The sequence below is a fragment of the Aythya fuligula genome, chromosome Z, assembly GCF_009819795.1.
Source record: "Aythya fuligula isolate bAytFul2 chromosome Z, bAytFul2.pri, whole genome shotgun sequence".
Classification (NCBI taxonomy): domain Eukaryota; kingdom Metazoa; phylum Chordata; class Aves; order Anseriformes; family Anatidae; genus Aythya; species Aythya fuligula.
The window spans coordinates 42,760,681-42,904,859 of record NC_045593.1 but is presented as its reverse complement, the minus strand read 5'-3'; the positions used below and the strand labels follow the sequence as shown (position 1 = coordinate 42,904,859).

At 38.8% G+C, this 144,179-nt stretch overlaps 1 protein-coding gene across 4 annotated transcripts; it reads left to right on the top strand.

Annotated features, from left to right (window-relative positions):
- The first annotated feature begins 44,387 nt into the window (after positions 1 to 44,387).
- On the top strand, positions 44,388 to 120,933 carry TLE1 (TLE family member 1, transcriptional corepressor). Of its 4 annotated transcripts, none has more exons than XM_032205967.1 (20): positions 44,388 to 44,640; positions 44,932 to 45,032; positions 46,551 to 46,614; positions 46,707 to 46,751; positions 66,547 to 66,609; positions 67,545 to 67,619; positions 85,579 to 85,780; positions 86,535 to 86,551; positions 96,149 to 96,265; positions 99,399 to 99,452; positions 100,995 to 101,147; positions 101,978 to 102,122; positions 102,823 to 103,013; positions 104,420 to 104,496; positions 115,149 to 115,398; positions 117,013 to 117,260; positions 119,270 to 119,417; positions 119,786 to 119,936; positions 120,270 to 120,346; positions 120,558 to 120,933. In XM_032205967.1, the coding sequence occupies exons 1-20, from the start codon at positions 44,617 to 44,619 to the stop codon at positions 120,663 to 120,665; spliced, it is 2,310 nt and encodes a 769-aa protein (XP_032061858.1). In that variant the 5' UTR covers positions 44,388 to 44,616; the 3' UTR covers positions 120,666 to 120,933. The 4 variants fall into 4 exon arrangements, with proteins under 4 accessions (XP_032061858.1, XP_032061857.1, XP_032061856.1 ...); XM_032205966.1 differs by having other exon boundaries at positions 85,576 to 85,780; XM_032205965.1 differs by having other exon boundaries at positions 67,545 to 67,649.
- The last annotated feature ends 23,246 nt before the right edge of the window (positions 120,934 to 144,179 follow it).

The window sequence follows — 144,179 nt, the reverse complement described above, 5'->3', positions numbered from 1 at the left end:
AGTTTACTGTGCTGCTTTACTAAGAACAATGCTTTATGCAAGCAGTAGACGCCATAGCATTGCTTAAACATATTCCTCTGCACAAGTTTCTTCCCCCGTTGCACAGTCTCTTCCAGTGTGTGCCTTTATGGAAGAGCTTTAAAGGCAGTCACTTGGCCAAGTCATTCACCAAAGATTGCTCCAGCAGGACCCACTTTACAACCCCTTCAAATCCCCAGCTTTTCTTCTTCCACTGAACTCTTAGCATCCTACCTTCTTGTCTTCCTTCTCACTGACTTTCAAAAATTCATTGCTTCTCTATTTGCATTCTCCATCCTTGACTAGCAGTGCTGAGAATTGACTTGCAGTCTTTTTGAATACAGTATGTTCCACATTTTGCCTTCATACAGCACCTTGAGCCATCGTACCAAGCAGTCCCATTTAAAATGTTATTAACTTTTCAGATATAAACACTGTCTTATGCCTCCAACTATAGTTTATTTCAGGCTGCCAGTTAATTGGCATGCTCTAACACCCTTATTAAGCCAACTTGAAAATATTGCTTCAGAATGCCTTGGGAATTTAACTAATTTCATGCTAGAACTTAATAAGTAGAATCCGACACTCTTTCATATTTTCAGTAATCCATTAGGTGACTGTAACTTCTTTTAGTGACTGGATGAAAGCTTTATTAGTCATAGGGTCTCTACTCTAAATATGTCACCAGAATTTAGTACAGTATCAGCACTAAAATGCAATTGACTTTCTGACTAAATAGACTTCCAATGATGTCCTAGAAAGTAGTTTCAGATAACCACTTTGAAAGCTTTCTGCTAAACAGGATTATAATTTTATTCAACCATTTATTTCTGTTTCCCTGAGCAATTTTAATCTAACAACAAATATGTAGTGGTTACATAAAGTGACGTAAAATAAAGAAAAATAATAATTAAAAAAAAAAAAAAAAACTATACTGGATCAGCTCCTCAAATAATGTAAGTGGATCTCTGCCAACTTGTGTTTTTTAAGGATCTCACCCAATATTTTAATTGATGTCCTGTAAAGCTGTTTCTGTCTAAAATCCACTGCATAAACTTTCTTCCTTCCCCCATTTCATCTGTTAAATATCTTAATTTTCCTCTCTCTCTCTTTAATTAATTAATTTATTTATTTTAATTTATTTCACTCAAGTTCATAAAGTGAAGAGTTGTTTCATCCATACTGGCTGATACTTTAAGATTTGTTTTTCTGTCACCACTGTGTCTCTAGCAGGCTAAGAAAGTTCATTAGCACATTTCCTGGCAATAATCTATTTAATGTGTATTTATTTGAAATCTCTGAAATAATTTATTTTATTTATTTTATTTTTTAATCAGAATATGCAAACTAATTTTCCAATGAGTTAGAATGAAATTAAATGTCCCATACAGAAAGTTGTAATTTATATTTTACACTAGAGACTTCTCAACAACACCTGAAACTTGAAAGCAATTATGCCAGTTATCCAGATGTGGATTTTATTATTTTATTTTATTTTATTTTATTTTATTTTATTTTATTTTATTTTATTTTATTTTATTGTATTGTATTGTATTTCATTGTATTGTATTTCATTGTATTGTATTGTATTGTATTTCATTGTATTGTATTTCATTGTATTGTATTTTATTTATTTTAAACAGTGGTATGTTTCATAGCTGTCATGCTGGCACAGTGCTCCCATCTCTTCATTACTCATTCAGCTCATGGAGCTTAATTGGACAAGGGTAGAGCGAATTTGACAAACATCACAGCAGCAGAAAAAGCAATCACTCTTTCAAGATGAAAATTTGTTTGATGTCTTACTGTGTAACTCATTTACTCTCCTTGGGCATCATGTGACCTGAATGTTAATCAGCCATTGATTGCCTTCTCTCCGTGGACAGTCATGTGGCAAGAATATTAACAGGATGGGACCGGTAGCAACACTGGTAGGCAACCTTTGGATTGGCTGCCAGGTTAAGATAGGGAGATAAGTGGGTGCTTGATGAACACTTGACAGAACTTCACAGAAAATTAAGACCCTAAAATAGCATGAGAAAGTCTTGTCAAATCAAGCATGATTATCATCGAATGCTTAAGGAATTCATCATCTGCATGAAATTGATACACTTCAGCACCAGCAGGCCCTGCAGTCAGCAGGGACTCATCAGACTTTTATTTATATGTGTTCACCAAATCACATTAATTCTGAGAGCTAAAACATGCTAAGGATGAAGGTTATTTTCTGTTCAATCTAATTTATCTATGACAATAATCATCACTAATAACATGTCAAATTAGATTGCAGTCATTTTATGCATGCATGCTGATTTGGAAAATAGCGTTAAACCGTCCCATAGTAATTAACAATTGGTAAACGTATGCAGGACCTGAAGTCATCAGTCTATCTAGATGGAAAATTACATTTTATAGATGCGATTTATAGATATGTATCCTTAGTTAATTCTGAATATAAATTATAAACAGTAAAAGCAGATGTATTTCTTTATGATGCCATTAGGGCTAATAATCATTGAGGGAAGTGTGGCCTTCTTTCCAAATTTCATGTCAAATTCTGATTCTCACAAAATTGTATTATATTATGGTTTCATGGAAAAAAAAAAATAAATTCTTTGTTCTTTGAACTGTCTTTTTTCTATCTTTCTAATAATTTACCAACAGCTTCGAGGTTTTAATACAGATCTAGCAAGGTTCTGTAGGTATTTAGTTTTTCTTCACTGTACAAGCATTCACAGCAGTGTTGGCATGTAATTACATGTATTATAACAAAGCACATTCAGAAACATCTGCCAGTGTTATTAATGTATTACATATTGATCATTATGCAAAGTTGGTGTGGGTTTTCTTTTGTTTGTTTTCTTTTTTTTTTTTTTTTTTTCTCTCATTATTTCTTTTAGTTGAAAAAAACATCAGAAATTGTACAGATTAACTCACTCAGAATCCCCTATTCTTAAGAAATTGTTAAAGAAAAACAAAACAAAACAAACAAACAAAACCTTCTGCTGAAACATTCTTAACAGAAGTTCTTTTTTTTTACAGTAGGTATTTCATGGTACTCATTGCTTTAATAATACTTTTATAGTCACTTGACTTATAAAGTATTACTGTATTACAAAATACTTGGTTTTAAACTGTCTGCTTGGTAATGAAGTTTTAAGAGAGCATTTGTATCCTTTTTGGCTGATGTCGTTACAAGAATTTTCACACACACATGCACACACACATAATCATATTTTGGCTTACAGAATTACTTTTTAAAAATAAGAGGAAAATAATCTGTTATTTCTTATTTTCCCTATCCTAATCTCTTGTGATCCTGGTACTGCTTCTCTCTCTCTTTGGAAGCCCTCTTTATTGATTAAATGAATCTGTTCGAAAGACTGGTTCCCAGGCTCTTTGATCTAATCCGATCTGATCTTATCCGATCGCTTCAGCAGGACATTGGGGAATTAACAATAAGCAGCTTTACCACAAGTGTTTAATAACTCAACACAATCTCCTTATGGCTCCGAGCTGCTCATGTTCTCATCCAGTCAACAGCTCACGGTGTAACAGATTGGACATCCCTCTGAACCTGAGGAATTTTCATGCACTGTGAAACTAATCGCTTCAAGTTCCTTCATAAATCACACAAAGCAGATTTTAGCATCTTAACAAATTGAAAAAAAAAAAAAAAGGAATGGGAGGGGAGGGGAGTGGAGGGAGGAATTCATCTACTGAACTAAAAACCAGGAAAGGGCACAAGCAGGGGCGGAGGTATAATTTAAATTCTGTCATCTTATTTAATGTGTTTCTCATCTGCTTAACTTTCACAAGCATAACATAATTCAGGCAGGCTAAAGCTTTACAACCATTCAAGCCCACATTGACCTTATTTTTTTTTCCATTATTGTAGAAAACGTGATTTCTACAGCAGTTGTGTTATTTTTGTTCCTGCAACAGCCCTTGAGATTTCTGGCAACATGCAATTAAGAAGGTAACATGTGATATGGAGTAGTGAGGTGTTTTAACTTCTTATTACATGTATCAAAGTTTGAATAGATGAGCAGAAGGGATGTCTTGATGTTGACAGGAGAAGCAGAGTTGTTTTTTCCTTTTTTGAAAGTCAAGAGCAGTAGCACCTTCACAATGGATCCAGTGTGAGATTTGTTTAGTACTTAGACCTTTCCATGTCACTTCCCTCCAGAGAAAATGAGTTTTATTTCCACTTTCCAAACATCAAAAGAAGAGTCAAAGCCAGTGATATTTAGGCTGTGACTATCATTTTCAAACAGCCAGACATCTGAATCTGTATAGGAGGTAAGGGACAGGAAGAGGTGATTTAACAGAAAACACCACACTTGCGAAATGGTTCACTGAATGTTAGAATTGGGAGCTAGACTTTTTATAGCCACAAGGAAGGAAAACCTGGCAGTATTGTTGTAGATCTAGCTCATCTGGTCAGTGCCTTTGGTATTCAACTGAACTAGTTTAAAATGTATCCAACATCTCAAAATGAAATTCTCTAAGTCCTTTCACAGAGTTGGGAAGACTTCCAGAGAAAAAAATAAATAGCAATATCCATGCAAATGTAACATATCATTCTATGTACATCTTAAAGATTTCTGAACACAGTTTTTACCAAGAGATCTTACAGTTCTAAGGAGATGTGAAAGATGCTTGATTATTGGTTTTGGGGCCAACATATTTATCAAATTATGAAGATAAAGTATGGATTTGTAACAAGCATTCTAAATACCATTTCTAAATCTTGCTATTAATTTAGTGCTTGCTGTGGAAAACAGTTATTTACTGTTAGAAAATTCCTTTCTGGATTATTTATACTCAGAGGTTACTATTTATGTTGTGGCTTGTAATTGAGGATGGTTTTCTAGAACAGGTATTGTAAAGGTATATCATCTTGCTCAGATCTTAGATTAATTGGAACTACTCAATGTATTGAGGCAGCAATTTATATCCAAAAGCATTTTTGAAATTCAAGTTTTAGATTCAGATACGGATATGAAATTCAAGTACAATTCAATTCTTCTTCTACTACTCTCCTGTAAAGAGAAAACAGCTACTACTGAAAACGTCTCCAGAAAGGATTTAAGGTCAATAGCAAATTCTTCTGATTTACAGTTCAGTCAAGAAGTATGTAAGTCTTGAAGACTAGTTTATGTCTGTACTGTTGAAGTAATTTGAATATAAAATGATGACAAGAAGTGGCCAAATCACCTATTTATTGAGTCTTTTTCTATACTTAAGTTTGTTTTCTAATTATGAACAATGATTTTTGTCTGTTTAATATAATGGAACCACCATGTAAGGAATGTTTAGTTGTTATTTCTTGCTCTGTAGCAATCAACAGTGACTAGAGACTAGAGAATCATTCTGTATTTAATTGAATTTGGCATTAACCATTGATGATGGCTCTGCCATGGAAAACTTTGCTAAGAGTTATGATGTTATAGAGTTATGATGTTATAGTTAAGAGTTATAATTTCAAAACCATCCACAGAAAATCAAAAATAATGTACACTCATCCTAGATGATTACTGGAAACCAGTCCAAGGAAAAAACAAAATATAACATATGTTCTTAAATTGATTTAGAGATATTTTCCTAGCAATAATGCAGTATTTATAAAATTGAGATATTAGGCAGATGTTTCAGTAGGTGGATTTGTTCTGTTGCTGTTGTGCTTGGAGTCCCCTGGGACTTAGTGTTGATTTAAAACCTTTACATCTAAATATTTTCCAAAAAGTATTGTTCTATTTGGAGACCGCATATTTCAAATATCACCAAATTAACCATATTGCCCTTTGTAAGTGAATGTATGGACATTTTTTTTCACTATTCTTCCTCAGAGAAATAACCACAAAGAGAAAAAATAAAATAAAATAAAATAAAATAAAATAAAATAAAATAAAATAAAATAAAATAAAATAAAATAAAATAAAATAAAATAAAATAAAATAAAATAAAATAAAATAAAATAAAATAAAATAAAAAGCCACTGACCTTGGAAAATAATTTTGGAAAATATTGTTTTAAGACTGATAGTTTGGGATCAATTTTATGATGCTGGCTGAGAATTTTCCAACAAAACATTTTTTTCAAAGCACAGATTTCATTAAAGCTTCTGTAGTGTCAGAGGAAGAACAAAACTTCATTTTTATGAGCTTTTAATGAAATACGGGCGGCATTCCTTCGGAAAGATATTTCTTGTCCTGACATCTCACCTATTGTCGTTCTTTAAGCCTAAAACTCAAAGTTTCAGTAGCATACCTGTTGTACAATTTGCCCTGAAGGTGCTGGACTGTGTCACTAGACAGCTTGATTTGTGGGGTTCATAGCATTTCAAAACTAGAGTCTGAAAGCCTGAGAAATCCCAGCAGCTCAACAGGAAGCTTAGAGGCCTCAAAAAAGATAGTTTGAACTGAAGTATACTTGATTTCTATGCCTCCTCACATAGTTGAAAACCAGACTTATGTCTTTATGTTTCCTACACCAAATATTTTGATTAATTTAGAATACTTTTTGTAGATTATTTTCCATTCCATGTTATTTTTATTATTTTTTTTTTTTAACAGCTTCTTTGTGTTCCAAAACCTTAACTCTGGGGTTTAGTTTCTGCTTTTCCAATTTTTCAACCAAAATAGAGGCCCTGAACTTTGATATTAAGTTTGCAACCATTGTGATCCAATATGATTGTGGGATTATGTCATTTTAACATCTTTCAAAATCACATCACCTCATTTGATATTCCCAGGAAATGCAGTGATGACAGTGCATGATTGCTTGTATCTGTTTTCCTTCATGGTTTATGACAAAGAAGATGCAGGAAGAGCTAGAATTTTTCCTTAATTTCAGGGCCAAATGTGACAGCGAACCTTTCTCTCTGACCCATAAACACTGGGGCTCATCAGCTCCAAATCCTGACTTCACATAGGACAGCCTAAGAGTTAAACTGTGTATCAAGAATGTAGTCCAGATGCTTCTTGAACATCAACATGCTGGTACCATGACACTTCCCTGGAAAGCCCATTTCAATGCCTGACCACCTTCTCAGTGAAGAATACTTTAAACTTCACCCTCATACAAAGAAAACACATCTACTGAAACTATAAGGCTAAATACATCAGCTTCTGAAGAAATCTGTCCTATAAAAAAAACTGCAGTGGTGTCCTTAGTTGCATGGGCTGCAATAAAGGTATCTAGTGTGCTGTACTCATAAGCTGGTTTATCAGAGAACCAGGAGACAAGCTAAAGTTTTAGGCATCTATATTTATCATGCTCAGTGTTCAAAGTCTCATCGTATGTAAGAGATATATACCTGAAAAAAGACCAAGACTGACTGCCAGTACCCCTGGAATAACAGAATTTCCTACTTCAAAGCCTATTAATCACTATAGATTTATTATTAGTAGTAGTAGTATTCATTTATTTCTTTGGAAATACTGTAAGAATAAGAAATAAAACTAAAGGTCTTCACAAATTTTAACATTTTCTACTCATATTTCCACGAGCAAGTGCTTTGATTACATGAATACAACACATGCTTATGTAAGTATAATAAAAATAAATAAACCCTACTAAAGTGAAAGACTGTGTTGTGTTTATAGGAGGAAGGTGAAGAGAAAACCAAACATGGCAAATATTAGTCAAGGTTTTTTAAAGCACAGCTGAAGGCAAATCAGATATGTAATGATGAGAAAGGTGTAAGAACTAAGTGCAAAAATGTTAGATCATTTGTTCAACTATACTATTTTTCCTGAAGTTACATTTCTGTAGTTAACTTACGATCATACACAAGTCTAATAACTAAGTTGGTAAAGAATGTGCTTTTTAGTGAAGTACTGATTAGATAAGCCTGCAAAGTATGAAGCAGTGACTTCCAGAGATATGATAGGGAGATATTATAACTGGAATTGAACTGAAGCAGTGCAGCTGTGTCCTTGCAGCCCAGCCTGTGGCTACACAACTGTTTTGCAAGACACTACATTGTGCTGTGTTAACGCAACATGTCTCTGAATGTGATATAGACTCTCCTTGCATACCTTACTAGTCAAGGATTGCAAAATACCAGATAAGTATGACTTTTTGCTGGAGAATTATAAAAAACAATACTTTTTCTGCTTTTCTCTGCTATTTGTCCACATTAAAATGACTGAAATTTGCAGATATCCTACTAACTATACTGACTATTATACCTGAACTCTGTATTTATCAAAACCTTAATATACAGGTTTCATGGTAGAACATCTGATTCTTTCTCTTTTCTATAAGCCTTTATAGCCTTTATCATTATTATAAAAATCCAACACTGATTTTATATTTTTTTAATTTGGAGTATCCAGAAAGATTTGGAAAACAGACTCTCTGTTCAGAATAGAACACCAAGCTTTGTCAATTATTTTAGTTTTAGTTTTAAAAAATACAGCACCAGCATTGTAAGAAACTTCCTCTTTCCAAGGTCACCAAATAGAACAAAAAAAGTAATTATGCAATCAGTAATTAAAGTCTAAATTCAAAGCAAGCACCTCTGTTTATATCAGAAATGGTAGTGAATTATACTCAGGACTGTTAAAGCTAAGTAGCTGAGAAAACTGTGAACTGACCCACTGCTTATCAGGTATTTTTCTTCAGGTCAACCTTGAACACCCTGAGTACTATGTTAGGTTAGGTTATATTTTCTTCTTTATTAACCATGTAGCTGAGGCCAATGATATTATTGTTATTATTGTTATTGTTATTAATGAGATATGATCTGAGTTAAGGCAATTACTTGATAAGCAAATCCAAAGTTCTTTAGTGTTTGAAGGAACAGGAACCACAGTGTTTGGGTGACGGTCTAATGCTTAAGCAAGGCATATTATCTAAGCAAGTTTCTAGGGAGATAAAAGTGTGTGTTTTTTTTTGTTGTTGTTGTTGTTTGTTTTTGTTTGTTTGTTTGTTTTGGAGGGAGTGGGTATAAAGTTACCTAAGAATATGATAGAAATAAAGCATAAATGTAGGGACTTATTCTGAAGATTCTGCAATGTTTAAAAATGAGACTCTTGATAGGATGGATTGCTCTGTCCAAATCAAGATGTCTACATATAAACTATTTTTCTAAGCTTCCTTATAGTCAGTAAAGAGAAGCAACTCATTCCCCTCAACCTATAAAAAAATAAATAAATAAAAACATTACAGCTTAAATGCACCATGTTCTAAAAGTTTCCTTCTCACTCAGTTGACTGTAACAGGTTCCTATCTAAGACTTAGATGTCCACACTGTAAGCTATCTAGATAAACTGCATCTTGCCCTCAATTCCCACTGGCATCTCTTTACACTAAAGAAACTCTACAAATCATACCAATGTGTTTACAGATCCATTCAAACTTTATGTCCTTAGTTAAAATTGTCATTACCATCCAGGTTCCATAGTCAGATTCTTTACTGTTTATCAATTACCAATTCAAGGTTACTTGTTGATGTGAATCAGTACAATATTCATGGCTTTAGGATTGTTACAACACAAGAATACACACTTGATATCAAATATTGCAAAATATATATGTATATATTGTTTTGTAGCAGGCTGTTCACATTCTTATGTAAAATAAAAATGTTACTAAAAAATATAAATAAATAAATACAAAAAAAATAAAAACCTTTCAAAACAAAACAAAACAACAACAACAGAAAAAAAAAAAAAAGGCAAAAAAAAAAATGCACTCTTCCACAGATGAAAGCCACAAATTGCAAAAGAAGCCTATAAAAAATACATTACACTCTGTCTGGTTTTGAAATATGGCCAGACTGAACCATTAAATGCAGATCCTGTTGCACAAAGTCTGTAGAATTCAACCACGAAGCCACTACAGCAGGAGTGTCGTGCCAAAAAAAATATATCAGGACTAGTTATGCTCAATAAAATCTCTAAATCAAATGGAAGTTCCGTATACATAGAACACTTCCTCACACTTAGAATATTTCCTAATGTCAAGGAAAATACATGTTACTTTGTTTAAATATGGAAAGTCTTTTGATGTCATGTTATTTGTCAAAAATTTTCTAAAAAAGTCTAAATTCATAATATGAAAAAGAAATAAATTCCCAGTATTTCTTTATTAAGTTTAAGAGTGTACAGATTTTAGTGTACTTTTTAGTACACTTTTTTTTTTTTGCACCAGTCAAAGGTTCACATGGGCTAAAGGTTTCCAGAAGTGAAGTGAGAATCTCTTTCACTTCTGATTAAACTTTAGAACAATTTGAGGATAAATGAAGCAGTGCAACTGAATAGTTTGTATGAATATTTATATATATATATAAATATATATGTGTATATACATATGTACATACATATGGTTACAGTCTAGGGGAGAGTCATATAGCCTTAATCTTGAGAAAAGTCAGGTAGTGTCATGTAGTGTCATGTAATTGTGGATGATTTTTTTTTTTCCATTTTGGAAAAAAATAATTAAAGACAGACTCTATATTTTAAATCATTTAAATCAGGTCTTTTAATTTTTTTCTGATATGTTGAACTCATTAATGTTGACTAGGCGTATAATGTCTGCCTGTGTAGTAAAAAGATCTGTTAGTGATGCTTCAAAATCTTGAAAAAGATAATGGCCAAAACACACTAACTTACACAGACATCTATTAAATAAAGAATACTACCCCATTTGATAAATAAATTGGTTTCTCCACTTACACACCTATGTGTTTACGTGTATCATGCCTATGATGATTTCACATGAAATAGATGTTTTGGCCTGAAAATCAGAATATTAATTTTATAGGGAAAACTATGGCCAAGTTTCCATGAAAAATCTGAATATCCAAAATGAAAATGATACTGTGGAGGTATCCTCTATTTTAATGTAAATCCAGTTCTTCACCCGGACCTCTCTGCAACACATGATAATTTTCTGTGAGCAAAGTTTATAAAAGTTCTTCAAAGCTTGGTAGTTTTTTACAGTTCTGAATACATCTCTTTATATCTGCCAACTTCATAAACAAAACTTTTCTCTTGCAAACATGATTTCTGAGATTCATGAACTTAGTCATATACATAATTTGAAGAAGATGTGTGAACATTCATATAAACTAATGCAGCATATTTTAAAAATCATTTAAAACTAATATATTTCACTTTAAAATAATCTCTGTAAGTATACAACACACTGTTAAGAAATTAAGTGTATTAGATATCTCTTTGAGGGATATTTGTTAGAAAGCTGACTGACATAACTGGCATGAATACCCTAGTTTTCAGAACCATGTGAAATATAAATTTAATTGATTCCTCTGTAAGTAGCTACAAAATCTATGAACCAGAGTGTGCTTTACATTGTTCATGTCAGATGCCAGTTTTTTTTAAAAAACAGAAGATAGCGTAACTGAGACTAAAGATTTATTTTGCAGTTACCATTTTGAGATAAAGAAAAAAAAATTATTCAGAAAGCAACCCAAATTATTTTTTTCCTATGACTGCCTTATGTGTATTCTAGCATCCTGAGCTTCTCCTTGTCTCTACTCACATTGTATTAATGGAAAAAAAGATCCTTTTATTTGCTGCTTCTCAAAAGAGAGGAGAGATAAAGCAGTTTTGGTAATGTATTAGCATTCCCTGAAGCACATACATGTATTTGGAGGCTCTCATGGAGTCTTAGGCAACGAGAAAAGTAGAATAAACACACAAATATCATATTATCTCCCTCCTGTGCATTTGGAGAGGAGAAATTCATATGATTTCCAATAGGAAAAATTGCTTGAACATTTTTCTGAAAAGTTCTGGTACTCTTTATTAAGAGGTATTTTTACCTCATCATCTGATCATGGCTTATGAACAGGGTTGTGAAAAACCTGGCTGCCAAGTGCATAATCTGTGGGATTTGGTAGGTGGAGACCCTTGAGGTCCCACCCTTTAGGGGCTGCACTGGGGGCTGCAAGGTAGCTGCCTGTTTGCAATGGCACAACACATTTTTTGGCTGTACACCCACTTTTCAGTTCTCTGTCTACAGACATCAAGGAAGTGACAAAGAAGAAGTTGCGTATGGTCCCTGATCAAGTGTCTGAGACACTTTCCATCATCAAATTATCTGAATTAGAAATGTGAATGGCTTTCATGTCACAGAGAAAATTATACATCAACACAAAAAGGAGGACTAAGTAGAAACTCCATCCTTTACTGGATGCAGGAGGAAACTTTGTTACAAGAGATGAGGAAAAGGCTGAGGTGCTTTATCCCATCTTTGCCTCAGTCTTTAGCGGCAAAAACAGTTGTTCTCTGGATACCCAGAACCCTGAGCTGGTGGAAGGGGATGGGGAGCAGAATGAGGCCCTCTTAATGCATGAGGAAATGGCTGGAGACCTGCTACAGCACGTGAATGTATGCAAGTCAATGGGGCCTGATGGGATCCACCCGAGGATGCTGAGAGAACTGGTGGAGGAGCTGGCCAAGCCACTTACCATCATTTATCAGCAGTCCTGGCTATCAGGGGAGGTCCCAGTCAACTGGTGGCTAGCAAACGTGACGCCCATCTACAAGAAGGGCCAGAGGGTACACCTGGGGAACTATAGGCCTGTCAGTTTGACCTCAGTGTCAGGGAAGCTCATGGAGCAGATTATCTTGAATGTCATCACATGGCACTTGCAGGGCAAGCAGGTGATCAGGCCCAGTCAGCAAGGGTTTATGAAAGGCAGGTCCTGCTTAACAAACCTGATCTCCTTCTATGACAAAGTGACATGCTGGGTGAATGAGGGAAAGGCTGTGGATGTGGTCTACCTTGACTTCAGTAAGACCTTTGACACTGTTCCCCACAACATTCTCCTCAAGAAACTGGCTGCTCACAGCTTGGACAGGCGTACACTTCGTTGGATTAAAACTGGCTAGATAGCTGGGCCCAAAGAGTCGTAGTGAATGGATTCAAATCCAGCTGGAGGCTGGTCACTAGTGGAGTCCCCCAGGGCTCAGTACTAGGGCCAGTTCTCTTTAATATCTTGATCAATGATCTGGATGAGGGGATCGAGTGCACCCTCAGTAAGTTTGCAGAGGACACCAAGTTAGGTGCGTTTGTCAGTCTGCTTGAGGGCAGGAAGGCTCTGCAGGAGGATCTGTATAGGCTGCACTGATGGGCTGAGGCCAACTGTATGAAGTTCAACAAGGCCAAGTGCTGGGTCCTGCACCTGAGGCACAACAACCCCAAGCAGAGCTACAAGCTGGGAGAGGAGAGGTTGGAAAGCTGCCTGGCAGAGAAGGACCTGGGAGTATTGGCTGATAGTCGGCTGAATATGAGGCAGCAGTGTGCTCAGGTGGCCAAGAAGGCCAACAGCATCCTGGCTTGTATAAGAAGCAGTGTGGCCAGCAGGTCTAGGGAAGTGATTGTCACCCTGTACTCAGCTCTGGTGAGGTTGCACCTCAAGTACTGTGTTCAGTTTTGGGCCCCTCACTACAAGAAGGACATGGAGGTGCTCAAGCGAGTCCAGAGAAGGGCAACGAAACTGGTGAGGAGTCTGGAGAACAAGACTTATGAGGAGCAACTGAGGACCTGGAGCTGTTTCGTCTGGAGAAGAGGATGCTCGGGGTGACCTTATTGCTCTCTATAGGTACATTAAAGGAGGCTGTAGAGAGGTGGGGATTGGTCTATTCTCACACATGCCTGGTGACAGGATGAGGGGGAATGGGCTAAAGTCGCACAAGGGGTGTTTTAGTTTGGACATTGGGAAGAACTTCTTTACTGAGAGGGTTGTGAGGCATTGTAATGGGCTGCCCAGGGAAGTGGTCTAGTCACCATCCCTGGAGGTCTTTAAACAATGTTTAGATGTAGAGCTTAGTGATACGGTTTAGTGGAGGACTTGCTATAGTTAGGTCAGAGGTTGAACTAGGTGATCTTGGAGGTCTCTTCCAACCGAGATGATTCTCTGATCGATTCTGTGATTCTGTGAAGGTTACGCCTGTGTACACAAACTTGTTTCGCCTCTGTCTTCCCAAATAGTGTGACATTTTTTCTTAATGCAGATGGCTTTGAGATGCTAGCAATCTGCCAAAAGCTGAAGACTTGGCCAGGGCAACTTTGGGTTAGCTAATTGGTCAGCATGTGTTTCCAATATGTATGCTATTGGCTTAATTAGATTTAATTAACAAGTGTTTATATCTGTTATATGGGACAATGCCTATCTAGTGAAGGCTTATTTATTGGCACCATATGGCTTTCTGGTGAATGATTGCCAGAATAATGAAATGAAGCATTTAAAAGAACTTGTTCAGTTCTGCAACTGACTTTTGTAATATTAAAAATGTTTTTTAGATGTTGGTGTAGATTGGAAGGTGCCTATTAGCTCATTTATTTGAAAATGAGCATCTCACTCCTTTCAGCACCTTGTGATCTACAGGGAAGGGAGGCAGGAAAAAAAAAAAAAGTATTGTAATAATGTAAAATAAACATAAATTTTCATATGAAACAAGAGATGTGCCACAAAGTATACCTAATATTATTCTCTCTATATATTTTAAAAGGTTAAAACTCCTTTTCTATATTTTAGAATGGTTATGTACCTTTTACTTTCAGTGGCGTCAAAACAGGTAGAAACTCCATGTCAAGTGACACTGAAATGTAGCATTAACTTTAAGCAACTTCCAAAGCAGGTCACAGTCAGAAACTTATACTGTTTATGGACTCTCTACAGCCACAGATACTAACATTAGTTAAATAAATAAATAAATAAAATAAATAAATCTAGAATGTATTTAAGAAAATAAATAAATAAATAAATCTATGTGCATACTATATAATAATGGACACTGGTCTAAGCAAATACATATTTTATAACATAAAGCTTTTTAATGGATTGGCCAGTAAAAAACAAATTCCGAACAATAGTTTTTTATTAAAATTAATCTTCTGATCCAGAGTCAATGGTGACTGCATTTCCGTCTGAATTTTAACAAAGAGCTTGTTGTCAGCTTAACTGCCTCAGAATAAGAATCTTGTTTATTTTATGGATTTATCTTGAATTTTGCTGGAAACAAAGGGGGTATTAGTCTTCATCAAAGTTCTCTCTTCAACTTCAAACTCTTGCTCTTTGGCCTCTATTTGCAAGCCCACAGTGGAAAAAAGTCACACCAGTTCTGGCACTCTGTGGAATAAAGTGGGATGTAAACTGAATTTACAAGCTTATGTGGAGGTTGCCTTATAAATGGAAATTTCCAGGAGTAATTCATCTTCATTCTGCCTTAATATTCTTACCATCAGCCACATCTCTGATACTACTCAGACTATCCATATCTTGACTCCTCCCCATATCTCACAAAAAGAAAAAGATGTCTCCTGTCTATGGGCAGTTCCCATATCTCCTTTCTCTGAATTGTCAAAGTATGTGGTTAGTCTCTGAGGCTCACAAGCATGGGCAGATTTTTACATGCAGTCCATAAGGTCAAGACTTTTGGCCACCCATGCATTACACAGCTAAATTGTCATGTCCCCACTGTCACAAAATTCTGCACGTATTAGCTCAGCCACAGATTAGGTAAGGGCTAGCATCTTTTGCCTTTAAACTTTAAAAGCTCCATGGGTCCTGTTTCTCCAAGGCAGTGATGGTTTCTGTACCTAAGCAGAAGGTACTGTAACTATGAGCTTAGTTGTAAGAATTTTAGGATGAATCTGACAATGTCCTTCAAAATAAAAAGAATCAAGTGCACACTCAGGTTTGAAATACTGAAGTTATTATTATTATTATTATTATTATTATTATTATTTACAACAAAAAAGCTCATTGTTTATTTCATGTGGCTAGTGATTGAAGAAAGGAGAAGTATTCTTAGAGTGACTGAATGTGATTTAATATGATGATGGTAAGTGAGACTGTATCTTCAGGTTATGTTTTATTACTGACTTACTCTCCTGTACTTACAGTTATTTCCTGTTTGTCCCCTTGAGCTTTCTTTTGGAGCTGCTTTTTGACTTGGCTTCACAAATACATAATTTTATGGATCATCTTTCCTATAATTAAGAAAAAAAAAATCTTAATTTATTTAATAGCAAAATCTTTGCCCTTTACTGAGTCACTGTTATTTTACACCTAGAGAGGTGCAGGTGTTATAAACACTTGTACTTTATAAAAGTAGATAGTTACAAAAGTAGTTTTTTATTGTAGGAGGAAGTAGGATCATTGTTGCTATTTTGATAGTTAAGCAATCAGATTCTCTTCTTTTGTATACTCATAGAGTGGCTTATTATTTTCCTCAGACAAATGTTGCTGTTCTTGTATGGTTTCTACTTAGGCAATATGAGCAGCTCCTATGTACAAAAAACATTACCTTTAGCATGAAGTAGTAACATGTGATAAAATGATAAAACACTTCTGGTAACTAACAAATATCCATAGGAGGCAATCAATAAATACAACTTGAAAGTGGGGGATGGGGAAGAGGGAGGGGGATGAAATACCATATTCTTAAATAGTAAACTTTATTTTCTTCTTACAGGTCTTAATATGTGACAATCTTAGTCTAGACAAACCTAGTAAGAGGCTCTAATTCAAAGTGATCTTTTTCTGTCCTATTTATATTGTTTTTCTACTTTACAGATAATTCCACTGAAACTGGAACTCGTATTTGAAAAGAGTAGTTTCATTTAACATGAAAAAGGGTAAGGAAACTTATTCAGCTTGTCTAATTATAGTCTAGCATACTGTAAAGTCATTGCCAAGGGCTAAGTATTATCAAATAGTGAAATGGTATTTACAAGTGACAGATAAGATATATCAGTGTTAAGGGAAAGTGTGGTTCAAAGGTGTGCCCATAGGACACATACACCACCTGTTTAAAGACTGCTGGTTGAAGTGTGGACAAAGAGAGTCATAGGATAAGTTCTATGTGATTATTTCTGTAAAAATTATTATTTCTTTTATCATTGTATCACTTACAAAGAGATGTCACAAAACTCCTAAATCAAGGAAATTTGTGAAAAACTAGCTGAAAACAGATGGCATTTGAGTTTCTTGTTCTGTGAAAATAATATAAAATACTCTGAGGGAGTAAACTAAGTTTAATCCTGGCAATATGCTTTCAAGAAGAAAAGGGAGGTTCTGTTTTCTACTAATCAAAATGCTATTACTCATATACAATATGTAGGACAGAGTTGTTTTTAAAACTATCACAGTCCTTCAGTGCCTTGATTCATGTGAATCATGCGAATGATTCATGTGAAATTTAAACATGCAGGACCAGTACAGCCCCCCACCCCCCCCCCCCCAAACAAACAAACAAACAAAAAGCTATGTCGGTGAAATTATACCTCTTACACCATATTTGATTTTAGTATACACTTGCTTGTTTCGATAAGTAGACCTAATGCTTGATTGATATTACAGTCACAGAAAATAAATAAATAAATGAATAGAAACTAAAAAAGTTAAAAGATATTTATTTGAAGGACACTGTTGTCATAACTACTGTAGTTTGGAATCCAAGTCATCATTATTACTGAAATACTTGCAGATGTGTGGCACCATTTAGAATGTAGAAAATATGGATATTATCTAGGTTTCTTCATCAAAGTCTTATCAAAACTCTTTTAGCAAAATATGTTCTCAAAATAACAGTTTACTAATACTATGGTAGAGAGGAACAGCTCAGCAGCTTTGTTACATTGTTCAGTTGTTTGATAGGATGCTATGTATATGAGAAAAGCAGTCTTCTGAAACACATTCTTATTTGTAGAATGTTGAGAAACATCTGAGAAATGCTGGTGTGGTATGAGTATTTCTTCAGTAAATAAAGAAGTACTTTGGGAGGTTGAAGTGTAACTAGGGCTGTTTTTTTAATCACTTAAAGGAAGACAAGATAAAAGTAATATACATATAAAAATGATACTTGAACATTAATATGGAAATTCTTTTTGGCCGAAAAATAAAGAAGCTTCAGGCCAAGTGTATTTTTTTTTCTCATCGTAATGGTGTGCCTCTCCATTTATGAAGTTTATGGGATTTTAATTGTTCATAATTTCCTAACACAAACACTAGACTTAATAAATCATAACTTAATGATTGACAGGGTAAAAACAGATCCTTCCTATTCTATAACTTGCTGACCAAAGTTTTACAGAGGTCCTTTAGGTGTACTACAATAAAAATGGAAAAGGCAGAATGGGAGTCACATGGGAGTAGTTTTGATTCCCCCTAGGCCAGCTCTGAACCCCCTCTAGAGGGAGGTTGCCAATGGCCAATGTTCTACTGAAGCAAGGCATCATGATGAAGAAAAGGATGGAAATCCCCTTTTTCCTCTCTCCCTCTTTTCACTCAATACACTGAAGACAGTATGCCTTGCACAGTTTTCATGAGAAAAAGGCTGATATTATCATGGCTGTGGTTGCAGGTATTCCATGTGAGAAATATTCCGCTGTAGCTCCAAGACAAAGTGATGGACAGAGACAACAAGTAAGATGCTTACTCTCTTGAAATCTTCCTGCATCTTAGTTCAGGTAGCAATAGTTTCTACCCAGTGCTTTCAAAGGGCCTAGCTATAGGTAACACACATTGTTACCCATAGCCTGGATGCATAACTCCAAACCCCATGTTGACTATGGACAAAGAGGAACAAACACCTAAAAACAATGTGCTCCAATGCTCATCATTAAAATTCTGCATGGACCAGGGTCTCAATTATGTCTTGAAAATATCTCTACCCAGGTCAACACGGGACAAAGAAAGATTATAACTAACCATAGAATCATAGAATCATAGAATATCCTGAGTTGGAAGGGACCCTTAAGGATCATCAAGTCCAACTCTTGACACCGCACAGGTCTACCCAAAAGTTCAGACCATGTGACTAAGTGCACAGTCCAATCTCTTCTTAAATTCAGACAGGCTCGGTGCAGTGACCACTTCCCTGGGGAGCCTGTTCCAGTGTGCAACCACCCTCTCTGTGAAGAACCCCCTCCTGACGTCCAGCCTAAATTTCCCCTGCCTCAGCTTAACCCCGTTCCCACGGGTCCTGTCACTGGTGTTAATGGAGAAAAGGTCTCCTGCCTCTCGACACCCCCTTACGAGGCAGTTGTAGACTGTGATGAGGTCTCCCCTCAGCCTCCTCTTCTCCAGGCTGAACAGGCCCAGTGACCTCAGCCGTTCCTCGTACGTCTTCCCCTCCAGGCCTTTCACCATCTTCGTAGCCCTCCTCTGGACACTTTCCAACAGTTTCATGTCCTTTTTATACTGTGGTGCCCAGAACTGCACACAGTACTCGAGGTGAGGCCGCACCAGCGCAGAGTAGAGCGGGACAATCACCTCCCTTGACCTACTAGCGATGCCGTGCTTGATGCACCCCAGGACACGATTGGCCCTCCTGGCTGCCAGGGCACACTGCTGGCTCATATTTAACTTGCTGTCTACCACGACCCCCAGATCCCTCTCTTCTAGGCTGCTCTCCAGCGTCTCATCGCCCAGTCTGTACATGCAGCCAGGGTTTCCCCGTCCCAGGTGCAGGACCCGGCACTTGTTCTTATTGAACTTCATGCGGTTGGTGATCGCCCAGCTCTCCAACCTGTCCAGATCCCTCTGTAAGGCCTTTACGCCCTCATTTGAGTCCACAACTCCTCCAAGTTTGGTGTCATCAGCAAACTTGCTCAAAATACCCTCTATTCCTACATCCAGATCGTTTATAAAAATATTGAAAAGTACCGGCCCTAAAATGGAGCCTTGAGGGACCCCACTGGTGACCGCCCGCCAGCCTGACACAGCCCCATTTACCATAACCCTTTGGGCCCTGCCCGTTAGCCAATTGCTCACCCATCGTATGATGTTTTTATTTAGCTGTATGGTGGACATTTTGTCCAGTAGGATCCTATGGGAAACCATGTCAAAAGCCTTGCTGAAGTCCAAAAAAATCACATCAGCTGGTTTCCCTTGGTCCACCATACGGGTGATCTTATCATAAAAGGAAATCAGGTTAGTTAGGCAGGACCTACCCTTCACAAACCCATGCTGGCTGGGACCAATGACTGCTTTGTCCCCCAGGTGCGCCTCAATAAGTTCAAGAACCAACTTCTCCATGATTTTACCAGGCACTGACGTGAGACTGACAGGCCTGTAATTGCTAGGGTCTTCCTTCTGACCCTTCTTGAAAATCGGCACAACATTTGCCAGCTTCCAGTCTACCGGGACCTCTCCAAATTCCCAGGATCGTTGAAAAATAATTGAAAGAGGTTCTGTGATGACATCCGCCAGCTCTTTCAGCACCCGGGGATGAATCCCATCCGGACCCATGGACTTGTAAGGATCCAGGTGGAGTAGCAAATCCTGCACACGTTCAGGGTCAGTTGGGAGTTTGTCATCCCCACCGTCCCAGTCCTCCAGCTCAGGGCACCCTGGGTCCCGAAGCCCATCATCGGCATTGAAGACAGAGGCAAAGAAGGCGTTAAGCGTCTCTGCTTTGCCTATGTCATCATCTGTGAGGAGACCTTCCCTATCAAGGAGCGGCCCTATGTATTCTTTAGTTCTCCTTTTTCCATTTACATATCTAAAAAAAACCTTTTTATTTTCTCTCACAGACACAGCCAGCTTCAACTCTAGGTGTGCTTTGGCCACACGAACTTTCTCCCTACAAACACGAACAGCATCCCTGTATTCTTTCCATGACACCTGGCCCTCCTTCCAGTAGCGAAACACTCTCTGTTTCCGCCTAATCTCCATTAGAACGTTCCTGGTCAGCCACGCCGGCCTCCTGCCCCGCCTGCCTGACTTGCGATATTTAGGAATTGCCTGATCTTGTGCTTCTAGGAGGCATCGCTTAAAGAGTGACCAGCACTGGTGGACATCGAGGCCTTCAAGAGCAGTTTCCCAGGGGACCTTGCTGACTGGTTCCCTGAGCAGCCTGAAGTCCGCTTTCCCCATATCTAGGGATGAGGTTTTGGTGGCACTTTTCCTTCTGTCACCATAAATTTTGAACTCAACCACTTCATGGTCGCTATGACCGAGGCGGCCACCAATCACCACATCTCCCACCAGACCCTCTCTGTTTTCTAGCAACAGGTCTAGGAAGGCACCTTTCCTAGTTGGCTCCGTTAGCACCTGCACCAAGAAGTTATCATCTAGGTGCTTCATGAACCTCCTGGACTTACTTGTGTCAGCCATGTGGCACTCCCAGTTAACGTCCGGCAAGTTGAAGTCCCCCATAAGGAGAAGGGGAGTTAATCTTGAGGCCTCTCTTAGTTCTGTAAAGAATAATTTATCGGCGCTATCGTCCTGGCCAGGCGGTCTGTAATAGATTCCCACAACGACATCCCCTTTATTCGTTCGTCCCTTGATCCTTACCCAGAGGCTCTCAACTTTGCCATCGCCAACCTGAAGTTCCACACAGTCCAGCCCCTGCTTCATATACAACGCCACCCCACCACCTCGCCTACCCTGCCTGTCCCTCCTGAAGAGCCTGTAACCATCTATCGCAACACCCCAGTCACAGGACTCATCCCACCAGGTTTCGCTTATGCCGATGATGTCGTAGTTGCGGGACTGGGCCAGGACTTCTAGCTCATCTATTTTATTCCTCATACTGCGTGCGTTTGTGTAAAAGCATTTCAAGTGCGTCTCCTTACACTCAGCACCTTGTAGATCTGACCGAAGGACCTCACTGGCACACAGCCCCTCTGATTCTAGCGTACCATCCCTTAGGTCTTCACCGGCGTGCCTGGTTTTAGCCCCTTCCCCCTTCGACTCTAGTTTAAAGCCCTATCTATCAGCCCTGCCAACTCCTGACCAAAGATCCTTACCCCTCTCCGAGAGAGGCGCATCCCATCCGGTGCCATCAGGCCCGGTGTAGCATAGACCTTCTGTAGTGGGTTTACGTGGCAAGGTTTTGGTAGCAGGGAGCCATAGGGGTGGTTTCTGTGAGAAAGATCTAGAAGCTGCCCCATGTTTGGGAAGGGCCCCATTGTTTTCCAGATCCGAGCCAATAAGCGATGTTGTTTTGCGCCTCTGTGAGAGCATATTTAAGACAGGGAAAAAACGCTGCGCCACACAGCAGCCGGGAGAGTCAAGGGAGTGGGAGAACAGCCTTGCACCAAGGTCAGTGTAGAAGGAGGGGGAGAGGTGCTCCAGGCGCCGGAGCAGAAGTCCCCTGCGGCCTGTGGTGAGGACCATGGTGAAGCAGGATGTCCCCCTGCAGCCCATGGAGTACCACGGTGGAGCAGGGTTCCACGCTGCAGCCCGTGGAGGAGACCACGGTGGAGCAGGTGGCCCTGCACCGACGGAGGCTGCTGCCTGTGGAAGACCCCTGCCGGAGCAGATTCCGGGCCGGACCTGTAGCCCGTGGAGAGGAGCCCACGCAGGAGCAGGTGATCTGGCAGGAGCTGCTGCCCGTAGGGGAGCCAGGTTGGAGCAGTTTTCTCCTGAGGGATGGACCCCGTGGTACGGACCCATATCTGGAGCAGTTCTGGAAGAGCTGCTGCCTGTGGGAAGCCCACGCCGGATCAGTTCATCAAGGACTGCATCCCGTGGGTGGGACCCCACAGCACAGGGGACGAGAGTGACCGAGAAGGAGCGGCAGAGAAGAAGTGCTGTAGACTGACCATAACCCCCATTCCCCGTTCCCCTGCGCCGCTCGGGGGGAGGAGGTGGAAAAGGGTGGATGGGGGGGGAAGGTGCTTTTGTTTTTTTTTTCCTTTGTTTTCTCACTTCTCTCGCTTGTTAGTTGTAGGCAATAAATCTTACTATCTCCTTATGCCGAGTCTGTTTTGCCCGTTACAATAATTATTGCGTGATTTTCTCGTCCTTATCTCAATCCTTGAGCCCTTTTCACATATTTTCTCCCCATTCCTCTTTGAGGAGGGGGAGTGAGAGAGCGGCTGTGGTGGAGCTCGGCTGCCCACTCGAGCGGAACCACGACACCTTCCCGTGATCAAAGAAACCGAAATTCTGCCGGTCACACCAGTCTCAAAGCCACGAGTTTATGTGAACAGCACGTCTTTCAGCTTCGATCCCCCCTATCGGAAGGACAGAGGCAAACACCACCTGCGCCCCTGATCCTCTAAGTAGTTGCCCCAAATCCCTAAAGTCTCTTTTGATCGCCTTCGGACTTCTCGTTGCTACTTCATCGCTACCAGCCTGAAAGACCAGTAGCGGGTAGTAGTCAGTGGGCCGTACCAGGCGCTTGACTTTCTTGGCAAAGTCTCTCACCCGAGCCCCAGGGAGGCAACAGACTTCTCTGCGGGTTGGGGCCGGTCGGCATATCGGTCCCTCTGTCCCTTTCAGGAGGGAGCCCCCCATAACAATAGCCCTTCTTTCTTTTTTGAAGGATGATGTGGCAATGCAACGTGTAGGTCGCATTGTCTTAGGCGCCCCCTCCAACTGGGATGGGTTTTTGTCTACTTTGTCATTTAGATTGTCTTGCTCTAGTCCTTCGTATCGATTATTTAAGGGTAGATGAGAAGGTGAAGTGGGCAGAGAGAGGGCTCGCCTGCCACCCCGAATAGGCACCTGCCTCCATTCCCCCCCTTGATCTAGGTCTCCTCCCGCTGCCTGGCAGGAGGAGGGAACCTCCGTCTTCTGCGTAACAGGAGACGCCTGTGCCGTGGCAGTCTCGTGAGCCTGCCTCAGAGAGAGTAGAGCACACCTCCACCAGTCAATTTCCCTCTCTGATTCCCTGATGCTCCTGAGCCTGTTCACCTCCTCCCGGAGCTCCGCTACCTGGCTGAGCAGTTCTTCAACCTGGGCACACCTCCCACAGGCATACCCACCACTGCTGTCAGAGACCGACAGAAGGCTGGGGCACACTCTGCAGCCCAGGACCTGGATGGCTGCGTGTTTCCCCGAGCCCTCCGTCTGAGTAGCCACGCTGGTGACCGTGGCTGGAGATGCCGCACGAGATGCAGAGGCCACAGTTTTCTGCCTGGTCGATACCATGGTCAGGTTCTACGCAAGCAGGTTACAAGCACCGAAGGGAGAGGCAGCTGCAAAAGAGCGACGATGAGCCCCCCGCTCGCCCTGCCCGCGCAAACTGCCACGCCCTTCGATGTGCCACGCCCTGTTTGCCCGTCCTGTTCGCCGCGCTCCTGGTCGCTCGCGCTCCCTAGGGGCAGCTTTTAAACAGCCTGGGAGGGGGCGCTGCTGGCTCCGCCCTCGCCTCGTCAGCCTCCCTCGCAAGGACAGCCGGGTCCCGGCGGCTCCCCCGATTTAACATTTGATTTTTCTTCAAATGGGGGAAAGCATACATGGTATGCTACATGGTATTGGAAATACTTTTTTTTTTTTTTTTCCCCACAAGTCTTATAAAATCATTTTCTTTCCTACATTCTTCAAAATCCCTATGATTGAGGCCTTCATCTTAAAACCAGGCACAATATTGCACAAAACCAAGATTAATGTTGTCATAGTGAAAAATAACCATCTGGCATTCTTGTCACAGTATAGCATTGTACTACTTTGAAAACAAACAGCTCATTTTAATTATCAATAATTAGTCTCATATGTAGTACTCTGACTATATTTGAAAATAACTTTAATTATTTTTACTTTCAATAAGAGGATCAATGACTTTTTTCCATAAGAAAGTGGGTGGTGACAAAATGGAGGGGTGTATGTGCAGTTAAATTTAAAATTTTATTCCTCCATTTAAAATTCCGCTTACCTGCAGAAAATTATAAAAAATAAAATAAAATAAAATCTAGTATCTGTCAGAAATTCAATTCCAGGTGTCAGCTTTCTGCCTCAGAGCAGTATTTCCATTTGCCACTCCTCTTCTGAACATGTCAGGCAGCCAGGCAAGCACTGGTGCTGACACGACCCTGATACACTGACATATGAACAGAAATGAAAATTATGATGTTCAGTCTCCCACTCATTGCCTGCATACCCTTTTAAAGATACTATTCAGAATGAGCGTCTACTGTTGAAAAAGCATGTTTGCTCTGTTTATTTTGTGTAAGAATACCACCATTTTAAAGTGACATTCAGAACATGTTTTAAATGCTGGAGAAGAAGGATTAAAATTAGGAGACTACTTCCCTTCTATATGCTTATTCAAATCAAAAGTAGATGACAGTGAACTATTCTTAATAGTCTTATCTTGTTCTTGTAGGTTAAATTATACAAGGGAAAACTTGTGCACATAAAATAGAAGGATAGAGAGTAATTCAGTATCAGGTGCTTGAATATACATGCCTTGAACTTCTGCCACAGAACAGCTACATATAGTAAAAGCTGGTGTTAAAAAGCAATGACTTTCAGATGAGCAGAGTTTTAGACTCTGATCAACAGTAGTTTCTCCAGTTTCTGTACTTTCTGCAGTTTCTGACCAATTTTATAAAATCAACAAAAAACAGAGTCAGATAAGAGTAATTCAGAAGCTTCCTTCCTTCCTTCCTTCCTTCCTTCCTTCCTTCCTTCCTTCCTTCCTTCCTTCCTTCCTTCCTTCCTTCCTTCCTTCCTTCCTTCCTTCCTTCCTTCCTTCCTTCCTTCCTTCCTTACTTACTTCCTCCTTCCCTCCCTCCCTCCCTCCCTCCCTCCCTCTCTTTTTCTTTTTTTTTTTTTTCTATTTAAAAATGATGGAAAATCTAGATGATGATTACTCTCTTAACTCATATTATGACTGGAGGTCTTAAAATGGCTCATCTCTCTATCCAATTAAAGAGCTTACCCAGCATTTATTCCTCATGTACATTTCTTGATTTTCCATTATAGCAGTGTTCAGCATCTTGGCATGTATTTGTTATGTTCAGTTCATGTAAAGACATTTAGAAAGAGACTACCTTTCACTTTTCTCTTCCTGTATTACATCTTTTATTATGATTCAGTCTACAAAGAAAGTAAATGAGATCTTGTTTACCTCCTAGAGAGGAAAACGCATTCAAGGAGAGAGGAAATGTAAAGCCTAATTTCAAATTTTGAGTCTCTGAGGCAGGAAGTTTCTTGTCTTTTGTTTCTGTTGTGTGTATTACAGACGGATACCGAACTGTTCCTGGGGTCTCTACAGTAAGGAGACATTAATGATCTGTAAAAGACACATAGAAATGCAATCATATGAGCATGGCTGTTGCAGCATAAAATGGCTATCATACACATAAGAATTCATCTTTTTCAGCATGAAACAGTTCCTATTTTTAGAAAACAACAGGAGAAACACATAGTTCAGGGTGCCTAATGTGCAGTACTGCCTAAAAAGATTTTACAACTTCTATGAATTAAAATGAGAATTATACCAATATAAGTTAGTATGTGCAACAGAAAACCCATGAAAGAAAAAAAAAAAAAACAAGGGGTCCATACTGTAGAAATGGGAAATGTGGAGCTCTAGCAATTATCTTGAAACAGAAACCAAAAATGACTTGTGATATTTAAAATAAAAATATTTAAATTAGGAAGAAAATAATAATAATAACAAAGATTTAAGATATACACAAAGTTCATAAAGATTTTTAAAATTACTAAATTTATGTTTAAAATTGAATCATCTTTCAATTTCAAAGAGTTTTGTTTTCTTTAAGTAAATTGAATTTACTTTGAGGTTCAATCAAAATTAATTTGTAATATAGGATAATGAAGTTCCACACTATAAAAGTGATACCCAGAGCTGAAACTTGCATGTGGGCATTCTTATTTGTTTAAATATTATATACAGAATTCTCAAGGCAGACATTTAAATTTTATGATTCACAACATTATATTTTTATGATGTAACACGTCTCTATCCTATTCATCTAAAAACCTGTTCTCTCCTCTCCTCTCCTCTCCTCTCCTCTCCTCTCCTCTCCTCTCCTCTCCTCTCCTCTCCTCTCCTCTCCTCTCCTCTCCTCTCCTCTCCTCTCCTCTCCTCTCCTCTCCTCTCCTCTCCTCTCCTCTCCTCTCCTCTCCTCTCCTCTCCTCTCCTCTCCTCTCCTCTCCTCTCCTCTCCTCTCCTCTCCTCTCCTCTCCTCTCCTCTCCTCTCCTCTCCTCTCCTCTCCTCTCCTCTCCTCTCCTCTCCTCTCCTTCTCTCTTTCCCTCTTCTCCCCTCTCCTGTCTCTTTTCCTCTCCTCCCCTTTCCTCTCCTCTCCCTCTCATTTCTCATTAGACACTTGGTTTTATGCAATCCAGAATATACATCTATATACACACAGGCACACACCAGTACACATATATATCTCAGAAGTAAAAGGAAACACAAATTATATAAAGATAGATAAAGAGGTATTATTAATAAAAGGGTTTCAGCAGTTAGCTCACTTTCTATAAAACTGGGTTATTTTATAAACTGTATTTACTCATAGAAGAGGATTACTGGAAACCAGAGATAGGTAACTGTTTCTTTCAGTGGTAAACATGAATTACCACTTTGTTTCCAAAGCAGTTTCACACATCCTTTAAAAGCAGAACAACATGTAAGGTGAAGGCCAAGACTGGAAATATAGAGAAGTTGGTTGGTTGTTGGCTTGAAGCTTACTGGAGAAGACAAGGGTGCAATAGACCCATATGTTGGCATTAGGCCATATATGGTACATCAGGTACAGTGCAGGATCATTAGTCATGTAAGCAAGGGAAACTAAAAGGATTAATAGGATAAATTATACCTTAGTTATCTCCATCTGAAAGTCTGGAATAAAATATTCTATTTAAACAGCATGTTAAATGCTTCAGAAACAACGATAAAATGTGATAGTCTAGCTAATAAAACAGATTCTTACATCTAAGGTACTGATTAAACAAGAATAGAGTCAATGTTACTGTTTTTGCAGTGGTATGTATGTGTCTGCTTGTTTAGCATGGTGACATTTCTCTTTTAAGTGAAATATAATTTCTAACATTTTTTTAACATTTAGACATGTTGTAATATAATTTATTAATTGTTCAAATAATCTGAACCAGGTTATTAGAAAATTTTTGTTTACTTTTTTGTCAAACTAAAACTGATATATGATGTGTAATGTATTAACCTCAATCCATAATACATTCAATTTAAGTGCTTTTTGTTTGTTTGTATACTTTTGTCTAAATAATTTATCTTTCAGGGCTTGAAAACTATCTTACATGTACTTACCGTCACTGCTTTAACTCATTAAAGCCCTGATTTCTCATAATTTAGTTAATAGAATATTTTGTCATTAACTATGACAGGCATGGGATTAATCCACAAATGAAAATGGATTGATATTCTTTGCACTGGGATACGTACATGTACAATAAGAGACTCAGAAAGAAGAAATTCTACTTGGTAGACTTTTGCAGAGTTTTTATTAAACATTGACTTAGAGCAATCAGGATTGAGCTGAACATAAATTTTGTTCTCTCTTTCTCTCTTTTCTTTTTTTTTAAAAAAAAAAAAAATGTTTTAGGAAGTATTTTGTTGGATACTCAGACCAAGGAAAAATATAACACACACTTTTTTTTTTTTTTTTTTTTTTTTTTTTTCCAAAGGAAAGATTCACTTTTAGCTCCATAGATCAAGGAATCTTAGCCACAAAATGGAAATTCTGTTTTTCACCTAGCTTCAACTGCTGTGTTAACATTTTACCCCACCCAGCAGCAACCCTGGGCTACCTGTCTGCCTGGTGTACATTCAGCGTTACAACAGAGTCAACATGTTCTCACGGAATTTTTTTGATTTTGCAGAATCAGCATTTTGAGATGAAATACCGTTCCACTGGATTTTTTTTTAGTGATCTCTAATGGCATCAGTTCTAATCTCACAGATCTACCACAAGAAACCAAGGCTACTTGTCTCCAGGTCATATGCCTAAGTACAGGCTCTGTGGCTTTATGCTGCTCCCAAATATTTCTCAGCAGTATGAGCACTTTCTACATTGCTTTTTATTTTGATGTTGGACCAGAATTTTTCATGTTGCATTCTATTTTTTGAGGCCTGCCCACAGTCTGTCTTTGGGATTTATCTACCTCTCTTGTGTGAATCCTTCTGAGTCCTCTTAAGAGAGTGTTTCCATGCAACAGGCAAGACCTATAGAAATGCAAGCCATGTGCTTCACATTGCCTGGTCAGCAACCTATTTGTCCTCTTTTCAGAATATGTTTTATTCTGTATAGCTACATTTGTTGACAGTTGCTGCCATGACATTCTTCCAGGGTTTTCACAGGGATCCATGACAGGGAAGCATGCTTACTTAGCCTCCTACAAATATGGATTAATAGAAGAAAGATTCTTTGTAGTGTCATCCAGATGCATTTCTAGTCTCTTCTGAGGTAAATGGTTTTATAATATTTTTAATGGTCTTCTTGGACCCCATATATATTAGTTCTTTACAGGCAAAATTAACTGTTAGAGGCTTAACATTATGGAAATGTCCCTCCTCTGGTGATTAGAGTCTAGAGAGACTATTAGCACAATAGAAGATATATCTAGTGATGTATGGTAACAAGTTGGTATTTCCTATTTGTCAAAGTTATAAAACACCTTTAAATTTATAATGTTTCAAGAGCATGTCATTTTTTTAAATCAGATAATACAGTATTTTACAAAGGAAACATGTTGTGCTACCTCATAAATACCTTACTTTTTCTTTCTATATGTTCCTTCTTTGTACTTCTCTCATAACAACAATAACAACAACAACAAAGCCATTTTTCAAGTTTAAAGAAGTGAGTCTTCTTTTTTTTTCAAAAAAACTCTGTAGAGAGATACAGAACAACATATGTTTACACATAAATATTTATATTTATTTCCAGAGACTTAACTCTTGAAAGGAAATAAGTCTTTCAACAGTAATGTTCCCTTTGGACTACTGCACAACAAAATTTGTGACTTTTCATTGCCAATAAGTCCTTTGTGGGTATTTCTCCATGTGTTGATGTGCAGCAATGATGCTTGTATGTAACAAACAGGAGGTGACTCAGGGGGGCTTTGAAGTTTTTTGAAAAGTTTACCAGATAATTTTAAGCAAAAAGAAATGTATCACTTTTTAGGAAAAGTGATATATTTGAGTTTAAAATTTTAAGTGTTTTTAACACCAGTATTGTGTATTGAGAGGTATAGCATGAAAATGCTATCATGAAGCCATGCCATTATATTACAAGATGCATGTCTCTTCTTTCAATAAAAGAGCCTAAATAGTTGCTTTCTGAAGGACAGGAATGCAAATTTAAGGTAATTGAAGTAAAATACCAGAAAATTCCACCAAGGTCATTGAGAATTTAAATCTGTGACCATTTGTTGATCAATCTCCTAATTCCAGCTAAAAGTAGTATACAAAATGTGTGTCTCAGTCCCAAAGAAATGTCATTTATGACTGACAGAGATATATATTTTTTTCTGATTAGAAAGAGTCAGGCTTCCTAGGGGACAGACTGGCTCTTTTCTTTCCCTCTCTATGCTGGATTTCAGAAGTGAGACTCTAAATGAAGGACACCTGGTAGAGGTTTGAAACAGTGTCATGATAGATAGAGAACTGAAAAATTGAAAGATAACTGAATTTGACTTCTACCACAGAACACCAACTCACAGGCATTAACATTCTTTCTTACCTAAGCAACACTTACTAATTCCAACTAAGTTTCATTCACAAACCTGGGATACTTGAGTCAATACTTATATTTTATGTTATCATGAAAATAATATTCTGGAAGATGCCTTTTTTGAAAAATTCTGAACCTGAACAACAGGATTAAGAGAATCATATAATAAATTACCTTTAATATGTCAAACCTATAAACATATAGGAATGACTGTGCGTAGTTTTTTATGAAAAAGTTCAACATATATCATGCTTAAAGTTAGATCTAAATCTATTTTGTTTGTTTGTTTGTTTGTTTGTTTTTAATGTTTTCTTAAAAGACAGCTTTTAAGAAAAAAAATGCACTCTCTATAGAAATACCTGTTTATATTCCCAAAATTGCTATGAATTCCTACCAAAAAAATTGTTTTCAAGTTCTGTTAGGTCAGAGACAGGGAGCAACTCCATCAGAAAGAAAACATGGCTTAAAATCATACATTGGCTATGTATAATGGGGTTGCTATTATGAAATCTGTATGTGTGCTGATGTGGTTCCTTCTCTTTGCAGTTATTGTAGCTCCATTAGATCTAGCTGTATAAGTGCACAAAGCTGTTATCCCTGATACCTGGGGTCCTTTCTTCTCTTAGTGGGTTTGTTGCTCTACCTCTGGGTACATCAGCTATCATTTTCTATATTTGTTTTCAATTCCATCTGTTCTTCTATTTTGAATTTGTGTTTAAAATATCAAACCTAATATTTGATGAAAACAGACAAATAAACAAACAACAAAAAAAAAAAAGAAAAGAAAAAGGAAAAGAAGTGAAGCACCTTCACGACCATATTTGACTATTCACTCACAACTTTTCAAGAGTTAGAAGCAAATTGTGGTAGTACAGAAGAACCTGCATAGGACATTTGACCAACAGCTACACCTTTGTGTAGCTACCAAGTATCAGAATGATACCCTCCATGTCACAAGGAGTAGGGAACCACATACTGTATTATTTAAAATGCAACTTAAATGATACTCTATTTTAGACAATCAAGCTTTTCCTCCTGATGCTGTACTTATTGGCTACCCTTATATTCTGTGGAAAGGTAGGAATTCCCTTCCCCTTCCCCTTCCCCTTCCCCTTCCCCTTCCCCTTCCCCTTCCCCTTCCCCTTCCCCTTCCCCTTCCCCTTCCCCTTCCCCTTCCCCTTCCCCTTCCCCTTCCCCTTCCCCTTCCCCTTCCCCTTCCCCTTCCTCATGTTTAGGTCTCTTTTTGTTGTTGTTTTTGTTTAAGTATTTGTTTTATTGCAGCATGCCTCCTATTACATTTAAAATTTCCTTTTCCATATCTGCTGTGAGCATAGAACTGTGTCATCTATCAGTGGTCATGGTCATCCGGAGAGGTTTCAGGTGACTGAAGACTTGCTAATGTGATGCCCATCTAGAAGAATGGTTGTAAGGAGGACCCAGGGAACTATAGGTCTGTCAGCCTGACCTTGGTGCCAGGATAGGTGATGGAACAGGTCATCTTGAATATAATCACACAACATATGTGGGACAATTGGATCAGGCCCAGTCAGCATGGGTTCATGAAAGGCAAGTCCTGCCTGACCAACCTCACCTCCTTCTATGACCAGGTGACCCACCTAGTGGATGAGGGAAAGCCTGTTGATGTAATCTAACTAGACTTCAACAAGGCCTTTGACATAGTGTCCTATAGTATCCTTCCTGGAGAAGCCCATGACTTGGACAGGGATTTTTTGCTGGATTAAAAACTGGCTGGATGGCCAGGCCCAGAGAGTGGCAGTAAACAGAGTGAAATCCAGCCAGTGACTGGTCACCAGTGGTGTTCCCCAGGAGTCAGTGTTGGGTCCCATCTTTATTGATAATTTGTGTGAGGGAATTGAGTGCACCCTCAGTAAGTTTGAAGAAGACACTAAGTTGGGGGGAAGTGTTGATGTGCTAGAGGGTAGGAAGACCCTGAAAATGGACCTGGACAGAATGGGCCAATAGGCAGAGGCCAGTGGAATGAGGTTCAACATGGCTAAGCATCTGTTCCTGAACTTTGGCCACAACAACCCCATGAAGCACTACAGGGCTGTGGCAGAGTGGCTGGAAAGCTGTGCAGAGGAAAGGGGTCTGGGGGTATTGGTCAATGTTTGCCTGAACGTGAGCTGGCAGTGAGCAAGAAGGCCAAAGGCTTGTATCAGGAATAGTGTAGCCAGCAGAACCAGGGTGGTGATCGTCTCCTTGTACTCAGCTCTGGTTAGGCCACACCTTGAGTACTGTGTTCAGCTTTGGGCTGAACAAGAAGGACACCAAGGGCAAGAAGACCTTACAAGAAGGACATCAAGGCCCTGGAGCATGTCCAGAGAAGGGCTACAAAGCTGGTGAAGGGCCTGTAACACAAGTCCTGTGAGGAATAGCTGAGGGACTTGAAGCTGTTTTCAGTCTGTAGAAGAGAAGGCTCAGAGGAGACCTTATTGCTCTCTACAGCTAACTGAAAGGAAGTTGTGGGGAGTGAGGGGTCAACCTCTTCTCGCAGATAACTAGCGATAGGACTAGAGGGAATGGCCTCAAGTTACACCAGGGGAGGCTGGAAATTAGGAGAAATTTCTTCTTAGAAAGAGTAGGCAAGCAGTGGAAAAGATTGCCCAGGGAAGTGATGGAGTCACCATTTGTGGGGGTGTTTAAGGAAAGGTTGGACACAGTGCTTTGGGCCATGGTTTAGTGGGTGACATTGGTAATAAGGGGATGGTTGGACCAGATGATCTTGGTGGTCTTTTCCAATCTTAATGATTCTATGATTCTATATATTTTGAAACAGAATCTTAAATAGTGCTTGTGAAGAACAATCTGGTTACATGAGTTTTTGTTTTTACCCCTTGAAAATCCACCTCTGAGTGTATGGAAGAAAAAAATACCTATTTTTAATATTCTAAATACATCCTCAGTTCTTATAAAGAAACACTTACTAACAAACTTTTCCAATGTATTTCTCTGTCTCTGGAGTTGGAACATCTTGTTCTGAATGCCATCTCCAAGCAACTGGAAAATAAGAAGTTTATGAGGAGTAGTCAACATGGATTCAACAAGGAGAAATCATGCTCAACCAACCTTGTTGCCTTCTATAATGACACCACCAGCAGTGGATGACCTTGACTTCAGCAAGGCTTTTGTCACTCTCATGACATCCTGATAGCAAAGCTGAGAAAGTGTGGGATAGAGGAGTGGACAGTAAGGTAGGCTGAGAACTGGCTGACTGGCCGAGCTCAGAGAGTGGTAATTGGAGGCACAGAGTCTGGCTGGGGACCTGTGACTAGCAGTGTTCCCCAGGGGTTGGTGCTGGGTCTGGTCTTGTTCAACATCTTCATTGATGACCTTGATGAAGGAATAGTGTCTGCTCTCAGCAAGTATGCCAATGACACAAAGTTGGGAGGAGTGGCTGACACGCCAGAAGGCTGTGCTGCCATTCAGTGAGACCTGGCCCGGCTGGAGAGATGGGCAGGAAGAAACCAAATGAGGTTTAACAAGAGCAAATGTAGAGTCCTGCACCTGGGAAGGAACAACCACATGTATCAGTACAGGCTGGGGGACAACCTGCTGGAGAGGAGCTCTGAGGAGAAGGTCCTGGGGGTTCTGGTGGACGACAGGTTGACCATGAGCCAGCACTGTGCCCTGGTGGCCAAAAGGGCCAATGGGATCCTGGTGTGCATAGAAAGGATCATGCCCAGCAGGTCAAGGGAGGTGATCCTCCCCCTCTACTCTTCCCTGGTCCTCACCTGGAGTACTGTGTCCAGTTCTGGGCTCCCCAGTACAAAAAAGACAGGGATCTCCTGGAAAGAGTCCAGTGGAGGGCCACAAAGATGGTACGCTGCCTGGAGCATCTTCCCTATGAAGAAAGGCTGAGACACCTGGGTCTGCTCAGCCTGGAGAAAAGAAGACTGAGAGGGGATGTCATCAATGTATATAAATAACTGAGGTGTGGGAGACAGAGGGATTTCGCCAACCTCTTTTCAGTGGTTTGTGGGGACAGGTCAAGGGGTAATGGCCACAAGATGGAGCACAGGAAGTTCTGCACAAACATGAGAAAGAACTTCACAGTGAGAGTGATGGAGCACTGTAACAGGCTGCAACATCCAGGGATGTTGTGGTGTCTCCTTCTCTGGCCATATTCTAGGCCTGTCTGGATGCCTACCTGCTCTAGGGAACTTGCTTTGTCAGGGGAATTGGACCCAATGATCTCTGGAGGTCCATTCCAACCCTTGCAATTCTGTGATTCTTGTGAAAATATAACCCTAAAGTCAAATTCGATGTGATGCCTCCCTTCCCTTCCCTTCCCTTCCCTTCCCTTCCCTTCCCTTCCCTTCCCTTCCCTTCCCTTCCCTTCCCTTCCCTTCCCTTCCCTTCCCTTCCCTTCCCTTCCCTTCCCTTCCCTTCCCTTCCCTTCCCTTCCCTTCCCTTCCCTTCCCTTCCCTTCCCTTCCCTTCCCTTCCCTTCCCTTCCCTTCCCTTCCCTTCCCTTCCCTTCCCTTCCCTTCCCTTCCCTTCCCTTCCCTTCCCTTCCCTTCCCTTCCCTTCCCTTCCCTTCCCTCTACATAATTTTTAACTTCCAATAGTCAAATTGTCAAATGAGTGGAACATGATACCTACAGAGTTGGTATGCTTGTACTTAGACTTGCAGATCATGGTTTGATAATATCTCTTGTGATTTATGACCTAGTGGACAGCCCGGTTTGTGAATTTAAACAAGTTCTCAAGAGACAAACACATGGAGATGGGGCTTATGGCTGTGCAGTTGGCAGCCCACATTCAAAGCAAACCATCAGAAGATAACCATCTTGATGCTATACCCCTCCTTCCTTGTATGACCTTCTCTCCTACTGTGAGCTTCTGTGAGGTGTCTCACAGTTTGGGATAGAAGTAAGTTGGGAAATACAGTTCCCATTCCTATTGTTTTCAAACACAGGGGCAAAATGTGCCAGGCTTTGTTGAGCAATTTGCTTGTGGGAGTTTTGCTCAATTGATGATTCAGAATTTGTCTTGTGGTTTGGCTGACTAGCAGGGATAGAAACAACCAATATTCAAAAATTATTTAAAAACATGTGTGACCTTGTCTGCACCATCTGGACAGTTCAGCAAGAGCCCTGTTTTTAGAAGATGGCCTTTTCTCTTTCCATAGATTCTACCTCAACCTATGAAAGAGCTAAAGTTGATCAATGACCTATGATTAGCTTTTTCTCTCCCAACATTTATTTGCTTTTTCAGTGGAATTGATAACATATGAAAAGAAACTGTGCAACCCTCTAATTCAAGCTAGAGTATGTGATTTCAAAAATTAATTTATTAAATAAATAAGTAAATAAATAAAAATATCTACTTAAAAGGCAAATTGTGATAGCCTTTCATCTACAGCTCTCTGCATTCAGAGGTATCACAATTTATAAGAAACAGGAAAAATTAAGCTTGCAAGAAAACATTGTAAGTAATAATAATAATAAAAAGGATGAAGCTTTACAAGGTTAATGAAATGAATCAGATATCTTAGCACTTTTAAAGGATTTGTAAGAAAATGTCTACCATCACTGTACATAGTACCTTCCACTTGAAAATTAAATGGCATATCCTGAAATGCTCTGCAAAACTGAAGAATATGCCTTGCAAAGTGCATCTAGAAAATATCCCTAAATGCTTACCTGTGTCTTCCTTTTAGTAGACGAATATTCCCTAGCTTTGCTCACCTAAAGCACAATACAGGGAAAAAAAAGCATATTGTTGGTATGTTTTGAAGCAATATTTTTTTTTTTCAGAAAAGGTGCCCAGCTTCATTGGACCTCATTAATAATGGTCTAAGCAGCCAGCAGCTTCTATAAATCCCCAAATACTGTTTTAGTTTTTCAAGGACATCTCACTTGCAGATGTGAAGGGTACTGGTAAATGCATTCTCAGATTGAACTGGCTTCAGAGGACCAATCATATATTTCCTCATTTGAGTGAAATACCGTAATTCAAAAGCAAAATACTGACATTTAAATGTTATCTGATCGTGTGGACACTTAATATATAATTATATATAAGGACACTTAATATATAATTATGCCAAAAGCTGAATATGCACATCTATATACCTTGCACTGCTTACTCCCTGCCTTTCATGGTTTGTACTGGTGGGATTTGCAAACTATTTTATCTCAAGTTGAATGATGAAGTAATGATTTCTTTTATGTGATACAGTCTGTTCCCACAGTACAATTCCGTGCCAGTTTCAGGACATCGACATTCTTCTGGACTTCACTTGGGGGGTCATGTGATATCAAGATTTTCTTCTGTAAAAATGCTTCTGAACCCAGATGGTAGCTGAGCACCTGAGTATGCATAAGCACATTAGCAGACAGCAAAACCAGAGCACAATACAAATCACACTGTCCTCCCCTTCCCACCCGAGCAATTTAGCACACACCAGCACACCTACACTGTACTCATTAGGCGTGTTTTTATACATAAAATGTTCTTTCATTGACTTCGGCAGCTCCTTCCTCAACCACTAGTATTAATATCTTCATCTTATTTTCTACCTGGTAAATATGGAGATATTTGGATTAGGATTACTACTGCATGGTTACTCTGCTGTCTGTGTCATCATATCATGTGGTTTTCTTGAGTAGAGGTTTTACTGATAGTTCAAATGCAGTAATATTAAAGACTAACTGCAAGGGATAGATCTATTTTTCATCTCCTTTAACACCATTTTTTATACCTGGTAACGCCATTGATTACACGTTATAGTTGCAAGACTTTTGTCTTATTTTGCAACTGCAGCTGCAATTCTATTTGGTGGGGTGCTTCATTTGAGCATTCACTTGTTCCACGTTAGTGATAGATCCAAGCTGTGTCAAACTACCAAATTTAAGACTTCTTATTCTGGGGAATGAATATACCCTATTAATGATTACAGTTGTGGTTACACATTAACTGCCTAGGATGCAAACCAAGACACTTGCATTGAAACAAGTGGAAAAGCAGCAAGTTCAGAGCATGAGGAGAAGCAGAAGTAGACAGTGCTGGGTGGCTGAGACATGTAATGATTTTCTGTTTATGCTTTGAGTACTTTGAGTAACAGTAATTCTGTTAGCAATCTTGCCTGAAGTTCTCTCTCCCCTCCCCCCCACTCCACCCCCCCTCAATTGCATCAAATTCGTATTGAAATATTCCGTCCTTATAGAATTCCCCTCCCTCTTCCCAGATCTCCTCCTCATCACTATCCCTGTCCAGTAACTTCTTTCTCATAATATCTCCACTTCACATTGGATACTAAAAGACATATTGGTAAATAAATTCCCATGAAAATATGGGAGCTCAAAACTTTTACAGCATGGGGAAAGTTGGAAACAGACCTCGTGTCTCCATGTCACCAGTGCTGGAAGAGCATCTCTGCAGATGTTGCGGCAGTAGCATGCCAGTGCATTACAGCATCAGCATTATGAAGAGACAGCAGGATAGCACAATCTGCTCTCATCTAGACTCCACCAGACTGAAAGCTGAGGTCTGGAGTAGAAGGCTGGTATGAGAGCAGGTTTATAACCTCAGTGCAGACAAGAATGCAAATTCTGAAGGATTGAGGCAGAAGTATTAGAGAAACAGCTCCCAAGTCCCAGCCAACTTCCAGTTGAATCAAATTCCTATTGGCTCTCAGAGAGCCACGATTTTTCACACAGTGTTTCTGCATCACATCTGTACTTAAATAATTCCTCAACACTGCTGCTTTTGTACAGAGGGAGAACAGATTATCAGGGTAAATGGCAGGACTTCATGTATCCCTGAAGGAGTAAGTATTTGGCATTTCTCACCATGAAATGCCAGCACACCTGGCACCATCTCTCCCTCTCTCAAACAGCCTTTTTATTTCTGAGATGAAACTTCCTACATCAATTTCAATATCTGTTGTGGAAGAAACATTTCCACTAGACAATTTGTCTCAATGATATTTCCCCAGTTTATTCATGTCTATAGATGTTTGGTGCTCTGTAGACTATTTTAAAGATGTTACAGACAGCTTAAGGAAAAAAAAAAAAAAAATCCTACTATCAGTATAAATAGAAAATATATAGGGAACCAAATTGTCTTGGAAAAGTTTTTTTCAATTTTGTAAGTTGAAGAAAAATAAATTATCTACCATAACTACTCCACTGAAGTGGAACAGTTAACTAAGTTCCTCTAACACCATTTCCTTTTAGGTAAATCCCCCCAAAGAGTGTAAGCCCCAGTCTTCTATGCCTTGAAAGCCTTGTTGGTGCAAACATACAGGTTTTACATGTGTATGCCACACACAACCTGCACACACAGAACACTGGCCTGATCTGATGAAGTCCAACACATCTTTCATTGACTGAGATATCCTTTTTCATGTAAGCATTGTCATTGACTTCAGAGGGACGATTTCCACGAGTAAACTTAGTCATGTGTGTGATGACAGGACCAGGGAGTGGGCATGAGCACATGATCTTGCTTTCTGTACAGAACGGACACACATTGCCCCTTTTGTTATGATTTCCCATGGTGGAAACCTCATTCTGCACCAGGCTGGAGCGTGATAGACCGACAGGTGGTCCTTGTTAGGGAGGTCACTGACACTGCCAAGCAGCTTTTGAAAGGCAACATTACACCTAGAAGGTTATCAGGCTGGAGACACGAAGTCTAAAACAATTTCTCTGACAATGTTGTAAATAGGTAGTATATCTGGCACATTTTCAGACTTAAAGCACAGAAGATTAAAGTTCATCTTCACCTATGTCCCCCCCTTGCCGTCAGAGCACACACCTCCCCTACACTTTGTCTAGAAGCACCTTGCAGACGTAGTGAAGTTCTGAAAGAGCTACTTTAATTATAAGTGCTACAGTAATGAATTCAAGTACACTCATTTATCATAGAGGGCTTCCCCATCTGTCTCTAAAGTATGCTCAAAAATGTTGTGTATTTGATAACAAGAAGGTTGAGAATTTATCACATTTTAGTTTTAAACACTCCATTTTGGTTAGCTTTTTGTTAAGACCGTACAACTACATTTTGACTGAAAGAACAGATTGGTGTGTGTGTGAGCGTGCGTGTGTGTGCGCGCGCGCATGTGTGTGGTCTCTTCCTAATTTATTTGCACTTCAACCCATTGGGATCAAGCTGCAATCCCTGTAGGCAAAGGAAGATTAGGGAAAGCGACTGACTGTTTTTTCCCAGACACAGAAGGGAAAGCGACTTCTCAAGTACCGCAAGTTTTTCTGGCCCGTGTACAAATTGTTCCCGAGTATGGAGAGTTTCCAAAAGACCTAATTAGCAACTCGCTGCAAACATTTCTTTGCATTAGCTAATGATCCGGCTACACTTGTAAGCAAACAGTACCAACATATCTAATCAATGCAGAAAAACCAACAGAATGCCTATTAAACATCTGGATGTAATTTTCTAGTTACACTTAGAACAAAATGAAAACATATGCAGGTTTCTTTGATCTATGCCTCAACAAAGAAATTGTCGATAAAAAAAAAAAAACACACACACAAAAAAACACACTGCCCAGTCAATGTGTCATTTTCATAAAGCCTGGTCATTTCTCTTCAAATGTTCCCAGTTTAATTTTGTTGGTTTCCTGCAATCTCTAATTTTACCATATTGTGTGAAACCACAAGGGATTCTTTGGATTTGATTTTATTTGAGGTTTTACTGCTGCACGATCTGCTACTGACTTTTTTTTTTTTTTTTTTTTTTTTTAAGTTCAGCTTGGGGAATTTTTAAGGGTGAGAGAATGGGGGAAGGGAATAAGGGAATACAGACTAGGTGGTAAAATGACCTTCTGATTTTATTTTTTTTTTAATTTTATTTTTATTTTTAACATTCTTGCCTACAAGGAAAGCTACTAATTAAAAAGAAATCAAATTACAAAGAGGGTACGCAATGGCTATTAGCCAAAAGATAGCGAATAATTAGAAATGTAATTGCTTTACCCTGCTCATATAATTTGCACTTCATAAATAAAGAAATATTTTAAAAGTTATATTGTTTTGAATACCCTCATAATAATTATTTTTCTTGCAGCTGAATTTATAGAAGTTCACTTCTATACCACATGCACTGTGTGAATCAGATACTATTTTTTTCTCTATTCCACCTATCCTGTCATTAAAAAAGACAAAAACATAACAACACCCTCCCCCCACGCAGATATACATAATTTTGTGAAGTACTCTGTTTCTCTTTTGGTTGAAAATCCAATGATCTCTCAGTCTCAAATTTACAAGTGCAAAATCTATTGAATTTTATAATAGCTTCCTACGCGGATGTGCTCTAACTACATAGGTAGTTGAGTGGTGAGATAAATCACAAATTCACTAAATTGTGTCCCAGCCCCCTGCTGCAAACTCTTGGTGATCAACATCATCAACATTTTTATTATATGTGTTGGTTTGTGGGAAGTTAAAAAATATTGCTTGTAAATAGTACTGCTAACAGTGAAGGAAAAAATACAAACACTATGGTAATTTGAACATCATACAATACATCATTTCCCTAAAGAGCAGATGCTACATCTGAAGCTCTTTCAGTACAGTCAAACTAAATTTTGGGCCCTGATACCACTTTTTTGTTGTTGTTGACTTTTGTTGTTGTTGAAAGCTCAAACTGCTTTCAGCGTGAATTTTGAGTACATAGTCAATGAAGGATTAAGCCTTCTGCTATATGAGGTAAGAACACTACATTAAAATCCTTACAGTGAAAAATAATTGCTTTGAAAAGCAGATCAGAACTGATGATATAACAGAAGGGCTGGGGGTGGGGGTTAAAGACCATCTTCTTAGTGTACTTTTTAAAACAGAACTGTGGTATAAGCACAGCTATTGCAATTCAAAATTAAAATTGTGTAGGGTAATTACAGTACTGTGGTTTAACAACCTCGTATAAAACACTACCTTGAGTCAAACACAGTTCTTTACAATATGCTTAGCCAAATTGTGGCCTACCTCTCAGTGGTGTTATTTTGCGTTGCTGTGAAGTGAGGATGTTAAGGTTTTTTGCGGGATTAATCCAGATTTATAGCCAAATTAATCCTGATTTTTTCTAACAGGCAAATGTTGTGCTCTAATTGGCCAGAGATGATGAATTATAAATTAGCTAAATATCAGACAAAAAAAGATTCTATTGCTACTTTTGCTGCTTTTACAGCTCTTCTATCTTGATTATGATGAAGAAGATTCAAAATGCCCTTAAGTGTCTGATTTCAGAATCTAAGTGGGTTAAAGGCACTTGTTAAAAGAAATCAGAAAAGTAGAACTTTTCTGCTTCTGTTAAAACATGCCTTGAACATTTTAATGATGACAAATAAAGATTACAAGACATTTCGACTTTCATGTAGGTGAGCAATTTTATATATATATATATATATATATATATATATATATATATATATATATATATAAACTTTTGTTTAGGTTCCAAAACACAGTGTGGTTTTAATGATATATCTGTTAATATCTCATTAACAACCTGTGCCAGCAGGTTAAGCACAGCACAACCAAAGTTAGGTAAGCGTTACGTTATTACAGACTCCATAGCTACCAGGTACACACACAAAGTATATAATAATACACTTGTGTTTTATGGCATCTTTCATCTGAGGATCTAAGTACTTTATAAGCATTAATTAATTAAGCTTTCTAATACCATGAAGAGAGCTGTGAGTTAGCTTGTCCAAGGGAAGAGCTGGGAACAGAACTCAAGATGTTTAGCTCTACTCATGCATGTGTAATGCCAGGCAAGTTTGCATTCCCATCCTGGGAAACACAATGCAATAACACCGAGATTCGACTCTCATCTTAAAAAAAAAAAAAAAAAAAAAAAAAAAAAGTCCTTGTTTGCTTGCATTTATTTTTATATTCACAACTGTATAAACGCACATATACTGGTCCTGAGGGGGTCCCCAGGAGTGTCTCGGGGAGGCATGCTGGGAGACCTCCGCACTCTGGCAGGGCACCTGCACCCTGGGGATGTGTAGTGTGGCTGTGGTAGCAGAGAGAGACAGGGTGGGTGAGGAGAGGGAGAGGGGGAGCGGAGAAGGTAAAAGGATCAAAAAAAAAGGAAAAGAGATGGAAAAAAAAAAAAAGGGAAAAAGATAGAAAAGAAGTGAAAAAGGGGAGGGGGGAAGAAACTAAGAAAAGGAAAAGAAAGGGAAAGAAAAGGAAAGAAAGAAAAAGGAAAATAAAAAGGGAAAAGGAAAAAGAAAAACTAAAAAGAAAAAGAAAAAAGAAAAGAGAAAAAAGAAAAAAAAAGAAGGAGAAAAGGTAAAATGACAAAAGAAAAAATGAAAACAACAACAACAAAAAAGCGAAATGACAAAAAAGGGCAAAAATGTAAACGACAAAAAAGCAAAACGACGAAAAAAAGGGAAAAATATAAAGAGCGAAAAAAAAGCAAAACGACAGGAAAAAAAAAAAAAAAAGAAAAAAGGAAAAAAAAAATACCAGGAGAGGAAAATGACGAAAAGAAGGAAAAAAAAATAATTAAAAAGCAAAACGGCAGGGAAAAAAAAAAAAAAAAAAAAAAAGACAAAAAAAGAGAGGAAAAAAAAAAAAAAAAAAAAAAAACAAGAAAAACATCCAGGAAAAAGAAAAAAAAAAAGAATAATAAAAAACCAGCCCCCACACCCCTAAGCTCGACCACCACCCGCGTGGGAACGCGGCCGGGCCATCGGGCCGCCGGGCTCTGCTCGCCCCGCCCCGCCCCGCCTCGCGGAGCCGGCAGCCCCGGCCGCAGGGACGCGCAGGCGCCGCGCAGGGTGCGCGCAGGCAGCCCCGCCGCCCCGCCCCGCCCCGCCCCTCCTCTCCCTTCTCCCCTCCCCTTCCCGCCCGCCCGCCCGGCAGCCCCACGTTACTTTGATTGACAGCTCAGCCTCCCCGCTCTCCTTCCCACCGACCTTCCCCTCTCCCCGCCGCTCGGCGCGCTCCGCGCCCTCCTATTGGCCGGCGCCGAGCGCTCCCGCCGCTCCGCCAGAAACGCTTCCCAGCGAAAGGCAGAGCGGCGCTCCGCCGGCCGCTCTCCCCATTGGCCCGCGGCCCCACAACGCGTCACGGCCCCACGTTGGCGCCGGCGCCGGCGATTGGGCGGGCGGCGGCGGCGGCGCGCCCCCCCCCCAGCCCCGCGCGGCGGCGTGGGCGGGGCCGTGCGGCTGGTTAGCTGGCGGAGTGTGAAACCGCGTGTTAATGCAAGCGGCGCGCGCGGCTCCGCTCGGCTCGGCTCGGCGCGTCCCGCACGGACACGGCCGCGCGCCCGGCCCCGCGCCCGCGCCCGCACCCGCACCGCTCAGCACCGCCCGGCCCGGCCCGGCCCAGCCCAGCCCGGACGTCCCGAACTCCATCGCGGAGCGGAGCGGAGCCGTGCGGTGGGGCGGGGGGAGGAGGAGGAGGACGAGGAGGAGGAGGACGAGGAGGAGGAGGAGGATGAAGAGGAGGATGCCGCCGCCGCCGCCGCTGCGATGCGCCGCCCTCGGGGGGCTCTGCTGAGATGTGCGCCCCGGTGCGCGGCCGCCCGCAGCAGGCTGCAGCCGAGCCGTGGCGAGGAGGAGCGCCCCGTCTGAGATAGCCCCGACAAGGACGCTTCCAGCCTTTTGATTTTCTTTTTTTTTTTTTTTTTTAATCATTTTTTAATTATTATTATTATTTTTTTCCCCATCCGACGGGGCGGGCGGCTTTTGTGTCCCTTTTGTCCCGGGCACCCCCTCCGCAGCCCCTCCCGGCTCTGCGCGCCGTGCATGTGCTGCCGGCGCTGCTCCGGCCGGGGCCGGCTGCGCGCAACCCCCCCTCGCCCCCTCCCTCCTCCTCCTCCTCCTCCTCCTCCTCCTCGTTGTCCCGCCGCCCTCCCGTGCTCGGCGCCCCGCGGGCTGCCCATGCCCCGTCCCCCCCGCCGGCGCCCGGGAGCAGCGCGGCCCTCCCCGGAGACTTTCCCTCTGCCCCCCGGCCTGTGACGGTCCCGTGCTCGCCGCTCACCGCTGCCTGGATTTCCCCAGCAGCCGAGGAGCCGCCCGGCCGTCGGAGCCGGGCCCGTCCCGTCTGGTCCCGTCCCCGGAGCGACAGCGACACAAGCCCGGGGATGTCCCCGCGGCGGGGGCACTGAGCGCCGCCGCCGCCCCCCCGCCGCCCCTCGGGGCGTGAGCCGCGCTGCGAGGGAGCCCCCGCGGCGGCCGGAGCCATGTTCCCGCAGAGCCGGCACCCCGTAAGTGCGGGACGGGACGGGACGGGGCGGGGGGGGGTGCGGGACGGGGCCGCGTACCCGCTTTGTTCGGCGGCGGGGCTGGCACCGGGGCTGTGCCGAGCCCCACGGCGGGCGGGACGGGGACGGGGCGGCCCCGCGGGGAGCCTCGTCCCCGGCGATGAGGGACGGGAAGGTGGGTAACAAGTGCCTGGGGGTGGGCCGGGCTCCCCGCATCCCTCCTCCCCGTATCCTCCCTCCGGCCCCCGGCTCTCAACGTGCCTCTCTCTCCCGGTCCGGCCGCCGCCGCGCCAGACCCCGCACCAGGCTGCGGGCCAGCCTTTCAAATTCACCATCCCGGAGTCGCTCGACCGCATCAAGGAGGAGTTCCAGTTCCTCCAGGCGCAGTACCACAGGTGAGCGGGATTGGGGGGGGGGGGGTCAGGGGCCGGGGCCGGGCTGGGCCGGGCTGGGCTGGGCTGGGGTCGTTCCCCCCCCCTCCCTCCCTCCCCCCTCCGCCCGCCCCCCCGGGGCTCGGTGGGGCTGCAGCGAGCGGCGGCGTCCAGGCGGTGGCGTGCGGAGTCGCGGCGGAGCCCCGGCTGGGGGCCGCGGGGCTTTGCGGGCCCCTCTGCCCTCGGAGCATCCCCCGGGGGCGAGCGGCGGGGCAGGGGGCGACCGAGACCCGTGCCGGGTGCCCCGCACCCGCTGCATCCTGCTAGTGCGGGTGCGAGGTGGCTGTGCTGTGCACCGTGGGTTTTGGGGGTTTCGGAGGGAGACCGGCACGGATCCTGCGGCACAGAGCGATAAGGAGGTGACATCTCGGGCTTGCTCCTTCGTGTGAAGGCCATGGTGAGGATTGTAGGAAGGAGCACACGAGTACCGGAGTTGACACAAAGTTAATGTGAGCCTGCCGAAGCCGTGGCTGCGTTTCCAGTTGCAGTGCTGCTCTCCTGACGTTCCCGTTGAAAGCGTTTGCTCTTGCTGCGGGAGAGCCTGCAGGGATTTAGGGAATGGGTTCTTGCGTGCAAAAGGTGTTTGTCCGTAATCTTCCTGTATTTTGTACTCACGTGCACCTGAATAGGAAAAAGACCTCTGTGACCTTCCATGCTAGAAATCGCTTGGTTTTGATTAGGCTTCCCTTTTCCCCCTGATGATGCTGTAGTCTGAATCTTATCTAAGATTGTTTCATTGTCTAAGCCATTTATTACTTTAGAATCACAATGTAAGCTATAAACATTGCAACTGTAAATGGAAAATGGTGGCTTACACACTAATGGCTTCATAGGATGCTTGTTTCATTTAAAAAAAAAAAAAAAAAAGAGAACAAAAGAGAAAAATCAGTTTGCCAGAGAACAAAGGGAATGTTTTGGCTTTTGCCCTCAGTGAAAGTAGTCAAAATTATACTGCTGTTAGTGATAAGATAGGCAACTTGTTTTTCTCCTCTGAAAACAAAAATAGAAAACAAACTTGGTAGTAATTGATAGTCAAAGCTACTTACATCAAGCTGCGGGTGAGATAACAGAAGCTAGAGGTTCTTTGAGGTTAGGAATTGCAGACGTGCCCAAGTTGTAATTCCAACCGTGAATGGTGTTACTTGGCTGCAACTTACTGAACGTCATATGCAAAGAAGTACTTTGGCTACTCAGAAGAACTTTGGAGAAAGTCTGTTCCTGTCGTAGCCTGAGAGTTGTAGTGCTTCATCTGTGTAGCAGTTCTGGAGGCGGTTTCGGGGCTCTCAAGCAGTACTCATGAAATACCTCCTAAATTTCCCGTTCAGCCCTTGTATTTAAAGTATGAATTAAGACTTTTCTCTCTGTGTTTGCATGTTAGTTTATGAGTTTCTTTAATTATCTGTTTCTGTCAAAATACAAATAAAGTGGTGAATGTCAAAACAATGACATAACAGTTACATTAAAGTGTGATCTATTTTGTAGCCTTAAATTGGAATGTGAGAAACTGGCAAGCGAAAAGACAGAAATGCAGAGGCACTATGTGATGGTATGTATGTTTGTTTTTCTTTATTTCAGTAAATATCTTCTAATGCAATGTAAGCCCGCATAACGAAATAATGTATGCTCCTTTATTTGCAGTATTATGAAATGTCATATGGATTAAACATTGAAATGCACAAACAGGTAAGACATTTTGTTTTCTAACCCACATAATCTACAGTCTGTCTAGTGTGTTTAAATGTAGCTGTGCTGTTTGTATTCAGATGACCTCAGCATGGGTCTGAATAGGCTCATTTGTAGCAGTGATTAGCAGACCTTTGCCTACCTGCTGTCAGGTGAGGTATAGGTTAGGTTAATCCACAGGACTTCCTTGGTATTGGTCCTGAAAGATGGTGTGAGACGTGGGAAAGGTCTTGTCTCTGTGGTTTTTAAAAACGTAATTCAGTGCCTTGTGTGGTTCTGTTTTGTCACTGGTAAGAGCCTTTGATTATGTAGAACTGGTCTTACGCGTGTGTAGCATATGTAGCGATAGTTGCTCAAATCCTTGCCATTTAGAGGTATGAAAAGATTAGTGGCTTGGAAAGCTCAAGTTATGACTATAAGTTTGCAAGTTCCCATAAAATTCACACTTATGGCCCCTATAATGGTGAATAAAAAGAGTATTGAAGTGGAACAAGACACTAAGGACCTCATAAGAGAAGAAAAGCTAAATGATTGCTCAGCCCGGAGGACCCTCAATTGACTAGTCATTGTCTGCCAAATAAAGCATTAATGGCAGAGTGTAAGTATTCTGTAGATACGCTGACATTCACTTTTTCATCAAGATGCCGGTACAATAAGTCTTTCAGAAATCGATGGCCTCTTAAAAAAATTATCATTAGATGAAGTTGCACAGTTGGACACATTTCAAAGTGCAACAATACAATTCTTTCTTGAAGTGTATGTGCTATTTCATCTAAAACTCTTGTTTCATTAAATTAAAGAGCATGGCTGACCGGTTAGGGCACAGCGAAGAAATTGATTAGTTCAGGCTTCGGATCTTCAGTATATTCAAAGACTTTCATTAAGTGAGTGAATTGCAGAGTTGAATTTTGCTTTTGTAACTCAAACTCTTTGATTTTTGTTTTGTTTTCCAGTAAAAATATTGCATTTCTTAAGATGGGATGGTAGTTCCACAATAACTTTCTGTTTGCAAAGCTGAGTAGGTATTCCATGTTGCCTTTTTTAGAGGTGTGCTAGTTTGAATCCAAAATTCTGGTAAAAGCAGGAATATTAAGACAACCTCCTTGTTTTTAAAGTGATACACTGCTGAGGCAAGTGGAACAACTGGAGTGGTGGCTGACTTGTTCCTATACTGTAGCTGCTGTAGTATTGTCTTCTGTGTGTGTGTGTTAGAAGAATATCATTCTTTCTGTAAGGCAGTTCTTTCATGCTCTGTGATTTTTGGAATTCTCTCTATTAATTTATTCTTAACTTCATGGCAGGCTAACTTGTGAGGAAGCCAACATCCATAAAGAAGCTTCATTTGGTTCAAAATGTGTGTTATTTTCATAAGATTTTGACAGTAAATGTACTAGGAATTAACTTCAGGTAAAATCAATTAAGCCCACAAGATTAAAGAGTGTCAGAACTGAGGTTTCCACTTTGACCTTAACATCTGTGTATTGCAAGGGTTTAATGCTCTGTATGTATGGCAACTATAATTACATACCGAGTATTCGGTGATACTTTGGAAGCTTTTAAGATTTATGGCAGAGCATTATACCTGCGTTGGTTCTAGCTGGGGAAAATAGAGCACATTTACTCTGTGTGCTCTTAGCAGAAGAAAAAGCATTTGAAGGGATAAATAATTTTCCCTGGTTATGAGTCTTAGATACCATGCTTTTACATGTTAAGTATTCTGATTAAAAGTAGCACCTTCATATTAAAGACTCTTGATTTAGATGCCTGCAGTGAGGATGCCTAACACTGTTAGAATTCAGTACGTAGGTGGTCTCAGCTTACAGGAGACAAAAAAAAAAAAGCCACCAATGACATTCTTTTGAATTTCCACTGCTAACGATAAGTTCTGAGGAGGCTTTTGGCAGATAGTAATCATAATTCTTATTAAAACTGGTGACGTCTAGCCCCAAGGGTGTAGCCAGGCTCAAACTGATGCTTTTTGCTGGCTGATCACCAGCATGGCCTAAGTGCTCATTATGTTGTAGAGAGGGCCTTTGGAGCTCTCATTACGTTTGACAGGAATTCTCTCTAGGGGGAAACTGGGCATTAGCTAGACTCCTGACAGGCTGAAATTATTCCTGCTTTATGGCTTATAACCAAATGCTAGCAAGGCATCATCAGGGGACACGAAAAATTGTCATTTCTGACAACATCTTTGTTACTGAAAAATGCAGTGATGGGGAAACTTTCCACTGAACAAGCTTTAATGTTCTTAAGGCCTGCCTACTATGTGGATGCTGTACTCGCTCTGTGTGAAGCTCTTCAGTGTGCTTGGGCTGCTGATGTAAAAATAAAAAATTATACCGAGCTGGTGTTCCTTTATGCAGTGCGCTGCTTACATCATTGTTGAAGGTAGGGTCACTTCAATAAAATGATGTAGTTGTAGTTCGCCTACTGATGAAAGGGTTGACTTCTTGTACTGATAAAGTTTCATCAGCAGTTTATTAAATGAAGAGTTATTTAACTCTCAATTCAATTCTGTAATCTGTTATAATCTCGCTAAAATAAAAATAGTTAGGACTTGAATGTTGCTATAAACACAGTTCCTTGAGGTGAACTTTCCGTACACGAGCAGCTGTACTGCAGAGTTTTTCACTTGAATATGTGACAGTATGTTTAAATCCAGGTACTACTGTTGCATTTCAGCCAGTTGTCTAAACACTGGTCAAGAAATAATCTTTTGGGTGCATTTTTGGCTGGCTTGTATGGTGTTTGTTTTTTTTGTTGTTTGTTTGTTTGCTTTTGTTCTTGCTTCTGTTTTAATAAGAGTTTCAAATCGGTTCTTAAGAGGATGTTGTGTCTGGATTTTTATACTGTTTTCAGAGATAATTATCTTAAGGTGGTATATGGTTACTAATGTTAGCATCTCTGAAACAGAAACAAGTATCAGAGGATTTGTTTAGGATAGGTGCATTTCATGCAGATACCCTTTTCATGTTTGTCAAGAAGACAGAGTGAATAAGGATGTTTTGTATGGTCTTAAGTTTCTCATCTGGTATTTCATCCAAGTCAAATTTTCCCACTGTGACATCCGTGGCTGGCAAAGCAGATGCATTAACTACTAGTGCCAAGATGTAGAGTCTGTTGGGCGTTAAAAATCCCACTGTACTTAAAGGGTTGCTGCCCTTGGCTATTAGGGCAGCACCTCTTTATTTTCACCAGCTCTGTCTGTCATCTTCTGTCATAAGTCAGGAGATAAGACTTCCTGTGCGTTTAATGCCTAGATTGTTCAGGTGCAAGATTAGCTTTTGTTCAGTGGCAGGCAGCCAAAGAAAGAAAAATTCATCACTGCTGAACCAACTGACAGACTATATAAACTACTACGGTATTTGCGTGTCTGCTATCCCAATGGTGACAGCTGGGTTTCCTTCTCTTTGGGTGGGTTATTGTGATCTTTGTGACCCGCCTTGAGGCAGACCTGTCATTTAGTACCTTGCCTCTCATGGAAAAGTATACAAACTCCTAAACTGTGTTATGTTAACCAGTTGTACAGGAATTAAATGTCTGTTTTATCCTGGACTGCTTTATGAAATCATTTCTAATGCTATGCGTTCAAGGACCGAGTCTTCTACTGATATCTCATTAGAATATTAGTCTTCAGGAGTGGGTTAAATAGAAGGGAATTAAGAAGCTTAGTTAGCTCTCTACAGCTCCTGAGTAGGACAGCTGTGCTGTTGAAAGGGATTTGAAGATAAATTAATTTTTTTTTTCTTTTTTCCTACTTGCATTTTAATTACTGAAAGGAAAAAACTTCATGAATCCTAAAGGTTTTGATGGTGTGCAGTGAGTGTTTCAAGGGGATTTTGTAGTTGGCTCTGTCATATGTATACGTGCAGAACCTGCTTTTGTTTTAAAAGAGAAAATGGTAAATTTAATTGGGGCATATTTTTCTTTCAAATTGTACATACTCTACAACTATTGGACTTCTAAATGAGCGCAGTTGTATCACCAATGTAGCCATTTCAGATGCGACTGGAGGTGCCAGTTTGAACAGAGAGGAAAGCCTGGAGTAATGAGCTCGACTTTCTCAACTTTTGAACCACATTCAAGCTCAAGACTGACATTGTTAAGAAGTTTTCTGACAGATTCAGGGCACTCAGTGAAATATGTCTCCATGTGGCTTTTAGATAACCATATTGTCAGATACCATCTATTATGTCAACTTCATATACAACTTAATCAAATAGTATGTCATAGTATTAACACTGTACATATGTTAAATACTGCCAGATCATCTCTCGTTTTAGACTTGGTCTGCCAGATTTCAGGTTCATCACAGAGCCACGGAGGGAAAGAAGGAGCTCTTTCCTACCAGCTGTGCTGTCAAACTTCCCTTGCATTGCCAGAACTTAGGTTACTAAATTTATGTTGGTGTGCTTTATTTGTGCATTGTTTCAAACAGGGAAAACAAAACAAACCAACCAACCAAACAAAAACAGCTGGTACTTTTTGGGGCAGGGAGAAGAAAAGGAAGGAAGATTGTTTGTGAAGCAGTAACTCTTCTCTGACAACAGATTCTGGGGAGAAAGCTAAACGCTTTTACTCTTTTGCTGGTTGTAATACCAAACTAAGCTGACAAGTATTTGAATTGCCTTTCACCCCTGCTCTACTCCAGCACTCCAGTTTTGTAACAAAGGGTAAAATTGCATTGCATCTCCTATGCAAAATGGAAGATAGTATCTGCTGGGTTTGATAGTGGGTCACCATTAGTACACAGTGAATGAATCTAAAACCAATTTTAGGTTAACTTACGTTTATCAGAAGACACTATTTTAAAAGCGATAGCAGGCTTGAGTAGAGTTAATGACGTCACCTTTCCACTGAATGTAAGATTTGGGAGTACCTAAGGGCAGTTTTGTCAAACACTATTTTCATCTTTTACATCATGCTTCTTAGTTGGACCCTGGATGTAGTTACTTGAACAATTGCAGTTACTCACATACTTTCAGAAAGGGGAAAACAAAAGCTGATGGGAAGAATTGCTGATTTTTCAGAGTGTATGTGCTGTAACAGGTAGTTTAACAAATTGGTCCTTGTTGTTATTCTTAGGCTGTGGCTTGTCAAGTGCTTGAATAAAGGTTGACCCATGTTCAGCCTGAATGTATGACTTCTTGCTGGTATGTTGTGTACTCTGACTCCCCGATCATCTTACTGGCGTCACACAGTGACTTGCTCCAGTTTGCTTCCTTCTCGACAAAAAAGGGGAGCAAGAAGGGCAACTTTTTTTTGTTTGTTTCTTTGTTTTGTTGTTGTGTGTTGTTTTTTTTTTTTCCTTCTCAACCAGCAGTTTATACTCTTACCATTGTGTTCTCCTAGGAGGTATAGCCATCATCATCAAAAGGTTGTGAGGCTGGTGCGTGTTCAAGTTGTCCTCTTCTGTAAAATTGCTTTCTAATGTGTTTTTCACCCTCAGATGTGCTGTTGTGGGGAGAAGGTTGTCCCAAATGCAGGACAAGCAAGGCAATTGTTTGTTCGTTTGTTTGTGAAGGGAAACTTGATTTTCTTTGACCTAGTTAATATTATATTTATTTGATAACCTCTAGTTCTCAAGGAAGTTTGGTTGTTCATCTCTAGCTGCCTTTTCCGTTCACTCAAAATTTTAGACCTCAGTCATATGCTGCCTGTGGTGACTCATTTTGAGATTGGGCAGTCTCAGCCTACACAGCTCTTTAAAGTACGAGTTGTTCCATAGCTTTGATCTTCTTCCTTGCCTTTCCGTGAACCTTTTCCATTTTTAGTCTACCCTGTTGGGATGAGGGCACAAGAACTAAATGCAGTTCTCTGGGTCTAGGTGAACCAGAGATTTATATGACAGCATAATTGTTTTCAGGATTTTTTTTCTTCTCTAATAAAGTTTTTGATATCTGATTTCTTGGCTACCAAGAAATGCTGAGCTGTTGAAGCCACCTTTCACATTTGAGTTCATGCTCGTGAATGGTGATGGTTCCATCACTTACCACTTTACACTGAGGCTAGGGGTGGCTGCTCCCAGTGTGTCCCAGTGTATTCTGTTTAAATGTGTTATTTTTACTGCCCACTTCAACTTGTAAGGTCTGTTTGCATTTCTTCAGTAAGTCCTTGTCCCTCTTTTGAATGAATCCTCTTCTTGGGAAAAAAAAATAAATATATCTTTTACTCGTTGTATGCAGTCTTTTTTTGTACGCTGTCTTTTTCTAGACTGCACTGCTGAACAAACCTGTAAACCAGTAAAGATCCATATGAAGCTCCACTCACTGCTTGACCTCGTACTTTTATGAGAGCTGACAATCTTCCTTTGCCCTGTTTCCTATTTTTTGGCAATTATTTGTCTGTTTATGACACAGTGCTAGAGGTGATTGAAGGGTAGGTTAGAACTTAAAAAACAGAGTCTATTCTTAACTGAGCTCTAGTTTAAATCTGACTAGATTTAAAAAGCAGTTATTTCCTAAAGTCATTTATTTTAAAATAAGGCCTAGTGATTAAATTATTTTTTCCCCCTATATTTGGAACAGCAACAGGGAAGGTTGTTTTTTTTAAGATTCATGTGAACAAATCCATATAACATTGGATCCTCTTGCTTAGGAGCATAATCACGGTATGCCTAAATGCAAATGGAATGGAGAAAAGGTTTATAGCTTTATTTCTTAGAGTACTGGTGAGGATTTAGTTGCTAGCAAAACTGGTTATTAGCAAATATACTTTTTTGGGGGGGATAGTTGAAGAAATTAATCAGTTTGGTAGGTTTCATTGAAGTTCTTATAATGATAACAGTATTTTGTGGCTAATAATGAATTGCACAACATTTAAGAGGCCTCTAATCTCTAATTGGGCATTGACTGAGTTTCTCTTATTCTTTGTTCTTCCGGAGCAAGAACAAATCTGCACAGATGATTAAATTACAAATTAAAGTTCTTTGAGGTGCTGGAGGGTTTAGCCATCAGGGCTGCTTATCTGGAAATATCTCATGCTACTTAAGTGATCAGAAGAGCTAACTAGCCTTTTTAGCAAAACAGAGGACAGGTTAATTTGTGTTTTGTTGTGTTTTGTTTGTCTGTTTTTGTTGGTGCCTCCATCTTCCCCCAAGCATCATGGATTTTTTTTTCTATTTAGTATTTTTTTTTACTTATCTTGAAGCTTTCTGGTGTTTGTATAAACAGTCGGTCAAAGCAACTTACTTGTAAGGTGACCAGTCAGTGTATTGACAAGAACAGACACAACAGAAAACTGCATTAGGAGGCAAGCCGTTGGGATTTGCAGTAAATATATTACAGAACACAAGTGAATTGCCGATACTGCTTGTTTAGCAGTTTGCAAGGGCAATGGTAGTATGGATTTTTGAATTAGAAGGGAAGGACTGTTCTTTCTCTGTGCTGGAACATCTACTTGATGGCTGAGGATAAAATTGATTTAGAGAGCAAAATGCTGCTGCCTGTATTTGTGCCATTTTAAAGGCTTCTATGGATTAGTAAGCAAAAACAAAAAGGGAGCTTTCAGTTCTGGAGAAGGGAGCAAGAATGGGTATGCTTGTTTGGCTGCATCTTGATTAGGTATTAAGTCTGTGAGGAAACCTGCTTTTGTTAGGTCAGGAAAAGGAAAGGACATCTGAAAACAGCTATTTTTTGTGATGAGTGGCAGTTTGTCTATGTATGAATTTGTTTTTAAGTATGATAAAAATCCCAAATTGTTGTGGTCTTCACTTCGTTATATACTGATACCAACCTTCTTAAATGCAGAAATTTGAAATTAAAGAGGAAACACAAGCATTTCTTGGTAAAAATAAATAATGGAAAGATCATTCTTTTGTAGTTTTGCCACAACAGTTTCTGTTTACAACAGGTGTGTTTGTTGTTGTTCTTCTTCATGTGTGAATTTGAGTCTAAAGTCGCTCTGAATTTCCACTTTTTAATTGATTTTTAAGGTTGCTAGCCATCACTTAGCAGACAGCTAGCTGACTATGGTCTCATATAACGGACATAAATTGCCAGTTAAGCAAACAAAAAATCTTCAATTAACAAGACCTGTGGGAAGCTTTTAGGTTGTTCCTTTAAACTTAAATACAAATTGTACAGTGGCAGTGCTAGGAGATGGGTACCTCCCTCTGTCCTAGCAGGATCAGCCCTACTACCAGTGTTATTCCTGACAGGAGTCTCGTCTGATCTGTTGATGATGTTTAACAGCAGTGACTTGCAGGCCCTCTAGGTAATGGAGCATCTTTCTGTGCTTTGTACTGAAGCACTTCTTCAATTCCAAACACTTTTTTTTTTTTTTTTTTTTTTTTTATGTTGAAGCCTTAGCTCTTCTCTGGTCATTTTCTTCACCATGGATATGGAGAGCATATCATTCCCTTTCCTTCCAGAAGCATTTGTGGACCTCTGCAGCCTAATGTTAATTCTCTGAATGCTTTTGCTAAGCTGAAGAACAATCCTAAAATAAGCACAGTCCTCCGTGGGGGAGTCACCATGCTGAGTGGCACAGAAGGTTTTCTTAGTTTATGGCTTACACTGATGGCACCCTTTTTAATGGTACAACACTGTTGTCTGGCTTTAACTTCTGAACTGCTGTGATGGAGAGATTCCTTCCTGGGTTATTGTTTCCCTATCCTTTATGTCCCTGTCTAGGCATGCTGTGGTTCTTCGTGCATGCTTTCCCTATCCTTCTTTTTGCTTTTCAGTCCATTTTTTTTCATTCACTGCAAAGTAAGTTCTGAAGCTCTCCTCTAGCATATTCTGTCTCTGTTTGCAGCTCTCTGAAAATTAAGAATTAGGGCAAGTGAATAGATTTTTATGCTTGTTATCAGAGATGTTAAAAAATACAGGACCTACCATCCATGCAGAACTTCTTAATTCTCAAAAGAGAGGGATGTATTAGTATTTGGTTTAATCGTCAAGCAGTTTTGCACATGTTCTCATGAAGTTCCACCTGAATTGTGCTGTTTGCTGCTCCTAAGAGTGCTATTCTACAAGTGTAAAAATCTTAATGAAGAAGGTAACATCATGTGCTTCACTTATCCATAAAGGCTTTACCTTGTTGGTCTTCAGTTGTTTCAGATACTTTCTGCTGTTGAAAAATCCTTAACAGTTGTAATTTGTATTCCTATTTCACCTAGCTGTTTACAGATGAGAGGTATTTTAATGCCTCATATTTAATAGTTATTAAGCTGGAGTGTCTTTTGCTTTTTTTTAGTTGCTGTTCTCTGTCAGGCATTGTCCTTTTACAATTTCATTTCTGCATGACACTTTTAGGTTCTGCAAGGTGTCCGCTATTTCAGACTTCACAAGCGTGCTCTTCTTTTTATGTGTGAACTTCACTAGCCCTGGTTAACTTGAACACAATTTTACCTGAATGCTCTGATCTGTTCCTTTCCTGTTTGAGCTGCAGTATTGACCTTAGCTAGCTAGCAATTTATATTAATGTGTAGCTGAATACTGCTTGTTGTTTTTTGCAGTTAGGTGCCAAAAAAATACAGGCTTTGTGGCCTCGTTGGTGTGACTTGACCATACCTTTCCTTCTCTAAGTGAACAGATCAAACATGCTTTGTTCTCCTATATTTCATCACATTGAGTACCAGATTTACTTTTGCTGTCACTTACTAGTGACATGTAATTTTGTAGAGATGTTTCTGTGCTGTGTATATTTGTACCTGGCATAGTTTTGACTTCCTGTATGCTTTCCTGTTTGTACAACCTCAGCTGGAGGTTTACTCTTGGCACCATTGCATCCTTACCCTTTTTCCTCTGTCCATTCCTTTTCCATTCTCAGATGTATTATGTCTCACCCATATCCTTCATATTGTTTTATAAAGAAACTGTTAGCTTTCCATAGTGCATTTTTTATCTCCCTTCTCAGTAGCAGGTCTTAGAAAGCTGACCTTACCAGCTGATACTTGCTTTCCTGAAGACTTAAGAGCTTTATTATACTTACTTCTTGTACTGATGGTTGTAAACTCTTAACAATTGTCAGTCTCAATCAAATTACTTTCTATTTGGATGGTTTCAATCAGTTCTTCCCTATTAGAAGGTAATCTAGATGGCATCGTTCCTAGTTTTCTTTATTTTGTAAGCAAGAGAATGTGAAAAATGCATAATAAAACAGGGAGGAAATTTCTTGACATGTTCCCAGGTTTTGCTGAAAGACTTCCTAACTTTTTTCCTGTATAGTGAAAATTGCCATTATTTTCACGTTCCTTTCAAGTTGTGTGTGGTGCCTAATTCTGTTCTTTGCTAACAGAAGAGTTGTTGATCCTCTTAACTTGGTATTCATTAGTGAGTCACCTGAGAGCACCTGATACGAGCGCTTTTTAAGGCCTTAAATTCATTCAGTGACTTGACAGAGTTTTGAAATGAGCTGTGAATATAGTAAGTATTGTAAAAGTCTGGAATTACATCTTAGTTACACAAGTGCATGTGACATTTGATACATCCATCTTGATTTGGTACTTATAAAGGCCCAGTGAACGTAGCTTATTCATTTTTTCCCCATATGTCTGTCCCTTCTCTAGATACATGGTGTCTTGTTTTTTGTCAGATTGCATACTCATTTTTCTTTCAAGTCCAGATTCTACTGCTGTTAATGTCGTGAGTACTGTATGTGCCTGGCTGGAGGAACTTTGTGCTAAGCTTTTGAAGCTATGTTGTTACAGGCACTTTTGAAGTGATGTTAGAGCTCTAACTTTTTACCGCCATCCCAACAAAGTGGTTCTGTGTGCCAAGTGGTGCAAGGACGTATGCAGAAATTTGGTTGTGGCTTGTAGGAGCAGGAACAAAATAGGAAGTGTCTTTGGAGTATGTTCTAAACCACATGAAAAATCAAGGGTGAAAAGCCTTCTGATAAGGGTGTAGTAGTTACGAATATACTATTTTTACGGCTTCGTTCTTTTTCCTTTTTCTTTTGTCTACTCTTTATTGTATAGAGTAGTGTTGCTCAGCTGTTCTAGTGTAAGTTAAGTTCTTAATGCCCTTGATAGTTCTTAATGCAAAGCATGGAATCATAGAATGGCCTGGGTTGGAAGGGACCTCATATAATTCCAACCCCCCTGCCATAGGCAGGGATGCCACCCACTAGATCAGGTTGTTCAGGACCTCATCTAACCTGGTCTTGAACACCTCCAAGGGTGGGGCATCCACTGCCTCTCTGGGCAAACCTGTTTCAGTGCCTCGGCACCTCTGAGTGAAAAATTTCTTTATAACCTCTAATCTAAATCTCTCCTCTTTCATTTTAAAATTGTTTAAAACCTTGTCCATCGTTATCTGCCTGAGGAAGAAGTTCCTATTCATCTTTCTCATAAGCCCCCTTTAAGTACTGAAAAGCTGCAATGAGGTCTCCCTGGAGCCTTCTCCAGGCTGAACATCCCCAGCTCTCAGCCTTTCTTCACAGGAGAAGTGCTCCAGCCCTGTGATCATCTTTGTGGCCGTCCTCTGGACCCACTCTAACAGCCCCACATCCTTCTTTTGCTGGGTGCCCAGCCCTGGATGCAGGACTCCAGGTGGGGCCTCATGAGGGCAGAACAGAGGGACACAATCACCTGCCTTCACCTGCTACCCACCTCTCTGTTGATGCAGCCCAGGATGCGATGCAGTTGGCCTTCTGGGCTGCAGACACGCACTGCTGGCTTGTTGTTGTGGTTTAACCCGGCCGGCAGCTAAACACCACGCAGCCGTTCACTCCCCCTCCCCCTCCCTCCCCCTCCGTCTCTGGGATGGGGGAGAGAAATGGAAAGTGAAGCCCGTGAGTTGAGATAAAGACAGTTTAATAAGACAGGAAAATAATAATAAAATAATAATAATAAAATAATAATAATACAATGGTGATAATAGTACTACTAATAACAATGTGTACAAACAAGTGATGCACAATGCAATTGCTCACCACCTGCTGACCAATGCCCAGCCTAACCCCGAGCAGTCCAGCCCCCTCCCCCCCGGCTAGCCACCCCTATATATTGTTTAGCATGACGTCAGATGGTATGGAATACCCCTTTGGCTAGTTTGGGTCACCTGTCCTGGGTCTGTCCCCTCCCAGCTCTTGCTGCACCCCCTGCCTGCCCGCTGGCAGGACGGAGTGAGAAGCTGAAACGTCCTTGGCTTGGTATAAGCACTGCTCTGCAACAATTAAAACATTGGGGTGTTATCAGCACTCTTCTCATCCTAAGCCAAAACACAGCATTCCACCAGCTACTAGGAAGAAAATTAATTCTGTTCTAACTGAAACCAGGACACTTTTGATGAGCTTTTCATCCATCAGAACTCCTAAGTCCTTCTCTGCAGTGCATGTTGGATAATTACAGAGAGCGTGTTTCCTCTAGAAGAACACTACAAGCATGGTGCATTAGAGTGCAGTACTGTGGAATGAGAGGAGCTCATCCAATAGTTCACTGCTGCCCAAACCCCCACTTCTTTCAGATGGGTTCTTCTGGTACTTCCTTGGGCTACTCTGCTACCTGCTCACTTAACTCACTGATCTACTGGTCTGCTAAGCTGGTACTTCTCTCACCTCCTTTAGTAACGTTTTCTGCTTGACGAGTGATTTAAGATGTTGGACAAATCCAAATGACTCTAGCACTGCTTTGAAAGAAAGTGAGGGATGTGTGCTTGTGGAAATGAAGGTGGCAAGACCTTCTCTTTTGGATAGGAGTCAGACTTGCTCAACATCTCATGAAATCTAAATAAATGGGAATGGTGTTAGCTGGAAAACAACTGGGAAGTAAAAATAAAGCTCTGTGCTGGCTTCGGAGATTTAAACATTATGTGTATTGAAGGTTGGCTTAGTCATGGAAACAAAACTGTGGAACTAAAATTTGGATGAACGTACCTCTTGTAATTTGAGTACTTGAGCAAGATGGGCTAAAGTTAGATTAAAGGAGAAATGTGATAATGGTCCCTTTTAGCCAAGTTTGAGAAGAGTCTTGACATAGTGAAGATGTGTGAGAGGAGCACTTTAACATCCTGACAACAGCTTCGTTGTTGCCAGTTGGCTTGGGTTCAACAGGATTTACAGCTGCAAATGGGATGGGCAGTTGTTTACAGTGGTTCATTGAGAGCTGCGTAGTGGCTCTCTCTATTATAGAATGGATTGAAATTAGACATCTGAAATATATCCAGTCACTGCACTTTACAGTTGAACAGAGTCCAAACCTGTAGTAGATGTTTGGTAAGTGTAGCTGCTGACTTGTGCATCAAATGTAGCTTAAGTTTAAATTAATGTGACCTTTCTGTAATTTATACTGACATCTAAGAGGCTTCAGGTAAATGTAGTTTAGGTACTGAATTATAAACCAGTAATTTCATTTAGAATTTTTCTAGCATTCTGTCGCTTTGTCAATTTGAGCTTTTATTCTGTTAATATTTCTGTTGGTTCTTCCTCTCCCTACTCCCACTTGCAATATGGTGGTGTTTTTTTTTGTTTTTTTTTTTCATTGCTAAAGATTTTTCATGCCAGTCTTCTGGGATTTTAACATCATCATCTCGTGGGTGGCTGACCTTGCGATTAAAATGAGTAGTACAAACGTGGGGCAGAGGGAAAACTGTATTCGTTAATATGTCATTTTAAACTGACAGCCTATCCCCAAAATACAGAGATTGTTCCTGTCGCTGAAATGAGCACTACCCATTGCTGCTTGTCAGATTGAATTTCAAATATCTGTTGAGAATAAACCTTCCCACCCCCTCCTATTGGTGTGAATGTTAGTAATGACAGTGTTTATAATTTAAAATACAGTTTGAAGGCCAACTTCCACAGTTTGTCGCATGGTGGTTAATACGGCTGTAAAGGGGAGATGAATGTGGCTACTTCTCCTGGTCTATTACTCAGGAGGCCAGTAAATTTGATTGGCTGCTGCAGTTCTAGCAGAATCATTCGATTTGAGAGCAATAGAAAGATAAGATATCCAATTACCCAAATGATTTGCAGGGTTAGCCAATGTTGTCATGGAGACGCGAGTTGGAACAAATTAAATTTTAAGCAATAAAATAATCTTAAAGCACGTCTGGGAACAAGAAAATTTGGCAGTGGCACTTACCTGAATTGAATCTTAGCTTGACACGCTGTTGTTTGACATTGATATACTATGGGGGCCTAAACTTTTAAATGGCATGTTGCCTTTATTTTTTTTTTCCTCTTGCAGCCATTGCCAAAACAGATTGTAGTGTATTAGTTTTAAATAAAAGGGCATTAATATCTCAGTGCTCAATGTGGATTCAATAACTCATGAACAGCAAAGTTCATAGAATGCTAGCCTTAATCATTTGAGGCTTTTGAATATTTAAGTTTTGAGATTTAATTATACCTCCAACATCCTCCCCACCCCCAAATTGTTTGCAACATATTTTTGGAAGTGCTTGAATCTTCCTGTAGTAAAGATCTATAACAGCATTTAGAGAGCTAAGCACTTTGCTTTTATGTTTCTTTTTTTTTTTCTTGTATATGCTCTGTGAATAGGTGTGATTTCTGTTGACTTTGAAAATCTCACTCACAAAAAGAGTAAAGGCTACACCATTTAAGTCCATTGCTAGAAAAATGAAAATACAGAATGGATGCTAAGCTTTAGCTCAAGACTAAATTATACACATGCAGTTTCTTACCCAAGGACTTTGTAAATGTAGTTTTCAACTGATTTCTGGCTTGCAACAGGGATTAAAAATGGTCAAGCATGTCCTATAAAGAGTGCTTTTATCCACATGTCTGTTAGACAGATGGAGATGAAAATTGGTCTGAGGTCAAGCCATTTGCAGCATTCTCACAGCCTTCGATTTTCTCCTCATCCCCACCACAGATCATCTCAAATGATTCGGTAATGACCAAAAGTGCAACATTGACCTTTACTCCCTAGTGGATTACTGTGTTACATGGTATAAATTGCAGGAAGTCCATTTCCTTTTTCCAGAACGAATTCTATGTTGTACTTGGCTTTCTACATGTTGAAAGTGTAAGTGGAGGCATAATACTTCAGAATTATCTTGTAAAGCTTTCATGAATGTGTTTTGACAGTATATTCTTTTCTGTGCATTAAAAGCTGGTTTGTTTATTTATTTATTTAAGTATTGAGAGGAGTGGATTAGAAAATACTTTTTTTTGTATCATCAAAACTTTGTCTTTTCTTATGTTCCTCTTAATCACATTGCTCCATGCGTGAAGATGACGTAAGCTGTCATCTTCCAAGTCTAATGACAAATATGACTTTCAAAATTATGTTGAAGCAACTGAAGTAAGTTTTTTAAAAATATAAAGAAAGAAAATTAATGAAAGTACAGAAACTTGCCCTTAAGAAATAGTGATAGAGCACTTTCAAATATTGGTCTAACTTTGTAATATAGGAAGTGCTCTTCCCAGGAAAATACAAGTTTTTTAGCATACAAGAGATGCTTCTGACTTTGCGTTGTTTGGTAAAGATAGGCCTTGACAGCTTTGTGGAGTGTCAGTGCTACTAATTCAGCAGTTGTCATAATACAGCTGATCATCACAATAATGTTTTGTAAGATTCAAGTAAGGTAATTTGCTGATTGGAGCAAAACCAAAACTGTTGGTGAAAACTCTGAGACTGAAGGGTGATTAATTCTCCTCAAGGGAAAGCTGCATTTTTTCACTTAAAAGTGAGAATGCTGGCTCCCTTAGGCAAGGGCTTTCATTATTACTGATAACACGTGTTAACTGTGTTGAGAAATCCAGGTAGAGTTTGATACTTACATTATACCTGCTTCTTCTACAGTGCAAATGCCTACAGTTGCTTAAGAAATCTTGTTTATTTAAGTATGAGGTCTTACATGGTGCTTTGTAAAGTACAGCCTGTCAAAATGTAAAATGATCTGGAATAGACTACTGTACAGGAAAACAATGTATTTTTAACAATGAAGCAGAAAAAAAGTTAAAATTGTACACATAAGTGCTTTCTTAACTGCTTAGTAAAGTGACTTAAGTGAATATTATACTTAGTAACTAGTCTTGCTGCTTAGTTATATGTCATTATGTTAAGAATTCAATTTATCAAGAGACAAATTTAAGTACAATCACTTGAGTTTGGCAGTGGTTGGGTCAAAACATTTAAGTCCTTAATTATATGGAATTAAGACAAAAAAATTAGATGAGTGAAGACAAAAAAAAATGTTGGCTCAACTTAATTTTACCAAATGGAGATGAATTCCTTCATGTTAATTTTTAATGATACTTCAGAAAGGAGGGTGGCACTTCAGTCAGGGGTCTGACAAGCTTGTCATTTGCAAATAAATCAAAAGACAATCATTGCAACAACAAGAACCAGTGAAAGCTTTAGATTTGTCATTCTTTGATGGGCCCTACACTCAAGCCCTCTATTAAAAATGAATGTATTCAAAAGGCTCTGCATTAAGAACACAAACAATTAAGGGCTCTTCAGATGCTCTGCTAAGAGCTGCCATAGAGCTAGGAGGGCTTTCATGAGAGATGCAGGCTTCTACAGTCTGCTTTACCAAGGAGCCAGAGAATATAATCATGACTAATTGCGTGTCTCTGCTTGAAGCAGTTTTCTGCAAAATTTTTTCTGTTTACTCATTCTTCTGACTGCCCTACATGTCTCAAGATCACCACTTAGATAATAGCTGTGTTATGTTGCAAGGACACTGAAAATATTTTTATGTTGCAAGGCCAATAAGTATTCTTAAGGCTATCAAATAGGAGCCCAAAATCTGGAAAATACAGCTTGCTCCAATGCTCACCAATTACAGATGTTTAGTCTTGATTAACCAAACTGTCCTAGACTCCTTCAAAAAAGTTTTTGCTTCTGGAGATCAGTATATATATCTATACATATATACAATATTTATGTGCACCTATTCAAAGATATTCTGTCTGGAAAGGTGAAAGCTCATTGCATTTTGAACAGTTAGATTTGTATTTAAATTTATGAGATTTCCTTTTTCTCAATGCTGAAAACAATCTCTTGCAATTCCTGATATAGAAGACTAAGTGAATTGTGTGTTAATGCTTAGGTTCGGGAACTCACTGGAGAACAAAGATATTTTTTTTTGGACATATTTATGATGGAGAATACTTTTTACTAATTGTTGGAAGACAACAAACAGATGTTTGAGATCTGCTACTGGATAAATAATTTTAAGTACCTTTTTAAGTTGTGTGTGGGAAAGAGTACCAGTAGCTAAACTGCCTTTTAAAAGTGAAGAGTTCGGTTATGAGTTGTGGAATAGTGTTTTTAATTTCCTTCCAATATAAATGCCTGTTACTTAGCACTCGTAACAGTAGCAAGAAATCTCAGAATGAATGCTTGTTTATGATTTGTACATTTAAGCTTATCCGCAACTGTGTATGAATATTAGGATGCTATTTACATGTATAATTAGAAAAGATCTAATTGACTTGTCTTGGGACTGGTAACTAGCACATTATATTCTCTTGTGTTGCAGTGTGCTATTCTCTATTTACGCTGCCACCGTGAAAGTCAGATACCTGGGACCTCTGTGGGAAAACTCCACAATGTGGATGCTTGCATGCTTTGTAGACTCTACTCAAAACAGACTTTTTTCACAGCTATAATAAGGATAATTCTCGCAGGATTGCACAATAGGGGGAATCATGTGTAGGTAATGCACACTAAAACAGCTTTTCAGGAGAAAGCAAATCAGTGCATCCTGATCTACTTTATTCTCCCACTCCCCACCTGCTTATCACTTGGCTGTGATTCATCCTGGTTTTTACCGTGAAAACAAAAGTAATCCTGTTGGTCAAGGGCAGTTAATTTGTTGGGAGCTAAACATCTCATCCCAGTCAGGTTGCTACATAACAGCCTTCTCATAGCTGATATATATAGTATTTGCTTCCAGAAAGTAAGGCGTGTGGAAAAATGCCCTTTAGTACTCAAATTCTCCCAAACATATGTGTGCTTTTTTCATTAAGTTAACAGATAGTTGAAATACCAACATATCTGTCAAAAGTTTAGTCATGCAGACTTCCTTGTATTGTTTTTGCTGGTAGCTTATGTACCAGGTCATCTACAGAATGATGGATAGTTTGTGGTCATGTTCCAAACAAAACAGAAACAGTCAAAAACTGCTTAGTGTTTGATACTGTGTGAGAAGGTAGATGTTTCTGTTGAGAAAAGAAGAATATTCATGTTGTTGCAGAGGGGGGAAGGTTTGCTGCAAAGCAGAAGTTGCATCATTGCCCCTGCCTGTAGGAATTAACCTCTTAGCCCTAAGAAGAAACCACTCCCAAAGTGTTTGGAAGACCCTTGTGTCCATGAAACTGAAGTGTGGACATGCCCCACTGACTTTGGTCAGTTAGGACCGCAGTTTACATCAGTGTTTTACAAAACTCAGTGCTGTCAAGTATTTTCTATTTCTCCCAGAGGTGGAGAAAGAGGTGTTAAAGCTTGTTGGCCATATTCAGACCCCAAGTCATGTGTCTCCTGAGACACAAAAACAGTGTGGGGCTTTTGTTTCCAAATTACTGTTTGACTGATGTGTAAACATCAGCATATCTCAGTGTCTTCCTAAGAAATCTGGGATGATGGAAGGCTTGGGGAAAGGCTCAGCAGATGAGTTAGCAGTATTTATCTGTCTTCTCTGAGAGAGTTTCTTTGTTCAGCTTTTGGGAAATCGTTTCATGGAAGGCCCAACAGTTCTTAAAAGTGGACACCCCTGCCGTGTCCTAAAACCAAACAAGAAGAAATATGCATATGGCTTAGTGATAGTGACTAGTAAGAGTTATTCAGAGCATCTTGCATATAGGCTGCATACACATTTGGACATTAGTTTTCGTTTTGCGCAACTGTGCTCTAGTGACTGTGGGAGATGTTTTCAAGGAAAACTGTAGAAATTGTGCAAGTACCTTTTTACCTGTTTGTGGGAGTTGAGACTTCAAAAGCACAAAGCTCCTTTAAGACTTGAGGGATAGTTATAGTAGGAGATCTGAATGGTTGGCATGTGGTCTGAAAAGCATCACAAGTAAGGCTGAGTAATGGCAGAGGAAGGGTCCTGTGTTCCACCATCTTGCGTCCAGGTCTGGGTTCATGAAGCAAATGTGAGAGATTCAAAAAAATAAAATAAAATAAACCACAAACCAAGCAAAAACAAGTATATACAAAGCTGATGGAAAGTGGGCCTTAAACAATTTGTGCTGCTGTTTTCTGTGTTGCTGTTATTGAAGGATTGTCCCTCTGCTGGTTTGTTTTCTTGCTACTCATAGTTGTACTAATTTGTTGTTACTGACTACTATTACATTTTCTGATTGGCTTCTTTTTCTTCCTATCTGTGTTATTTCAGTTCACTCTTGTTATGGATGCTTTAGAAGTCTTTATTTTTTCCTCTCTGTTCTGCTTCGCTTCTGTTTTGGTATTTCATTTATACTCCTGTTGGTTTCTTTCTGTAAGCAAAACTGCCTTGTAATTGGCAGATAAAATTGATCATGAAAGAAACATTTTCCTCTGTGCCTGTCACCCTCATGTTATTCTGCTTGATAATTTGTGTAATAATAAATCTACCTTTTAAAAGGCTTTATCTTGGACTTAGTGGATTTCAAAAATACTTTACTTGTTAATGAGCTAGGTATGAGGACCAGATTTGTTCCTAAATGTGTATACAGATTAGGTGCTTTAGACATGGCAGATGTCCTAGAGTAGCTGACTAAATCTCTGTCCTCATTTGGGCTTAAATATTAACTATTTATATTTGCAGTAGTATGAGGACATGGATTTCTTTATTTTCTCCAGTGTGAACTTAATATGATCCTACAAAATAGTTGATATATGGGAACAAGCAGAAAATACATTTTTAATAATAATACTTTTCCTCTACAGACAGAAATCGCCAAGAGATTGAACACAATTTGTGCACAAGTCATCCCATTTTTGTCTCAGGAAGTAAGTAAAACTGTTCAGCTGTTAAAGTGCAATTATGTTTCTTTCTGTTTGCAAATTAGCTAGTTTTAAGATGTTAATTTTATCATAATGCACAAGTGTAAGGAACATCTGTTATAGTTGAAGTTTGCAAACCCCCTGCTAATTTGATCTAACAAATCTGAGTTCAAACTAGTGACAATGGCTTAGCTTTATTCATTCCCAAAGGAGAGGGGCAGTCTGTAAAAATATGGTCAATGCGACAAAATGCCTTCATTTCTAATCACGGTGATTATTTATTTGATGTCAAATAAATGACATAAGTGAAATAAGTATGCTCATCTCGTCTACATGATTTGATACAAATTTCAGTCTAAAAAGTGAGTAGTTAGCTCAGATGCAAGATGTTGTTTAAGGTTACAGACCTGCATCTAGCCTGAATGACTGATTGTAGTATGCTGTAGGCAGCTACTGTTAAATTTTGAAGCCTGTTATTTAAAATATGCCTCTTCAAACTACAGTTTACAAAGAGTGTTTGTAATTCTTGCTGGGTTCAGTGTAGCATTTATTCTTCCTGTATAAAACTTCTGTAGGTTTTGCTGTGTGGACAGAGTGTATAAAAGCTGAAATTCACACTAGTGTGAGGTTGACATTATCGTCCTGCCAGCTCAATTATAAACTGATTATCCATATGTCAGAAAATTAATTTTGAAGTGACATTGGGGGGGGGGGGGGGAGGAGAAGAGGTGGGCTTGACAGCCTTTAGGGCTCTCAGTTACCTTTGAAAGGGTGCGAAATGGGACACTGTTAATTTTTGCCTTCATAAGGTGTGTCTTGCAATAGGCAACCTGGGCTTCTGCAGAGAAACCAGTTACTCAGGTGTTAATGATCCTGATCTGATTTGTTGCAGTCAATACCCTAACACAAATTCTTCTCCAAACCCCTTCTTCTTTTAATAGCATCAGCAGCAAGTGGCCCAAGCTGTAGAACGTGCCAAACAAGTGACCATGGCTGAACTGAATGCCATCATCGGGGTACGTGGCCTTCCAGGTCTACCTCCTACAGTGTGTATAACTTGCTTTCATATCTTATTGCTTTGCTGTTTTAAAATAAGCTTAATGTTTTGATAGCTAACACTGTTTCGATGCCCAATGTTGTTCAAGTGTGTTTGATTTGCTTTGCACAGATTTTAGCAAGGGTAAAGTTAATAGTTTGCTTTGTCAGAATATCACTTTGTGCAGCAATGCTGTGCGTAACAAAACTTTTCCTCCAAGAAATACAGTGATTAGGACAGTTGCTTGTTTATTTGTAGGTATTGTATGTAGTAGTTACCTTTACCTCACGCTTTCTGTGACACTTGAATCCTTAGAGCCTGTTCAAGTATTCATTCTTCTTTTTTTCTCTTGTGAATCTTTCATGAATTTTAAATTAGCAAGCTACTGAAAAGAAGCTTCACTTGCTTTTGAAGTAGTATTAATTGTCTGACACAGTGCTCTAATAGCCTTTCACCAAGTTTGTGCTTCTAAATATGCTGAAATAAGTTAATACTACTTGCTTGTGACTGGTTGTCAATCACAAGTCATTTGTTTTGTATTAATGAACTTTCTGAACCATGCATTCCTTCCACTGCATGAGTTCATTTCCCCCGCCACTAAGTCTAGAATATTTCTCATGTTTTCTGCCCTTCCAGACTAAGTGAAAGAAGTAGCCGAAACAAGAAGCCGTCCGTTCTGATTTTATTCATATGTGAGCGCCTTGAGCAGATTCAAATTACTCATTTATCAATTTATGTTAATTGCTTGTGAGAAGATGCCCTGCTGGTCTTTATAGTTCCCTCAGACACTTTGTAATGATAATTAGACATGCTGCTGTACGGATTAACAGTGCCATAGTCCAATGACGTCTGCAGACAATGGAACCAGTTAATCCATCTGTGCTTAAAATTACATCCCAACTGGAGATGGAAAAAAAAAATAAGAGTGAGGGAGGATTAAAAGAATGAGCCTCAGCTTGAAAACTCTCCTTTCATCAGTTTCTCAATTGCAGATCTGCAGTCATTTTGCCTGTGGTAAGCTATTGGCAGTCAATTAGGTGAAATAAACTGGGAGGGTGACCTTCATTTCCTCTTAATAGCTTTTCCTCCCTGAAATGGGGAGCTTCAGTGGATTTTCAGCTTAAATTTTATTCAAGCTGCTTTATTACACTTGACAGATTAGCTTTGCATAAACAAACCCCCCCCACTTCAAATATGAACTGTTTTTTTCCCCTTCATATCAAATTTTGACTGTTGCTTAGTTGATTTGCTTAAAATCACATTTAAAAAACCCACACAATTACATCTGTATTTGTCACAATCTCCTCTATGCTTTACTTGTGCAATGAATTACTTTATTTCAAAGATCAAATCAGGTATTCAAACAGCACATGTACATTTGTGATATTTGATTAGCAAAGATTAGAGAACTGTACTTTCTTACATTTATTTGGAAATGAGTTCTTAGGATGAAAATGGAAATCTCTTTATAATGAACTAGTTTTAAAGAATATTTTATGCGGTATATGGAAATATGTGTTAAAAATATATTTAAAAACAATCTTGCTGAATTTAAAATAGTGAGATTTGGTTTGGCTACATAGCACTATCTCAAGCACATCTTTTACTTCTTTTTAAGTCTTCACAAAATAGTCTTTTAAAAGCAACTGGGATCAACAAATACCGCATGCAATTAACACTTTCTGTGGGGAGCACTTTTTTGGAAGTAGGAGTAGAACCTTCAGCTTTTTCACTTTCAAATACCCAAAGATTGACCCAGAGTAAATACTTTCCTGCATCTTCTGAAAGACTTCTGAGCAATGCTGTATGAATCCAAAACTACGAGTGAGGAAACAAACATACTAGGCACAAAAGTTCTTTGACCATGTCAATGCATGTATATGCATTTTACTAAAGTTAGATATATGTCACAGTGATCTTTTACAATCTTACATGGTCAATAATTATCTTGTGCTGCACAATAAGTTTCATGCACTTGACATATGCTTGATTTTGTTTGAAAGGGACTCTGCGCATCCTGGAAAATCTGAATAGCATAAAATTGGGTTGACAATTCAGTGGACCTTTGCTCCCCCTCACTGAGCATGCAGTGTGTCAAGCCCTTTCCCCAGAGGGGAGGAGACATCAGAAGGCTGTCTGTTCCAAAGAGCGGCAGCTGCACTGGAAGTAAGCATGGCCCAGTTTGATAGCAGCTGTCAGTATTGTTCAGGGATTCGACTTAGTGTAAAGAACAATGGAAGGGCCATGCTGTTTAAGTGCAGTGTCTTTCAAGATAAGAAAAGAAATAGTAATTTAACGGTTTAGACATCTATTATGAGCATGAAAGATCATGAAACTTCTTTCAGAATGCAAATAGGATGGAGCAGTCTATAACAGTAGAAAATCGAGTACTCACTGGCATCATACTACTGAGGATGTTAGTGTACAGTAAATTTTGAGCATAGAAGGAATGTTTAATTTTTCTAGCTGATATCCACTTAAATAGTTTCTCTTTACTAAATCTTCATTTTTGTTGGTCTTTGACTTTTTTTTCCATCTTTCCTTTCTGTCTTTAATAGCTGTTGTTTCCTGGCACTAGATGATTCAAAAGTTTCCCAACTGTCTTCCTGAGTTAGAGCAAAACACAATTCTTCTTGCTGCTGGGCCACATGTAAATTCTGGAAGGAAACAAAACTTTTAATTAATGGGAACATTTTATTTTGAATTTTTATTTTTTTTTTAATTTTTTCTTCTTGAGCCATCATAATTTTATACTTCAGTCTTTTTCCTTTTGAAAAAGTAGAAACCTGTTGGTTAGAGGAGAGACTTGAGTACATCTTACATCTTCATGGAACTATAAAATTTTCTGGAGAATTTACCTAGAAACTCAAGACATATTTTGGAGTTGGTTAAGCATGCCCAAAGAAAAAAAAAATAAAAAAAATTGACACTTTAAAAAAAAAGGTGAGAAGTGTACGTGGTCTCAGTGAGCTCATGAGTGCTAGTCTTCTACACCGATTAAAACTTCTGTGGATGATATTAGGCTCTTAATGGTTGTACCTCTGGCCATATACTTTTCCTGCATGTTCTTGAAGGCTTTACTTTCCAGCCATTGGGTAGAAACATAGCTAAACAAACTGCATGACTTCATTTTTTTTTTTTTCTTGAAATTGCATTATTTAATAATTTGTTGTATTCTAGTTGAAAGAACTAGAAGATTTACTAGGTAGTTGAATAATCAAACAAAAAACTTTGACTTAAAACGGTACCTGTTAACTCTATCACACTGTTGTAGCTGTAGGCAGTGTCCATGTTTGGGGTTAAGGGAGAATCCAAATCATAGTATGAAATAATTAATTAGATAATCATGGTTTAACTTGAAGGGATTTTTATTTTCCAGACATGGTCAGCCTGGAAAACTTCCTGCTGAGAATGATAAGGCACAGTTACAATTGACCAATCTATTTAGATGTAAACAATGGATATTAGTTTGTTTACTTCAGAATTAACAAAGTAGGCAGATTTAAAAGTAGAATATGCAAATATCTGAAATAAGAACTATAAGCAGAAAGCTGGAATATTTTTTAGCATTGAGTTTTAGATACATTGTTTCAGTGTACCATCATGTATGCCTTATTTTGACATTTCAGATAAGTTGCTAATGCTCCTGTAAAACATATCTTTTGGATTGACAGTACTCTTGAGATAGATTGAGTTGTAGGCTTCCGTGAGGCCTCTCCACTGTTGCATGAGGTGATTGGCTAAAGGATTAGCAAGATGTGGGATTATTTTTTCTCTCCTGGCTGTGGTTGCCAGCTATCTCTGGGATTGTAGTGTGTGAAGCTTAAGAGGATGAGGTTAACCTCTTGAGGGTTTATTCTTATGAGTGTGTAGTTAATCCTTATAAAGCCTATAAATAACTAGGCTGTATGTTTCATTAAAAAATAGAAATACAGACTAGAGCAGAAATGAATGCAGAACTTAGTGCAATGGAAGAGCTAAGCAGCTGTAGCATTACTTCAGATCCTCCTTGGCCGTGATATGAATTACATGCCAAGGGGAGGGGAAACTGCCTAGTTCTTAGAAATTAAATAAAATGAGATCTTGTGAGCACAAGACATGGTGTCCTCACTTTTAACATAAACCAGGTAGCCCCAAGTCTGAATTACTAAACTCCAGCAGTAATAGTTCAATTGTCTGGAAACTGCCTGGGTTATTCTTCGTATTCTTCTTTCTTTATAATACATAGAAACCTTAATTACATGTTATTCTGTCATGTTTAGGTGCTGTTAGAATATAAAAGCTTAAGATTTGTAAAATAAGTTTAAAATAGGTGGCAAGTGGAGATATTGTTTGTCAGCATGACAACTGCTATTCTGAAAATGCCAGTCCTCAAGCAACGGTCAGATTGTTTTTTCAAACATCACTAAGTTTTGAGGAAAAATAAGAAAGTGTTCTGAATGTGTACTACTGAAAACAGAAAACCTGGGAGAAGGTTCGTGAAATGTGAGTTAATATCACAGTCAAAACCACATTTATTTAATATTAGACTCCCCCTCCAAACTGGTGGTGGGATGGAGAACACTGATTTGTCAATATGGAGGAGGATGGTATCTTAACCAGACAATTTTCTGAAGATGAAAATACTTCATCATTCTGAAGAGCGGAAAATTGTATATATTACTTAAGTGTAATTCACTTGTAGGCAAGATCTGTTATCTTGTGAAGTTTCCTGTGTGGGTGCGTAGAAAAAGCAGCACCTTAGATCTTAATCCCAAAAGAATCTGCAAGATGTTTAGGTGGCTCTCCTATCTAGATTCAATGTCTAAGCTTCCAGCCAAAGATGAGACCACGTGTATGGTTATAAATTCAATGATGAGTTGACGCCACTCGTATAACGAATAAATGTTGGGAATATGGTTTGTATGTGTTAATGGAGAGTTGTATGTTGGCCTACGTTGCAGCAGAGAGGTACAGCAGGGACTGGTAAGATTTAGAAGGACTTTTTTAGGTGGGAACGATTAATAGAAGGTCAGGAAAGTCAGTGGAGGATGAATGTGCAGGAAGATTCAGGTAGATAGAAGCAGAGGAGATAGAATTGGTATCCAAACAGTTCTGTTAAACAGTGTTTCAGAAGGAGTAGTTTTAGTGGAATGGAAAAGACTAAAATCAGGTCAAAATGTTGGAGGAGTACAGTTCAAAGCAAGGAAAATGTGCAGAAAATGTGCTCAGTGAGCTTTAATAAAGAGAATATGGAAGGGCTGCCAAAAAGATGAAATGGGGGTTATGGATGAGTGTGCTTTTGAAGCTGGTTGAAGCAGGGGAGTGTTAATATGTATAAAAGTCATTGGCACAGAAGGGTAGGTTACCTGATCCCAGAGGAAAGGATTGCTTCCTTTAGTCAGTAATTAAAAACATTTCACAATTAAAACATATGTAGGCAGAATTGCTTTCATGTTCATAGATAGTATTCACAGATGCTATTTTTTTCTATGAGTTCATAAGAAAGCTTAAGAAGACAAACTGAAGGGATGAGCATACCTTCTACTGTCTTTGAATTTCCACTTGAAGTAAGATAGGGGAGTTAAGAGTAGGTGAACAGCCAACAGGCTGAGGAAAAAAATGTGATGTGAACTTCAGCTTCTCTGGAAAGAATTCTGATGTGTTGGAGGAAGGAGTTGGATGGAAGGAACAGAATTGGTTGGCCCAAACAGTTGAGAAACTCCTCTGGGTGAGTTTGCACATGAGGTGAAATCAAATACAGGGAAATTGAGTAAGGAAGAAGCAAAGCATGGCCGTGCAACATAAGTAGAACGGGGAATGATGTTGGGGTGGGGGAACTACGTTGGATGATGTAGGGCTGTAAGATGGACTGATTTAGTGTAGAAGAGAAAAGCAAAGAGCGAGTGAAGCATACAGATCTGAAGGGATCTGAAAGTCTTGCTTTCAGAAGCAAGTGCTGGTATACTGAGGTGAATTAAATGCCACCATGCTGGTGGGAGAAAGGAGGGTAATCTCTTGATGTGGAATGTAAATGCAAAGTGAAACTCTGTGACTGGAGACGGAGACAACATGAGCAGGAAAGTGCAGGTGCTGAGGGTCTGGAGGAAGACAGAGGTAGACACAAATACTCTAAGTATTAAACAGTGGAAATATACAAGAAAACAGCAGCCCGCTATGTTTTTCTTGGAAGAATGATACAGAGAGTAGAGGCAGGGGCCCGTGTGGGAGGACTGGAGGAGAAGGGAAAGAAGCTTGCTTTTGTTCTTGCACAAAGAGCCTAGCGTGGGTGTTTAGGATAACTTTAGGAAATACTAAAGACAGGGCAAAGACACAGCTTGTACAGCATTTTACGGTACCTCATCACAATGCTGAAGAGTTTGTATCAACTACTAAAGGATCCTCAGTATCTGGTAATTTCATGTATTACTAATTTTTCAGAATATTGTTGAGCTATCAGGGCTGCTGTCTTGTATAACACTTAATCTCCTGACTATGTCCAATTCTGTATTTAAAGGTGCTAGTTAACTGTAGCTCTTTAAATCAAATACTTACAAGCAGTAACATTAAGACAGCAAAAGCAAGGATTAGCAGAAGTAGATTGCTCAAATGCATGTTCTGAAGTGACTGGTAATTGGGAAGAGAAGTTATTGAGGTTATATAGGGAATTTCCAATAAGGAAATGGATTTTCTATGGTATTTTTTCCATGGATTGGCAAAGCGAGTAAAAAGGAATGTGGTGCTTGTCTTGTGACGGACAAATTTTTCATTCTTTGATATCTCAGAAATGTATTTGTAGTTAGTAACAACTGGGGGAAAGTGGTTGATAAGCATCATTTGAAGTCGTATATTGAACTTAATGTCTGGATTTTAATTTACCAAAAGATTGTTTTTTTTGTACTCTATCATTACTATCTTTGTTTTCACCAAGATTTAAATTTCTGGAGAATAAAAGAGGCAGGAAGGAAAAGAAATACTTTTTAAGGTAATCATACATCTGTAATAAAATAAAAAAAGAAAAAAAAAAACAACAACCTGAAGCAGTGTTTCTTAAGTCACTTTCAAATTGGTGCATGCTCAAACTGGTTGTTTTTGGCTGCTGTGGCAGCAGGAACATGCTTTTGAAGTGTGTTTAAATGGTAGTGACATGCTAACAGTAGCAAAAAAAAAAAAAAAAAAAAAAAAACAAATATGTAGATTGGGGTTAGAAGGCAAGTAATAGTGGGAACTTACGGTTGCCCCAGAAAAAAATGTGTTGGCAGTTTTTGCAAACCAGAAGCAATGTGTGCTGGCAGCTTCATTCTACAGACTTAAGACTTGCCTCCGAGTCTTTAGAACAAGCAATATGTACCTGTCTAAAGCTTTTTTTTTTTTTTTTTTTTTTTTTTTCCAAAAAAAAAAAAAAAGGCAAAAAGAGAAGAAAAAAGCTTACTTCTCTAAGAAACTTATGCTGACAGTGATGAGAAGAATATAATTGGTTTCAGAAAAACAGCCTTTGTCTTTCCTGGATCAAGCAATGGAGAATTTAAGGTTGTCTTCTGTGGTTTTTAGATTGTGGTTTTCAATTTGTTACTTTCCTTTAGAGTCTGAGATGTTCTTTGAAGACATGTTTTCCTGCCCAAGGATTTATTTATTTATTTATTTATTTTTCCTGCCTCTACCCCTCCTCCCCATTCTACCCTGTGGCATCTGTCCTTTATAAAAGCTTCTCTGATTCCTCCACTGTTCCCATGTCTTTTTCTTCCAGTGCTGACTTCAGCTTTGCTGTTTGTCACTTAATTCTTCAGAATTTAACCTAAGGAGAAAAAAGTCATTATTAAAACAAGAATCTTTAGAACTGGCTCTTCTGTGACTTACTTCTATTTTTTTTTCCTATAAACTGTTTGACAGGATGTTGTAAAGCCAGGCCTGTGATAATTTTTTTTCGAAGCATAGAGATCAATGGAAAAGCTACATATTGTTTATATGTGCAGAGAAGGGAACTTACTTTAAAAATGCATCTAATACATAAAATACATCATGGCATACATGAATACATAATACTTAAAATGTATGTATGTCTAGACATACAAGGTTATGCTAGTTTCTTTGTTTAGTGGGCTCTTTCTATGTTGCTGGCATAGCTGCTGATACAAGCACTAACCATGCTTTAATGGTCTACACTTGGTACAAAATATGAAGCTTTAGATTGGTTTACAACACGTGCCAAAATGATGCCAAAAAGCCCTTGTGTGGATGCAGCTACACCAGTGCAGCCAAGATGTAGCTAGTTCACTTTAGGGAGAAGATGCTGCTGAACTGGAAGAATCCCATCTGCTTACAGGATCCTGTATCCTCGCTGTGGGACTTTGCGGATGTGGAACAAGCCTCAAAGGCTCCACGGCATATCTAGGCTGCTAGTGCAGGTTTGCTCTTGTGAAAGTGCCAGTCATGCTGGCAGGGCTGTATAATTATTCCCTCCATGTCAATGGGATATTAAAAATCATTCCATTTAACAATTATTACTAAACTTTTATTAAATAGTTAATTGCTGATCATTTTAGCAGAAAAACAGCTGACATGCTCATTCACTGGGTGCGGTGACAAATCCATTTGGGTGTGGTTACCCACATCTGTCATTGCTGTTTACAATGATCTTTTTGAAGAGCCCGAAGTGTAATATCTCTTCAGCTTTCTAGTTATGGTGCCTGGACTTGTCCTCCAGAATGCCAGAAGGAAGCGCAGAGAAGCCTAGCTGTTAAGTAAGACAGAAATGCACAGCAAAGATTAGAGTTGCTGCTCAACATAGAGCTGAGGAAAAGGTAAAGTACTTCTTTCTCCACTGCAATCTGTGTGTCTGTGATCTGTAATGGTGATGTGGAAACTAATTAATGGTTAACAAGCTACCCTTTGAAATTACTTTTATGTTTTCTATTTGCATTATATTGGGGAGCAATATAATTCTTTTTCTCCATTCTATAGGTGTGAAGCCAATGACAGTATTAAAACTAAAAATGAGGTCTTGTGATTCCACAGAAGTCTGTGTACTTTTAAGTAGACTGGTACTGACTATGTAATTTGATTTGATAACAAGCCAAGATTTCCTTGTGATGAGAGATGTCAGTTTCCTTATTAAAAAAAATAATCTTAATTTTTCATGAAATACTGAACATATTATAAAATACATGCCAAAGGATATACTTGGTATCTCTGTTACATAAGTATTTCAAAGAGCTCTCAAACTCTTCCAGTTATTTTAATAGAAAAATGAATTTAGAGTTTAGCTAGCTAGGTGCAGGCTTCAGTATAGCTACTTTGGCCCCTACTGAGAATTGCTATCTCAGTTCCCTGCTGTAGGTTCTTTGGAGATGACCCATGTGCACCAGTGGTTTGTTTGCCCCAGGTTAGGATGTGTTGTATTTATTTTCCATGGAATATTTTTTCTTCTGAACTACAGTGCTAGTCAACACCATGGTTTTTGCTTCAGATAAGTTGTGTGGCAGCTTCACTGCACACTATTTTTTTTATCATGACTGCAACTAGTTTTTTTTTTTTTTCTTTGATAAGCAATAACCTTTAGCCTTACATAGCAAATGTATGGGGAGTTGTGCTTGTAAGAGTTCATTAACTTTTCTTAATTTTGAAAGATGAGAGTCTGTTGCTTTTTCCCCTTCATTCTTTACAGTTGGCCAGGTTAGGTATTTTTAGGTATGTTACTGTAAATCTGTGTTGTACAAATTCATAGAAGAAACACATCTTATAGTGAAGCAGGTATGCAACACTAACTGTGTGGTTGGGAGCACCCATGCACAAAGTGCTCTTTTTTAATCTTTGTGAACCCGTTGAAGTCAAGCTTGCTTTACCTATTTTGAATTTTCTGAAGAACAAAGAGGAGGCAAGACTTCATTTCTGAGGGAGGATCTCACAGCAGACAGATGGAAATGAATCCTGAAAAGGAGGGAAATAACAGAGGGAAGAAGGAATCAAGTGATCAAGTAGAAAAGGAGTTAAGAAAGGAAGACAGAAGTTAGTTCACAAATGTATACTTTGTGTTCCTTTGCATTCTTTTCACTGAGTAATTTGAATATGCTGAGTGTTTCATATCTGATTTTTCTTTTTATTTATATAGGTAAAGATGTTAGAAGAGCTGAGTTTATTAATGTGCTTGGAGTCACTGTATCAGCAAAGCAGTAAAATATAACTTACAATATCCAGGGTTGATGGTACCCCAAGGATCATAGAGTCCAGCTGATAGCTCTGCACCAGGACCACCCAAAAAACAGACCCTACATCTGAGAGCGTTGTCCAAAGGCTTCTTGAACTACAGCAGCATCAGTGCTGTGACCACTGCCCTGGGCAGCCTGTCCCAGTGCCCGACCACCCTCTGGGTGCAGACCCTTTCCCTAACCCCCAGCCTGACCCTCCCCTGTCCCAGTTCCATGCCATCCCCTCGGGTCCTGTTGCTGTCCCCAAAGAGCAGAGCTCAATGCCTGCCCCTCTGCTCCCCTCGTGAGGGAGCTGCAGGCCGTCATGAGGCCTCCCCTCAGCCTGCTCTGCTCAGGGCTGAGCAAACCAAGGGGCCTCAGCTGCTCCTCATATGTCTTCCGCTCTACACCCTTCACCATCTTTGCAGCCCTCCTTTGGACGTTGTCTAATACTTATATCTCTTTGTTATATTGTCACCCAAAACTGCAGACAGCTCAAGAAGACGCCATACCAGCTCGGAGCAGAGAGGGACAATCCCTTCTCTTGACTGGCTAGTGGTGCCATGCTTGGTGCACCCCAGGGCATGGCTGGCCCCTGTGGCTGCCAGGGCACACTGCTGGATCACGTTCAACTTGCTGTTGACCAGAACCCCAGATCCTTTCCTACAGGACTCCAGCCTGCCATCCCCTAGTTTGTACAACTTTTCAGCCTTATTTTAGTTATCTTAGAGATGAAGCTAATTTGTGAGAAAAGGGCTGCTTGGGAATGCGTTTGAGGAAGCTGTCTTTTTGCCAGTATATTGTGTTTTCTGGTTTGTGTGAGGCAATTTGTATAACCTCTGTTCTAGAAAAATTGGTAAGATGTGCAACTGAGATTTATTAGTGTGGTTTGAGTTGTTTGAAAAAGTGGAAGCAAGAGCTGCAAATATTTTCCAACAAGTTTTCTTTTCAGAATTCTACATTTTAATTTAAGGCAAATTCCTGTAGTAGAAAATAAAGAAAAAAACTTTGTCTTTTCATCTTCTTTCCAACTTTGATATTTGCTTACTGATATTTTGTACATAGTAAAAGTTTTTTTTATTATTTTTTGTGGGAGTGGAAAATATGTGTTAAGACCCAAAGATATTATCTGTGCCTTTTCTGCATGAAAAAGGAAAAGGTTTTTTCCCATGAGACAGTTGGGTCTTTAAATAGTCATGTCATTGTCTCACACAAATGTTGTGTGTCTGAAATACATGGTTTTGGATAGCTTTTGCCAATCAGTCCGTCTGTGGACTTAAATCTCTGTAGCAAGATGACATTTCATGCGTTATATACATCGAAGAGGCTTGCTGAAGACACTGTTTCTTTGTTCTGAGGGGACATTCTCCTCCTTCACTGGAGTCACTGTGGCTTGTTCGCATAATGGCTAGTTTTCAAATAACTTGTACAAAGCTACAAAGACTCCATTTTCGGCTCACAAGCTAGAGGTGCAGTAGTGGGCACTTTCAAGTTTGTTTACTCTGATATAGTATAGTTTCCTATCTGTCAGAATTAAATCTATGCCTTTAAAAGAAGAGGTAGTAAAGAAATCAAATGAACCGAAATAAACACAGATGTTTCAAGGGAAAGATAGAAAATGAAGCAGTGACAGCAGTAGCTGACTCTCATTTTTCTAAAAAGCACTTAAACAGAGAAAACAGTAAACTATAAGAAACACAGAATGGTTGAGGCTGAAAGAGGCTTTTGGAGGTCATCTGCTCTATCCCCACTGCTCAAGTAGGGCCACCTAGAATAGGTTGCCCAGGACTATGTCATGGTGGCTTTTGACCAAGGTGGCTTTTTGACTTTACAAAAATGCAAAGTGTTTCCTGTGTTCTACTTCTTGCTTACTGCTTTTTGTCCTGGCACCACTGGCTTTGTCTTTGTACCTTCTCTTCAGATACTTGGACACCTTGATGATATTACCCCTGAGCTTTCTCTTTTCCAGGCTGAACAGTCCAGTCTCTCTCAGCGTCTCCTCATGGGAGAGATGCTCCAGTCCCTTCTTTGTTTTTGTGGTTCTTCAATGGCTTCTCTCCAGCATATCCAGGTCTCTCTTGTACTGGGGATTCCAGAATTGGACACAGTATTCCAGCTACAGCCTTACCATTGCTGAATAGAGAAGTAGTATCACCTCTTTTGGCCTGTTGACATTACTTTGCTTCATGTAGCCCAGGACACCATTAACCTTCTCTGTGTCAAGGGCACATTGCTGGCTCACGTGCTACTTGCTGTCCACCAGGACCCCCAGGTCCTTCTCTGCCTCTGCTTTCTGGTCAGATGGCACCCAGCATGTACTTGTTCTTAGCTATGTTCCTCCCCAGGTGCAGGACTTCGCAATTCCCTTTGTTGATCTTTGTGAGGTTCCTGACCATTTCTCCATCCTGTTGAGTTTCTTCTGGATGGCAGCATGGCTGTCAGTCATTTCAGCCACTTCTCCTGGTTTTTGTGTCACCTGCAGAAGAAAACAAACTCAGAGCTTGATTTTGCATGTTACTGCTATGGTATTGAAGAATAAGATTCAAATAAGAAGGAAATATCTTGCAGGGACCTCTAACACACTTTGCAATTAGTCTAATAGTCATAATATCAAAGAAAAAGAAGCATGCAAAGACAGAGAAAAGGAAGCACTGCTGCTGCTGATGAAGTAAAGTTAGAAAGTTGAGTAGTAAGCAATCCATGTTAGAAAGTATTGCCAATATATATCTGTATACAAGTACATTCACATTTGTAAAGAAGAATGTAGATATATTTTTAAGGGAGGGTTATCTGGCATCATTGAGAATGTGCTTACCTGTAGGTGAAGTAGTCTTTTGAAAGTAATTACAGACATTTAAATGCAAATGTAAGTTTATGCATTAGGTTGTCAAATGAGAGTTACTGCTAGGTTTGGCTTTTGCTAGTATAGGTGATGGGTGCAGGTTTTTGTCTTCCAAGGTAATGTAGAAGGCCGGATCTGGCAGGAGCATTATCTTGGGTTGTTTCCTTTTCTGAAAGGTCTTTTTTTTTTTTTTTTCCAACTTTTTTTTTGCATTGGTGGTTGTAAGAATCTTTTTAAACAGAGAGAGAAAGGGTTTATTGGTTGGCTGGCTGTATCTACTCAAACAGTGGCCCTCGTGTTCATTTGGCCATAAAGATTTTGTACTACTTCTCACCTCCTTCCACTTAAGCACTTGTTTGGGAAGGGACAGAATATGACAATGCATAAACAATAATGCTTTTTGTTGTTTTGGTAGTGGTTGGGTGGTGGTTTTTTATTATTTTTGTTTTGATTGTGTTTTTTTCTTCATATCTTTCTGCCTTCTTGAGTTTAATATTCTTGAGTTTAATAAAGTCATGTTTCTTCTGTTCTACAGCAGTTGACATGAAATAGTGCCCTTTGCATCTTAGGTCTCTAAATTACTTTTGTGCTTGCCATATATTTTTTTCAGAATGAATCTATGTAGCCACTGTTCATAGTGTTACCAGAGCTAGTGCTGATCATGTTTTCTAGAATTCTTTTTCTCTTCCTGGATGTTTGTTCAGAATACCACTGGAGAAGACAGCTATTGTAGTTTGGGACCAGATATGTAACCTTTTTCCATTGTTGGTTTGCAGTTACCTGTGAATTCTGAATTCTGTGCAATTGAATAGATAATGAATAGTATATCACCTCTGTTTAAGAATAGAGGAATACTTGCAACCATTCAAAACTAGGAATTCAAAACTAGACTAAGCCATAGGTATTTGTGACATCAGTAGAACTGCTTTATGGTAGGAATGGGAATTACAGTGCTTCTTGGTCAGTGTTGATAGATAAAGAACCAGGAGGTATGTGTTTGTGACATGGATTTCCTGTATATGAACAAGAACTTACCAACTTTGCCTCTGGAAGCCTGTGGCAGAGATTGAAAATTCATTCTGAATTTTGAGTCCTAGTTAAAGATCTCTGTATAGCTGGAACTAAGGTGTTGGAGGAGAAGAATTGTACCACCTTTAAGATGGCTAGGAGGTACTAGATTGGAGAAGGAAGCACTGTGTTTTTCATGTTTATTTTGGGGTCTCTGCAGTCTAGTTAGGGGGTTACTGGAAAAAATAGTCAATAATAATAAAGTCTGATACTAGACAGTAAGCTGAATGCACCATTTCTTTCCTCCCTTTGCAAATATGAAGAGCTTCTGGTTTTGCAACAAAATGGTGGGTGAACTATTGATGCTTTTAAAAATCAATGCTATGGTTAATTATCTCAGTGCAGTCACTTATGTATGCATCATTGCCCTCTTTTCTGCATTCCCGCATCCCTCTGAAACTGGACACAGCCCTTGCTCTTCAAGTAATGGTAATAATTGGTAGTAAGACAGACCTGTTACTCATCCTTTTCTGAGCACATTTCTTATGGCAGGTGTCTAGTTTTTAATTAAGTGCTAATGAACATGGCTAGTGGACCATGATACTGCTGCCAACTTCTTCAGTTTTATATCTCACTGCTGCTAAGCTCTTAAAAGGTGGTAGAGCAGGCATTAGTGTCTTTGAAGTGACAGGAAAGTGATTATATGCATAACAATTGTTTCTAGGATGTACAATGGCAAATGTCTAGTTTCTAAATACATCTGGTGAGCACTGCTGTTATTCATCTACCCTGTCTTTAGTTTTTCTCTTTGTGCGCAGTATCATAATCCTTTTTCTAGAAAAAATGCAATATACTTTTGGCAATTCAAGTTGTATAAATAAAAAGGTAACAGGGTATGAACTTTTGGAAAGGATTATGTTTATTGGTGTGTTAGAAAGAACTTAACATCTTTGGCATTACAGACCATGATCAGTTTTTTGGTCTTATGTCTATTTAATATTGTTGCATATTTAAGCATCTTTGTGGACTATTTTCTTCTGCTGCCCTAAGTAACCATTTTGCAAAGCTGCAGGGTATTGCGATGAGTTTCCACTTACAGCTCTCGTACTCTGTTCTATACCTTAAACAGAGCATTGCTCCCCAGCTTTCACATGCCATTCTGTCAGAGAAACAGGGTGTAGCCCTTCTTTGTCACATCCCTTCAGTGTTAAGGACTTCATTGGAAGAGATTAATCTGTTCATAATTTCTGGGACTTACAAAATACACTTTGTGTAGGCTACAAAGCAGAGCAAGTGTAATTGCAGGTAGCGTGTCCTTAGCAGGTTGGTTTCTAAAGAATTAAGCTTCGCTTCCTGAAATCGTGTAGATTAACTTATTTGCTAATTGAACTGGGCATGAAAAAGCAGAATCTTCACAGGCGTCCTGAAGCTACAGGGACAAGAATAGAAACAATTTAACTTCATTTCCCTGTTTTGACTTCCTGTTCCCACACTGCAAAATAAGCTAATTTGAGCTCGCTGTTGGAAAAAGGAACAGGTTTCTCTCCACAAAACTGATTTGGAGGAGAGAAATCAATTTTTGTTCTTAGCCAATTTCACACCACAGCTAGGTAATCCAGTGTGATAGTGCACCTGGGGACAAGACCAGGGTTATGAATGCATTATAGTGCTGCTGATGCATGTTGTTGCATGGGTAGAAGTGCAGATGACCGACCTCGTTGATCAAAGAGGAACAGAATGACTTAAGATACCATCTCTCTTAAAGAGCCTTCCAAAATACCAAGTTTTCTCTTGATTTGAAGAAATATGTTGGAAACTACTGATAATGTCTGTGAGAGGGAGAGATGTCCTCTTGTTCTTCAGAGTTTGAATGGGAAAAAAAACACACAACAGTATTGTCAGACTTGTGCAGTGCTCTTTACTGATGCTTCTGAAGAAGTAGCAGTGTAGTGAAATGAGGTTTCACTAGCAGTAGCAATAGCAACTTGATTTTGTAGAAGGTGGTCTACTGCTTTAACTTTTTCAAATGAAAATAACTCCTAATGCTTCCTTCAAAATATTACTTTCTAGATTCTTATAAACATTAAAGTAAAAGAACAAGAGCTACCTTTCTCTTACCTTGTCTTTTAAGTGTATTTAAGAGTTGGTAAGAATAGAGATGAGAATGTACGTGCATTGCAATGAAGACTAAATTTTTTGTACACCATATGAAAATGAATTTGTGAAATTTGGTCTAAGAAGCCAAAATTTTGGTAAAGTTGTGGCTTTGTATAATTGCGTGAAGGGGTTTTAGTAGATTTTTGAGGTTTGTCCTGTATATGAGAAACAAGTAAATGATAGATGCTTTGCAGCTGCGGGCAACAGAGAAGTGCAAGCATAGCCCGTCCAGTCCAGAGTTCTTCAATGTGAGTCGCTTATGTCTGCAGGCATTCTTAAACAGCTCAAGGAATGTCTTGGGTGGAGATGTATGAAATAAAAGTTACAGAGGTACGCTAGTTATCTCAATAGTAACGTAATTTATCTGCCTGTAGATATTATGTGGGTGTTGTTGGTTTGTTTTTCTTAGAGTCTTGGGAGGTATGGAAGAAGATATTTTGGAGTAATTTGTGAAATATTGTGATCTTAATTCTACCTTCTGCTTAGGTGAGCTTCCAGTAGCTCTCAGCAGTACTGTAATAACTTTGCCTGCTCTTCACAGAATGACTGGCATTGACATCTGCTTGATTGCATGACTTCAGTGATATTCCCTTGCTTTTTTGATGATGTCTACATTCAGCAGTGGGTGGGTGGAGTGTGTCCAAGTTTGTTGTTTTCTGTTCATGTGCCCAGGCACAAGAAAGCAGGAAAGAGGCAGAACATCTGTTTTGCTGTAGCAAACTAAAGAGGAGCTATGATTGAGCTAAAGATGGTTTTGAAACCTAATTTTCCCAATAAATCTGTGCTCAGCATTTTGGTCAAAATAAGTGGTTAGCTGAACTTGGAAAATGTTAGTAGAACCATAACAGCTTTAATTAGAAAATAACTTCCCTATTGAGTAAATATTAAAAAATAAAAAATAAAAAAAATCCATTATAAGGAATCTGTTTCTAAAATAGCTTAAAGGTTATTTTGTCAGTTTCATCACTGGGATGTTTATGTTTACTCATCAGGGTACTGACCCTGCCAGCTGATTTTAAAATAAAAAGAGATACTTTAATTCATTACTACCATATTTCCTTTGAGGAGTTTTCTGATGTTGTTGGTGCTGTCTGGAGTACCTGGATTTTAAACTCAAAATTGTTTCCTAAACACAATGTTATCTTGTGAACAGCTTTTTTCAAAAGCTTCAGTAGGAAAAAAAAAAAAAAAAAGATTTAACTATGCTAAGTATAAAATTGTGTGGTGTCTTTTATTTACTTGTTAATACTCAAAATATAAACCTAATTATTCTTTCTAGATTTGGGTAGCAGGGGTGATGAAGGTGGGTTTAAATCAGTCTTGCCAGAGAATTTTTTTTATTATTTTTTGTATTTTTCCTAGAGCAGTAGTATTCCTTTTTACAGAAAAGGAAGATTTTGAGGCCTTCTCTGGAGTTCTGCTACTGCTGTGTGTTTGTCACTCATAATGTTATGACAGAAAGTGGCTGCCTAAAACAAAACAGCTTCCAATCATGGAATATTTTTCTCGGGCTGTAGAACAAGTGTTCAGTTAGTCTTCTTGTTTTATAGGTTATGATAAGAGTTGTCCACAGACAGCATGATACAGTGCAGTATCTATAGTGTATTGGGACAAAAGGAAAGCCTAGATTAAAAAAATAAAAATAAAAATAAAAATAAAAATGCACTGTCGGTTTTCAATAACTAACCAAACCTCTTCTCCTTATTCCTTCCCAAACCATGTGCTATGCATTGTTCTTCTGGGGATGACGATAACGCTGGGAACAGCAGCAGCAGTTGCAGGCTCAACATCTCTCCCATGGCCATGGACCTCCAGTGCCTCTAACACCGCATCCATCAGGACTTCAGCCTTCAGGAATCCCTCCACTCGGAAGCAGTGCTGGCCTCCTTGCCCTTTCTAGTGCTTTGGGTGGGCAGTCTCACTTGGCAATAAAAGATGACAAGAAGCATCACGATGCAGAACACCACAGAGGTGAGAGGCATGGCAGGCCTGATTAGGACACTGTCAGATTTGCGCATTGCTGCAAGTTATGTGCATCTCTAAAGAAATCAAGTTACATAGAATGACAATAAACTGTTGGCAAACTTAAAAAATGTCTGCATATATACCACTGAAGCAAAATTCAGCTTGGAAACCTTCAGTATTTTAAATGGGGATCACTAGGTGTCATATGCCCTATAGTTTGCAGGGCATTTTGACATCCTGGTAAATGTTTAGTGCAACACCAGTGGCCTGCACCATATTGTGAAAAACTGTTAAACTGCTTAAATGGGTAATTTTTTTTTTCAAAGAAAGTAATGATGTTAAATGGGTAGGTGGGTGGGAAGGTAGGGGGAATGAGAAGTTAAATTTTGAAGTGAATGTGTTCAAACAAAGGATTTAGATAATTGCATCTGTTACTTTAGTTTCATAGGCTTAAATTCTAGTACGCAATTAAATATTGGGCAAAATTGCACTTGACTAATTTTTGAAAAGAAAATAATTTATTCTGTCATGAAATAAAACTAGGCTTTGTGTATGGTTAAACTGTAAATCATGTTTACAAAATACTGTAATTTTCAGGAAATCACTGTATTAGGAATGTGCAATGACTTATATAAATAAAAGCCATTTGAAAACTGTTTGTGGCTTGTGTTCTAATTTTTTTCCCCCCTTTTTTATTTCTGTTCTTGCCTCTGTGTCTGAACGGGCATGTCTGTGCATTTCTTGGTTACTACGGGAGCAGACAGAGAGCCGGGCACAGTAAGTACCAACACTCCTGCTAACCTTTCCTCTTCTACCTTAAATAGCTATCAGAAGTTGCACTGTTTGTCTGATTTGTCCTTTTGATCAGTTTCATAATGGTCTAATATCTCTTGGTTTATGCAGAATACTAAAGTATTTTGCTTGGAGGAGTTTAGGAATCAGATTTCTGAGCAGAATCATGAGCTACTTGATTTTTAATTCTTATATTAAAAAAAAAAAGTAAATCAAACAACTTTGATTGCAATTTAGTCTATAACATTATGTCAGAGTTAAGATGTTTCCTTGAGGATTTTCAGGAACAGAATTGCAGGACGGGTAAGAAATTTAGAACTCATGTGTTTCACTATGTTTGACCTTAGTTTCTTTATATGAGTCTGCAAGAACTCCTTTACTACTTAATTTGTGCTTCTCTAGCAGTACTGTTTTTTCCTTTAGATATAATATGTAATACATTTTGCCTAAGACAATCTTTGTAAAGCAAAAAACAAACAAAAAACACACGCCAAAAATAATGCAGCCAAAGAACTGCTTTTTATAACAGCTTTTTATACTGTTATGTCTTGCGATTATTGTTGTTAATCTGTTAATGCAGTGGAAGTGGACAGGTACAGCTTTCACGTCTTTTCAAGTAACAAAACTAGCTCTGCTTATTGATGCCAAAGGTGAATTAGAGCTTTGTGTATTTGTCTTCATCAGAAAAGGCAAGAAATGTGAAATAGTTATTAACTGTTAAGTTTATGATACTAAACTCCTGACTTTATTGCTTGATTTTTTTTTTTGTTGGTTGGTTGTTTTGTTTGTTGTTGTTGTTGTTTTTTGTGTTTTTTTTTTTTTTTTTTTTTTTGCTATGCAGTTTGCTTGTTCTTAATATTAGGGCTTGACAATTACTTTACTAGAAACTTTCTGCATATCTCTTAAGGCAATTATTTTTTATTTTCAGATTACTAAGTAAGAACATTCATTTCACCTTGCTTAATGCCAGTGTGACTGAGGAACTAATTTCAGGCTGGGTTTTCCTAAGTCTCAAACCTATAAGGATATATTTCCTTAAGTGATACTGACCAAGAGCAGGATTCTCTAGGACTTTTGTAAGAGTCATTGTGTTCACACATGCACATATACCTAGGAGGAGCAATGACTTTAAATTTAAGCTTGGTTGTTATGTTACGTTTCCTGTTCTTGCTCTCCCCAACCTTTTCATCCAAAATTAAACCACCTATTTTGTTGTAGGAGATTTGCAACATCTCTTGCTTTGTTTACTCTATATGCCATTTTTTTCACAGTACATATAATCATTATTCTAGTTACTTCTGTACCCATGTATATAACTCAAGCTTTCTTGTTTTTCATTTGTACCAGGTGAGATACCTGTCTTTTTTATTTATTTTGAGTTACCACTAAGTGTGGTAAACAGTCTGAGACTTAATCTCAGAGTCTTGTAATACAGATAAATTGAGTTTGGGTTACTATACTACTGTGCCTATAATTTCTTTTTGGTCTCAGTGGTGAATACATACTTCATACTTAAGTTATGCTTTAATAGCTTAATACAGATAAACTGAAGTTTGAACTTAAAATTGTTTAAACTGTGTTGTTTTAGAGTCTTGGTTTAACAAATGATACCTTCAGTGAGAGATGAAGTGATAGCGACATTCAGATTTGTAGCCAAAATAGTCAGTTGGAATTGAATTGATCTTTGAGCTTCTCTAATTGTCTTATATCTTTAATGGATTATTTTTTTAATACATCTTAAGGGTAATATAAAATTGGTCACAAGTATACAAGGCATACCAGCAGGTCTGTTTAATTATGTATCGATTCAGCTGAGCAGTAGGCTCTCATTTTGCAAATTACCGTATAACATCTAGGTCATCAAGATGAGATTAAGGTGATTTTTTCAGACTTACATTTTAAGTGTAATGCTGCTGCCAGAAATCCTGACGAAGGCTTGCTTTCATCATCAAAGAAACCAAGACCCATGCTGTTAGTTACCTGAAGCAACCATGATGTTTGGTATTACCATGAAATACTACAGTATGATTTTCATCAGATATGTCTAGTGTGACCTTTCAGAAGCTCGTAGTTTATATGTGCAAGTCTGAAACACCCTTTGCTTTAAAACCAAACTGAGTTACAGCATATTGTGGCATATTGTTTGAGTATATTCTTTTTAAATGAGATTTGGCTTTATTTTTTTAAAGTCTCCTTAGGCAAATATGCAGTTGTCCTGGTTTCAGTTAGCACAGAATTAATTTTCTTCCTAGTAGCTGGTGGAATGCTGTGTTTTGGCTTAGAATGAGAAGAGTGCTGATAACACCCCGATGCTTTAATTGTTGCAGAGCAGTGCTTATACTAAGCCAAGGACATCTCAGCCTTTGCTCTGTCCTGCCAACGGGCAGGCTGGGGGTGCAGTAAGAGCTGGGAGGGGACAGACCCAGGACAGGTGACCCAAACTAGCCAAAGGGGTATTCCATACCACCTGACGTCATGCTAAACAATATATAGGGGTGGCTAGCCGGGGGGAGGGGGCCGGACTGCTCGGGGTTAGGCTGGGCATCGGTCAGCGGGTGGTGAGCAATTGCATTGTGCATCACTTGTTTGTACATACTATTATTACTTTCGTATTATCACCATTGTATCATCATTATTATTATTGTTATTATTATTTTGTTATTTTTTTTTCCCTGTCTTATTAAACTGTCTTTATCTCAACTCACGGGCTTCACTTTCCATTTCTCTCCCCCGTCCCAGAGAGGGAGGGGGGAGGGTGAGCGAACGGCTGCGTGGTGTTTAGCTGCCGGTCGGGTTAAACCACGACAGCAGTTAATATTTTTTGCATATTATATGTTTAGAAATACAATGGGATTCATAAATGGATGTAAGGTAAAATGTGAAGAGAGTGATTTCATTGTTCTTGATTGTGATCTGTGTCCATTTTACACCTTCGCTACATTTAAAAGTGCTACTTTTTTTTCTATTACTAATGAAACACTAATATTTTAGAAATTAGTAAAAAACAAAAAACAAACAAACAAAAAAAACATTTCATACATAAAATACTAGAATTACTTGGTCAGAATGAAAGTATAAATCTACATAAGTAACAGCTAGTGGGTTTTGGCTGATGTAGCTCTAACAGTCCAAAGCTGGGTTATGTTATTGTGGGAATTCAGGCATTCCTATGATTGTGACACAGTCCATCTGCAGTTAATGAAATCAGGGAAAGTAAGCACATTTTGCAACTGAAGTTCAATAAAGGTTTTGGAGACACCAGTGCAAAAGACCTTTGTCTACATTTTTCTCTGGGGAACATACTGGCAATGTCTGTCAAACTCATCTTAGGTGTTTGTTTGTCACTTGTCTTCCCACTATTTTTAATGTCCTACCTGAACATCATAGAAATGCAAATGCTTGTCAAGTGCAATGTTGGATCAGTAATCTGTAGACAGTGAAATCTGACTTTACTATGTGCTTTGGATTTTCATTAAGGCTGGTGTTTACCTTTTGTTCTCATTAAAAATGTGCTTATTTTTAAAAACTTATTCTTAATGTTTGCAAGATTTTCTTTTTCTGCCACTGTTGGCAAGCATAAATGCTGTTGTTCTTTCATAAACAAATGATCTGTTCTTAGAGCAGAAAATATTCTGTCCTTCAGTCTCTGTCCCGTTCTTCCCATTGTAGTCTTGAAGGAAGGGGACATGCACAACTGAATGCTACGCTTTGTTTGATATTGAATGCGAGTTGGTTTTGTTCTGTGTTTTAATTCCTTTAAATGAAAAAGAAAAGGGAAAAAAATCACAAAAGGAGTTACATGAAAGCCTAGAGTAGTTTTCACTATTACATATGTATACATCTTTGCCTTTGTCAAGAAAATAGTATTTTTCCATTATAACAGCTTCAATTTAGGAACTTGAATTTCTTTAATCAGTCGTGCCTTTTATTTTTATTGGCTTTGTCAACTTAAAAATAAGTTTTACAATCCTTATGGATGCAAACCACGAATTAGCTTCAGCCGGAGTCAGTTGTGCAGAAGAGCATGGGATGCTGTGCTGCAGTTCAGTTTGTAACTGATATAAACTAGCATGGGGCTGGTGACGACACAGGGCAAGAGGATTGGAGTGTTTTGATGTAAGTTGTTGTGGATACTTCCGTTTTGACAAGCATTTGGTAGAAAATGGCAAAATCAACAGAACCTTTATTCTCTCTGTCTCTCATTATTACTGAATCAATGTGGAGAGTGATGCTAATCCATCTAGACTTCTAGCTTCCTATGTTTGTAATACAAACATAATAGTCTACGTTAAAATGGTGGGAGAAGAGAGTGTGAAGTCAGTAGCTTTCTGTCACCAGTAATATCAACCCAAACCCACTAACTTGTATTTTTGTGTTGTTGTCTTGTGTGTTTGCAAGAAACATATTCAACAAAAGGAATTTAATAATTCTGGAGCAGAGTAAGTACAGTCTCTCTGTATTTTTGGGAGTGGTTAAGTGTCAGCTCCCCCTCCAACTTGAGATTTACTCCTGTTGCTGAGTAGGGAGCAGTGGGACTGCTGAGTGACCAGTGAGTCGGCTGTGTATGTTAGACCTGGTCCTGTTTTGCCTGCTCTAACAGAGGACTGTGTTTATTTCTGAATACATGTGGGTATCAGCAAATAGCACTTTCGTGTTGTACAGCAGCTCCGTTATGGTATAATGGTTACATAAGCAGAGCAGCCAGTGGTGGTTGTACTGGCAACTGGGTGCAGTTGATGCAGATGTACAGCAAGCTGGTGAATGACCAAGCACAGCAGGTGTATGTGTGTTGGGTAAGGAGACCACTGCAATGGAAAGTCTTGACTGCAACCAGGTGTGGTTGAACCACAAGTACAGCTGTGATGGACATGCTGTTGTTTAACTGCTGTAATGATCATTGTAGCATTAGTTAGGTCTGAATGGACTAGTGAGTTGTCTGTGCTATATTACAACAAAGTGCTAAAAGGAGATGCTGTGGGCTCTCAGCCTGTACTTGTGACACACATACTTCTGGTTTGGAAGTAGTTCCTACAGGCAATGAAATGACATGTCAGTCAGAGAAATGCATTTAAATAATGTGCATTATATTTCTGTTAAGGAACCTGGAACAACCTTCTCACTGTGTATCACAACTGTGTTTTCCTTTCATATTTGCTTCTGATGCTTTCAGTGTTTTAAAATGTTGCTGGCAGAAAAGTTGCTTTGAGATACCAAGTAGCTTGTTGTAAAGCCATTAGGAAACCCAGTAGCACTGATAGGAAGAGCTTTACATGGCTTTTCTTTTTTTTTTTTTTTTTTTTTTTTGAAACTTTCTTGAAGAATGGTGTCCATGTGAATAACCTTTAGTTCAGGAGAACTATAATATTTGTATTAAATTGATTTTTTTTATCATTTTTTCTGATCTGAGATTCATGATCTACAGACATTGCATTTGATAATCCTAATAAATTGGACTGCTAGTAAGAAAACAAGATTTATCCCCAATTACATGTCTAGTTTATTGAAATTAAGACAAAACATAAAACCACTATCATGCAGTTTCTCTTTAGGAAATCTTTGTGTGTGTATATGTATACACGTGCATACTTCTTTTGTTCTTTTTGAAAAAACTTTAATGTCACAGATGAGTAATCCCAACTGAAAGTTTTTGTAGCATTATCTTAAAAAATAAATATTACAGCTAAAATGGAACTCTTATAATCCTACTTCTGATAATAAGTCAAATGTCAGTAGGCCTAGTAGAAAAACTAAGTACTTTTATGTTATTACTTATTTATTTTAAGAAAAGATGAGCAGAACTTTATCATTTGTGAAGCTATTGCTATTGGCAAATAGAAACTATACCGGAGCTTGTGTAGAAAGGTGTTTGTTGTTGTTGGCTTTTGTGTGTGTTGTGTGAGCTGTCTTAAGGATAATTTCCTTGAAGTTAACATGATGTCTAATGTTACATCTATCCATAAGAGGTCTGAATAGCCCAGGGTTTATAAAAGCATCTGGTTCCCAATACTTACTTGTATTTTCATTTCTTTCCATAGTGTTATAGATATATCATAAGCACAGCTTTAAAAGATGCATGGTTCCACATTTTTGAATGAAATTTTACACAACCAATAGTTTTAATAATGGTAGTAGCTTACAGCAGCAAGCTGTTTTTTAATCTAAAGTTACACTTTACCTGATTTTGGTCACAGTTGTTAACGGTTTCTTGTACTCCTAAAGGAAAAAAAAAAAAAACAGTAACTTTTTAGTTACTTAATGATAATTTTTTCTAGAATACTGAGAGGTCTTATTTCCTATATATAGTACAGCTATTGTGCAATAAACTGTTCTGCAGCAGTGCCTAGCATGGATTCTCTGATGCCAGAGAAGAGTGACTTAAATTAATGTGATAAGCTGGAGAAACAGTATAAACATCTGTAGGGGGGAAAACTTTGCACAACGGATTTACCAGATGATTGGACTTACTATGGACTTACTAGATGAATATAATAATGATACATTTACGTGATAAGTAAACAACCAAAAAAAAAAAAAGCAAACATGATTTTAATTTACCATTTGGGAGAGGGTGGGAGCCATAGACATTTCCCACAATGCTCCAGTTGCTGCAAGTCTTGGGTGGTGCCAATCAGTTGGTTCTTGGAATAGAGATGTTTCATCCCAATAACTGTTGCATATTTTTGCTTTTGTGCAGTGATTAATTTCACATGTCATAAATAAGTGAATATCACAGTACCTGTGATACACTCACATACTCAGATTTTATTTTATGTAAATCTGGGTTTCTCGTTAAGTTTCTCTGTATTGAAACTCCAGAAGACAAGCTACTAAATATTGTTAGCATTGTCTAGGTAGACTTTACTTTAAACCAGATAAAAATTAAAATAGATAAAAACAACTCTTGTAACTACACATTTTATGCCAGAATTTACAAGCTCCTCCTTACGGTTCTGCGGAGTAATTTCAAATAGCAGAGTTTCTAATTTTTTCCCAGCTGCTGCCCCCTTGCCACCTTTCTGTTAGTCATGCTTAATTTTGGCAATTTAAAATGATAAACTGAATTTATTCACCTTTCTAAACCTAATTTACTGTTTTGTTCTAAGCTTTTAATCAATAAAACAGATACAGATTTTCTATGTTGTTTTTTTTTTTTTTGTTGTTGTTAAGGGAAGTATCTTATCTTTTCAAGGAAAAAAAAAGTTTTTAAGAACAGGCATTTGCCTTTTCTGAAATCTGTGATCAAGTTTGAATTTTCAAACAAAGTTTGAATTTAAAGCTTACTGCTTAAGATGTTTCTACTGCTAAAGTCATGATGGATTCTGTATTAAAATGTTGAAGATGCATTTCAATGTTTTCAAACTAGTAAATCCCTGAATTGGTATGCATGTGGGAAGGAGATGAAGGGTTAAATTTAGACTATTTGTCAAGGCAATTAGTTCAGTGATCCAACAAGCCCACCTTTTAGCTGCAAAACATTGTGCTAAATGTTATAAGTTGCCCCCTTAATTAATTTTCAGAGAGCATTGCATTAATAATAGAAAGGAATTTATTGAGTAAGCAACAGCAAGCAAAACAGCGCTGGGCGGCCGGGGAGTCTCGGCTCCACCAATGGCGCGCACCTCACCCCCGCCAGGGTCCCTTTTTATATCTTGGTAATTCCGGGATTACGCAGCACATCCTGGTATATTCTGCGACTGCGCACACTGTTGCTAGGGGGTCGTCTCTGTCCCTCTGGTGGTCGTGAAGATGAAGGCCGTAGTCTTCCTCCGCGTTGTGGTTCAACTTCTTTTTTTTATTTGGTCATGTTGGCCCAGCGTGAGACAGGAATGCAGGATGTTGATACACTAGTTTAGCAACTTATCAGGAGATGGTTACATGAACTTTGCAGCAGTGTCTTTGAACAAAAGAGGCAACTGAGATGCAGAAGGAGAGAAGGGGAGGGGGTTCTCTTTTTTGTTACATTAAGCAAAAGAATTTTCATAGTGTCTAGCCAAGTATTATACATCTTACTTCAGCAGGGAGCTTTTGCAACTCCTGCTCCTCAAACGGAACTCCTTGTTTTATAATACAAAAGACAATGAACAAACATTTATTGTGTATTACACTAAAGACATTATTTTGAGCTTCTTTATACTGAATTTCATTAGACCCTCCTATATGCTTTATGTAAGCCCCTTGGCATTTGTTTAGCTTGAATAGTCAGGGATAAAAGAGCTTAGAGTTGGCTTTAAAGCACAGTGTCTGAAGTAGGAAAAAGAGGATTCGGATTGCCTTATGTACCCTGTATTGTTTTCCTTTTCCTTGGGACTGAACACTAATAAATGAGCAAACTACCCTGGCGTTTTCAGGTTTCGAAGGGGAAGCCGTTCAGTGTGCAGTTTACTGGCTACTAGTATATGTTTATGATATATTAAGAATATTTTTGTCTCTCTTAGGTAAAAGTAAGTATTCATTTGAGGGTTTGCATTTATAGCATATATGTTTCTAGTAGTCTTTTGTGAGATATACATGCATACTTGTAAATATATATTTATTTGTATATTTATGTGAGTATATATTTATTTACGTAAGCATGTGCTTGGCTTTTAGGAACTAGGTTTACCAGGTCTTCATGAAAGGAGACTTATTTTTCTCAAGTCATTCAGTATTGTTCACAGCATTAACATATCACTGAACAAATTGCGCTTTTGCATATGCTAATCGTACACTTAAAAGAACTCATTGTAGCACATTTTAATGCTTTAGCTGGAACGGAGATGGAGATGGGAATCACAGACATGTCAAATTGTCACATGACTGAAAAAATGTTAGAAATGCCCTTCTCTTTGGGTCAGCAGTTTGTATGTACCGTATCTGAATGAAAGTAGTCTGTGTAGTTTGAGGAAAAGATTAGTCTTTCTTTTCATCGTGCCTGTGTGTGTCTGTGTGCCTGTGTGTCTGTGTGTGTGTTGGCGTCAGTTTTCCACACTGGGTCTGATTAAAAAAATAAAGTCATCTCCATACATTTGTTGATGATACCCAACTGGAGTTTGACAAAGCTAACAAATGCGCACTGCATAACCTCATTTGTTATTCTTTAAAGAGTTAAAGACAAGTTGTCATGTATCTCTCCATGTTTACAAGAATAAACATACCAAAGCCTCATCTACATATGATTTCCTAGAGGTGAGCAATCAGTCAGGTTATGTTTGAGTCTTTTGTTTGTAAATATATATATGTATATATATAACAAAAAAAAAAATATATATATATAATATATATAACAAAAAGATGCACATTACTGATGAATTAACAAGCTTTATTTTCTAAAACAATAAATTTGGTTGACTTAAGTAGTTAAATAGGTGGTGAATGACAAGTGAGTTAGACTTTTGGTAAGTTGAGCAATGAAAAACCAAGGTTCTTAGAATGCACTAAGCTGTACATGTTTGCAGGGAGGACTTTGTGATGAATTAAATGGAATGAAAGATTATGTAGGTATTACATTTCTAAAGCATCTTTAACATGTAGTTTGAATTTTAAGGTATATATGAATGAATCTTGAAAGGAATTTTTGACTGGCCTTGTTTTTTGTCTTTACAGAGTAATTCTCTGTTGGTCCCAGACAGTCTGCGAAGCACAGATAAACGCAGGAATGGCCCTGAATATGCCAATGACATCAAAAAGAGAAAGGTGGATGATAAGGATTCCAGCCACTATGTAAGCAAATCTGTGTTAAAGAAATGATTAATTTATTTGCAGATGTATTTGTAAGAGGAGTAAAAGAGCTGCAAAGCACAAGGCAATGTGTTTTCTATGGCTGCTGTAGTACAGGAATGCATGTGCCAGAGAGACCATTATTCTTGCTGTGGAAATAGTAGTGACTCAATAGTTAGGGCAATTGTCAAGTAATACTTCTCAACAGGGGATAAGGAGCCAGGAGTAGCCATTTGGGATTCACAAGTGCTCTAAGACATTACTCTGACTTCCAGAGGATATCCTTTCCGGATGGCTCAAAAGCTTACCATACTGCAAGTTTATTTGAAGTGGAAGGGTTTGTTGATTTGGAAGATTTTAGCAGATTTTTCTTATATGAGCTATTACCATGTTGAAAAATAATAAGCATTGGAAATAGCGTATGTTATGAGGTAACATAATAACGTATTTAAAAATCCTAAAGTTTGTGTTTGGTTGGTATGTCAGTTTCAGCAGAAAAGAAACTGATATAAACAGCTCGCAATTTGTGCTCTGCATTTTTGACCAGCATTGCTTACTGCTTCGTTTGAGAGAGGCACTTCAGTACAGTGCGGCCCATGTGAACCTCAGAAGGTTTGCATGTGCTTTCAATTTCAAGGCTAAATGCTCAGCCAGATCGCAGGATGATACTTGAACTGCCTGCAAATAGGGCTGGTGTGAAAGACCACTGGAAAGAAGAACATCAATCTAACAGCAGATATTATTTGACATAGCAGTAGTATGGTAAAATACCTGGTTTATATAAGTTCAATCACTAATTAATTCCTAGCTGCTGAAATCCAAGAGACAATCAAGTGCCCCTTTATTTCCTCAGTGTTTTGCAGCATAATTTCTCTCCCCTTAGACCCCAATGCTCTGGGGCAGGAAGGCTGGCTCTCAGTGAATCTTGCAGTGGAGCTACTGATAGTACATTGGCTTTCTTTCCACTTTCCTGCTTATCGTGGTGTTCTCATACTGTTGAGATTTTGCAAGTCATCTTCCCACCACTTTATAATAACATAGATTATTGAAAACTTCTGGCAAACTTCCTCACACTTACTCCCTTAATTTAAGGGTTTGGTATTCTAGGTGTGTTTTTCCTTTCTAATTTGTAAACTGTGCAAGCAAAAAAAAAACTGCCTTGCTTTTCTTGAAGTTCTGTTAGAAAAAAATGAAAAGTATATTGCACTGTAGAAGTATAGTTTGTTTTAATCTGCATTTTAAATGTGCAGCTCTCTTTGCTTTTCTCTTGAGGTGGATTTTGCAAGTAAAGGCAGTAACAAAATAAAAATTAAGTGAAAATAAAATTTATTCTGGTGTAAAAGATGTTTCTTTAAAAGTTTTCTTAATTCAGCACGTGCAGAATTGCTGAGTTCTAGCTTACTTTAGAAGACGTCCTTGGAGGGTCAACAGGTACCACTGCATTTGTCAGAAGGGAGACAAATGAGCTGTACAAATTTTAACCTTGGAAATAAGGTGCTCAAAGCACTCCCCCCCCCCCCCTTTTTTTTTTTTTTTGACTTGTGACTAGTTTTCATGTTAGGATCTGGATAACTTCAACTTGTAGGTTTGTTAAAGAAGAGAATCTTCTGATATGAATAGTACCAATAGGAATTGCCTGTGATAGCCATAGTAAATTTCTGTGCCTCAAGATGACCAGAGTACCGTTAATCATAGCTTTGTAAATGTTTTTGCCTGCATTTGAGGTGGTATTTCTGGTGAAGAAATGTCCTATCTATTGTGATTCCACATGTTGTAGGCTATTCTTGCTTGCTGTATCCTTTGTACTTCTCAAATGGTGGCAGATAACCAGGTCCAGAGCTTTTCTGTTTCTTTTCCTGTTGCACCCTTTGATTGGACAGCTTCTGAAGTGACAAATAGAGACACTATTCTCTCTTCTGTGACACTCTTGCACCCCTACTATGTTTAGTGTATTTCTTGAAGCAGTCAAAGCATAAAGGAAGGAAGGATTGTGACCACCTGTAGAGTTTTTGTGTTTTGTTTTTTTTTTTTTGATTTTTTGTTTGTGTGTGTGCATTTTGTTCTGTTTTTTTTTGTTGTTGTTGTTGTTGTTGTTGTTCATGATGATGGTGGTGGTAGTGGGTTTTTTGTTTTTGTTTTGGAGCTAAAGAAAGGAAATGGTTTTGTACTTTATCTGCCAGTGTTAAGTGTGGTAGCCCAAACATGTTGAAAGCACTGCTGATTTAATTCAAGACATGTGGGACACATTGAACAGTCTTGTAGATCTGATTTGTTTGCCTAGAAACTTTTAAAGTAAAAGTATAGTTATTGGAAATGTCAGACTTGCCACAGGAAAGATTTATTGCTCACCATTCATTTGATTTGTTTTTTATCCAGACTGTTGAGGTTGAACCACCAAGTGGAACTCATTGTATCACTGTGTTATCATAGAATGTGTCTGCTGGGTGATCCCAGCATGTTCTGGAGACAGGGACCAAGGCACACTTGAGTAATAGCTGCAATGGGGCACCAGAGCAGCTCAGGTGAACACAGATTTACGTAAGAATGCATCTCGACAAGCTACAATAACACATTTCAGTTTAAGAATGTCAAAGTATTTTGTTTCATTAGGATGAAATGTTGAAATGTCTTGGCATTTATGAAGCATTTTCTTCCACATAAGTTTCCATTTTCAAAACTTTCCTTTCTTGAAATGGAGAAAATGTTGTGCTGGCACTTTGAAGAAGCTGATTAATGAAACAATTGCCAAAATAATGGAGTTTTAAGATGTTAGTGTGTTTTTTTAACTTATCCACAAGCATTAATATTAACACATAGGAGATTAACACACGAATGGTATTAGCTTCTTTTTATAGTAAAAATTATAACACTGTTTATGATGGTAGTAAGGAAAGGAATTGGACCATCTTGCAATGTTAGTAAAGCCACCACCATTCAAATAGTTCGACCTTATATGGGTGTTAATATTGAAGCAGAAGTAAGGTCTTGTATTCTTATTTTCACTGTTTTCCTGATTGCCAATAAATAATTAAAAGCTGTTTTGTTTTTTGTCTAGGAAAAACAACAAATGTGTGAGTAGATACAGTCTCTTTCAGCTCTTAATGTACTAATTGAACTATTTATTTATTTTTGATAGGACAGTGATGGGGACAAGAGTGATGATAACTTGGTCGTAGATGTATCCAATGAGGTAACTTTTCATTTATGTGGTCTTAATATTTGCCCAAATGTTAAAGAAAAAGTACATTTAGATTTATACTATGTGTATATATATTAAAAATATGCACCACCTGATCTTTTTATTAATCCTACTGTGTTTATTAATCCTAATGTGTTCCTCCTAGCTTTGTGATTGCTCTCAGCTTTTCCTTCTGTTGCCTTGCTTAGGTCTGGTCTCTCCACAGTTAGAATATAACATTTCACAGCTATTCTGTAGTGGAGACAGCTGTGGTGAGGTGCAGGTGGAGGTCTGAGGTTTCCCAACTGCTATCTTCAAATGAAAAGGGAAAACAGTACTGAACACTGTAGGGGTATTATTAAAACAGTTCTTGTGGATTAAAAATTACTAGTATTTTAACTTCCTACATTAAAGAAGGCATTTTCCAGACGTGCTTGTTAGGATGAAGTCCGCACAAGTCAGAATGAAGTCAGTTCAGAAAATTGTCTAGAGGTGGTAGCCACTTTATTTATTTTTCTCCAAAATAGTGGTTTTTTTTGTTTTTGTTTTTTTTTTGACAGTGACATCATGATGAAGGGAATAGTCTTACCTTTTCTTCATCTTACATTTCATACTACAAAAAGATTTAGGTAGCCTGACTACGGCAGAAACATTCTAATGCTCCATGAAAAGTACAGGGAGAAAAGCTGACAGAGAAGTGTCTCAGCAGCTTCAAGTGCCCAAATGATGTCAGCCAAGTAAGAACGATGTGTATCTAGCTAGGGATTTTAGTAATCTTTTCAGAAGTCCTAGTAAATCGATAGTCTATAATCCTAGTTGTTCAGTAATCCATCAATAGACTAACTCTATGTGAGGATGGCTTCTTGCTGATTTTCTTACGAGCCAAAGGAGCTTGGAGAACCTGCAGAACTGATGGTGTTGTACCTTGTTGGGCAGCCTACTTTGGGGTAAAGTAAGTGCAAAAAATGCCTCTGGAAGAGAGAAAGATAATCACTTGAGATTATTGCAGTTTTTCTGTAGACTTAAGTAGCAAAATAATAGATTTTAGGAAGAAGTAACATATTGTAATATATAAAGTCTGCATCTCTTTCTCTTTTCTGAAGATGGACATGATCAAGGTGTGTTTTCCCTTTAAAAAAAAAAAAAAAGTGTTACTGAAACAATTGTTTTGACTAGCAGCATGTGAAGAACATACATGGAAGTGTACACTGATTGCAGTTTCTGTATGTCTTTCTTGCTTATTATCACTTGTCAGGCATGCTTGCCTTCGTTTGTACTTATATTTACGTAGGTTGCAAGCTCTGTGCTTGAAAACAGTTTATGGTAATGTAAGGTAAATAAATCTGGATTTATTACTATATGGACTTATTTATGTTTCTAGAAGCGATGAAGGGATTTAAGCTTTTTTTCTACATAGATAGAGAGCAAAATACTATTTCTTTTGAACTTACTGCTTGAATTCTTCTTCCTCCCACACCCCTGGACTCTTTAGTGGTGTTTGTATACCTGATTCTAACAGAAGTATGTGCTTCTTTTTCCTTCCCATTGTTTTAGGATCCCTCCTCCCCACGGGCAAGTCCTACTCATTCACCACGTGAAAATGGTATAGATAAAAGCCGTCTGCTAAAGAAAGATGCCTCTAGCAGTCCAGCATCTACAGCCTCTTCAGGAAGTTCCACTTCCCTCAAATCCAAAGAAATGAGTTTGGTGAGTGTTATAAGCAGTCTGTTGTCCAGGGAAATGTTCATTTTCTTGTGAGGTCTAACTTTGCATTCTTCTGCAACTATTTTTTTGCAGATGGCACATTTAAGAATTTCAAATTTAAGAATTTGAAGCTGAAGTAGACTTCCAGATATTTGTAGCATTTCAGCTTTTCTTCTCAGCAATAATTTCTCCTTTATTTTGATTTCCTGTATATGCATTTCTGTCAAACGAATTGCACATTTATTACAAAACACAAGATTCACTTAAGCTATTGCTCAAGAAAAGCATGGTTATGATCTAACTCTTCCATAGATTTGCATATGGTCACTAAGAAGTTCTCCAGGCTTTTCTTTAATTCTTCTAAGTGAACTGTCACTCTTTGGAATCTCATTCTGCAGTATAATTAATAATTTGGTCAGATTCTATGTCACAATTTCTTTGATGTTATCAACTGTGGTGGTGCGTTTTTCACTTAGATCTACTGTGTCCAATAATAGACACAATAGTTAGTTCACGCTAAAATAATTTGGTGATGCTTACTGTATTGTCCCCCCCTCCCCCCCCCAAAAAAAAAAAAATTAGCTCATGCATTTTTTCTCATGCCAATTGAAGAAAGAAAAATAACATTTATTTTGCTTTTTTAATTTTGGCAGTAATCAAAAAGGTCAGCACTTCTTTCTCACAAGTTAATGTTGTCAGCATTTCATGGATTTATGAAAATTGGCTAGGGGACTAGGTAGTAGATGCCCAGCATCCCAGCTGCTGTCGTGATAAATTGTGTAATATGGCCTGGATTAAAAATAATACTCATTTAATTTGTTTAATGATACCAGCATGAAAAGGCCAGCACGCCTGTTCTGAAATCCAGCACACCAACTCCTCGAACTGACGTGCCAACCCCAGGCACTAGTGCAACTCCAGGACTTCGTCCAGGCGTTGGCAAGCCTCCAACAATGGACCCTCTGGTTAACCAAGCTGGTAAAACATTGCTTCTCTGTTTTTATAGTTCCAAAATTAATCTTTTTTAATTTTTTTACATGTATTTCCATATTAATGTTAACCAAGTTCTTTTTTCATGGTACTAAGAGAGGGCTTGATGAGATGCAGATGTGTGGATTATCAAGAGTTTGAATATCTTTCCATCTTTTATTCGTTTACTTTTTTCTTTATCTTTTTGGAAATAATCCAGAGACTATGCAGTGAAAGACTTCTGAGAAGTTTCTGGCACTTTACTCTGAATGCAATCTCTTCTCCAGCTCTTTGAATCTACTAATATTTGCTGCAGTGTAAATCTTGACAAATGCAGGGGGAAGTTTACTTTCACTATTCGGGCTGGTACAGCACAGTTGCTTCAGACGTGAGCTGTGTAAACCATGTCTGTCAGCTTTAGTGCTTAATTTGGCAAAGGAGAGATTAATGTAAACAGGGAAATATTACAGAAATGAAAATGGGCAATGCTGGAAGAGGTTGTTAGAAGTAATCAGCAGGTTCATACCTCAGTAGATCTTATTTACACTGAGTGAAAAGAGGAGGTAGTAGTGTAGATAAATTATGGGAATGTTTCTTGGCTGTGTGTGTGAGGGGAAGGTTAAGTGTTGTAACGGGGAAAAAAAAAGCTGTCTTCTTCCCTAAGTGCAAGGAAATACAAATAAAACTATTTGCTTTCATTATTCTGTAGCTGCAGGTTTGCGGACACCTTTGGCAGTACCAGGGCCATACCCTGCTCCGTTTGGAATGGTGCCTCATGCTGGCATGAATGGAGAGCTAACCAGTCCAGGGGCAGCCTATGCCAGCCTGCACAACATGTCACCCCAGATGACTGCTGCTGCTGCTGCAGCTGCTGTGGTTGCTTATGGAAGATCTCCTATGGTAGGCCATAAGTTGCATGCAGTCTTAGTCGTATGAGTTGCAGTTCACTGAGGAGAGCTGCATGCTTCATTTAGTGTGCTGTTGAATTCCCAAGTTATAACAGTGCCAGAGGCTTGACTGCTTCAGTGTGTGTTTCGCTTTGCTGCATGGTTGGAGAAACAAATTTGCGCCTTGAAAACAAATAATATCACAGTATTGATGTGTTACCTTTATTTCATCCTCATCAGTACCTTGGTTGATTAATAAATGCCAAATTGTTTATACTTAAAAAAAAAAAATAAAAAAATGTAGATATAAATCATCTCAATGGTCCTGTGAGCACCTCCTTTTCTTTTGCTGAATAAGATTTGTGATCTGTACAGACACACCAAATTAATTTCAAGTCATGTAGAAGTTGTTTATCTACTTCTGTCCTTTTATTTTTTGTGTAAATAAGCATGAAGACTTAGTCAGTTCATGTCTTAAAACTCTGTGATAAGATGTGTTAAGAGTAGCTGCTGTTGTGGGCGTAACCCTAATGGACCCTAACCCTGCTTAAGTAAACGGAGTATGGCAGTCATTGCTGCTATTGATCAGAGTAACTTGGGAGCCTGATTCTGCAGAAATGAGCTTGATGGTAATTCTATATATACACAGGCTTACCTACTTGTGAGTTTGCAAGATTCGATTTAAGCTTGTAATTTCTTGTTATTGTAGATGCGGCTACTTTTTTGAACTGGAAAAATCAGGGTTTATTCAAAAATGTGGAAATCCTAAATAGCATTTGTACTCCTTGAAGCAATAAGAATTGTGTTTCAGGTAGTGTTCAGAAGGAAAAATGTGTTTGGTCCAGAATGTTTGACTTACTTGGTGTACGTGTTTATTCTGGATTTAGAAGTGTAGTGGAATCGTGCTTTGTAAAGACAGCCTGTGTGGTATATTTAAGCCATAGACAAATTTGTGCACACCCTGCAGTGTAGTTCTGCGAGACATCTCCTAGCTGACATGCCTGCACAGTGCAGAGCTGTGCCAAGATCCTAGTGGGGGCCCAAAGCTGCTTCTGAGCACACCACACTGCACCTGCACAGGCCAGCACTCACTGCCACCGAGATACAGAGCACTGGTATGGCGACATGCCAGAGCACTCCGGAGCCCAGCTCCAGGGCGAGTGCCACACTAGCATGCAGGTCTGTGTGTTATGCTCAGTACTGTGAATGTGTGATACACATTACGGGTTTTCTCTTTGAATATGAGTGCTTCTAGCAGAAGCATGTTGGGGGCAAAACTTGTTTTGTCTATTACTCCTGCCTACCTAATTTTGTGGGTAAAAGCTATACTTTGGTTAAATGCATAATATCTAGGAAGGGAAGAAATGCTTGCTGAATGAGAAATTGCAAGTGTGAGATTAATTCATTTTTCATTGTCAGGTTGGGTTTGATCCTCCTCCTCACATGAGAGTACCTGGAATCCCTCCAAATCTAGCAGGCATTCCTGGAGGAAAACCGTAAGTAACCTTTTAAGACTTCAGTAACATCTGCAACATCTAGAGAGAATGCAGCTATATTGTCTGTGAACAGGAATTCCAAAGAGGGTAGTATCTGGTTGTTCCCAAGAGATTGTTTCAAACTTTTCCTGGCAAGTATGTACAACATAAAAGTTCTAGGATGGTAGTTGTCATGTCCCAAAACAGATGTGCACATACTGGTTTCCAAGCAAAATCTGTTGAAGGTGCATCTTGTGTATTTTATTTTATATTATTTATTTCTTCTTTTCTAAGAGAAGGGAACCACAAACTGGTAGATAGTCGTAAAATGTGCAAGAAAAAGACTGATACTCAACTTCATACTATACTGAGCATAAAACTTGAGTGCAAACTCAGTGTCCTTGTCTAGCACCTGTTTTAATAAGCATGAGAGTCTGAAACTTTGATTGCAGTGGGTATCTGAAGCAGTTATTTTAGCAACTGATACATACCTTGTGTACTGGAGCAAGCTTTAAAAAATGTTTTTGTAAGTATGCAGCTGGAGAGAAAATGGATGAGGAACCAGTTGTACAGCTGGTGGTGTATAGATGTAGTATAACTTTCACAACTTATTATTGTTAAAGACTTTTAATTACTGGTAGAGGTGTCTTGAATGAAATACTGCTGCTGTGGTGCTCTGGTGAATTTATTCACCAAAGCATCATATTGATGCTCTTTTATTTTTATTTTTTTTCCCAGTAATTTGGCTCTGGTAAAATGTTGAGACTGAACTTAACCATGTGCAGTTGTCATGAGCATGTATGATTTCCTTAAAAAAAAGAAGTGTATTTTATAAATATTTGTGCAAAAGCAGTCTACACAGATCGAAACATGCAAGTTGGATTAATGTGTTTTCTTGGAGAGAATCATAGATACCATAGATACCACAAAGTCAAACCATTAACTTAGCACTGTCAAGTCTACTGCTAAACCACATCCCCAGGCACCACATCTACACATCTTTTGAATACCTCCAAGGATGATGACTCTACCACTTCCCTAGACTGCTTGTTCTAGTGCTTCACAACCCGTGAATGCAGAGGGAATTAAAACACTTTTTTGACACTGTTAAAGGTTAATATCTATTGATAAGTTGTAATGTCAGTCATGCAATCATCCTTAAGTATTCACCAATTTTTGGGGGAAAAAAGTTTTCTACTCTTTTTCCATACCAGTAGGAAAGCAATAGGCTTCTTATATTATAAACATCATGTTAGATGTGTTTTCGTTCTTATCCACCATGTTTCTGAGAACAGACCTAACTATTTGTTGGCAGTGTGAGAAACTTCTCAAATCTTGGATTTACTTGTAGAAAAGTTGGTGGTATGTTGACAAGACTACTGAATCGAGGAGTCTGAGTTGGTGTTATGTATCAGATGGTGGTGTATTTAAACTTAGCACATTTAAAGAACATGCTTTGTTCTTAAAATATTCTCTTGTTAAGGGTCAAACTCATTCTTGCTGACTTCATTAGCATTTGGTAACCTTAAATAAAATATTTTTGGAGATCACACAGTGTAGTGATTGTAAGTTTTTACTTTTAATCAAGTGTATTCGCAAGCTTTCAGTGATTTATTCCATTAGTAATGTTTAGCAAAATACATGATGAAAACCTATTTTTGTTCGGTCAGAACTGGTCTGTGGCTGAATCCTACCTGTTGCATTGCTCAAGGCACAAAAACAGTACTTGTGTAATTTTATAATTTCTATCATAGTATTTCATAGCTAAATCATGGTGTCTCTTTTTTTTTTAATTCAAATTTTATTTAGTCTTTTCAGCTCTTTATTCATACCGCTTCATAGATCACTACTTTGATATGTGGTCCCTAATCTCCTCTTGACTTGATGTGTTCTGTACTGTTTTTTATGTTTTTCGATGTTTTTCATATTATTTGGACTGTCGGTCATTTCCACTGCAGGATCTTCTTTGCTTGTCTTTATTACATGTGTCAAACCTAAAATTCCAGAAACTGAACTGTTGTCTTTCCATTGATAACTTTAGAATCACCTTGTCTTAGTCTTATTTGGCTATGTATACCTAGATGCAGTGCACTATGTGCAACATCTTTGTGTAGCTTTTGTCTGCATTAGTCAAGTCTCCTATGTTATCTATACAGAGTATGTGTTAAATAGTTATGTAAACTAATGGAATACTCTTGGTATATTTTCAAAATCTGCTTTATCCAATAGTCCAGCTAAGGTGCCACATTTATATTGCTTTATGAGGTGTGGAGTTCCAGTAAGTGGTAAAGAACACTTTCAGATTGAACTCTATAAAATCTCCAGCTATATGTGTATGTTCACCAGGGCAGGTTTTTATCAACAGGACTGTTTTTTCACGCAGCCCTGCTTCCAGGAGAAACATCACCTTCTTCCCAAAGGAATGACATGTCTGATAGCATCCAATTGTCTTTAACCCTTGTGTATTCTGAGATCTGTTAATGGTCTAGCTTGTTAGAAACATTAATAGCCTCTTAAGAACCTACTTGTACTCATTTATCTACTGTTGTCAAGGGAATGCTGTCGGGAAAGCTTGTCCGTTGCTTATTTTGTAACTAGACTAAATGTTAAGTGTTTACTATCATCTTTGTATCTTCCTGAATATGAATCCGACAATTTTGCTCTCTAACCCTGTTATCAGTGGTTATAGATGTATTTTGACAGTGGAGGTAGCAATACAGAAAGTTGAATTGTCCTCACTAATTTCTTATCTATATAAAAGAGCTAGGCATTGCATTTGATAGCAAGTTATTTTTTTTGTTTATTATTATTTCTCTTTGAGCATTTCCTTTGGGGCTTTTCACGTTCTTCATATTAATGCGATATTTCTCTGCACATACATGTTGTCTCACATTACTTGTTTTCTCTCTTCAGCTGGTCAGTAATTTGAAGGACAAAGACTTGATGTCTGTATATGTGGACAAATGTGCAAAAAAATGTGGTTTAATATCCTTGTTTTCAAAGTGGCTTCCTGCCAGTAAATTATTCTTTTCTTAGCAGCTGCTCTTGCCCCTAACGCCAACATCCCTTCCAAGTTGCCTTGAGCCATTACCTAATCAGTAATTGTCTTGGGTGGTGATGGGGAATATCAATCCTGTTTTGGGCATGGACATTCTTTTTTTTTTTTTTTTTTTTTTTGATTCACTGAATTATGCCCTGTGCTGTAAGTTCTTGGTGTGTGGCTGTAAACATTTTCTGTTTCACATAGCCTTTCTACCAAAGTAATTATTTAGCTTTTAGCATTCTTGTGGGTTTCTCCATAATGTGAACCACACCTTCTAATAGTTGGATGGTGTAATGAACACAGATTTTCAAGTTCTTTGAGACATATGTCCATAGTGTTGCTCATCTGATGTCTAAAACTGTGAAGTAATGGTGATACTGAGGTCAAGTGTATTTCCTTTTTTTTTTTTGTAGCTTCATTTGGACCGTGAGGTGTTAGACACCAGAAAGAGATGAAAATGTTTTCTCTTTTAGTAGGACAGGGGAATTTCATTTGGTAGATATAAACTCTTGTAAGTTCTAGTTATGAGCAAATTTCTGTGTTTTCAGAGGGGAATAGTATACTGTTCTGGAACTGCTCAAAACAAACAAAAAAAAGTTTTCTGTTCAAACAGTCTTTATATTCTGTGAATGTACAAAAGGAAATATTTTAAAGGAATGATAATTTTACTGTATTCCAGAATAATGGATTGTTGTTTTCCCAATTGTATTTATGGATAGAAGTTAAAAGGATGTATGAAGTTGAAAGGATTTGTTATTTCTATAAAATATCTTTATTCCTAATTCTTGACCTTTCGCTCCATATATTGAAACACCACACATAGATATTCAATTTTTGTGATAATGACAACTGAAAATAAACTGGGGCACAAAGTAGAGCTGAAAGTAAAATGCACTTATCAACAGAAGAAACAAGTCTGCTTTTATATTCTTCAACTGAGATATTTCTGTGCTAGTTAAGGAATTCCGTTTGAACTGGAGAGATGAAATGGAAGCTGTTTTTTTCCCTTTTTTAGCATGTTACTTTAAGGCAGAAAGTGCACTCATTATATTGATCTGAATACTGAGTAGCTAGGTTGGTAGTTGATTTGCCATGTTCTTGAGCAGTGAATTAATGTGGAAGCCTGTTCTTCTTGAAGAGGAGAAAACCTTTTATTTACTCCCATCAACATGTGAGAAGGTAGTCTTGTAACTGTTATTTTCTGTGCTAAACTTTACTTTTTGTTCTTCATTCCAGTACAGTTCTTCTACTGTGCTATTTCAATATAATACTTAGTTAAATATGAGTGTAAATACAGATATCAATTGATATGTTCTTAGTTTAGAATCATATAGTCATTGAATAATTTGGATTGGAAGGGGCCATTGAGTTCCAACCCTCCTGCCATGGGCCAGGGACACCTCCCACCAGACCAGGTTGCTCAAAGCCCCATCCAGCCTGGCCTTGAACACCTCCAGGGATGGGGCATCCACAGCTTCTCTGGGCAACCTGTTCCAGTACCTCACCATCTGCATAGTAACATTTTTTTTTTTCCAGATACCTGATCTAACCCAACCCATTTTTAGCTTATCCCCTGTTCTGTCACTACACTCCCTGATAAAGAGGCCCTCCCCATTTTTCCCTAGTGGCCTCCTTTAAATGTTGGAAGGCCACTATCAGGTCTCCCCCCAAAGAGAGTTCTCCAGGCTGAACAACTCCAATTTTCTCCTATAAAGCCTTTCTTCATAGGAGGGGTGCTCTAGTCATCTGGTCATCTTCATGGTCTTCCTCTGGAGCCACTCTTAGGGGTTTGTGTCTTTCTCATGCTGGGTGCCCCAGAGCTGAATATAGTACTCCAAGTGAGGTCTTGCAAGAGTGGACTAGATAGAGTCACCTCATTTGAGCTGTGGCCACACTTCTTCTGATAAAGGCCAGGACTTGCTGTTTAATTGCATTTGCATTGAATAAGAACTTTCCCTTTTTCTCTGTGATTGTTAGCCCAACATGAGGGTTCAGATGTGAATAACAATTTGGTGAGGAGAAACACTGAGGGGCAAGGGGTACCTACCAAGAAGTATCTTCAAGGTGAGCTTTAAAGAACTGAAGAATTTAATGTCATGAATTGTAGAATGGCTTGGGTCAGTAGGGATCTTAAAGATCATCTAGTTCCAATTCCCCTGCTATAGCCACGCACTAGATGAGGCCAGAGCCCCATCCAGCCTGGCTTTGAGCGACTTCAGAGATGGGACATCTGCAACTATTCTGGGCAACCTGTTGCAGTGCTTCACACTCCAAGTAAAGAATTTCTTCCTAACATCTAATCTAAATCTGCCCTCTTTTAGTTTAAAACCATTCCTGCTTATCCTATCACTATCTGACCATGCAAAAACTCACTCTTCATCTCCATGTAATCCCCTTTTATGTACTGAAAGGTCTCCTGGTGCCTTCTCTTCTCCAAATTGACCGTCCCCAGCTCTCTCAGCCTTTCTTCGTAGGAGAGGTGCTCCAGTCCTCTGATGAACTTTGTGTCTCTCCTTTGGATCTGTTTAACAGATTCACATCATTCTTGTGCTGGGGACTCCAGAACTGGATGCATTTCTCCAAGGGCAGAGCAGATGGGGGACAATCACTTGATGCAGCCCAGGATGCAATTGGTCTTCTAGATTGCAACCACACGTTGCTGGCTGATGTCAAGCTTTTCATCCACCACAGCCCCCCAGTCTTCTGCAGGGCTGCTCTGAATGAGTTGCATTCCCATTCTGTACTCATGCCTGAGATTTCCCAGGCCCAGGTGCATCACCTTGCTCTTGGACTTGTTGAAACTTAGGAAGTTCACGTGGGACCACTTCTCAAGCTTGTCCATGTCCTTTTGGGTGGTGTCCCTTCCTTCTTTTGCATTGACTGTACCACTCAGCTTGGTGTTGTCTACAAGCATGCTGAGGAGGGACTCAGTTTATCATTGATAAATACATTCAACAGCACTTTTTCCAAGGCGGGCCCCTGAGGGACACCACTCATCATCAGCCTCTAGGTGGACATAGTGCTTTTGACTGCAACTCTGTCTGTGGCCTTCCAGCCAATTCCCTATCCACCAAATAGTACAGCTTTCAAATCTCTCTAATTTAGAGGTCAGGATGTCATGCTGGAGTTTGTCAAAGGCCTTACAGAAGTCCAGGTAGATGACATCAGTCAGTTTTCCCTTGTCAGCTGATAGGGTCACTCCATCATAGAAGGCCACTAACTTGGTCAGGCACAATTTGCCTTTGATGAATCCATGATGGCTGCCTCGGTTCTCCTCCTTGTCCTGCATGTGCTTCCAGGAGATTCTGTTCCATGATTTCCCAGGCACAGAGGTGAGGTTTGCCATTCTGTAGTTCCCTGGGTCTTCCTTTCTACCCTTTTTAAAAATGGGAGTGATGTTTCCCTTTTCCCAGTCACTGGGGGCTTCACCTGACTGCAGTGACCTTTCAAATATGATGGAGAGAGGCCTGGCAACTACATCATACAGTTCTCTCAGAACCCTGGGATGGGGGTCATCAGGCCTTCTCCAGACTTGTACCTGTTCATTTTCATCAGATGGTCTAGAACGTGCTCGTTGCCTACAGTGCAAGGGAGTTTGCTCCCCTGCCAAAACCATATTGATTCTTTGAAGGTTGGAACACCAAAATGCTCCTCACTTTCAAGGATTCAGGCCTGTGAATATATCTAGTGCATTAAAATTGTCATTTCTTAAGCATGTAATTACAGCTATGTTGTAGGTGTAGCACTGGAAGTACAATCCTGCTCACAATTAGTGGGGTAGGCACTCCAACATGGTGACCTGCTGGAAATACAGGACCCATCTGGAAAGCAGCTTTGCAAAAGAGGACCAGAGAGTCCTGGGAGTCACCAAGTTGAACATGAGCCAGCAACGTGCCCTTGTGCTAACATTGTTCTTGGCTTCATTAGCCAAAGTATTGCCAGTATGTCAAAAGATGTGATCCTTCCCCTCTACTCAGTATTAGTGAGACTGCACCTGGAGTACTGTATACAGTTCTGGGGTCCTCAGTACAAGAGAGACCTGGACATACTGGAAAGAATCCAACAGAGTGCCACCAAGATGATACTGCGGTCTGGAGTACCTCTCCTGTGAGGAGAATCTGAAAGAACTGGGATTGTTCAGCCTGGAGAAGAGGAGGCTCAGGGCAGGTCTTATATATATAAAAAAACTTCCCATGAAGGAAGAGTGCAAAGAGGATGGAGCCAAGCTGTTTTCATTTGTGTCTGGTGCCAGGACAACAGTCATTAGGCACAAACTGGAACACCAGAGGTTGTGTCTGTACATTAGGAAGCACTTCTTGTGCAGGTGATGGAACACTGGTACAGGATGCCCTGGGAGGTGGTGGAGTCTCCCTCCTTGGAGATCTTCAAAAGCTATCTGGACATGGTCCTGGGCAACCAGCTCTAAATATTGCTGCTTGGGGAGGGTGGTTGGACCAGATGATCTCCAGAGGTCCCCTTCCAACCTCAACTGTTCTATGTTTCTGTAACCCAATGTTAAGGTAGCTTAAGACAACAGTGCTTGAGCAGCAAGTAGTCATTTTCATTACTATCACTGGTACCATTTTCTTCTGAAAGAAGCTTTCTTCATCTAGGGAGTGTCAATCTTGCAAATGGTGCAGGTTTGTTTTGGGGAAAAAAAAAAAAAAAAGAGGGAAGGTATGTGTAATGAAAAGTTACACCGTAGTACCTAGTAGATAGAGGTTACCAGACTACATAAATGTGCTGACAGTGTTTATGTTTGCCTGACATACCACATACCTTGAAGCAAACAGGAACATTTACTTTTTTTGCGTGCTTATCTTGGCAAGGGCAGAGGCATTTGGCAATGTACAGTCATTTCTTTATACAGTGGATTGCTGATAACTTGCACTGTAGCAAAAGCTGCCTTGGCTTATGAGGAACTATAACTGGTCTGTTTGATAGGCTCTCAGACATAGTCATCCTGAGTGCTGAACAGTCTTGTAAGCAAAAGCCCAATCATGATAATAAAAATTAAACTACTAATATGATATATAACCAGAATTTAGAAGTGGGCATGCTAGTAAGATTATACTTGATTAAAAATACATTGGGATAAATCACTGCCATTTCAGAGTAGAAGAATCATCTTAATGCTATAGTACATGAAGCACTTGAAAAATGTTCCTATTGTCTTCCTCCCACCCCATCTCAGCAAGAACTGCAAAAGTTGTGTATATGTACAGAAGCATTGGAAAACACCCGTTATTTAAGTACTATGAATTGAACAGAATATTTATGCAGTAACTGTGGAAAAGCAAGTGTAAAAGTGTATTATCCATCTTAAATGTAATGGGAAAACTTGCTTAATACGTGCTTAATTGCTTTTCTTCTGTCCAGGATAAAAAACAAGGGCAGGCCCCTTCAAAGTTGTGCAGTTCTGTGTACTCTTCTTGCTAACAAATACTCTGCAACTGACTTTGATCTGTAGCTCAGGATGAGTTCCAACCTTTTAACCTCATAAGTACTATGACTCCTATTTGGATTCTGCACCTGAATCTCAGCCTTGAGCAGTCTTGTTGCCACAATTCTTTGTCTCATCTGTTTGGTGAATAACTGCTTTGGGACAGCAGTTGAGAAATGATATGGATTTCTACTTAAGCCTTCTTATTACTGCAATTCCTTATGCAAAAAAAAAAAAAAAAAAAAAAAAGGATGCTTTTGTCATCTTTCTTGCTCATACATGTAGGTGTGTTCTGAGCATGTCTTCAATTCACTTGTCCAACCATCCAACCATGAAACATAAATGAGATACAGGAATTGCATGCAAAGACACTATCGATTTGTTTGGTTTATAACAGTCAACTGCCTTTTACCCTTCCCTTCTGTGAATATTGTGGCATTGCATTGTGTGATGGTTTCTAATGTTATCTTCTGTAGGAAATAACAGAAGAGTAAAACTTTTTTGTTATCCTCTGGCTCCTTTTTAAAGAAATATCTTCTCAGCTCTTGGGCATATTCAGTTGCTTTAGGAAACAAGCCCACATATATAGATGTCTATTATGGATCCAGGCATCTAGCTTGTTCCTCTTTCAAACCGCGCATTACTAGGAAACACACAATAAAATACTTTTGAAAGTACTAGCTCAGAACAGAAAATTAAATTGAATTGCCTACTGTTGGTTCCATTGGAGATTGATGCAATGCTTTAACTTGAACTACAGTAACTGAAAATTTCTGGGAAGAAGGTACATTTGGAAAAGAAAGAGCAGTTCTGAACACAACAATATATTAGAAAAATAAAGATATCACTGGGGAAGAAGTAGCTTATTATTAGAAAGGATACTCCTGTCTCACCGTTTTTATCCACTTTGGCCTCTTGAAGAATGCTGTGAATGTAACAGCAGCATCTAAAATGTGAGTTATTGATGCACTTAAAAGAGAAGAGCAAAAAAAGGAGCTCACCAGTATAATAAAAAGTGTTCTTTTGCAGTAGTATTTTCATTATTTTTAAAAACAAATGAAAAATACCACCCTGAACCTGAAGCCTTTATTAGCAGCTACCTCTGCCCTGGTCCTTGAGTAGAGATGACTTTAAACATCATGGTGAAAACAAAGAAATAATTTTGTGTACTTTCCCTAAGGAGTAGTCCCATTGCTTGTATTTGCTATCTCAACCTTCAGTTTTCATGTACTTGAAATCATGCAAGGAACAAAAATAGACATCACAGAAGTGCCAAAACTACCAGGGAAACTGAGCCTTTCAGCTTTTCCAAAATACTGACTCAAGAAAATGTAAATTTAAACTAAAAGAGGGGAGATTTAAATTAGATATATGGAAGAAATTCTTTACTACAACGTCAGTGAGGCACTGGCACAGGTTGCCCAGAGAAGCTGTGGGTGCCCCATCTCTACAAATGTTCAAGGCCAGGCTGGATGGGGCTTTGAGCAAACTGGTCTGGTGGGAGGTGTCCCCACCCATGGCTGGGGGTTGGAAATGGATGATCTTTAAGGTCCCTTCCAACCCAAACAATTCTATGATAATTATGAGGAAATGGTATCAGCTTTCTGATGAAAGCTGTGTACATGCAGGTTCTATTTTCTATTTAAAACACTAGTTCCCAGCTAGAAAGAGAGACATATGCACACAGCTAGTGCTGATATTGAAGATGAAGTGCAGGAACAAGCATAGGACAAGTTTAACTTTTGTCATGATATTACACGAGCAACAGGTAGAAACCTCTTGTGGAAGATGTCTGGAAGAGCAGTGACTAGTCAGGGATTGCTGCTGCAGGACTTCTGGTGCTGTAGCTCAGAACCACTGGATAGAAACCAGCAGCTGAAAGATCTTTTGACAGTTGAGGTGACAGAGTGATATCCATGGCCATTATCAGTAGAGTTAATAGTACGATTTAATGTGGTTTCCCACTTCCCAAATACGTGAGGTGAAACGAGCTGAAAATGTCTGCTGTGACTCCTTTTCTCCCTCTGATGCTTATGTGCCTTGTATTATTTGTCACTGTAGCTTTGATTTTAACAAGTAAAAAGTAGCAAAGAAATAAATCACAAAGTACTGTCTTTTTCTTGCATTTCAGCGCTGTAGTTGGCTGATGTGTTTTTTCTTCTCCTTTCTTTCGTTTCCCCAAAAAAGAGCCTACTCCTTTCACGTTACTGCAGATGGTCAGATGCAGCCTGTTCCTTTCCCTCCTGATGCCCTCATCGGTCCAGGAATCCCTCGCCATGCCCGCCAGATCAACACTCTGAATCATGGGGAAGTTGTGTGTGCAGTTACCATCAGCAACCCCACAAGACACGTGTACACAGGTGGCAAGGGCTGTGTTAAAGTCTGGGACATCAGCCAGCCTGGGAACAAGAGCCCTGTTTCTCAGCTGGACTGCCTGGTAAGTGAACAGGAACTTAGGCAGAAGGCTAACTTCTCCTCGGAGACTCAATAAGGAAATAGCTGTCCTTGTCTGGATTTTGTTCATATTACAAGGAAATAGCAGGCAGTTCTGTTTCCTGCTTTATACATTTAGCTGCCTTTTTTTTTTTTTAAACACTGAACAGGTGGTGTTACAGAAAAAAGGAATGGTTTGTTTATGGATAAATATCATCACTAAGGGTGAAATAATATTTTAGGTAAGACTTCTGAGTAGAGTGTACCTGATTATTCCCCCCACCCAAGTCATGCTGGTGATTTTTGCACTGCGTGGGTTTAAAACAAAGGTAGCCTGTCTGTAGGGTGTTTTACTTGTGCCAGGAGTCATGACCACTTTTTGTAAGAGGGTAGCAACCATAAAATAAAACAATGTCACAAGGTACCAACGTCACTCTCTGTTGTTACACTTTTGTTAGTGTTCAGCACCTTACACATCCTTCTGGTTTGTTTTCACATTTCCGAGATACAGAATGGATTGAGTGAGGTAGTACAGCCAAAAAGCTAAATAGGAAACCTAATTGCTCAGTAAGATGCTTCTTAAACTAGAAGCAGTATATAAACTAGAAGCAGACAATGTCATAAAGCACAATAATATGTGTATTCCAAATTGAAACAATTCTAATTTAAGTGTTGATCCAAGTAAATATTGTTTGTTTGTTTGTTTTGCTGTTGTTTTATTTTAAGTCCTTGCCTTTTATTTGCTTCTACTTCCATGGTGTCACGTGTTCAGCGGTATACATGTGGTTGTATATGCATTCTGTTTCATGGCAGGTTTGTCTCTACTCAGTCTTAGCTGCCTTCATCTTAGTTATGGAACTGTATGGCTGGCTAAGCCAGCATTTCCACTGTAATACTTAACTTCTCCTTCTCTGTGACTTAAAAGAAACAACAAAAACAACAGCAAACCCGTAATTATAGAAGTGTCTTTGATTTCTTCCTGCGCTACTTTTTATTTATTTTGAGTTACTGATCTTATCCCTCAATTTCCTAAAGAACTGTTACCATGTTAGAAAAAATTACATCAAATACATGTAAGCTTAAGGAGTCAGAGAAATAACAGAGAAACAGTATAAACTCAGGACCAGAATGGGAATATTCTAACTCAGCATCTTAACTTTAAAATGGTGAATGCAAAATATTGATTAAAAGAAAACTCCAAAATTTGAAAGGCATGAGACTCGAGCTGTATTTTCCTCAGTGATTACAAATGAGACGTCATTTGATTTTTGGTAAATATTCTTGTGGTGCTGGTAGTCTTAACTCATGTAGTGCACTTTCTCAAATGCAAGCTTACTTTGGTTTTGTCTCTGTGTAATGAGATGAAGAACTTCATTGGGTTCAAAATATATTAGACTCTAGCAATAGGAATCTGCAGTTAAATTTCTGCAGCTGCAGTCTCTGGTTAGTAATGAGAAGTAGACATTTGAGACCTTTCAGGGTCTTCTGGTTCCTTTTTTGTACTTTGGTATTGGAAAAAATCACCTACTGTTTAAAACTTGGATGCAGTCAGAATCATATTAGTGGCCATTATTGGCATGCATGTATTAACATAACCAAGATGATTTGTATTGTACAGAACAGAGATAACTACATCCGCTCTTGTAAATTGCTGCCTGATGGATGCACCCTTATAGTTGGCGGGGAAGCCAGCACATTATCCATATGGGACCTGGCAGCACCAACTCCTCGTATAAAAGCAGAGCTGACATCCTCAGCCCCTGCCTGCTATGCTCTGGCTATCAGCCCTGATTCCAAGGTGTGTTTTTCGTGCTGCAGTGATGGGAACATTGCAGTGTGGGATCTGCACAATCAGACATTGGTCAGGTGAGTCATTACTTGTTTACAGACAACTTTTATTAAAGTTAGTCTTTGAATAGCTAGATAAACATCTATCTCCCTGAATAATGGTTCATGACAGCAAAACAAATAGTATTTCTCTTGTAAAGAATGAAGTTTGTGCTCAAGTTGGACAGAAACTATTTCTGGTAGCTTCAGCCTAGTCCTGGAAGATGGTTTTTGAGGACCTAAAGGTCTGTTACATAACCTATTGAAGTCAGTGTAAAAGTTCTTGTTGGTTTTATTTAGTCGAGATTTGTCTTCAGGTTTCTACAAGCAGCATTTCTACTAGTTTGTGTTTGATTTGGACTGAACTTGCCTTACAGTGAGCTCTGAGTTTTTTTCTTTTCCATTGTACTGAGCATTTACTAAGTAATAAGAGAATTTTCAATTCATGTTTAGTGATGCTATGTAATAAAATTAACCTTTCAAAAGTAGTTGAAAAGCTAAATCACACCAGTTCTTTATGAAAATGTAGAGAACTGATGTTTGGTCATTCACAAGAGAAAAAAAAAAATTGAGTTTTGGAGGATGACTTTGATCTCTAAAACTTGCAGAGAGCACAATACATGTGTTGCTATAAAAGTTACTTCAGAAATATATATATTCTTTAACTTTAGATTACAGTGTCTGGCGGGTTAATATTCAACATGGGTGCTGTGGCAGAGAAAAAATGATAGGACCATGTGTGTAATGGCTCTTAGTAACAAGCTGTGCGCTTTTACTAGAAGATTGGTCTAGGCTTTTCAAAGTTGTGATGGTTTACAATGTTATAAGAATGAAGAGCCTAAATTGGGAAAGACCATGGTATCTTAGAGGATTTGAATACATACACTGGAGAAGATACTCTTCTCTGTGATTTAATTAGATTTTCTGTATCTCAGTAATTAACCTAAATTTATGTGCAGATATTCCTATTAATGTATGTGCAAACCTGGCTTTCTGTTAAATTTCTGGATCAGAAAACACTTTAGTTATATAAAGCCTTTAGTTTGCCCTACACGTTTAGTCTCTGTAAGGGTGAATTCTTTCTCCATCTATGACTGTTTTGAATGAATGGTACAAATTACTTTTATTCTTATGAGTGTTTGCTGTGTGTAAGTGTTCCCAGTACTTGCTTGCTGATCTTCCTAATTGATAACACGTGCAATTTTCAGACCAGAGCTACAAAACAAAATGTGCCTCGTGACCTTTCTGTGGTAGCGTTTAGTGAATCATACTCTTCATTCCCAAGCTAGTTGTCTTCTCCCCCTCTCCCTCCACCTTTGACATCGATGCAAAAGACTATCCTAAAGCTAATTGCTGATGAAAAATGCAAAAGGCTTCTGCCAAAGGATTAAGGAAAACTTGAGATGACCTTTTGGTTGTTGAAAGCTGGGAATTCCTAATGAGAATATTTTAAAAGAAAATACACTCTCTGCTTGTTTTGTGATCTCTTGATCCCTTGCCAGAGAATGTAACTGTGCTGACTCGATGATGCTCTTGCTTGCCTTACTGGATCTTTACCTGGATCGTTTCCTATTAATATCTCTGCTCATTATTTATCATGTTGACTTACAGCCAAATAAAAACACAGTAGCTGTTTTCTGAAACTGGAATTTTGTTCCTTCAGCACTTGATTTGCTTTAATTTGAGTTGTCATTTAGTACTTCTAACTGTAGTTGCTGTGCTTTAATGTACTCACAAGCTTTTTTTTAATAACCAAAAAGAAAGGAAAAAAAAAAAAACACAAACACACACACAAAACTTTTCAAAACCTGATAGAAAATAATGAGTTTATTTAACTAACTATGATGCAATCTATTTCTCTAGCACCTGCAAAATATTTTTGTAATGCCATTGTGTTTTGTGCCAATTCATAGGGAGGGGCTGATTTTTGCCCATCAGCAGACACAGAAGAGATGACACACACATACAGAGTCCAAAACTAACACCACAACAGTGTTTACCTTGAGCTCTGGCAGGAAATCATTATCCAATCTGGTTTGTTTTATCAGGCAATTCCAGGGCCACACAGATGGAGCCAGCTGTATTGACATTTCTAATGATGGTACCAAGCTCTGGACAGGAGGTTTGGATAACACTGTCAGATCCTGGGACTTGAGAGAGGGGAGACAGCTACAACAGCATGACTTCACATCACAGGTAACTAGATTGTCCTACATCTTGGGTGGGGAACAGCGGAATGGTTAGGGTGAAAGCTGAGAAATGAACCAAATGCAACTGGCAATTTTTTTGTCAGATTGTTTTGTTTGCTTTGGCTGTTCATAACACAATATTTTGGAGCTTTCATATATTAATCTGCTCTGAAACAACTGACACTACTCTCTTTCCATTTTTTTTTTTCCCTAAGGTAAGAGGTAAGAATGGGTAATTTAGTCACTTGAATTTTGACAAGCTGTTTCACTATTGAACTATGTCAATTCTGTTTGGCCCTTGTCTTCCCACCTCTCTCAATTCATTTAATCACTATATGAAAAAAATAAAAAGTGTAAATGTTGCTGAATTTTCAGATATTTTCCCTTGGTTATTGTCCTACTGGTGAATGGCTAGCTGTGGGAATGGAGAGCAGCAACGTGGAAGTGCTACATGTAAATAAACCAGACAAATATCAACTGCACCTTCATGAAAGTTGTGTATTGTCACTCAAATTTGCTTACTGTGGTAAGTTGCCCTGAAGATGTCAGGAATTTATTTCACACTTATTTCATACTTAATTGCACAATCATAACTTTTTTGATAATCAAGATGTATTTAATATCTGTTAATTTATGAGTAAATATCTCTGTTTTATGAATGCAAATGTATTTAGCTATGAACAGCCATTTATTTATTTATTTAAAGGGTGGTGTAAGAGTTGAGTTGTTTGTAAAACATTGTTTCTGCTTAGTGTGGGCTTTGTGTAATGGTAATTAGCCAACGGATTTCAATTTTACCCCAAATCTGTCAGATGTCTGTTTCAGTCTGTTTTCATAGTTTTTCTGTTTCATATTCTAGGTAAATGGTTTGTGAGTACTGGGAAAGATAACCTTCTTAATGCATGGAGAACTCCGTATGGAGCCAGTATCTTCCAGGTAAGCACGATGATGTTTTTAAACAGAAGAAAAAAAAAAAAAAAAAAAAAAGGATTTTCTAGTTTTTTTTAAGTCCCAAGAGTGGATTTTAAGTCCCAAGAGTGGATCTCTTTACCTATGTGATCTAACCAAAATGGGATGCTGAGATAAGGGTAATAGACTTTTTTTTTTTTTTTTTTAATAAAGTAATATATTTCTATTTTTCTTCTAGTCCAAAGAATCTTCATCAGTGCTTAGCTGTGACATCTCTGTGGATGATAAGTACATAGTCACTGGCTCTGGAGACAAAAAAGCTACAGTCTATGAAGTTATCTACTGAAAAATATGCTGGGGATATAACTTTTAAAAGTTGAACTGGGCCAAAATTGTTCTTAATTATAGAAGTAGAAAGGTTTTGCCTTTTAAAAAGGAAAAAGAGGATTGAGGTTCCAGGCCTTGTCATGAAACTACTCCGATTTTTCAAAGTAGAAGGCAATGTCCAGCAACTAAATATTGGCTACGTGGACCAAACAGAACACAGAGGCAAGATGGACAGATGTAGCCTAGTTTTTTGACGTAGTTTTTAAAGCAAAGTCTGCTGAAGAATGTTGAAGCCTTTTTTTTTTTTTTTTTTTTTTGACCTCATGCAAATTGTTCTCATTGCCTGAATATGGGGATAACCTTTTCTGTTCCTTGCAATTCAACTTGCATTCTGTCCTGTGTAGAGCAGCAGTGTCTCAGATGAACTTGTTTCCTGGTTCTGCATCTTGTGATATGTTTTTGTATTTTTGTTTAAGGTCAAACATTTGTATAAATTGTAAATATGTTTAGTTTATTACAGTAAAAGCTTTAGTACAAACAACCACTCTTCTCCCCCCTCACCTTCGCCCCCTGCTTATTTAAAAAAACTTTTGGGGATATAAGTACCTTTTTAGAACAAAAGCAAACACTATGTATAGTTTGAAAACTGTCTTATTCTTTATAACTCTTCGTAGATTTCTTTATCATACTTCTTAGTAATTGTTTTGACATATTAGGGTATCAATCCAGTAGATACTGTCTTGTGCTGCAGAAAAACTAAAAGGCAATTTTGTACTAATTATAGTGTAAATATAAAAATTGAACATTTCATAAAGTTGTGCAGTTTATTTTAAGTTTATTGTGATGTCCCATGTATATGTTATTTGGCAGATACATTAATATGTGCCTGATCATAATTATTTTGGTTGTCTCTCTAGAAGAGGTGATGTCCCTCTCCTTTCTCCCACAGCTGAACAGAGTTCATGAAGGACTGCATTTCAACTAAGTACATCAGAGGCTTTATTCTTTTAACTGAGGATGTGTATGATTAAACAAAGCTAGATAAGTTGTGTCCTTCATATTTTACAGAGGAAAAGTGGTAGCTAATAACAGTTTCCTTTTTAATGGCTTGTCTATACATAGATACTCAGGTAAATCTAATTAAATTACCAAAGTGTTTTACAACAAAGAGTTTTACAGGGGATCACTTAAATGATGTTAAATACTTGCAGGGACTGCAAGTGAAGTGAATTAACCTAAATTAAGTTAAACTTGCTTCTTAATTTCTTGTGGGCATATTGGTAAAGGATTTTTTTGCTTATTAACTAATACACTGTATAAATTAATCAGAATTAATTTTCTAGTGTCTCATATTAGACAGGCCTATAGGCTCTACGTATCCATACTGAGCAGTCTTTGAGTCCCTCAACCGTTGCATCAGTGTGACATCTCTGAAGATCTATGCTGAGCAGCCAGTTACCAAAGTTATGCATCTTTAAATCAAGTTTTCTTGATGTACTCAAGGGAAATGGGTGAGGAGAGAATGTGTACATTTTATTCCAGATATGGGGATTTTTTATTTTTTCTTTTTAAATTAGTGAGTTCTACCACTATGTGCTGGACAAACCTAGCTATTATGCCAGTGAAGGCCATACATTTCCTATGTTCTGTAGTTTTATTAGAACTTGTGTTGCTAAGGGAGATCACAGATGAACAGAAGGATGTCTTTGAACAAAATATTCAGTTTACACAAACTGGCCCAGAAGTTAACACTCATCTTTGAAAAGCTACTTTTTCATTTTGCTAACATTTGATAGTAACTTATATCTGTGCTTTATCAAAGACTCATAACCAGGAAAAATTAAGTTTGACTTACAGAGGCATTGACTGGATATGGGATTTCCCATGGGAGTGTCAAACCTTCTCTTCAATTTTCAGTCTGAAGAGACAGTTTTCTTTTGAATTTACATGACCACTCTACTGAACCGTTTCATAGCATCTAGAATTGTAGTAGCACTAAAACATAGACTTTGCGTTTGGAATGTGAAATGTTAATCATTCAGGATAATGTAGTTTCCTAGACGTTTAAAATTAGTGTTCTATCCGTATGTATCTATATATTTGTCTATAGCTGTGTTGTGAATATGTATCTGTATGAAAATAACAGACCAGCTTTAGGTGGTGGTCATGTTCCTTTCATACATAGTGATGCAAAAGCAGAATCTTCAGGCTTTTCAGAAAAAAAGAATTATATTTGCTACACTCAAATACTGTGAAGTGTTACGCCATTTTAAAATGAGAAAGTTAAAAAAAAAAAAAAAAAAAAAAAAAAGTTTGTACTAGATTACTTAATTTTTAGGCTGACCCTGTTTTCATGTAGAAGTTATTCCAGACATCTGACTCTGTCTGCTTAGTAGTAGCACTGGCAAAGGCCAAGACAACAGTTTGCTTCAGTTGAGAACATTTGGATTTCTTCCAAAGAAATACACAGTCACCTTGGCTTTTAATTCACAAGTATTCTTTTGCCTTTCTTAAAAGCTGATAGTAGAGAATCCAAAAATGCAAATATTTATATAACTATTGAAAATAAACATATGTATGTCATGGTTCTGCTATAAGTTGCACCATAGTACTTGTTAGTAAGACTGACCACATTATTGGTAATCTAGAAGTTCAAAATGATACCATCAAGAAAATCATGACATACCTTGTCTTTGTCAGTCATAGTCAGAGCTGCTATGGAACGGGACATTATTTATGCATGTGCATTAATTTAGTCGCATTTATACATGATGTTTTTTTCAATTGTAATGAATTTTTTTTCCCAGTCAGTTCTACTTGTAAACCTTGAGTCTGAAAGCATGAGGACTCAATTTACAATAGTCCTCTCAATTTCTCGTTTCATGTTTCTCCTTATATTTTACAAAAGTTTTTTTTTCATTTGTCACAGTCAAATATATTGCACCAGCAGATACATTTTTTACAAATAGATTTGATGAAATCTTGGCACATCTCTTAACTATTACCTACAAAATTTAAAACTTGTAGAGCTTGAAACTTGTGTAAATTCCTTTAGCACTGTATAAAGTAGTGGTTGGAGATAACTGCATCTTGAATGAAGAAACAGACCAAACCAGACCAGCAGTAACAGGGCACTGGGAAAGAAAATGGAAAAAAGGGAGCAGCAGTAACTATGGGGTAGGTAATTATTATTTTCTGTCAATTTAATTACAATCTTAAAAGATTCCTTTGATTAGCCCCTTTCTGGGACATTCTTTGTTCGCTGGGTGGCCCTCAGTATTCAGAGATGTCTGAATGCCACTCTGGCAAACAGTAACGCCAGACAGAAGCAGGGAGTCCTTACAAATGACATATTGGATGTCAGTGCAAACAATAACTAGTGAACAGGAGATTTGTGGTAATATCAATTAAACTGAATGACATTCTTTGCAAATTCTAAATACTATATTTTGTATGTGTACTAGGCATCAACTTTTATAAGTCAGTTGTGCACAACATCATGACAATATTCCACACAATACCATTGTCAGTGTGGCAGGGTACATCTTTTTTGCTGTAATTCAAAACAAAGATATTTCCCCACATCAACCCACAAGTCTCTAGTTCTTGAGAAATAATTTTCATCCTCATTAATTCTTTCAAATTCATTTAACATTTCAAAAGCTTTTATTTTTTTTAAAGGGAAGAGGGAGCACCAAAAGGAATATGAAGTTCATATGTTTGTTTTTTTTTTTTTAAATAAGCATCAAAATGTAATCTGTCATTTTATCACATGCATACTTTTCTGTATAAATGACTGACCATTTGTTTGTCTCATCTTTGCAATGGTAGTGCAGGCAGAGTTTTCAGAAGCATCTAATTTACTACAATGACATAAACGCAGGCAGACAAATTGATATTTTGCTATTTTTTTTGGTTTGGCTGTTTGTTTGTTTTCCCCCTAAATGACTGCCCATACATTAACTTATGGGATCATGCTATCTAGTTGCAGGCCTTCATACTGTCTGTTGAATTGATGTAATTTTGATATGTTGGGGGAAGTTCCACCATTCCAGTGATTTTAAAAAACAACAACAAAAATGGATCTTAATATTTGCACACTAAAGAAGAGTGGAAGAGTGCTGAATCCACATTTCAGACTCATGATAGTGCGTCTACTTACAACTTAGCTGGAGAAGCTGAACTGTCTCCAACTGTTTGGTCTCTTGAAAGGATTTTATTTTATTTTTTTCCCCATCAAAAATGCATAGAAATAATGTGAGAAAGTAGGTGTATGCAAGACTTAAGTCATAGTTTCATCATCATGTCATTTTGAGTCCTTTTTTAACAGAATAGGAGAGCTGGAGCAACTCAGTGTAGAACCTGGTGAACACCAGAAAGAATGAAAGAGTTGAGGGCAAAGAATAAACAGGGAAAGAGATCACCTATTTCTCCAACCTGTTCTAGTGGTAATTTAACAAGTGATCCACAAAATTTACTTAGAACAAGGTTACAGTATGCAATTTCACTGAAGACTATTTCTCCATAAATTTTCTGCCTGGTAATTCAAGGACACCTGAACTGGAATTGAAAGTGGACATTTCTTTGACATTCATAAACAGTCATATAATCCTAAGAGGAAAGGGAGTTAAATCACAAGCAGTTCTCAACATTTTCCATTACCTAATATTTTTTTAGCTAAAGCTCAGCTTCCCAGCACTTGATAATCCCATTTTCAGCAACATGCTCCCAGATGTCCCATTGCAGCTTAAGTGCTTAGTGCAGCATGGTAAATTTTGCTAGGGAAACCAGACATACAGTGCTTTAAAAATCTACCTTGTAGTTCTAGCTTACTGTCATTTCTGAGTTTACTCAATTTCTGTGGAACTATATAGGAGACCTCATCCACTCACATTAAAAAAAGAAATATCTCTAGAAGAGCCAAAACAGTGTTCTGAACACATTTCAGCACATGGGTGTGGGGATTTTTTGCTTTTAATATTTTTTTGTTTTTTTTTTTTGTTTTTGTAACTTAAAAAAGAATCTCTAAATTCAATACAAGAAAACACAAAGGGAAATAGGAAGAATAAATTAGGAGTGCTTTATTTTCAGTGGGCAAAATGTTCTTAAAGATGCTGTACCTCGAAACAAAGGAATCTATCACTTCTGAAATATAATCATTCTTGAGAAATATCAATTTATGTTTCTTCGGAGCTAAAGTGCTTCTCTCAGAAAACGAAGCTGGTGATGTGGAGAGTCATATCAGTTATACTTTCAAATCTGAGGAATTGTTTTTTTTTTTTTGTTTTTTGTTTTTTTTTTCGTTTTTCTGTCCATATTCCATATTGCCAGGTTCCACAGTTCGCTCCTAGAAGCTGAACATCAAACTGTGCCCTTTCTGGCTTATGCTCCAGTAAGAATTTTGTGTCTAACAAGTCTGTTGGTGATGCATAGACCACAGGAAAATCTGTGGTCTATGAATCTTTCAGTGGATAGCTGCATATCAGCTGTATCAGCCAATGTATGTTGTAATAATTTCCTTTACTAAAGCAAGTAACCAGAGATAAGATAGTGTCATTGTTCATACTTTTATTGTTTGCGGAATTGTTGGTCAGTATAGTTGAATCACTGTATAAAAAATCTGTGGTGTCTGTGGTGGCTCCTAAGGTAAAAAGTTGATTTTGAGATTGTTTCTCTCCTAAAAAATCACATGCAATTTTTCCCGCAGTAAGATTATACAGATTCATAGAGAGACACTGAAAGGAGCACTAGACAAGCTTGGCAAGGACTGTCTTTGTTATGTTTACAGTACAAAGGTACAGTATCTCTTGAACCTTATTTCTATCTGTGTTATTTTTTTTTTTTTGGCAATAATGTGTTAGGCAAAGATAACACTGTTTTGAGATTAAGTAATCAAACATGCTATTATATTTTCCTTACCCCTTTATATACTGACATTAGCATAAAAAGTGGAGTTGATGGCTTTTAACTGAAAAATAGTAAAGGCCAGTTTTTCTTCAAGAGCAGATTTTAATGGCAGTTTTAAAAAGTTAACAAGCAGAATGAAGGAATCATAAATGGAATTTAACCCATAGCATTGGGAAACTTAGAAATCACTTGTTACTTCCCTGGTAGTGAGCCTAATTTGTTTAAAATAAAATCCATCTGTTCATTTCACAGTCTTTGTTCCACTTCTTACAACAATCCACAGTGGATTACTCCATTACTTTAAAAACTGGCTGCAATTATGATAAGCTAATAACTCTTATTTTGTGGTTTGCTGTAGCAAGATGTTTTGGAGAACAACCAAGATTTCCTTTATTCTTAAAAAAATAATCCAGCTATTGACTTAGTGGTTTGGTTGGTTGGTTGGTTTTCTGCAGCTGGACCTGAGTATTTTCTTGATAAGGCCTTCAAGTAAATATATAATCTGATGGCTTTACAAATTTACAATATTTTCTATGGTTGGGGAATCAGCCAAACTCTGCTGTTGGGTATGTAAATGACCCTAATGTCACTTTGATATTTGCTTAGAATGTCATGTATGCCACAAAAGTTTGGGGTTCTGCAATCTGATTTTCGTGGCCACATTAAATTTACTTGCTGAAATACACGTTTTCTACAGGGACCAGTTTACTGCTGTGCTCCTGTGTGTCTCCTCTTGAATACATATTAGTCCTCTACAGATGTTTTCATGTCTTTTACATTAATAATAACTTTTTCTGATTGATAATTATGTAGGGTGTGAATTTCCAACATCAGTTCGGTGACTATTCACTAATCTAGAATATGAGTGAGTTTTTGAATGTGTACTTCAAAGAGTTTATAAACCTGTATAAAGAAATCATTAATTTTAGTTTAAATTCAAGGTTCTCAAGTCCTGGTATTATTTTGTGTTTTATTAATGAATCCTTTAGAGAAAATATTTGTGTTTTTTGAATGGATTTGATAGCTTTTTTTAATTGTTTATGTAGATGATCTTCTTTGTTGAGTGCAAATTATTGACCTGGTACTCTATTTATAATTTTTCCCTAGTTCTGCAATACTTTTAGCTAGCTGTAACTTATTAAAAAACACAAAAATGAAATGGGGATATTAATGATGAGTGGTAATTTTCAAATGCATGTTAGGATATTTCAACACTTTGTTCAGTGTAATTTTACATTTTTTTCATTACTTAAGTAATTAAAAAAATCATTAGAGTTGAATTATAGTAAATTTTTATACATGTCAGTACTCTACACAAACTAATTTTATCTCCCAGTGGACAGCAATAATTTAGATTTTTTTTTTTTTTTAATTCTGCCTAATTTATTCTTACTGACAGAAGGGGGAAATATTAACCTTGCAAATTTTGCTAAGTAGCATGAATATTGTTGTTAGTTTTTAATAATCTCCATGCCTTCAAAAACTTGTTCTTCTATATTTTGAAGTGAAACATACAGATATACAGGGTACTGTAATAAAATATGTTTACAGTATTTATCCCCTGGGTTTGGAGTAATAGAAAGGGGGAAGTGCAGTGACAGATATAACTTGCAATAGTTGCTAGTGTTATGTGCCTTTGAATCATTTTCTTTAATTCATTATTTTTTGTACCTTAAGTGAGGGTTAGTGGATCAGTTTAATTTATGTTACAGTAAGTATAGTAATACATTCTTAAAGCCTTTCTAATTTTACTAATTCTCCAAATCATTTTAAATCAGTAAGGTAAATGATTTGATAGTATGGATGGTTTTGAACTGGTTGTAGACTGTTCTATTTCACTTTTTAGGTTTAAAGCACCGCTAGAGTAGAGATAGAACTTATCAGTGGTATTTGGCTTTTTTATGCTTTCATTTTGTACTGTATGTGATTAGTGGGGATTTTTTTACTTATTTTTTTTTTTTTTACCACAATAGGTGTGCCCACTGTAGTGGCTTTTTTTTAAATATTCCTATAGTTTGCACTGTGTGATTCATTTGAATTGAGCTTACAAGTCAATCCCTTTTTGTAGCCATCTGCTTTGTACCTTGACAAGTATGCAAATAATCAAAAATATCACTGTGCTTAACAGTGAGGCTGTATATTTCTCTGTTTCTGAATGTGAATTGCATTTAGCAAGACTTGTCTAGTTAAAAGGCAGTTAAACTAGTAATCATACATGATCCATTTTTAGCTGTCGTTTGTAGAAAAAGGGCTGCAAAGTGATATGTGGTGATAACAAATTCAGAAGGAAAAGAATATGAAATTCAGATAGCAGCTTGAATGATTTGCTGTTAGCATGGGGCCCAATAACACTACAAAGCTATAAACTCTGTCTTTCTAGATTGCCCAGTTAGGTGGCAGAGATGCAATTTGTCTTTTCTGAAGCCGCCTGCTGCTTGCTAGCTCCATCTCCTGTCACAGCCTATTAGCTCCCCAAGAAAATTGGTGGGAAATTGCCTGCAGATTGTAGGAAATTGCATCTCCAGGCCCTGGAAAAAATGTAGGATAGCACAACACTGACCCTCCCAGAGCAGCTATTAATACAGCAAAAGCTGACCTTTGGCATGGTGTGAAACGACTTTGCTATTTGCTGAATAAAGACTGTATTATGTGTGGTTGAAGGAGGGTACAAATTATTATCCTGGCTATGCCTGTAGCCAGCCTGCTGCAGGAAGCTTAAGTATTAGTGACAGGTTTTGCTGTTCCCCACTCTTTCCTCGTGGAAGAAGGGAGATGATACATTAGAGGACCATCCTGAAATTTCGTTGTAAGATGGGCAGAAGCCACCATGTAAATTATGGTAGTATATTCAGTATATGAAGGTATAGTGACAAAACTAAAAGATGTCTTAAGAAGCTAATTTCAACTAAAATTATTGCTTGTGCTTGGCCCAGCCTTGGTCAGAAAAGGAACAACTTTGTGGCCATATACATTCTGCGTGTATATCCATAACAGATATTTTATTTGGGGGCAGTTATAATGAAATGGAGGTGATTTGTTCTGTAACTGCTGAGAGTCAAAGTCATGGGACACACATCAATTCTGATGGATTTTTGCATGAAATTTCTTGCCACTAGGAAACTCACCCTTGTCTTGTTTAAACAAATTCATGTATTCTTTATGGTGTGATAATGCAATGAGTTTCATACTCTGTCATTTCTACTAGAGCTACCTTCTGATCTTGTACTTTACCTCTGTTTTGTAGGGCCTTTCAATAAAAGAATTCTCTTTTCTGAGAGCGGATATGTAGAAGTAGTTTGCAACATAAATTATAACGATAAATAAAGGCCAACATTTTCTTTGAGCTTGTGATTTTACTTAGTGGGTCCAAATCCTCCTGAGGAAGGCATGTGTGTGAATCAGAATGATACATTGATCAGGAGAAGTGAGTGTGGGGAGGGTATCAACAGGGAAAAAGTCGTTTAGCAATCAAGAACATTGCTGTTTTCAAACTCAGCTGAGATCTGTTGGTAACTGGTGGCTGCCCGGGGATCTGAGTGAAGTCAGTATGATCATTTCCTATTGTATTAGTACCCGCTAATGTAAATGAGCTGACATGGCTTACTAATGCTCACACAACTGATTAGAGAAAATTAGTGGCCTGCCTTATGTAGTCAGGGCAGAGGAGCTAAACATAAGGCAGCATGACAAAATGAGTGCTGCTGGTGATTTAAAGCACACTTGAAAGGGATCAAGAGCACTTCGTATTACGGGGCTCACTGGGCTTCTATTTTGAATGCTTATGGTCATGCATGCACATGTATGTCAATCTGAAATGCTAATCTGTTGAGACATTGTCTTTCTCAATTAGTCATAGCGCCTCTCATGGAAGTTATACAGTTCAATACCATGTGTCTTTCCTTGTAAAACACAAACACAGGAACTGAAGAGCTGTGATGCTTGAGACTTTATTCTATATTTACAATAGCTGTTCATCTTCCAAGATGTTACATACTAATTGCATTCTCAAAATAAACCTTGCCATTCAGGAACAAATGTGGGGTTTTTGTACAGTGTAATACCTATAAAGTATGAACAAAGAACATTTAGAAGAGACAGAATGTGCTCTGGCTGATCACTGAATTTGCCTTCTTTTCTTACAAATAAACAAGATTAGGTGATACAATATCCTGAAATAATTACTTCTGGCTGATGGGATTATGAACACTCTTACCTGCATGCCTCCTCAAGCTTTAATGAGGCCAAACCCATTATAATACACAGCATGAGGAGGTAAGAAATCATTCTTGTGTGAAAAGCAGAAGCTTGTCACAAATTCAGAGTTGCAAGCTCTTGTTTTGTTATGGATAGAACTAAAAAACAAACAAACAAACAAACAAAAAATAAAACAAAAACAAACAAAAAAAAAGACTGGCCTGTGAGGCATTTGGAGCACACCAGGGTTGGTGGGGTAAAAACCAACTCACACAAACCAGTTCTCAGCCAGCACTACGTGACCGGAAAAGATGTGCAGACCATAAGTAGCACCCTTCATCCTGGAACAGTTTATGAGCTCCAGCAGAAGACAAGGCACGCAGTTGTGCTTGCTTTCTTTTTCTGTAATTAGTTCAAAGAGTTCATTGTAAATCTAAGCTCTGGTCAGTCTGAGTCAGGTCACATTTTTTGTATTGCATAAGTACAGCCAATAACAGAATCAGAAAAGAAAAAAAAAAAAAAAAAAAGTTCTTTAATCATCCTGACTCTTTCCTTTCTTTATTTCCTAATTATTATTTTTAAGTGTTGTCTTCCTTTGCAACACTTCTCACCATACTAAGAAAATACAGCTTTTTTTGCCAGTCTTTGTTCAAATTTCCAATATTTCAAATGTCTTAAAATGGTTCTAATTTACTACAGTATCCTGTTGAATAACAATACTTTGTGGGTGTCATTTTTTTAATGAGTAGTAGCTCATTGTACACAGAGTCATGTTCACTGTCATTCACTGAAACAATTCAGGTTTACTTTTTTCATGCTCTCCATTAATTATTTCCACTGGATGTTTAATTTCATGAGACAGCTTATCTGAGCATTCCTGGGCTCTGCCAAAATATCATTTCTCTTGCATGTACCTTTCTGATACACCAGCTGAGAACAAACAAACCTCGTCCCCACTGTTTGCTCTTAAAAACCATCTGCTATAAGGCAAAATCTAATAGTGCTTGGTCCAGTTAGCTAACAAGCTTATATTTCTATGAAATGTCCCAAAGCTACACTGGAGACTAACAAAAAAAAATCATTGTTTTGGTTTTAAAAAAAAAAAAAGTCTCTAAGCAGGGCTGTAGTAAGAGCATGGCCCTTCTTAAGGCTTTCAGTGCTATGACAGGTTGGAGGGAGCAAACTGAAATAAGAGGGGGAAGATGAAGAGCAAAGCCTCCATTTTGGAGAGTTTTTTCTCATGAGTACTTAGACACGAGGTAGGTGGGAGATGGCTGGGGCCTCTTTGGCTACAGGAGAGACCAGTGATGTGCATAGCCCTGGGAGTAGCGCTTTGGAGGGACCTCACATGCCATGGCTTGGCATACCCCTAGTGATGTTGGTGTGGGCAGTGACAATGTGCCCAGCAGATGGTGGGGTAGGGCATGGCCTCCTGCACTCAGCCATCCCCAGGGCATGAGGATGGCTGTAGGACTGGGCTGCTGGATGGGGAATTGAGGGAGAGTCTGGCCTTTGGGTCCCGCTAGGAGAAGGGTCACCAAGGGAAGTTGAGGAGAGGAGAGTGTGGACAGTGGGAAACCAAAGTCAGTATAAAGTATAAAGTACAAAGTATAGGATAAATAAATCTCTTTTGGGTGAGGATGAGGATGTGAATGGATAATTTACATCTCCATCTTTAAGCGTTGTTTGGAGGCTGGGGTTGCCCAAGATGTTCCAGAGGTGAGTGAAGAAAAAGGCCTGGAGGAGAGCGGTTTGAAGGATGGCACTTGATGTTGGCTTGCTGTTGCTGTTTCTACTCATGAGGTGTCAGCTGAGTCAACGATGAACTTGTCGTCTCTCTCACCTTCCTGCAACAAGCTGCTCTGCAACAGATCTGAAGCACGCGAGGGAAAAGAATGATGCACCCTGGTTCTGCTGCCTCTCTCCAGCCAGGGTGAAGGACTGTTTAGTCTGAGTCTTGTTTGCTGAAGAGAAAGGTGACTGTCGATTGGATTGGAAAGGAGAGCACCCTTCTTTTGCCATCAGGAAAGACTTTTCCATTTGCAGAGGAAACGGAGATATGTTAGAAATAGCAGATGCAAGCTCCAATGCAGTTGTAACACCAGAAAGGTAAGCCAAGACTTTATACTCGATTGAAGAGAACAGGATGGAATATTACATTTTTGTTGTACAACTAAATACATCAAACCAGGACGCTCTGTTGGATGTTCTCATTTTTTCTTAGTACCTTCAGGAAAAAAGGCAATGGAAGAGCAAATATCCAAGCAAATGTTTATCTGTATGCTTGATAAGTTCCTGAGAAATGGTCCTGCCCTGCCAGGCGATGGCTAACCACTGTGGTTAAAGTGTAATGTGTTTTTGGCAGAGACCTAGACATTCTGGTTCTGAGCCAGCTTGCTTGGATTGTTCTAATGAAAATGGGAAATAGGGAGAGAGTACCATGACAGTACTCTCTTCCCAGAAAAACAGCTTTACTTGTAAGGAATTTTGCCTTCCTCTTCAAGAAAATAATATCTAGAAAAGACTGAAAATTCTGAGCGCAAATGTGTTGATGATTAACAATTTATCAGTAGTGCTGGAGACTTTGGAACCTCGATGTAGGTAATAGATGAGGTATTTGCACAGGTAAAGCCTCTGCTTTTTGCAGCATGGAAAATATGAGGTCTGAATCTTCAGGTTGTGAGAAACATCTCATACAATTTTCTTCAGACAGGATCTTCTGTGAAGCTATTTTATTAGCAATTGCAATGGTGGGCGTCCTGTCAATCAGGAGCGCGTTCTAGTAAGCAAATCATAACCTTTTATTCCCTATTACCTGACACCTGATCACCTCCTGTTTCTTCATTGGCTGAGTACTACAGGTTCACAGGCTACTCGATGCTCCTCTATACCATATATGTACAATTTTTCTTTTTTTCAACCCTTTAATTTCTCCTTTCTTATATTTTGAGAACTTGTGATCTATGTTTTACTCTTCTCACACTGCTCATCCTGTTTTTCTCAAGCTTCTACCTTATTTTGGAAGAGTCAGGCCTTCTACTGTCCACTTACCTACTTAGCATTTCTCCTTGTTATGACTACACAACTACCTTTGAATACAGAAAACTAGTTCTCTACTGCAACTTTGTTTCTCACAAGGTCTGCTTTGTCCAAGGGGGGAACAGTGTAAACTTTTGGATCTGTTGTTGCTGTGGTCAGAGCTGAGTAAGGATATCAGGTTGTGACTTCAATAACTCCTGTTTTGAAACTAACACAGGCTGGTATCACAGACCGCTGAATGCTGTATGGCATTCACCTTCAAAAAAAAAACCTTTGGTAGTCCTGCTGAAAATTTTTTGTTCCTCATTCTTTGCAAACTGGTAAATAATACAGAAAATTGCAGGTATCACTCAAAGACTTCGTTGCTTTTCTAGGGTTGGTTCTATAGAAAACCTTAAAAGTGAATTTCATATTGTGTAGGTTCTGTTAATGTCTTCTATGGTGACAGAATCTTCTGTCAGGAACAGAATAGTGTTCTGCCCTGTTGCTTTGAAATGTACCACTATATGTGCTATTGCAAGTGTCTCTCCCACTACACTACTACTTTAAAGTCTGAGGCTTATCATTGGCAATTTCCCATGCTTTCATCCAAAGCCTGAAAATATGCCTCAAGCAAGACATTCAATCAAAAGTAAAACATTGTCAGTTATTTGACTCTCCCTCTAGCTCTTTGGGAGGTATAGCTTGCCACTACACCAGTGTGAAGAAACTCATGTTACAAAAGCGAAATGAAAGAAAACAGAAATTAAACAATAAGAACAGCTTCAGCTCTGAGCAATTGACTGAGTATCCCAGAGCAATCAAGTTTCCCCTTCTATAAAAGCAACTTTAATTTGATCTTACTTTCACTGATTTATTTTCTGTTGCAGTTTTGAGCTTTTTAAAGAATAGTTTGCTTTTTGAATGTCTCTGATCAGAGGTGGAAGGATTTTTTTTTCCTTGTCTTTTGTGCATTATAGGGTTTCACACAAGTATAACATTCACCCCTCTTTTGTACAGTCCTAAGGAATCACTGTGATGAGTGAGCTGGGGTGCTGGACTATTCCACAAGAATTAGTAAGTCAGGACTGATCTCTTTAGATGAAACTAGCTATAGATAGTATGAAATCTCAATCTGCTGAGCTTTGGCTGTAGCTTAGGAAGTTACAGTGTTCGGTATCTTGTGCTGCAAGAAGTTGTTTTGTTATTTCTGTTTGCTTTGCAATGAATGTCATGTGTAATCAATATGTGTTTGGTTTCCTGCTCTGGGTAGAGGGATGGATGCTGTGTCAGAACTACCTATTCAGGCATCCAGTGGGAAAGCTGTTTGGGAATTAATAAATAATTTAAGCATCCACCAGTGGTGTCCTCAGTTATGCATGCTAGCCATTGCTAACATCTATGTATGCTTCACCACTTCTCTCATGTTGGTCCCATAAAACTACCCCACTCATTTAGTAAAGTCCTCTTGTTCTTTTTTTCTAGACTTTCTTGATGACCACTTCAGTAAAACTAAGGAAGAAACATAATCATCATGTCAAACCTTATCATAAAGGCCTCTGGCCTACTGTTAGCTCCTTTCCCACAAAACCATTTCTTAGCAAAATTACTGATTATTGGGAGGCCTCATCTGTCCGTCATAGGACCACAAAAAAAGTTTAGATCAAAAGGATAAGGCCAAGTTCAAAGATAAGGCGGATTGCTTAGGACCTATGCAGTTTAGTTTTGAGTAACTCCAAGAATGGAGATACAGCTGCTTTTCTGGATAGCATGTTTCAGTGCTTAACTGTTCTTCTTCATATATATATATGTGTGTACTATGTGTGTGTACATTTATATACATATATATATACACACACACGCACACACATATATATATTATAATGAGAACATATATAATAATCTTATGTTCTCACATAATGAGAACAATTAAGCATATTTCCAGTCAGAATAAGAACTGTTGCCTCTTCTCCTTTGGCTGCACAGTCCAGAAAGCTGTGCACAGTCCTGACAGGCAGAAATAGTTTGACAGAAAAAATTATTTGTGGGTGGTTCTTTCTCCTGATGACCATCTCCTTTGCAAGAAGATCAGGAAGGGGACCAGTAAAACCACTGTTTTGGACTTCCGGAGGGCTGAATTTGAGCTGTTCAGGACACTGGTTGGTAGAGTCCCTTGGGGGCGGTTCTGAAGGGCAGGGGAGTCCAGGAAGGCTGGGTGCTCTTCAAGAAGGACATCTTAATGGCTCAGGAGCGGTCTGTCCCCATGTGCTCAAAGATGAGCTGGCAGGGAAGAAGACCGACCTGGCTGAACAGAGAATTGTAGCTTGAGCTTAAGAGAAAAAAGAGGGCTTACAATCTTTGGAAAAGAGGGCAGGTCACTCGGGAGGACTATAAGGATGTTGTGAGGCAGTGCAGGGACAAAATTAGAAAGGCCAAAACTCATCTGGGGCTCAACGTGGCTACCACCGTCAAAGACAAGAAAAAATGTTTTTACAAATACATCAATGCAAAACGGAGGACTAAGGAGAATCTGCAGCCTTTACTGGATATGGGGGGGAACTTAGTTACAAAAGATGAGAAAAAGGTGGAGGTGCTTAATGCCTTCTTTGCCTCAGTCTTTAGCAGCAAAACCAGTTGCTTCCTGGATACCCAGTACCCAGAGCTGGTGGAAGAGGATGGGGAGCAGAATGTGGCCCTCACTATCCATGAGGAAATGTTTGGCAACCTGCTACGGCACTTGGATGTGCACAAGTCGATGGAGCCTGATGGGATCCACCCGAAGATACTGAGAGAACTGGCAGAGGAGCTGGCCGAGCTGCTTTCCATCATTTTTCAACAGTCCTGGCTATCGGGGGAGGTCCCAGTCGACTGACAGCTAGCAAACATGACACCCATCTACAAGAAGGACCAGAGGGTAGACCCAGGGAACTACAGGCCTGTTAGTTTGACCTCAGTGCCAGGGAAGCTCATGGAGCAGATTATCTTGAATGTCATCACATGGCACTTGCAGGGCAAGCAGGTGATCAGGCCCAGTCAGCATGGGTTTATGAAAGGCAGGTCCTGCTTGATGAACCTGATCTCCTTCTATGACAAAGTGATGCGATTGGTGGATGAGGGAAAGGCTGTGGATGTGGTCTACCTTGACTTCAGCAAGGCTTTTGACACCGTTTCCCACAGCATTCTCCTCAAGAAACTGGCTGCTCTTGGCTTGGACTGGCGCACGCTTCGTTGGGTTAGAAACTGGCTGGATAGCCGGGCCCAAAGAGTCGTGGTGAATGGAGTCAAATCCAATTGGAGGCCAGTCACTAGTGGCGTCCCCCAGGGCTTGGTACTGGGGCCAGTCCTCTTTAATATCTTTATTGATGATCTGGATGAGGGGATCGAGTGCACCCTCAGTAAGTTTGCAGATGACACCAAGTTAGGTGCATGTGTCGATCTGCTCGAGGGTAGGAAGGCTCTGCAGGAGGATCTGTATAGGCTGCACCGATGGGCTGAGGTCGACTGTATGAAGTTCAACAAGGCCAAGTGCCAGGTCCTGCACCTGGGACACAACAACCCCAAGCAGATCTACAGGCTGGGAGATGAATGGTTGGATAGCTGTCTGGCAGAGAAGGACCTGGGAGTGATGGTTGATAGTCGGCTGAATATGAGCCAGCAGTGTGCTCAGGTGGCCAAGAAGGCCAACGGCATCCTGGCTTGTATAAGAAGCAGCGTGGCCAGCAGGTCTAGGGAAGTGATTGTCCCCCTGTACTCGGCTCTGGTGAGGCCGCACCTCGAGTACTGTGTTCAGTTTTGGGCCCCTCACTACAAGAAGGACATGGAGGTGCTCGAGAGAGTCCAGAGAAGGGCGATGAAGCTGGTGAGGGGTCTGGAGAACAAGTCTTATGAGGAGTGGCTGAGGGAGCTGGGTTTGTTCAGCCTCGAGAAAAGGAGACTCAGGGGCGATCTTATCGCTCTTTATAAGTATATTAAAGGAGGCTGTAGTGAGGTGGGGGTTGGTGTATTCTCTCACGTGCCTGGTAACAGGACGAGGGGGAATGGGCTAAAGTTGCACCAGGGGTGTTTTAAGTTGGACATTAGGAAGAACTTCTTTACTGAGAGGGTTGTGAGGCATTGTAATGGGCTGCCCAGGGAAGTGGTTGAGTCACCATCCCTGGAGGTCTTTAAAAGATGTTTAGATGTTGAACTGAGCGATATGGTTTAGTGGCGGACTTTTTAGTGTTAGGTCAGAGGTTGGACTCGGTGATCTTGAGGTCTTTTCCGACCTAGACAATTCTGTGATTCTGTGAAGATAGACTGCCTTCCTATTCCCTTCATTGTTCCACTCGTAGTCCTTGTTCAGTTTCTGTTCTATACTCCTCATCTACAAATCGTAATCTGCATTAACTAATGATAGCAAGGCATAACGTGCCATCGAGAGTAGTAGTAGACAAACAGGATGACTTGAAAATAGAGGAGATTAGACAGGAAAGGGGAAACAACAGTGAAGGTGATAATGGCTGGGATGAGAGGAGCTAGAAAAGACAACATTATGTAGGGAGAAAAAAAGAAAGAATTCTAACTTTTCCATTGGTATGACTCAGTCTTGAGTGGGCTGCAAACTCCTGTCATGTCCCTCCCCACCTTCTCCTTTTACTTTGTGTGAAGAAGGAATTCATACCATAAAAATACTATTGTTGTTTCCATCCTTGAGAACCTAGAGCTGTGGAAATCAATCTCTCCAATGCAGCAGCTGAGGTCCCTTCTCACTAACTACAAGCACAACACTTGCACATAGGATGGACTTTACAGAGAAGGACTTATTGTTAGGTGAACTGCAAAAGTATTAGATACTTTTTATGTGCTTTCATTGTGTCTGAGCTGTTCTAAATGCACTTTGTATAACCTGAGCAATTATGGAACTATTGTATGCACTGGAATAAGCCTGCTTAGTGACAATGATAGGAAACATGGATATAAGATGAGAGCCATTCCCGTCTGAAAGCTTTCCTCTGGAGCCTTAGTGGAGAAGACTGGAAGGACTCTACCTCTACTCTTGGTGCTGCCTTATATGTGCATGTGTCCCGAAGCAGTGCATTGGACCAGAGGAGATTCTAAGAGAGCTGTTCTCCTACACCTTCTTCACCTGCTTGCAAATGCGGCTACTATAAAAGCCCTACTAAGTTCTCATCCAAGGAGACACCATGTACTCTACTATGGCATTGAAGTTCACAGATTAAATTTGTTAGTTATCAATTTTAAGTCCAAGTTCCTCTTAGGCAGAAGCCCTGCTTCTTGAGAGTAATGACCATGGACCAAGAACTGTGTGGGTATTGTCAGTAAGATAACATGTGGCCTAGCAGATGAAATGCAGTACTTAATATGGCTTGTAGACACAGCTGAACAAATTGCTCCAGAAGCTTCAGGGGTCACTGCAGTGTAAACAGAAAACAGGGGTGACCTGTGCTGTGCTCTCAAGACATAATAAATACATTCCTTGTGCTGCTGCTTACCTTCTGCTGAGTCAAATATTTTAACACACTGTGGGATTCTTTTCTGGACAAAAGTCTGAGACTCAATTTCCCCTATTTCAAAATGGATTTTTTTTTGTTATCTTTGAGCGGTTGCATTTAAGTACATTTAGAGCTTCAAAGTCTTTATGTGGCACAATATAAGGGTCTGCTTATAAAATTCCATCTCCAGGAAGAAAAATTAAAATCTTTATGGTGAGATAGCCATGATCTGGCTGTAAGATGTAAAGTTCATTGAGTTTGGTAAAGACCAAGTACCTTATGTTAAATGAAGGTTTGTGGTACTTCAGTGGCCACTAAACCTTCTTCTTCACTTATGTGCTATCTGGGTGTTTTTATTTGTTGATTTCTATCTTGTTCATTAATTCTAGTATAAAAAATACAGTTTGTTTGTTCCTTCTTTCAGCTAAGAAGGGATAAAAAATGGAACATGCATCTGTCTTGAGAAGAGTGAAGAAAGTGTAATCAATTCAAATAAGTTCATCTGATTTATGCCTATTTTGCACTTCTAGGTCATGAATAATAGTGGTCTTATGGGCAGATACGTGTTTTATCTTTCTTCTTTATTTTTTTTTTTTCCCTTTTGGTGTAAAACATTCATTTTAGACACTAGCTAGTCTGATACACTGACTTGTCTGTCTGTAAAGGCTACCTACTGGATGTATGCTGTGTAGCATCAAGACAAGAAAGTGCTTTAGCTGTGGCTATCTTGAACTGAAGAAAACACAAAATGAGGCGTTCTTTGACTGTCATTTATCATTATGATTACCATTTGACTTACCAGGTTTGGAACAGGTACCAGCAGGCTTTCAAAAGAGCCATGGAGCTTATCACAGGTTACTGCTGTGCCAAATATGATGTTACTAGACGTACACGTGGGACTGAAGGAATAAAAATACTCAGCAATCTGCCATAACTTAATCCAGATGGTCAAGTTTATGTTTTCTTTAAAATGCAAACTGTCTCCAGTGAATTCATTAGAACCATATTGTAGCTTTCTTTTCTAGTATAATTTTAGTGACTAGGTTAAAAAGAAAAGCCTGAGACTACCAAACTAATCTCAAATGCTTGATTATTTTCTTTCTGGATGATTTAAACTGTTCAATACTTCCTTTTTTCCCCCCTCTTTTTTATTATTTTTAAGCCAGTGTGCAATCCTGTGAAATATTGGCTTAGGTTATCTAGAGATAGCTAACATGCTCTTTTTGTCTGGGAATAATCAAGATGTATGAAAAGCACGCATCTGCCATAGTGGCAGATTCAACAAAAGTATCTGCCTATTTTATCACGGATGGCTCATTTACTGAAGAAGAGAAATTAGTCCTAAGCATGCTAGATGTCCTTGTCTACCCGTGTCTCCATGCTGTGTCTTGCTGTACCCCTTCTGTTGTTATGGATTTATTTTCTTTTGTTAGCTTTAAAGATTTGCCAAATTACACAAAACTTGGGATGTGTGTTTTTACATAGTTTTTAACCAGAATAGGCTAAAACTGAGGAAGAAACCTTAATACTTTTTAATACAAATCAACTGATATAATTAGATCCATAAAGAAACTCTAACACCTACCACTAGTGATGTTGAAAATTCCATCTGAGTGAAAAACAAGCAAACAAAGCCATCAGATGTTTATACCCAAGTGTTTCATGTGAGAGCACCAGATTTTATTTATTGTTCTTTCCTGATAGTGACTTTACCAAGAAAACAGAAAATAAAATTTCTAGTGAAATGGAACAGGAACATACTGGGACAATAATAGAATATCTACTTACTCATCTGCAAAGGTACGGTATTAATTTTTAAATTTGAGAAAAAAGAAGGTAGAAAAGATGGTTCAGAGTGTCACCAATTTATAGGTTTTTAATCAGTTTTTAAATAAAATTAGCTTTCATTGTGTGGAAGGTGGAGGAACTGAACTGCTGCCATTTACAATGAGAAAAGATCCTTTGGTGGGCATTTCTCAGTATGCCCTCAACATACCCTTTCCTTCATTTCTTTCAGGAACTTCCTGTGTAAGTTGCTTGTTAGAAATAGTATGACTATTCCCTTAGATGCACAGGAGCAGTGTACATGGAGTCAACTGGTATTGTCAAATACAGCATAAAAACAGCAAGTAGTTGAAGGAAATATGTTGCACCTTTTTTTTCCCCTGATCTTTGTTAAGTTACAAGGAAGTAATTCTAGAGAGTGGTATGACATTTAAATTGATCGTGTCCTTTGGATTACTCGCTTTGAATCTTGATTCATTCAGAAAACATCAAATGAATATATAAATAAATCGGGAGTCATAGGATGAAGTTTCTATTTGCTCACTTACATAAATCTAATACAAAGGAAAGATGTGTGGTGCTGGGACCAGAGTTGTTTTCACCCTCTTGAGACATACACAACAGCTGGACAATATGTCCTCTTTGAATATTATTGTCAATTCAGTTCAGACTCTTTGGTTATTACCTTCTGTTTTTTTTTTTTTTTTTTTTTTTTTTTTTTTTTTTTGTGTGTGTGTTTGTTTTTTTTTCCATGCTAGATGTCCTTGAATATACCAGGTGCAAAGTTGTGTTGTCTCATATGCATTATGCAGTGCAGCAACATCTCAAGACTAATTGGCCAAAGTCCGATCTTCCGATCTATTACTGTTGCAGAGCTTCATTGTGTTTTGATAGCAACACAACTGGAAAACAAAGCGTGGTAGTACCCAAGACCACATAAACTATCTGTCATGTAAATGGTAACACAATGATAAGTCGAAGATCAAAGGAGTAAGAGATTATGAGTGGGATAGTAGAATTGTAGTAAGATAAAATGTACTAGAAGAGGGAGTATGATTGTTTTCGTTATATTTACTAGGTAATTATTATGCAAAACAATTTGTTTCCTAAATTGCTTCAATTTTTACAATGAATATGACTTAAATGTGTACAGCCCAGCATCTGTGCACGTGATAATAAGATGCAATTAAAGATAGTAATGTTAAAGCAGTGCTTGTTGTAGCTAGTACCATGGATTTGTTCACTTTAGGAAAGTGTTGCTTTCAGTACTGCAGTAGTGTCCAGCAGGGATCAGCACTATATAGTGCCTCCACATATTGAAACAAACAAAAAAATGTATCCCATGCTAAACACCACAAGATCCACTTTAGAAAGAGTAAACTAAACAAAGTGGGAGGAAAATGAAGAGGTAGGCTAGGCTAAGCATGTTTTAGCACTAAAAGCACATCTTTACATAATAAATAAATAGCTTTTGTGAATGGTTTCTGTTTAATATAAGGCAAATAGGCACTGCTGTGTTGTTCAAGATGTTGCTCTTATTTGTGATGTAGCAAAACATCCAAATAGAACATGCCAATGTAGTCCAAGGGAATGTTTCTGGTATGTAGTAGGAAAGAGAGCAGAAGCTGGATATATCCATAAACAGCCTGCTTCTGACAAAGCTTGGCATTAAGGAGAAATGGAGTTAAAGTCTAAGGATAGAATCAAGATACTTATAAAATTGTCATTTATCCCCAGATTTCTATAAGTGAATTTCAGATGTCATGGGTTAGAAGCATCTGAGATGTTGAATAATTTATTTCTACCAAAACATGACATTTTTAATTAGTTATGTTATGTCTCATAACTGGGTTAAATAAGAATGTCCTAGGGGTGCAAGATAGATAGCCTGGGGTAGGTTGCTAGAGTCATTACAACAAGGTGAATTCCCAGAAGAAAGTGTGATTCAAATATTGGACAGTTTAAGGAGGGATTTATTTTTTTTTTAAGCTTGTGAAAGCATGCCTACCTTAAAACTTTAGGAAATGTAACCATTTACTTCAGTGAACCTCGAATTTTACCACATTTTCTATGCCATGATTCCAAAAGCCAGGTTTGACTGACAAGCAGTACCCATTGTCTCTTCAGATTGTCCTCAGGGCCATGTTATAGTCATGCCTGAAATATTCAGAATTGCATCTCAGAAGTTTTCAGGTAGACATGAAAAACTTTTTCCTTCTTTTGAAATTTTTGGTTTGTAAAAATTTGTCACCATGATGATGAAATTCCCAAGATGGTTTAAACTTGCTGGAGCACTAATCAGCTCATGCAACTAAGCTTTTAGCAGACCTGTGTGCTGGAAATGCCAATACTAGCCAGGTCTCATGACTTAGTCTTAAAACAACCTCTTTTCCCCCTGGGTGCTACTTCTAAGTCCAACAAATCTTGTTTTAACTGAAATGTTGTTGGACCCAAGTTCCAAAAAAACAGTATCTCTTCTGGTGAAGGATGTTTTCTGGCAAAATCTGGGTGCTCTTCTTTTAGGAAGTCTGTGCCTTCTTCTAAACAGAGGGAGTCTCAGCAAGTAGAAGCCAAGCAAAGACACAGTTCCATGTATACCAGGGGATGGCCCCAGGCAGAATGAATGCCTTTCTCATTTAATGGTTTTCAGTTTTCACTCTGGTTTGATAGCCTGCAACTCTTTTGTGAAACGACAGTATAACAAAGCCTATGACGGCACAGCCAGCGCTTTTCACTTACAACTGTACCCCCATACAACTTCATCCTTCTGCCTTTTCTCTTTCCTGCCAGGAAAAAAGACTGAATAGCTAGAATTAGTGCTCCTTGAGTACCAGCTCACTTGCCTAGCAATTTTATTCAGAAAACAGATGGTTCAGTATGTGAGAGAGGGCTGATAGGGACCTCTGTGTGAGGTCCCTGGCAGGGTAATCTCATTCCAAAGATCTAGGTGGCTGGGATTCCCTCCCCCTCCCCTTTAATACAAATCCTTAAGTGTTAAGTCAGGCAGAAAATGAGTCTAGTCTACATTTATCTTACTGAATGGCAGTCAACTCCTGCCTAATCTTTCAACATATATTTGTTCAATGGATCAACAGATTGTGTAAGCAGCATGACGGACGGGTTTAGAAATGTGTGTG

Excerpts from the sequence above, each read along its gene's own strand:
- TLE1 (XM_032205964.1), top strand. The coding sequence starts at position 44,617 with ATGTTCCCGCAGAGCCGGCACCCC. Across the intron at positions 115,399-117,012 it reads TTTCTCAGCTGGACTGCCTG|AACAGAGATAACTACATCCG; the intron begins GTAAGTGAACAG and ends TGTATTGTACAG. Across the intron at positions 117,261-119,269 it reads CACAATCAGACATTGGTCAG|GCAATTCCAGGGCCACACAG; the intron begins GTGAGTCATTAC and ends TTGTTTTATCAG.